General features: G+C 44.9%; 8 protein-coding genes across 8 annotated transcripts in view; 2 read left to right on the top strand and 6 right to left on the bottom strand.

The window, feature by feature from the left end:
- LOC128326877 (olfactory receptor-like protein COR4) overlaps positions 1–2,356 on the bottom strand; it is a 10,394-nt gene extending 8,038 nt beyond the window's left edge. The window contains exon 1 of the mRNA XM_053254729.1: positions 1,941–2,356. Within this exon, the coding sequence (XP_053110704.1) occupies positions 1,941–2,356 (416 nt within the window). The remainder of the gene's footprint in view (positions 1–1,940) is intronic.
- Positions 2,357–22,644: 20,288 nt separating this feature from the next.
- On the top strand, positions 22,645–26,354 carry LOC128326841 (olfactory receptor 5AS1-like). The gene is made up of 2 exons (XM_053254586.1): positions 22,645–23,581; positions 26,323–26,354. Exons 1-2 carry the CDS (start codon positions 22,645–22,647, stop codon positions 26,352–26,354), a joined length of 969 nt encoding a protein of 322 aa, XP_053110561.1.
- Positions 26,355–31,426: 5,072 nt separating this feature from the next.
- Positions 31,427–32,392, bottom strand: LOC128326812 (olfactory receptor 5AS1-like). The gene has a single exon (XM_053254451.1). The coding sequence runs from the start codon at positions 32,390–32,392 to the stop codon at positions 31,427–31,429; it is 966 nt and encodes a 321-aa protein (XP_053110426.1).
- Positions 32,393–43,215: 10,823 nt separating this feature from the next.
- Positions 43,216–44,160, bottom strand: LOC128326768 (olfactory receptor 5F1-like). The gene has a single exon (XM_053254310.1). It carries the CDS (start codon positions 44,158–44,160, stop codon positions 43,216–43,218), a length of 945 nt encoding a protein of 314 aa, XP_053110285.1.
- A 7,974-nt stretch (positions 44,161–52,134) lies between these two features.
- On the bottom strand, positions 52,135–53,079 carry LOC128340736 (olfactory receptor 5F1-like). Its single transcript, XM_053286279.1, has one exon. It carries the CDS (start codon positions 53,077–53,079, stop codon positions 52,135–52,137), a length of 945 nt encoding a protein of 314 aa, XP_053142254.1.
- A 13,093-nt stretch (positions 53,080–66,172) lies between these two features.
- Positions 66,173–118,574, top strand: LOC128339897 (olfactory receptor 1052-like). Its single transcript, XM_053284433.1, has 2 exons — positions 66,173–66,758; positions 117,619–118,574. The coding sequence occupies exons 1-2, from the start codon at positions 66,173–66,175 to the stop codon at positions 118,572–118,574; spliced, it is 1,542 nt and encodes a 513-aa protein (XP_053140408.1).
- On the bottom strand, positions 102,592–103,515 carry LOC128339898 (olfactory receptor 1020-like). The gene has a single exon (XM_053284434.1). The coding sequence runs from the start codon at positions 103,513–103,515 to the stop codon at positions 102,592–102,594; it is 924 nt and encodes a 307-aa protein (XP_053140409.1).
- An 11,140-nt stretch (positions 118,575–129,714) lies between the features above and the next one.
- On the bottom strand, positions 129,715–137,378 carry LOC128326733 (olfactory receptor 1020-like). Its single transcript, XM_053254188.1, has 3 exons — positions 136,472–137,378; positions 133,318–133,348; positions 129,715–129,832 (listed from the first exon to the last, which is right to left on the bottom strand). Exons 1-3 carry the CDS (start codon positions 137,376–137,378, stop codon positions 129,715–129,717), a joined length of 1,056 nt encoding a protein of 351 aa, XP_053110163.1.
- Positions 137,379–144,179: the final 6,801 nt, after the last annotated feature.

The following is a 144,179-nucleotide window of genomic DNA, read 5'->3' as shown; positions in this document are numbered from 1 at the left end:
TCTTCTACATAGCAACATTTTCACAGAAATTGGAATTTAGGCAAAATAAAAGTGACTGAGCAGCGAGCAGCTAAACCAAGGATTAAATAACCCAAATAGGACTATAATATGCTAAATTAATCTACAGTCAACATGTTTAAGGGGAATGAATATGATCACACCCGCTAACTGGGCAAAGAGGCACTTTTTAAAAGGTGGTTATTCTCTTTATTTAGCAGGGGGAGAATAAGTGCCCCCAGCACAGTATCTCCAGTGACTGTTGCTGGTGTCTATCTTATGTTTCTTTTTAGATTGTGAGCCCTTTGTGGGACGGGGATCCACTTAATTTAATTTAATTTAATTTAATTTATTTCTCTGTGTATTATTTCTCTATGTATTATTTCTATGTATTGCTTTATTTATTATTTCGCTTTGGAAACTTTTGTTGAAAAGCAGTATATAAATATTTGTTGTTGCTGTTGCTGGCCCTAGCTTCCCTACACACATTCAGCATAATGCATGCACAGAGTCCATGTATTATTTGGAACCCTTCCCAATGCAGAGTGCTTGGTCACTCATACAGATTATGTGCACATACAGTCTGACTACACATAGTGTGTTTACACATAGTTGGCCCCAGCTCCCCCAGCCCGAGATGTGGAGGGAACTTGAAGTTAGTGCTTCACATAATCACATATCTCAGTTTGGTGGAAGTAGCCGAGTTGAACGAGAGGTACACCCCCTGTCTGCCCCTCCCAGCAAGGCCCTGGGTGCTACCCCAGTCTGTCTTGTGCCACCCTTTGTGCTGACAAGCCTTCCCTATGCCATCCACTTTGCAGCCACTGGTCCCAGTGACAAAGGACTGTGGCTTGCCTAGAACAAACCAGAGGTTCATGAAGAGCATGGATTCAGACAAAGTGAGCCTAAGGTGGAGCCTTACTAAGGATGACAAGCCAACTTCAATTTTTGGTTACACATCTAGGTTTCCTGCCCTGAGGGAACATGTGGTTCCTGCCATAGGGTGAGTTCACATGAGTGTGGACAATGGAGTAACCATGATTGCAAGTAGGTTCTGCATGATGTCCGAACCTACCCATAGGTTCTATTTATACCTTATGCTCAATGTATGTGTAGAGAAAGCAGAACTCAGGGTGTGATCCTGAACCTCTTGTGTGCATGCTGATTGCACACTGATGTACCATGTGGCCAATCCTAGTGTGTGAACTGGAGGAAGTGGTAGTGAAATGGATTTATTCTTGAAGGATGTGGGGGAAAGTTGCACACAAGTTGCCTCCAGTCTGCTCAGCTGTAGATGGGTATCTTATTTGGTGCAAGGTCAGCTGCAGTGCTTAAATAAATTCTTCAGATAAGTATCAACCACAGAACCCTTGGGGCCCAGTGGGTTATATAGCGCAAGATGGTTTTGCGTGTTATTGTTCCTTCAGCCGAATAATATCTTTCTCTGTGTCATTCTTCTTAGGGCACCTATCACCTCCCCATTTCTCAGGCTGTAGATCAGGGGATTCAGCATAGGGATCACCACTGTATAAAACACTGAGGCCAGTTTATCTGTATCCAGTGAATAGCTGGATGTTGGTCGGAAATACATGAAGAGAATTGTGCCGTGAAAGATTGTGACTGCTGTGAGGTGGGATGTGCAGGTGGAGAAGGCTTTTCTCCTGCCTTTGGCAGACTGCATCTTTAACACAGTAAATGCAATGAAAGCATAGGAGAGAAGGATTGTGATGATGCTGCTCAGTTCAACTAAGCTGCCAAATGTGAAAATAAGCAGTTCATTGATGTAAGTGTTTGTGGAAGAGAGTTTTAGCAGGGGAGTGATATCACAGAAGAAATGGTTGATGATATTGGAACCACAAAAGGACAATCTTAGCAAGCCACTGGTGTGTACTAAAGAGTTCAGGAGACTCCACATGTATGTGCCAATCAACAGCTGTGTGCACATCTTTGGAGACATCATCACAGTATAGAGCAATGGATTACAGATGGCCACATAACGGTCATAAGCCATTACAGCAAGCAGGAGGCACTCTGAGGTCACAAAAAAGATGAAAGTGAAGTATTGAACAATGCAACCTACATATGTAATGGTGCCTTTTCCAGATAAGAAATTCACCAACATCTTGGGAGTGATTACTGTGGAATAACAGCTATCAACGACAGACAAGCTCTTCAAGAAGAAGTACATGGGAATCTGGAGCTGGGCATCAGCATGGATCAAAGCTGCCATCCCAAGATTCTCCACCAGAGTGACCACATAAATCATTAGGAACAACACAAAAAGGGTGACCTTCCATTCCGGAAAAGGTGTCAATCCTGAGAAAATGAATTCAGTTGCAGTACAATTTGTCTCCCCCATTGATTCAGTCCTAAGGATTACTCACTAGGATACAAAGAAATAACAATTAAACTAGAATAACACAGAAAGCAACACTTGTGATTGCATGTACTACTGTGTGACCATGTTCCAATATCCACATACATACCATAATACTATAAATAAATAAATAACCTTCTATATACAGCTATAAAATGTAAAAGCAAAATACAAGGATCTAGAAGCCCATGGCAGTTTTATCCTTTGGGAGTAAATTGTTAACCTTATGGTCAGTAAAAGGTTATTATAAAATGATGTACAGTTGGTATTTGACACCAAAAAACTGGCATTAATGTATAAAAATGTTTCAAACAAATGTTGGAAGTCTGGGGATTCTGAAGGTACTTTTTTTCACATGTGGTGGACTTGTGGGAAGGCGAAGGCCTATTGGGACATGATATATAATGAATTAAAGAAAATATTTAAAGTGACATTTCCTAAGAAGCCAGAATCCTTCCTGCTAGGAATAACACAAGGAGAAATTTCTACAAATAACTTAACTTTTTTTCCTGTATGCTTCTACGGTGGCTAGAATAACATATGCACAGAAATGGAAGACTAATGAATTGCCTTCAAAAGAAGATTGGCTGATAAAAACTTTGGAATATGCAGAGATGGCAAAACTTACAACACTGATAAAAGATCAAAGATTAGAATGTTTCAGGGAAGATTGGAAACCTTTTTTGTTGTACTTAAAGAATTATTTTCCTAATATGGATCTTACAGCTGGATTTGAAGTTTGAAATGCAGGTTGGGTAGACTAATGGTTTTTTCTTTTTTCTTTAAGCTTTAAATTTGTGTTTTTTAAATTAATATTATAATAAGGTAAAGCTTATAGTTCTTATTTCACAAAAAGAGGTACGCGGGAAGTCCAATTGTGTTTATTATGGATGTTATGATTATTGTTAAAAATTAATAAAAATTAAATTTCAAAAAAACCCAAAACCCTTATGGTCAGTAAAAGGAGTCTTACGCTTACGGAGAGATTTTAGACCTGCAAGAAAAGCAAAGGTTGAAAGTAAGGTTAAAGGTAAAGTGTGCCGTCAAGTCAATTTCAACTCCTGGCGCCCACAGAGCCCTGTGGGTTTTTTTGGTAGAATACAGGAGGGGTTTACCATTGCCTCCTCCCATGCAGTATGAGATTATGCCTTTCAGCATCTTCCTGTATCGCAGCTGCCTGATATATGTGTTTCCCAGCAAAACATATCTGCAAAACATACCAGCAAAACATGCATACAATCTGGTGTTTCCCATAATCTGGGAAATATACCAGTGGGGTTTCGAACCAGCAACCTTTTGCTTGTTAGTCAAGCATTTCTCCGCTATGCCACTTAAGGTTTAGCACCTACATTTTGAAAAAAGTGAAATTCAAAGTGAATTTTAGGGTTCATAGGGTGAGTGGTCGAGCATCTGCTTAGTGAGTGGTAGAGCATTTGAGTTGTAGAGCATCTGCTTAGCACACAGAATGTCCTAGGTTCAATCCCTGGCATCTCCAGGTAGGGCTGGGAAAGACTTCTGTGTGAAACCTTGGAAAGCTGCTGCCAGTAACTATAGACAGTACTGAGCTAGATGGGCCAATGATCTGACTCAGAATAAGGCAGCTTCCTATGTACCTTTATTTTTAAGATCAGTTACATGGTATTAAGAAACCTGAAAGTTCTTTCTAGCAGAACTTCTGTGATAATCCTCAGAATAAAAAGAGTAGTTAATGAAAACTAAAGTGCATATACACTTAGAACGTTATCCAAATTAGTCAGTTCCATCACAATGCACTTTATTCCATTGAAATGGTTGCAAAAGAAGTTGGCAATCCTTTACATTTTGAATCATAATTAAGACTTTTCCTCAGAAGTTGATAGATATTTGTAGAGAAAAACTCCCCTGCATATTGTTGTTTTTGTTTGTTAGTAAATATACTGCAACTTGCTGAAAGTTTTCACTTGTATTTTGAGAATGTTAATAGGTCTAACATGATGTTGCATATGAACCTAGACGAGAGAGTTGTAGGGTAGCACATGACTGTGAATGCTAGTGCACTCATGTTGAAAAGGAGATCCAGTTCGCACAAGTATCTGTGATTTCTCATTACTTGATGAGTTGCAGCTGAGTGTGAAAATCAATTCAAATGAAAAATGTTGCACTTTGGGGTCAGGTGATATGGAAGTTTTATTTCTGGTGCTAAATCAAAAGCCCTCCTGACAACCTCATTGGGTGGGCAGAAACCCTTGGGTGCAGCCAGTCCTTCCAGACCAGGAACTCCAATTCACTTAGAATTCACTCAGAATTCACTCAGTTGCAAACATTTCTAAAAGTGTTCCATTCCTCTGTTCTTTTTATTTGTCCCAATCCAATGACTAAAGTGCCACTGTGATGCAAGAGATACATTGGACCTGGACAGGGACCCCTGGATTCAAAGCTCTGCTCTGAATTTACTGGGTGTCTTGGACCAGTCACTGTTTTTCAGCTTAACCTGGTAAAGATAATCAGGGAATGACATGTATGCTGTGCTGAACTCCTTAGATGAAGGGGAAAATAAAAATGGAATAAATAAAATAATACAGGATTTCTTTTCACACACTAGGGTTGTGCATTTTGTTTTTATTCTGTTTTGGTTTTGGCCCAAATCCGAAACACCCCCATTTTGTTCTTTGTTCGAAATCAGCCAATCCAAAACACCCCAATTTTGTTCTTTGTTCGAAATTGCAAAATCCGAATCTGAAACGTTGCCCCAGGGCAAAATGTGGGGGTGGTAGTGCCCAATGGGTGGAAGCTACCACCCAAATTTCAGAGGAATTGGGCAAAGAGCTGATTTTTGGTGAATTTTTGAAGTTTAAGATTTTTCCCTCCATAGGTAATAATGGAGGTTTCAGCAAAAGTATAGCTTCACGTTGGTGGGAAAGGGGTGGCCCAGAGCAGATTAAAGTGGGTGGTAGTGCCCAGTGGGGGCAAGGAAGCTGCCAGAATTATTTCAAAGGAATTGGGCAGAGGGCAGATTTTTAAAGATTTAATGGAATTTATGCATCTTTAAGGTTCTTCCCCATAGGAAATGATGGAGGTTTCAGCAGCCCCTTAACTGCACTTGGGTGGCTGGGTGGCCCAGAGCGGTGGGTGGCCCAGAGCGAGTGGTGGTATAGAGCACATAGGGTGCCAACTATCTCCATGGGTTGCTAACCCATGGAGTACTGGGTTCTGTTGTTTCTGAGATGTTTTGAGTGTAGATTCTCTGGTAGCATATGAGAGTGGATTCATAGTTTGTCATTGAAATCTCATATGCTACCAGAGAATCTACACTCAGAACACCCCAGAAGCAACAGAACCCAGTACCCCAAGGTTTAGAAACCCATGGGGGTGGTTGGCACCCTATGTGCACTACACCACCACTCACTCTCGGCCACCCCAGTGCCCCCCAGGTGGAGTTATGGGTCTGCTGAAACCTCCAATATTCCATAGGGCAGGGGGAAACCTTAAAGATGCATAAACTTCAACATTTCCTAAGAAATGTTTTAATTTTTTGTAAACCGCCTTGGGGTTTTCTTTTAACAAAAGGCGGTATAGAAATGTAAAAATAAATAAATAAATAAATAAATCAGCTCTTTGCCCTATTCCTTTGGAATTTGGGTTGTGGCAGGCACCCCTTGGGGCACTGCCACCCAACCCACTGTTTTGCCCCGCAGGCCCCCTTTCTGCCCCAAATCTATCCCAAAGACATTTCAACTTCAGAAATTATTTAAAAAATCATCCCTTTTCCCAATTCCTTTGGAATCGGGGTGGCAGCAGGCACCCATTGGGGCACTACCACCTGACCCATTCTTCTGCTCCCAAAGCCCCCTTTCTGCCCCAAATCCACCCCAAATAACATCAACATCACACATCATCATCAACAACAGCAGAGCTTTGCAAAGAACCAGGAAGATTTCCAAAGGTCATGCACATCCACATCCCCCCCCTCCCAAAATGCAATTGATCTACACACAACAGTGTGAAACAACAACAACGAAAAGCACACTGCCCCTCTGGCCAGTGAGGGTAAAATTTACCCTTAAATTTGCTTAAAAGGAATAAGGTGTCAATTGCCAGCAGATCAGCCCATGCTTTCGCTGGCTAATTTGCAGGCTGGAAGGGCCGGAAATTCAAACAGATGTCAAAACAACAAAACGTTTTGTATCCAAAACAGGGACATTTTGTTTCAGCTACAAAATTTTCTGCCGAAATGGTCTGTTTCGGGCACAAAACGTTTTGTATCCAAAACAAAACGCCCACCCCTATCATGCACCTGATGCAGTGAGGGAGAGGGAGAGTTTTCTGCCCTTCCTCAAGCAGCAGGATGGACCAGGAAGGAATAGGAAGAGATTACCTGAACTCAGTCTGGGTACCCTTCTCCTGCCTTCCCCCAATCAGTCAAGCCATGCTATATGCCCCTTGCAGTGAAAATCTGGTGTGGGATGGGGGTCATAAAGTAAGAAGACAGTAAACTCTGGATACCTCCTCCTCTTATTCTGACAATTGATCAGAGCTGGGAGAGGCTCTGTTCTTAAGCCCCAAGACTCCTGTCTGAAAGAAGCAATTCATCAAATGCACAATCTTCTGCTGTTCTTGGAGATCTCTGGATTAGAGATTCTGCTGCTACAGCCCCATGATCTCCTCACTCTATGGCATACTGAAACAAATAGATACTGAGGTTGCTTACATGACCATCTGCACGGGACTGAGGAGGGACCTACCTGTCTTCTCCTCACACAATGGGTAGCTTCACCACACACGTGCCCAGAAGAACAGCTTGCCAACAGGTGGTGCAGTGATTGCGAGATGGGGAGAGGAAGAGCAGCACGGTGCATTGTGAAAGCTGCTGCTGCCAGGTTGCTCCTTCTTGCTGGGCTACCTGTCAGAGGAATGCTGGGATTGGGAGAAATTCTGGTGGTTCTCATGACCAAGCCTATCCAGGTTAGCACTGCCCTACCTAGGAAGGGCTGGTTGTGAGAATGACCTCACTTAGCAGTACGGTAAATGGGTAGCATCCAGACTAGTTCCTCAAGACTAAGTCCCATGGAAATCAGACAATTTAGTCATCATGACTGACTTAGCTTGGATACTGCCCACTATTATTATGCACCCACTGACAACTACAGACTTGAGCTGAGAGGAGGTGTCTTGCCTAAGCCCAGGTCTAATCTGCAGCTCAATCTGGCCCTTATGTTATGCCAGCTCTAACCTTTTACTATAGAAACTGTTTCAAAGCCCCACTGCCAGCCACCACCACCCCACACACACACCATACACATGACATTCCTTAATGTCACATGCCAAAGCAGAAAGCACAGAAATGTAAAAACTATGACTACTGTTGCATTCCAATGCAACTACATTCTAAATTCATTTTGGCCACCCAAGCACCCCAAAGCTATCAAAGTTCTTTCTGGAATCATGGCCATACTTACCAGCTGGAGTGCCAGGATGGCCTTTCTAGATTGATGGAATCCCATGTTTTGGATGAGAGATCTAGATGTTTATATCCAGCATGCAGTCCTGGTGAAAGAGAAAGCAGTTCAAGACTGTGCTGGCTCATTATAGTGCCACTGGTCTCTTGAGAGCTTTAATAGCATATAGATTATTGGGAAAATAACTCAGCAATTAGTGGCAATGTAAAATCAAATACATCTGCCAGTCTTTAAGGTGCAAAGAGCTCTTTTCTGGTTTTGCTGCAACAGCCTAACACAAGTCTCTCTCTCTCTCTCTCTCTCTCTCTCTCTCTCTCTCTCTGGCACACTGTCCCCCACCCCCAACTACCCATTCACTGATTTTTGTGGCTACAAAGCAGGTTTTTTTTGTTCAGGAACCAGCTAGCTCCCTTATGCATCAGGAGTTATATGCTCTTCCTGGTGCAATATGGGGTGAGGAGACCCCAAAGCGGTGAGCTTACTCCCCACTTTTGAAATGGAGTCAGTGTGAATGCTAGCCACATTCTAGTGGTACACTAGTGGTGTGCCAGTGTACTGCAGGACACTGGCCTAACATACTACTTTTCTGGCATTTGTGGTTTTTTAAAAGTTGTGCAAACATTTCTCAGACTTTATTTCTTCCCAAGGTAGTTAGTGTAGGGGAAGAATGGCAGTTCAGTCCACAAATAACAAAGAAAAACCAGTTTGGCAAGTAAGCAGCAGAGCAAGAGGTCTTGAGACAGTTCTTTAGTATTGTAGAACTACAAGGGTTTATTTAAAGAAAAGGTTACAAATGAATGTGAAAAAGCCTGCAGCATAATTTCAGTTGTAGCTCATGACTGAAGAGAGAGACCAAAACAAACAGCCATCTCTGGAAAGACAAAACGGAGACTAACACTGAAAGAACAATGAGGGGAGGAGTCCAGCACCTTTCTCCATGACCCTAACCACCCCACACCAGTGGTCAATATGGGACATTGCACCTGAAAACTGATGCTGCCAGGGTCCTAGCTCCAACACTCCTTCTCATTGGCTCATGCTGCTGTCTATAAGTCCCAACTTCTCTTTCAAGGTTTTGAAATGAACCCTAGGCAATGGCTTAGCACATCTGCTACCATTTGTTCTCTTGAACAATACATCATTTTTACAAGTCCTTTTTCTTGTGCATCCCACACATAATTATATTTGGTTTCAATGTGTTTTGTTCTAAATTTAATTTGTAAGATCTGGATGCAGCTTTGATTATCCTTGAACATCTCTGAGGGTTTTTGTTCGTCTGTGTTGAAATCCGACATTAACTTGTGCAGCCACGCCACCTCCTGACATGCTTGAGTGGCAGATACATATTCTGCCTCAGTAGATATGAGAACAACTATTGATTGCTTGTAGCTACTGACTACTCCACCACCATAAAAGAATACATAACCACTGGTTGACTTCCAGTCTGTTTGATCCTCAGCCCATTCTACATCCATATAACCTACTAATTTGGGTCCACTACTAGCAGGCAACTTTAATTTTAGATTGATTCTCCCTTATAGGTACCTGCCTAGTCTCTTACCGTGGTCCAGTCATCTTTGCTGGGTGTGCTTACTTTCCTACTCAAGATTCCCACATATGCAGCTATAGCCGGTCTTGTTATCATAGCTACATATAAAAGTTTTCTAATCACTGTCCTGCACTCACTGGAGGAGTTCACTCTCCTCTTTCTGTTTTAGGTAACCTGTTTCCATAGATGTACTTGTTTCTTTGGCCTCTGTAAGTCCCAAATACTCTAGTAAATAATTTATTTTCTGTTTTTGGTTATGCAAATAGCTTCCCTCCTTTTCTCTCTCTGTGTGTATCCCAAGATAGTGTGAAACGGGTCCAAGTTCTTTTAGTTCTATCTCACTATTCATGTGCTTTATTATTTTAAGGCTGCCCTCTCTATTTTCATAACAAATTATCAGATCATTAATGAAAGTAAGTATATAGGTCCATCTGTTGTCTTTGAGCCTCGAGTACAGGCAAGAGTCAGCCTTTCCTTGGGTAAATCCCTCATTAACTAGCAACTGGTTTAATTTGACATTCCAGGCTCTTGCAGCCTGCTTTAGTCCATAAATACTTTTCTGCAGCTTGCATACAAGTTTTTCTTTACCAGGTTCCACAAATCCTAGAGGCTGCTCCATATAGATATCTTCTTTGATGTCTCCATAAAGAAATGCAGTTTTCACATCTATATGTTCCACTTGCATTTTATTTGCTGCAATGCTTAGGAATGTCCTTACTGAGGTGTGTTTTACAAAGGGAGCAAATGTCTCATCATAACCTTCCCCATATATTTGCATGAATCCCTTTGCCACCAGTCTCACTTTGTAACACTGGACATCTCCTTCTGCATTTTGCTTAATTTTAAAAATCCACTTGCACCCCACAGTCTTTCTTCCCTCAGGTAGCTCTTTGAGTGTCCATGTGTTATTTTTGTGCAATGATTCCATTTCTTCTTTCGCAGCTTTCTTCCAGTTTTGTGCTTCAGTTGTAGGTAAGTTATCAATTCCTTTCCATGTGCTTGGTTCTTGAGATCTTTCTGCCTTTGAAATGTAGGAACATTTATTAGGCAGAACTCCTTTATTTTGTTATGTTGAATGCCACACCCTTTCTTCATCATCAGCATTCTCTTCTGCTGAATCACTGCCAGGTGAAAAACTTACAGTGGATCCTTCCTTTTGGTCATATTACCTTGATTCTTTCTCCAACTGAAAATTGGACTTTAGGTTTGGCAGTTCACTAGTGGTTGATTTTTCATTTTCACTGAAGTATGCTATATTGCATATTTTAATTGTTTCTGTGGCAAGATCTAAAATCATATATCCTTTACATCCTATGGAATAGCCAACAAGTATTCCTTCCTCAGGTCTACAGATGGGTTTGGTCCTTTTAGCTTTTGGTATATAGGTGTATGCTTTAGATCCAAACACTCTTATTTTACTCAAAGTGGGCTTGTTCCCATGCCATAACTCATGTGGTGTTTTTCCTGTGGCCTTTGTTGGTAATCTGCTTTGCAGGTAAGTAGCAGTCATCACTGCCTCTCCCAAAAATTTAGTAGCCAAACCAGCATCTACTACAAGCATGCGTCCGATCATTTTCATAAGAGAATGGTTCTTTCTTTCTGCCACTGCATTTTGCTCCAAAGTATAAGGAACAGTCTTTTGGTGTTCAGTGCCCTCCTCCTTTAGGAATTTTATGACATCATTCCCAGTGTACTTGCCACCATTGTCAGTGAGGAGGATCTATGGCTTTCTCCCAAACTTGTTGCTCACACTTGCAACTTATTCTTTTAGTCTTTCTAGTGCTTGTCCCTTTTCACTTAACATCTCTCGGGTCCCGACTCCCCCCAGTCAGTACTTCTGTCTTATTTGGATTCAGCTTCAGTTTGTTATCCCTCATCCAGCCCATTACTGCCTCCAAGCAGGCATTTAGGGAAGATATGCCATTTCCGGATGAGGTCGACATGGAGAAGTAAATCTGGGTGTCATTAGCATATTGATAACACCCAGCATCAAACCTCCAGATGATCTCTCCCAGCAGTTTCATGTAGATGTTAAAGAGCACTGAAGACAGTATGGAGCTTTGTGGAACTCCATGCTTCAGTTCTCACTTTGCAGAGCAAAAGGCTCCAAGCGACCCCATATAGAATCTATCAGAGAGGTAGGAGTGGATCCACTTTAAAACAGTGCCACCCAATCCCAACCCTCTCAAGTGATCCAGAAGGATACCATGGTCAATGGTATCAACAGCCACAGAGAGATCCAAGAGGATCAGCAGTCACACACCCTCTGTCAATAGCCAATTGGAGATCATCCATCAGTCCAACCAAGGCAGTCTCAACCACATAGCCCACACGAAAGCCGGTTTGAAATGGGTGTAGATAATCTGCATCATCCAAAACTGCCTGGAGCTGAGAGGCCACCATTCACTAGAGATGTGCACAAAACTGGTTCACCCGGTTCAGTTTGAATTTGAACCTGGTTCAAACTGGGAGGGGGAGGTTCAGTTTGGGTTTTGCTTAAACTTCCCCAGTTTGGTTTGAATTTGAACTGTTTTTAACTGGTTTGACCTGGTTTGAACTTCAAAAAGTGGTGGGGTGGTAGTTGGCACCCATGGGTGACTACCACCCAATCCCCAAAGCAATTGGACACTCATACGATTTTTTATGAATTTTTTTTGGGGGGGAATTTTCATAGGGTATAATTGGACTCAAACCAGCCCATTATCCCCTATTGTGGAGGACCTGAGGGCACAAAAGTGGGGTGGGTGGTAGGCACCCAGGGGTGAATACCAACCACCAAACCCCAAGGCAATCAGACACTCCGATTATTGGTGAATTTTTAAACTATTTTTGAATTCCTCATAGGGAATAATGAGGATTCCAGCAAATGTATCGCTTTATGTTGGGTGGAAAGAGGTGGTCTAGAGTGGAGTGTGGTGGGTGTTAGTGCCCACGGTGGGGTAGTGCCCCAGGTGCTCCACAATAGGGGATAATGGGCTGGTTTGAGTCCCATTATACCCTATGAGAAAAATAATTAAAAATATTCCAAATATTCATAAAAAATTGTAGGAGTTTCTGATTGTTTGGGGTTTGGGAGGTAGTTGGCACCCATGGGTGCTCCACAATAGAGAATAATGGGCTGGTTCGAGTCCCATTATACCCTATGAGAATTTTTTTCCAAAAACTCATAAAAAATCATACAAGTGTCCAATTGCTTTGGGGATTGGGTGGTAGGCATCCATGGGTGCCAGCTACCACCCCGCCCACTTTTGGGGATTTGAACCAGTTCAAACTGGTTCAAACCAGCTCAAATTGAACCGCCAAGTTCAGTTCGAATTCGAACCTACAGCTCAAACCTGATGGCTGGTTTGGTTCAAATTTGAACCATCAAACCGAACTGGTTTGAATTTGAACCAGTTTTAATTCAAACCGGTTTGCACATCCCTACCACCCACTCAATCACCTTGCCCAACCATGGAAGGTTAGAAACAGGTCTGTAATTAGCCAACTCTGAGGGATCCAGTGCAGGTTTCTTCAAAAGTGGTCAGATAATAGCCTCCTTAAGACAAGGAGTCATCCTGCCCTCCCTCAGAGAAGCATTTATAATATTTACCAGATCCTCTCTGATAATATAATTATCAAATGAGATAAACCAAGTTGGGCAAGGGTCAAGAGAAAAGGTTGTAGGGTGCACAGTCCAAAGCGGTTTGTTCACTTCCTCAGGAGTCACTAACTGAATGAACCCAAGATTAAACTGAATGAACCCTAGATTAGAACCCATATGGACCCTAGATTAAATTAAGATATGTAAGAGCCCCTGGTGGCGCAGTGGTAAAACTGCCGCCCTGTAACCAGAAGGTTACAAGTTCAATCCTGACCAGGGGCTCAAGGTTGACTCAGCCTTCCATCCTTCTGAGGTCGGTAAAATGAGTACCCAGGATGTTGGGGGGCAATATTCTAAATCATTGTAAACCGCTTAGAGAGCTTCCAGCTATAGAGCGGTATATAAATGTAAGTGCTATTGCTATTGCTATATCTCAAATCAGGACACTGTGCAATATAGTGAGATCTGAGCACCCAAATACAATAGTGCATTCAAGTGCACTACTCTCTTTGCTGTAGTATTGACTAATTCAGGTTGCTTTCTGGGTCATTCTGGAAGCAAAAACCTAGGTGATGGCCATCTGCCAACACTGAGAATTGTACATATTAAAAAGCTCCTGAGTTCCATCTCTTTGTCACACTCTGTAGTGCAGGGGTGCACAATGTCATCCTTCTTTCTGGTGTTGGACTACAATTCCCATTATCCCTGACTATTGGCCACTGTGGCTAGGAATGATGGGAGTTATAGTCCAACAACTGCTGGAATGCCAAAGTGCAGCCCTTCTCTAGTGTGATCAAGAACCCAGCACCAGGTTATATAAACAGGGATGCTGTCCTGATCACGACTCAGTCCTATGGGGGAATCACTGCCTGCCGTGGTGGCTGTGGAAAGTACCTCTGTCCATGAAGTAGGTGGACTTGGATATCTGAAGGAAGGATTGAGCATGAAGTTCAGTGTTCAGGAATCAGAAGCTGAGATTCTTGACAGACAGACCCAGCACCAGAGTTTGGAGCTGCTGGACAGGTGCTGAAGGCCCAAGGCACATAGAAGGCCTCACTGCCAATCCCCAAGATTACCTCTGTACCTATAGTCTTTGTGCAGTGGTGGTAGATTGGTTTTATTGGCCAAGAGAGTCACTCCATCTACCATTATAAAGCTTAGGTGTTTTCGGGGAGCATTGGAATGCAATTTACTAAGGCCCCCTGAAACCTCAAGGTGCCCCTGAAGTCAGAGTACAAGGAAAAAAAAGTTTGATTCAGGACAAGAGCCAATTATGAGCCTAGGGTAGTACTGCAGTGCAGGAGTCTATTGAGATATGAAATAATGAGCCCTTTCTTACGATCGGTGAGAAAGGCTTGGTGGAGGGAGGTGGGGAAGGCTGCTCAAATTTACCTACCCCACAGATGATCCCACATTGCTTCCCGGGCAGGTAGATTGCCTGCCCGGATGATCACCAGCAGCCCCTGGCAGCGCAGAGGGTCAGAGAATGGGATGTGTCCTCCCAGCCCTTGGAACACCCATAATGCACCACATGAGTATGTGGTGCATTATGGGCAGCCCAGCAGCAATAGGCGGTGCCTATCACTGCTGCTGCATTGGCTAAAAGCAGCCGGTGCTGCACATGAGCAGGGAAATGGAGTTAAGGGAGTGAGTGCACCCTTAACCTCACATAAGAGGGTGGCTATGCAGGTGGGTTTGCCTCCATGGTGCTGCCGGAAGCCACTCGGTTGCCACAGCTTCACATGGACAAGCAAGAGTGGGCTTGGCTGCCTTAGCCTGCTATTGGCTAGGGGTGTGCAATTCGGGTTTTTGGGTGATTCGGCTCGGACCCAAACCGAATCACCCCTGTTCTGTTTTGTGCCCGAATCTGGGTCACTCGAATCACCCTTGATTCGGTTCGGATTTGGATTTAATCTGAATCTGAATCCGAATCGATTCAGGGGGTAAAAAGGGGCCCAGGGGCAAAGTTTTGGGGTGGGGTGGTAGTGCCCAATGGGTAGAGTCTACCACCCCAATTTCAGGGGGATTGGGCAAAGTCCTGATTTTTGGCGAATTTTTGAAGTTTTGGTTACTTTGGGGCAGTTTGGGGGCAGAAAGTGGATCTGCCCCAAAAGAGTGGGGTGGGGTGGTATTGCCTAATGGGTGGAGGCTACCACTCCAATTTCAGGGGGATTGGGCAGAGGGCTGATTTTTTTGGAATATTTGAAGTTTGGGTGTCTTTGGGGGCAGATTGGGGGCAGAAAGTGGATCTGCCCCAAAGGAGTGGGGTGGGCTGGTAGAGATAGTGCCTAATGGCTGGAGGCTACCACCCATCCCCAATTTAAGAGTGATTGGGCAGAGGGGTGAATTTTGGTGAATTTATTTTTATGAGGTTTGTCTTCATAAGGTGAAGTGTGCTAAATTGATTACTTCTCATATTATTCATAGTAATTGAGGTGTGAAAAAGTGAAAGTGGGGTCATGAGAGTTGTCTAATTGAAAAAAATCTCATTTGCTATGATAGGATGAGAATTCACACCTCAGAAAAAACAAATCAGCCCTTTGCCCAATCCCCCTGAAATTGGGGTGGTAGCCTGCACCCATTAGGCACTACCACCCCACCCCACTCCTTTTGCCCAGATCCCATGCTATGCCTCCGAACTGCCCCAAAGTCACTAAAACTTCAAAAAATCACCAAAAATCAACCATGAACCGAATCACCTGAATTTTTCAGGTCTGAAATTCGGGTGATTTGGCTCGGCCCCGAAAAATATCGGGGGACATCGGGGGTGATTCGGTTCGGCCCCGAATCACCCGAAATTGTTCATTTCGGGCACAGATCGTTCTGTGCCCGAAATTTTTTGCACATCCCTACTATTGGCTGCACCTCATGTTGTAGCTGCTAAGTGTGTGGTTCAGGCCCCATCTTCCCGAAAAAGGTCATCTAACAGGCACTCTTCAGACATTTTAAAAAGCAGGGACACTGTGCTTTCATACACGTTTAGAAGCCCCACCCATTGTCCACACTTACATTATCTGTTTGAAGAGACACAGTACCCATGGACAGATTCTTTCTGTGATGAGAAGGCTAGGGCATGCGGGACTTCAGGGTGCATCAGAGCAGGGGCAGGGCTTGTGGGCACACTCTCAGAATGCTGTCTGTAAGTACGGCATCCCGACTTTTTAAACATCTGAAAAGGGCTACAGTTAAATCAGTATCATTCTGGTCCTGAACTGCATACTCTGGCTTCTGTGTACAGCAAGATAGAAAAAGCAAACTGGCAGTGGCCATGGGGCTTGCATAGGGGAGTCATTGCTAACTCAGGATACCAGGAAGAAAACAACGTGTGTATGGCAGTGGGTTGCCTTGCCAATGAGTACAGTAAGGTCTCTGAGGTGATTCCTCTTTAACTTGAGTGGTAGACACTCTAGAAGAGTGACACCCTGTGACTGCTTCTAAGAATGACCAAGCAAGAAGACCCTTATAAGTCCCAGGCCTCATGGCTTCCTTCTCTCCCTGTTCTCCAAATAGGAGCTTTGTCCTTCATTCTAGTACTGCACTGGGATAGGCGGGATCACTTTTCAGTGGTTTCCATTATATCTTCTGGGGGGAAATAAATGGGGGTTACTGCTGGTAAAATGACTGGGGAGGGCAGGAACTTGGATAACACAATGGGGGCACATATAGCTTCTCTACCAATAGTGATCCTGAGTACAAGCAAAACAGTTAATGTGAGATGTCATTGTGATGAGACTAAGTCTGTCTCCAGCACATAACAATGAATGCCCACTGAGAGGCACCCCCTGGAATTCTTCACCACAACCTTGTCCATCACAATGATAGAGGCATTTGACTAGTAACAAAATAGTTGGTCTTTAAAAAATAGTTTCCCTATTGTTCATTATGTTGGGCTACAACTTGCATGAGTTTAGCCATTACTTTTAATGTTATGTGAAGAAATATTTTTTGATCTTACAGATTAAGGAGACAAAATACTAGAAACTTTTCACAACTTTTCAAGGCCACTTTTTGGCATGTTGGTTGTCTCTGCCCCAGGAGACACAAAGGTCATGTTAATTATGTTGAGAGCCAGACTTCTCTTTCAAAGTGACATTATGTTGGATGGAAAGAAACAATCACTATTCTTTCATATTTCTTTGTGATACAGGATGGCAACTGTCCTCTTTCTCAGACAGGTAGGACCATTATTCTGACAGCAAGAAAACAGAGATAGTGGGCTGTTGCTTGGAATCTTTTCACTTCTTTCAGAGACTTCTTAGAATTAATTTTGTGGGTCATAGTTTGAACAGTACTAAAGTCTGAAAATTTAGAATATTCTACTTTGAAATAGTTATAACAGCACTATAACTTTTTTTAAAATGTTCTTTTGATGCTTTCCCACTAACTCAAAGAAAAATTAAATGAGGCCAAATGCTTCCATTGATAGTTTAATCAACTTAAGGTATATTTGCTTAATTGTTTATGTTTTAATGAGTAACATCAAAATTTAGTGGTGCAGCGAGTTTATTTTTTTTAGGTTATTTTGGTTGTGTATTTCTTTAACAGGAAATGGAAACAAAAATAAACATAGTCTTTGTTCTAACAATCAGTTGTACCTTTTAAAATATTAAATTGTTAAGTGATATTACACTTAAGATTACACTTAAAGTGATTACACAACATATATATTTTATTATCTCACAAGGGCACTTCCATTTAAATTTTGATAATGGATGCAAGTTTATTTAAATATAATTGATGAATTTGGATGAATTAAACCAATCAACAGGTTAACTGATTAAAAGACAAGTGATGGATCAACTAATTTTTTTTTATGGGTGGGCAACTATAAATTTTATTTATTTTTATATCCTTTGAGAAAGAAAACAATTTACAACTAAATGAAAGGTTTGCAAGAGTACAAGAAGATTTAGGTACCTATCATACAAGAGGACCACTGTTTTACCCTGTACTGCTGCCATACATTTACATTTGTTTCGGTTATGTATGGTATCCAATGTAGGGTTATGTATGGTATCCAATACATTGTTTTAGACTTCAGAAACATGAGCATTGCCTACTTAATTATGGAGATGCTGCATGTTTAAGCAGGGAGTAGCTTATTAGTTGTTGTTGATGTGGCCCTTTAAGTTGCACAGTTCTTTACAGCTTTCATTTAGCCACACTGCAGTCCTGCATGATTGTTATTCCCATGTCATAGATGGGGGACTAAAGCACAAACTGCTTTAAAAAGCTGCTCCTGGGTGCCTGGGATGTGGCAGGGTGTGTTGTAACTGGAGAGGGAATGGGAGACCCTGCTTGCATGACCAAAAGTCATCCTGCTTGTGCAAGAGGCTCTTGGTATCCCAGCCATGGCATGACCAAGCAATTAGGATCTCTCATTTCTTCTCCAGATGCAACACACCCTGCCACATCCCAGGCATTCAGGAGCAGCTTTTCAGGGGTGTAATAAGCCATGGTAGGAAGAGGGAGCCACTCTCACTCTTCTGTATGCCACTGAGTCCATAGCAAAGGTGAGATTTAAGATTTCCAGCTCCCAGTACTAATGCTGTTCAGTAAGCTTGCGGGTGACTTCTCAAGATCACTAAACATGGATTCGTTACTCCTGGTAGTTCAAGGGTAGCAAAAGATTGATATCCCAATTTATCCACTTGTTGCTTTTGTGTGGGATGGGGAGCTTAATCTGTGTTACTGCGAGACACTGGCCCTGATCCAGGGAATCAAGGGTGTAACAGAAGACTGTGTTCCTGCTGCAGCATTTGCAGTCCTTTTAGAATGCTCAAACTTCAAAGTCTGTCAAATGTCTGTCACTGAACACCAATCAGTGGTTTGATAGGGCAGGAGCTGGGGAAATGTTCCGTCTAGGTCCTGCCTTGCCCCTACTTCCCCCCTAGCTAATCAGTAGCACTGAAAGAGATTATGCAGAACCTCTTTAGAGTGCTGCTGATCTCGTGTTCAGTGAAGAGTGCTGGCACTAGCCTCTGCCTTTTAGCTTTACCAGTTACTAGATGTGTTGTCCCCACTCCATTGTGAGGCAGCCTTTTACACACAGCAGATCCCATTCACAGAAACCTCACTCTGCTTGCAAACCTCTGTAGCTATGGTGGAGCAAATGAACAAAGTGATTAATGAATTTCAGGGTGGGGGAGAGTGCATTAGGGATGTGCACTGAACCGTTCGGCGCTCCATTCTAGGAGCGCCAAACTGGTTCCGTGGACCGGCGTTTGCCAGTTCAGAGGGTGGAGGGTTTATTTAAGGGGCAGGGGAAGTGCTGCCTATCTGCCAGCCTCTGCCTTGCTGCTTTCCCCCCACCAGCACTTTCGTAAAAAGTGGGCATATGGGGCTGCAGCGTCCCTCCCTGCGCCCTGGTCAGTGTCACCACGGAAGTGGCAAACATGCATGGAACCGGTTCCGTGCACATCCCTAGAGTACATGGGTGTGAGTATTCTTAGACTGATATTGTAAATGAATTCAGTAATCCCAAAACCGGTTAAAGATGAAAATTAAGATGTTTTACATTTCCACTCATGCGCTAAAAAAATGGAAATTGCAGGTTAAGATGTCCATCTTAACTTCTACACCATATAAGCTGTAAAGATAATGTATAGTCTGGTATATGATGATGACTTTAAAAATTAGTCTCCAAGCCCGGTGGTTCTCACGCTTGTCAGAAAGCGGGCTAGGGTACCTTAGCCCGCTTTTTGGCGATCATGAGAATTGCCTCACTCTCTTAGTCACTGCACAATACCATTTTCTTTGTAGCACCCTATTTCTTAGTTTGCTATTCAGAAACCTTCAGATTGATGAATGAATTTTCAAGGAATTCAGATTCTCAGTGAAAAATATACTATTTTCTAGTGCCATTCATGTTTGATATAGCTCTTTTAATCTGCAAAACTTAAATAAAATAAAAATTAAATGTTTTCAGTCACTATAGTGTTGGTCCTCAAAACTATGAGGAAGGACACTAGTCTTCCAATTGCAGTTGGGAAACTGAGGACAAGAGAAAAAGATTTGTCCAAAGCCACACAATAAATTTCTGGCAGAGAAAGGATGTGAACCCTAATCTCCTAGATCCACAGTTCTCTAGCCTTTGGACTCTACTATCCTCAACGATGTAATATCTGTATCTTAGGGAAGTTTCTCTGAAAGAACAGGAGCAAAATTTATACACACCCAACAAGTTATTTTTCCGTTTTGTAAAGATATTCCAAGGCTCTTCTCATGAGCAGCCAAGACTGGGCTAGGGCAGCTAAACTCAGACTTGGCTGCCTGTGAGAATGGGTGGGAGCCAAGCCCTTCTGCTGCCTTCCCTGCTGCCTACCCTCAAGCCCTCTCACGCAATTGTGAGAAAGGGCTCTCCATATCTTTACAATAAGTGGGACTTCTGTCATAGAGTTCAAAAATTATTTACAAGATGGCATTGAAATGGATTGTGGATGTAAGAAGATAACACTTCACTCATTATGCTCAAATTATATTCATTCTGTGAACATAGAGAGAGGAGGAGAAGGAGCTAGCCACACCCTGTGGACATCCTGGGCAGGTCACTGCCGGAGCCATGTTACCACACATGGGCTGCTGAAGGGATGGAGCGCCGCTGCTCCAAAGTGGGCTGGGGTAGTACGGAGAGGACTTTATCATCTACTTGTAGGTGTGTCTCGCCCCCACCCCCAAACTGGGGGCAGGGTCAGTTCAGTCTGATCATGGACCGGCTGGCCTTCTTGAAGGTTGGTTTAGTTTACAATTGGAGCAGTTGAACTACATGCACATAGGCCTGGTCATTGCTGGAGCCATGTTGCTGTGTGCAGGCTGCTGAAGGGAGGGAGCACCACCGCTCCTTAGTGGGCTAGGGGTGGTAAGGAGAGGACCTTATCATCTGTTGTACTTTAAGTTTTAGGTGCGTCTCCCCCCTCCTTTAGAACCCTTTTGTGAAGGCTTCCCCTTTGCTTATAAAGGGTAGTCCTCACTGGATTCCCCTTTACAAGTCTGCCAAACTGTGGAACCAGTTCGACCCGGTTCAGCCGAATGTACCGCACTACGGTTGGTTCAATGAACTTGGTCACAGAACCGTGGTCCATTTCAAATTCAATCCAATTCAAACTGAGCCGCGGAAACCAGTTCCATGCACAGCCCTGTGTTATATCTGTGACAGCCCATTCAAATGTATGAATCACCATCTAATGGTGCATTCACCAAATGAAGAACATACATAAGTGAGCCAGCCCCCCAAATACTACAATTCCACCAAAAGGCAAAGTCATTTCAATGATGTACTGATTTTTTCAAAGACGATCTGCTGATTCCTACACTGACCTTACTCTTTTTTTTTTAAGCTTTTGTACCAGATTTCATAAAGGCAAAGGAAAGGACATGTTCAGCTGTCACACAGAACCTCTGTTGCAGTAGAGATCAGTGCATCCTCCCTCAACCCTGGATGAGCATGCATTTCCCCACCCATCCCTGGATGAGCACGCATTCCTACTCCCATCTCTGGATGAGTGTCTGATATTTGTAGGTAATATGCTGAGATTAGTAGTGACATCTGAAACCACGAATCTTGGCTTGTCCTATCACTTGCATCCTGGGGCTCAAGTGAGTTTTGTGGTTCGGATTTTCTGAAGCTAGTAGGTTAGGGTATGGTAAGTTTAGCATAAGTGGAGATTGGTGGGTTCGGACATTGCAACCAGTCTCAGCAAATCCTAACCTAGAAAAGGAATAGCCACTTGTTCAGGCATGGGAAGTGGGAGTGCAAGCTCCTGGAACTGAGGAAGGTTGCGCGGAGCTCCAGGCTTTGTGGGATGTTTAAAGGTGCCCTAAAGGCAATGGTAAACCACTCCTGTATTCTACCAAGCAAACCACATGGCTCTGTGGTTGCCAGGAGTCGACACCAACTCAACGGCACAATCTTTCCTCCCCCCCCCCCTTTGTGTCATTTGCTTATGAGAGTGTGTTTATATACACAGAGCATGAAAGAGGAGAGAAATCTTGGTGGCAGATGAGGAGTTCTTTTCAGAGTGATTAAGCTGAAACAATAGAGACTGCCTAACGTGTCCTTTTATTTTCAATGGTACTACTATGAGTAATTTTCCTCATCATGTCAGTCATTATTTGAGTTTGTACACAATCATCTCACTTTGGTAAAATGAGTTTTCCAGGATTTTGCAGTGCCACAGATTCTCTAGCTGTACAGGAATAAACTTCCACATCCCCCAACACTATGTGCACTTAACATTAATATATTGTGCATCTGGACATGTGCCCCCCCCCCCAAAAGGTATGGAAACCTTGTAAAAGTTCTTTTCAGTTATCAGTATCCAGTCAAACATTTTATTATTCATTCATTTATTTATTTTTACATGTATGTTCTGCTTTTCCTCCAGTGAGCCTGGAGAGATTTACATGGTTACGTGTATTCTAATAACCCTGTGAGGTATATTAGATTAAGAGACTGGTCCAGAATCACTCAGTGAATTTCATGGCTGAACAGGTATTTGAACTTCCTGGTCCTAGTCCAAGGCTCTAACCACCACACAGCCATGCCAACTTCATTCAGAATGAATACCTTCTTAATGAGTATATTATCTCTTTTTGTGCAGGTTATGGACAGAGTCTAAAGCAAAATAACTTTTCAAGCACTTCTCTGCCAACTCCCCATTCAAATCAATTATACTCAGTAACAATGCCTCCAAGATCGCTGAATATGAAGCCAGAAGAATTGGCCAAGGGGAATTGTACTGCTGTGACTGAGTTCGTTCTCTTTGGTTTCACAGATCATCGAGAGATACAGGTAGTCCTCTTTGTTCTCTTCCTAGCCATCTATGTGGCCACTCTGGTGGGCAACATCGGCATCATCGTGTTAATCTGGATCAGTCCTTGTCTTCACACTCCAATGTACTTTTTTCTCAACAACCTGGCCTTCCTTGACCTCAGTTATTCCTCCGCCATTACTCCTAAGATGTTGGTCAATTTCTTAACAGAGAGGAAGACTATTTCCTTTGCAGGCTGCATTGCGCAAATGTATCTGTTTGCTTCCTTTGCAGATGTGGAGTGCCTGCTGCTAGCTGCCATGGCCTACGACCGCTACACAGCCATTTGTAACCCACTGCTCTATCCTGTTCTCATGTCCCACAAGGCTTGTGTCTGGCTGGTAGCTGGCTCTTACCTCACAGGCTGCATGAGCTCACTAATGCACACTTATTTTACATTCCGTCTTTCTTTCTGTGGTTCCCGGATCATCAATCATTTCTTCTGTGACATCCCTCCATTGCTGGCCCTCTCCTGCTCCAACACCCAGTTTAATGAAATGCTCCTCTTTGCTTTGTGTGGTTTCATCCAGACAAGCACTTTCTTGGTCATCCTTATTTCTTATGCCTGTATTCTTTGCACCATCCTAAGGATGCCATCTATAGAAGGTCGCTACAAAGCCTTTTCGACTTGCTCCTCCCACCTGACGGCTGTAGCTTTGTACTATAGCACTCTTCTCTTCACCTATTTGCGGCCTAGCTCCAGTTACATTCTGGACACGGACAAAATCATTTCGGTGTTTTATACAGTGGTGTTTCCCATGTTGAACCCTTTGATCTACAGCTTGAGAAATGGAGAAGTAAAAGAGATCATCAGCAGAATATTGCAAAGAAAAGTAGTGGTACTGAAAGGGACTGGGGGTTGTTCTCAGCATACCTGATAGCAAGCAAGCTGGAAAATGGATTTCTATTTTACCATTGGCTAGATGACAGTACTTGCAACCTTTAAGCTATTGAGCCACTATTCAAGCCCCACTTTGAATATTATGAGTGGTTATAATATGTATTGTATTGATTCAATTCCTTATTTATTTTGTTATAACATTTGCTCAACCAATGCTCTTTAGATGTTCAATGGGTCTAAGCAATTTTATAATGAAATCCACAAAATACTTAAGCTGGAGAATTTTTGCATCCTTTAAAGTATTGTAACTAAGCTGTTTCATATAGATATTCTGTTATATAATTATTGATTACTGCCATAAAGTGTCACTCAGTTTCCTTGAAAACCGAGTAAATTCACACAAAAAGGTTTTTGGAAAGTTACCCAGAGTGCTTCGAGAATCAGAGCATCACATCTTTATGTTGTTTCTTTTTAAACTTTTTATTTGATATTTTCAAACATAACACAAAACATATATAAACAGAACAGACAATACAGTTTTGACATCCACATCTTATATATATTTTTAAGAGTTTGTTTCTGGATTTGTTTGTGCAAATTGAAGTCATACTTTCGATTTACCAACTGATACTCAATTTTGCATACACAATCCTGCCACTTTAAATAGCTGAATTAGCCATTTTTTTAGAAGAAATTCTTAATATAATGAACATATTTTAACATTTATTTATTTATTTATTTATTTATTTATTTATTTATTTGATGTCTGTACTGCCCTTCCAAAAATGGCTCAGGGCGGTTTACACAGAGAAATAACAAATAAATAAGATGGATCCCTGTCCCCAAAGGGCTCACAATCTAAAAAGAAACATAAGATACACACTAGCAACAGTCACTGGAGATGCTGTGCTGGGGGTGGATAGGGCCAGTTATTCTCTCCCTGCTAAATAAAAAGAATCACCACATTAAAAAGGTGCCTCTTTGCCCAGTTACTATTCTCAACAGATTTTTAACACTCAATAGTCAGAGCAATAATTAAAAAATGACATCATACCCAAAAGAAGTAGAAGATCTTTCTCGAATTCAAATTTGCTATGCATGATAATTTATTCAATAAAACGAATAATGTTTGAAGTTGAAATCCTACAAATTTCACGCTTTTCTTTTACTTCCCTTTTGCAAGCACATTAATTAAAAAAAACCAAACCCCACCATGACATATATTTAATGTCTTGAACTTTTCTATAAGTCTAATCTATGCAAAATGACTTTGCCCAGTCAATGACAGAGCTCACCTCCTAGTAATAAATAATTTCACCTTTGATAGGATTACCCGAATACAGATATCCCATATTTGAAATAAATATTTTAATATTTTTATTTAATACAGTGGTTCCCAAACTTTTCCTTCATGCAAACCATTACATTGCCATCAAATGTTTTTGCCACCATGTAAGTAAGCTGTTTTAAATATTTTTAACATAGTTGATGGCTGACAGGAATCAAACCTATGTATCAAGGAGTATTAAAAATGCAGTTATTTCTTATAACGTATATTACACAAGGAAGTTTATGAAGCAAATTACATTGTGAATAATGTAATATCAAGTATGATACATAAGAGGTACATGGGATTATATAATATATATATATATTTTTCACCATGGACCACCTTCCATTTTATTTACAGTATACACACACTGGCAATTTTTGTTTAAGTCTTGTGAATCAAATGATTTAAATGGTAATTACTAAGCATGGGGGTTAGGGTGAAGTATGTGGTCCAAGATCTTGTGACTGAACTATGTGTCATTGGCAGTCTGAGATGTTATCATGCATTTTCACTTGTTAACGAGTGCTTCTCGGGGAAAGAAGGACTGGGGGTGGGGGTGGGAAATCATCTCTTTGTGCTTGCAGCAGTACTCTGGATTACTCAGTGCTACTGAGGCACTCACACTGCTAAGGAAAGTTCAGAAGTAGCTCTGAGAGAGTGACTTTCACAAGACCACACAGCACAACATGCTCATAGTTCACCTGGGCTTTGAGCTCAGGCTCTCTAGGTACTGGTCCTCATATAATATGTCCAGTGGAAAATGCAACACTACTTTTAGTGGCTCAAATTTTTCTTTCTTTCTTTGTTGCATTTATATACCACCTGTCTGTCTGGCAATTTACCATTCTAAAAATATACAAGTTACAGAAGGTTTAAAAAGCAGTGTTGTCTCAGGCCATTAACTGTCCTTTCTGGAGCTGAGAAGAAGAGCTCCTTGGTCTGGTTGCCTCTGTCCTTACCATCCCCTCAGGGTTCACAGGTCTTTCCATACTCTTGGGAAGTTGCAGGATGGGCAGCCAAAATAAAGTAACCTTGGAACAGATTTCTGAGAGTCATTTGACTTTTGTTAGTTTTCAAAGGTACTGGGGAACCCTGGAAAGCTGCTGTCAGTCAGTGTAGGCAATGTTGAGCTAGATCAGTGTTTCTCAACTATTTTGGAGTCATGGGCTGGTACATTCTTCGTGCAGTTTCCCAGACCAGAAATAGTAAATGGGTCACCCCCTTATCGGCACCACTTCCCCCAGTGATATCATGCATAAAGGGGGCGGGGCCCAGGGCCCAAGGTTCTGCAACTGCAGCAGGAAAGAGCTGCTAAAAGAATAAAGATGTATCAGTAAATTCTCAACCACGAATATTCTCAAAGATAGCCTACATTCAACCCATAAAATCCTCTTGCTTTAGGGCACAGTAATGGTTCTGTGAAAGGTTAAATCTGTCCTCTATTATATATGAATGGAAGCTGATTATTACCAGCAATTACTAGCATAACACCAGGAATTAGTGTCTCTCAGCAGGGGAGGTAGAGTCATGCCTTCTCTGAAAAAAAGAACACAGTTTGTTTTAAGGTATGGAAGAAAGAATTTACTTTTATTAATCAATTTGATTTTTGATTAACCTGAGCATGGGATTGTCACAAATTTGCCTGGTTAGCTTAGTGGTTGAGAAAAAGAATTTGACATGGGTTCTTTTCCCACTGCTTTGAAAACTGTGGTGTGGCCATCTTCAGATTTATACAAACAGATTGGTACCTTATGACTCTAAAATTGTATTATTTCCCTGTGGGTCCCCAGCTGTGGCTGGACTGCAACACCTTTCCTCAACACCCATATTGTCCATTGCAGCCTTGTCTACTGCATCAGATAAAGTATGTCTGATATGATAGGAGCCACAGTTGGGGACCCAAGCTTGAGAACCCAAGCTTGAGGGACTCCTGCCTCACCATGCACCTCCCATCTCACCTCACCTCACATCACCTCCAGCCTTGACTAGCCTCCAGAGAGGCTGGAGGCAAGGATAGGCAGGAGGCTGGATGTGAGGTGATGCAGTAGATAAGGCTGGAGTGAGGCAAGGATAGGCAGAAGGCAAGGCTAGGCTGGAGGTGGGGCTGTATGCAAGGTAAGGTTAGGCATGGCTAAGCTGGTGACTAGATGAGGCTAGGTGGGAGGCTGAAGGCAAGGTGAGGCAGGAGGCTCATGACAAGGCTAGGCTTGAGGCTGGAGGTGAGGCTGGAGGTGAGGTGGGAGGCTCTAGATGAGGCAAAGTGGGAAGCTAGACACAGAAGGCTGGAGGTGAGGCTAAGTGAGGCAGGAGGCTGGAGGTGGGGTTAGGAAAAAGGCAAGGCAGGGCTAGGCTAGATGCTGGAGGTGAGGTGAGGCAGGAAGTAAGGCTGGAGGTGAGGTGAGGCTAGGAGGGAGGCAAAGTGGGATTAGGCAAAGCTAGACTGGAGGCTAGGCTAGGCAGGAGGCATAAAGCAAGGTGAGGCTGGAAGCAGGAGACTGGAGTCAAGGCTAAACCTGAGGCTAGAAGCAAGGTGGAAGGTATGAGGCAAGGTGAAGTGGGAGGCGTGGTGGGAGGCTCAAGGTGAGGCAGGAGGTGCAAGGCGAGACTAGAGGCAAGGTGGGAGCCGCAAGGCAAGGCAAGGCAAGGCAGGATGCTGGAGGCAATCTGGAGGCTAGACTAGAGGCCAGGTGGGAAGCAAGGTGAGGTGAGGTGGGAGGTGAAGTAAGGTGGGAGCCTTGAGCAAAGGTGAGGTAAAAGCTGTGTGGTGAGGCAAGGTGGGAGACAGGAGCTGAGGTGAGGCTAGGTTGGAGGCAATAGGCAAGACAAGTTCAGGTTGGAGGCAATGTGAGTTGAGGCCAATTGGAAGCCTTGAGGTGAGGTGAGGCAAGGCAAGGCTAGAGGTGTGTAGAGGCTGGAGGTGAGGCGGGAAACTTGAGGCAAAGTGAGGATGGAGGTAAGGCCAGGTGGGAGCCTCAAGGTGATGTGAGAGGCTAGGCTGGAGGTAAGTCTGGAGGTGAAGCAAGATTCTGAAGGCGATTAGGGATGTGCAAACTGGTTCAAACTCAAACCAGTTTGAACTCGAACTGGTTCAAACTCGAACTGGGTCAGTTCGATGGTTCGAATTTGAACCAAACCAGGCATCAGGTTCGAGCTGCAGGTTAGAATTTGAACCAAACTGGGGATGGTTCGATTTGAACTGTTTCAAACCTCCAAAATTTCTGGGGTGGTAGCTGGCACCCATAGGTACCTACCACCCAAACCCCAAAGCAATCGGACACTCGTACAATTTTTTATGAATTTTTGAAATTTATTTTTATTTTTTCTCATAGGGTATAATGGGACTCAAACCAGCCCATTATTCCCTATTGTGGAGCACCATGGGTGCCAACAACTACCCATACCCTGAAGCAATCGGACACTCCTATGACTTTTTATGAATATTTGGAATATTTTTAATTATTTTTCTCATAGGGTATAAAGGGACATGAACCAGCCCATTATCCCCTATTGTGGAGCACCTAGGGGCACAAACGTGGGGTGGGTGGTAGGAAACCAGGGGTTCCTACCACTCACAAAACCCCAAGGCAATAGGACACTTCGATTATTGGTGAATTTTTAAAGTATTTTGGAATTCCTCATAGGGAATAATGAGGATTGCAGCAAATGTATAGCTTCACGTCGGGGGCAAAAGGGTGGCCTAGAGCAGAGTGTGGTGGGTGGTAGTGCCCAAGGGGGGCAAGGAATCTACCAGAATTATTTGAAAGGAATTGGGCAAAGGGCTGATTTTTAAGTGATTTTTGAAGTTTACGTCTCCTTAAGATTAGCAAATGAGAGTGGATTAATGGTTTGTCATTGAAAATCTCATATGCTACCAGAGAATCAAACATGCCCCTCTGTGCACCCGCTGTGCACTACAACACCACTTACTCTGGGCCACCCCAGCACCCCCCAAGTGGCTTTAAGGTTTTTCTCCATAGGGAAGAATGGAGGTTTCAGCAGCCCCATAACTGCACTTGGTGGGTTATGGTTTCTAGCCCATGGGGTTCAGGATTCTGTTGTTTCTGAGGTGTTCTGAGTGTAGATTCTCTGGTAGCATATGAGATTTTCAATACAAACCATGAATCCACTCTCATTTGCTACCATAGAATCTACACTCAGACCACCTCAGAAACAACAGAACCCTGTACCCCATGAGTTAGCAACCCCATGGGAGTGGCTGGCACCCTATGTGCACTACACCACCACTCACTCTGGGCCACCCCAGTGCCCTCCAAGTGCCCTCCAAGTGCTGAAACTTCCATTATACCTTATATGGAAAAACCTTAAAGATGAGTAAACTTCAACTATTCACCAAAAACCAACCCTTTGCCCAAACCCTCTGCAATTTGGGTGGTAGCCTCCACCCATTAGGCAGTACCACCTCACCACGCTCTTCCACATCAGATCCCACTTTATGCCCCAAATCTTCCTCAAAGACACTAAACCTTCAACTATTTACCAAAAACTAGCCCTTTGCCCAACCCCTCTGCAATTAAAGAGCCAGCGTGGTGTAGTGGTTAGAGTGCTGGACTAGGACTGGGGAGACCCGAGTTCAAATCCCCATTCAGCCATGAAACTAGCTGGGTGACTCTGGGCCAGTCACTTCTCTCTCAGCCTAACCTACTTCACAAGGTTGTTGTGAAAGAGAAACTCAAGTATGTAGTACACCGATCTGGGCTCCTTAGAGGAAGAGTGGGATAGAAATGTAAAAATAAAATAAAATAAAATAAAATAAAATAAAATAATAATAATAATAATAATAATTATTATTATTATTATTATTTGGTGGTAGCCTCCACCCATTAGGCACTATCACCTCACCACACTCTTCCACCCCAGATCCCACTTTATGCCCCAAATCTGCCTCAAAGACACTAAACCATCAACAATTCATGAAAAATCAGCCCTTTGTCCAATCCCTCTGCAATTTGGGTGGTAGCCTCTACCCATTAGGCACAACTTAAATTGAGTAGTACCTCACTGCTTTGCGGGTGGGAGTGGGGTGTAGTTGGCACATGGCAGTTGACAATTGGCACTGTCTAAAAGACAGTCAAAATGAATAGAAGAAATGAAGGTGTGTAATGAATCCTCATAAGGATTCATTGAGTGAAAGTTATTATACACCAAAGAATCTGAACACTTAAAAAATAGTGACCACACATTTTGCTCCATAACTCCGCTTCTATAAGGGCTAGAGCGTAGCTTTTTTAAAAAAATGAAAGCTTGGAATCTGGGGAAATTAATAGGACAGATCCAAAACCTGAATCAATTCGATTTGGATCGGCCGCGATTCAGATCTGAATCGAATTTGGGGTGATTCGGATGGGTCAGATTCGGATCCAAATTGAATCAGGGCTGTTTCGATTCGGTTACATATTGAGAAACAGAAAATCCGAATTGCACACCCCTATCCGATTGCTTCATGGTTTGGGTGGTTGTTGGCACCCATGGGTGGTTGTTGGCACCCATGGGTGCTCCACAATACAAAATAATGGTAAGGTTTGAGGGCGATGAGTATTGTAGTCTAGCCACAGCTGGTGACCCACAGGGAAACAGTAGAATTTTAGATTTGAAAGTTACCAATCAGTTTTTATAATAAATAAATGCTGTCAGGCAGCAAGCACTGCCTGAAATGGATGGGAGAGAGTTTGCTCGAGCCCTCCGGAGCTCGGGCCATGCCCCCATGTGCATCACGCACAAGGGGGGCATGGCCCAGGCTTGTGCTAGCCCAAGCAAGCTCTCATTTCATGTAGCACTTGCTGTCTGACAGCATTTATTTCTCTTTCTCTCCCTCACTGGAGGAGCAAAAGGGAAATAAAGGCAAACAGCAAATGCTGCCTTAAATGGACGGGGAAGAGTTTGCTCGGGGCTATCTGGAGCCTCAGCCATGCCCCCCTGCGGGCTTCAGCAGCCTTTCCCATTGGCGGCCCAGGCTCTTTGAACCCATTCGCACAATGGTGGTTCTGCCCCTACCCAGGTCCAATTCTCCTTCTCAACCACTAAACTAACCACTTGACCTTGTGCCAATCCCATGCTCAGATTAATTAAAAATCAAATTGATTAATAAAAGAAAATTCTTTCTTCCATACCTTAAAACAAACTGTCTTTTTCAGTGAAGGCATGACTCTGCCTCCCCTGATGCCACTAATTCCTGGTGCTAAGCTGATTATTATTGCTGGTAATAATCAGCTTCCATTCATATGTAAAAGAGGACAGATTTAAACTTTCTTAGCATCATCTTTGTGCCCTGAATAAAAAGGATTTTGCTAATTTGAATGTTAGCTGTCTGAGAATATCCATGCTTGAGAATTTAGTGACGCAGTTTTTTCCTTTAGCAGTTCTTTCCTGCTGCAGGTGCAGAATATTTTTTTTTTTTAAATGAATTTTAAAATCTTCTTTTCCAAGTCTAATCTGTGCACAACAAAGGACTCATGGACTAGAAGCCATGGACTAGAAGCCAATTTCACCACTTACAGCAATGCACGTTTCTTTCCAATGTTCTCTTCAAAGCCTCCTTCACCTCTTTGTTCCTCAGGCTGTAGATCAAGGGGTACAGCATAGGGAACACCACTGTATAAAACACAGAGATGATTTTGTCCGTGTTTAGAGCATAACTTGAACTCGGTCGTAGATACATGAAGATGAGGGTGCCATAGAAAAGGGCTACAGCTGTCAGGTGGGAGGTACAAGTCGAAAAAGCTTTGTGGCGGCTTTTGGCAGAGGGGATCTTCAGGATGGTGCAAAGGATAAAGGCATAAGAGAAAAAGACGACGACGAAGGTGCTTGTTTGGATAAAGCCACACAGGGCAAAGAGGAGGATCTCACTGATGTGGGTGCTAGAGCAGGAGAGGGCTAACAATGGAGGAATGTCACAGAAGAAATGATTGATGACACGGGAATCGCAAAAAGAAAGATGGAATGTAAAACAAGTGTGAACCAAGGAGCTCATGCTGCCTGTGAGATAGGACCCTGTGACCAGCCAGATGCACACCTTACGAGACATGAGAACAGGATAGAGCAGTGGGTTACAAATGGCTATATAGCGATCATATGCCATAGCAGCCAGCAGGAGACACTCTGCATCTGCCAAGGAAGCAAACAAATACATTTGTGCAATGCAGCCTGCAAACGAAATAGTCTTTCTCTCTGCTAAGAAATTGGTCAGCATCTTAGGAGTAATGGCAGAGGAATAACTGAGGTCAAGGAAGGCAAGGTTATTAAGGAAAAAGTACATTGGAGTGTGAAGACAGGGGCTGATCCAGATTAGAGCCATGATGCCAATGTTGCCCACCAGAGTGGCCACATAGATGGCTAGGAAGATCATGAAGAGTGCAAGCTTAATGTCTTGACGATCCGTGAAGCCGAAGAGAATGAACTCGGTGACTGTAGTATGATTCCCCTTTGCCATTTCTTCTGGTTTTGTCTTCATTGTCTCTGGATGAGTGGTAGCTGAATCAATGAACGTCAGAGAATGAACTGGCAAAAGGAATTGTTTTAGAAAAGTGCTTCCTCTGCCTCTCCCCTGAAACCAGACGAAAGAGTCTAAATATATTCATGAGCATCTCAGTCTTCCATCTTAATTTTTCTACAATTGATATGGGGTACTTCCTTCTAATTTCCCTGTATGGAGTCCAGCTTTAGGGGTGGGTGTGTGGGTGTGGGTGTTTGTGTGTATGTATATGCACACCTGCATTTTTTGTATGTGGCTAATTGGCAATTATAAATTAAGTAAGCCTTAGACAATGAACTATCTACTCTTCCGAATAACCTTGCTCTTCCAAAAGAAAACATGCCTGCAAATTATATAAAAGATGGAAATGTAGGCTTCTGTCCTCCCCGCCACCTTTAATTTATTCATAACTAAAGGCAGAGCAACACTATTTGGGTAGATATATTAGTACTTGCATTCATTCAGATCATATGCTAAAACATATGCTACATAAGAGAACACTAGAATATTCCATATTCTATGTTCAGGCTTTATGTACTTTCCAATCTTTATTATTTTGCCTTGTGTATAAATTCTGGATTTAGGCATAGTTGGTGGGCAAAAGTAGTATTTTAAAGTAGTATTTAAAATAGTACTTTAAATGAGTATTTAATTCATGTGATGAGATTGAACCCTCCCACCCATGATAAATAAATATGATAAATATAATAAATAAAACATGATCAATACAAATATGATAAATAAAAATTATGTGGCAGTGGGATGGTGCCCCAGGTGAAGGAGATATGTGTGTGGACCCATTCTTTCCCCACATGATGGGATGGTGGACATATTGTCCAAACCAGCCTAGACTGATTTAAAGAAAATGTAGATTTAAGGATCAAATGTGAAAGTGCTCTCAATATATAAGTGGGAAAGGCTAAAGCTCAAGTGTTTCTGGAAAACCTAACTACTGATCTGGAGGCTTCATCTTAAATTCCTTCACTGTGAACCTTGTTTTTATATTGTGAACTGCCTAGCGGCACAATCAATCAATCGATCAATCGGCAAAAGATATATTGCACATGTTCAGAAATACTTTATTCTTATTACTGGATATTTCCCAAAATTGAGCCTGGGCATTAAAATTAGAGATGAGCCCTATCTGAATTAACCTGGAATAATGCTCTTTAATTGTCCTACTGCACTTATAAATAGGAATCCTGCTCCTCTTTGGGGCGATTCTGACGATCAGCAAAAATCGGGCTAGCCTTCGCTAGCCCGATTTTTGCTGATCGTCAGAACCACCGGGCTCGCAGCCGAGCCCGGTGGTTCTGGAGCGGCAAACCAGCTCTGGAAACCCTGCTAAAAAGCAGGTTTGCAGAGTGAGCGCTCCAGCAAACCTGCTTTTTAGGCTCGTGAGTAGACCCCCGGCCGGGAGGCGAAAAGCCGTCTCCCGGCTCAGGGGTCTCCCCATGCTCACGCAGGGCATACTGGGGCTTGCGGGGGCCGTGCGGCCCCGGATCCCCCCACCCCCCGCCGGCTCCGTCATGGAGCCGGCCATCGTGTGGGCAGCCGATCCGGCCACCCAGGGCTGCCTGCCTGCTCGTCTGCGGGGAGAGCGGACCTAGCCCGCTCTCCCCGCAGTTTTTACAAAAGCGGGTCTCACGGATCGTGAGACCCGCCTCTTTAAAGTTCAAAGCATGTTCCTCTAAAGAGCCTCTTTTCATACAACTTTACTGTCTGCGGCCTCTAAAATAAATTGTTGAGGCATCTGCCTCAAGAAACACAATGATTTTCCATGATGTTGTAGTTCACATCAATGCAGGGCCACCATATTCAGATCTGCTTCCACTCTTATGATTCCTACGTATGCTGACTTACCTGGGAAACTTGAAAAGGAGCATTCACTGCCTCTTTACAGGAGTTGCTGTTTTTGAAGGCTTTGCATTCATCATCGTGTCACTAGAGATCAGCTCCCTGGAGAAACTAGAGGCTGCTGAGCCCAGAGGAGAAGGGATGTGGAATGAGCAAAAACAAACAATTAAAATATATGCATTGCACCCAGACCCAAATGAAGACAAGAGACCAAATAATTGGAATTAAAGGGCCACAACTTTATTCAAATTATTTAGACAAAAAAGGAGGATTGGATCTCCACCCGGCACAGTGCAGAAACAAACAATTCACTGACCACAGTGAATCAACCTAAACATAAATGGGCAATACACCTTGGTTCTGGCCAACATCAACCCTGTGGTTAATAGTGCCATCTTATCCAACCTATAGTCAAAGCTACCTGCTTCAAGATTACTGCCCTTAAGCCATAAAGTCCCTTAAGGTGGGTGATCCCTCAGCAGGCTGGAGTAAGTCCAACACCAGTACTTCTTGAGCTGTAAAGCCTCTAAGAACTGCCAAGGACTCCCCCTGATGCAAATGTGTGCTTTAAAGTTGCTCATCACCCTACACTACCCATTTATGCCACACTGTGCCTGCCACAGAGAGGGGCTAGCCTAGCTTGGCCCCTTCTCCTCCCACCAACCACCCAGAAAAGAGGCCAAACTCCTTCTCAAGTCTGCCAAAAAAATAAATCAGACCCCCTCAGGGATAATGCACCCTGCTTCAAAACAGCTGTGTGCAGGAGAAAACAATATCTGGGAGTGGAATAAACACCACCCCCAAAAGAAGAAATGAACTTGCCCAAGTCACAATTGACCTTCTTATGTGCCTTGTCCACCCTGGAAGGCTTCAAAGCACCCCACCAGACCCAGCACTGCAGAAGATCTGACCACAAAACCCATGGACCCAGAGCAACCCAATGACCCTCATCACCTGGCTGCCTCTAGCCTATCTACTAAATCATTTCCCCAAAAATGAATTAATGGCACATTCAGAAGCAGATTGTCCTCAAGGCATTCCCAAATCATGGGCAGAAGTTGATGAAAAACCATGCCCGTCCTATCGATCCAAGAGATGCCTGATGGCCCAAGCCGAGCTCCATCCCCCAAATGAAGTTCTGCACCCGCTTGTGCACCCAGAACACAATAGAATGTCCCACTATCAGCACCTGAGCCAATTGATGGGACAAAACTGGACCTGTTAAAAAGAGAGAAAAATGAACACCCTGAACCAACCATCAACAAACATAATGCTTATAGGCTTTAGAGTGCTCAGAAGCCCTAAAGGCTCCAGAAAAGGCCACCACTATGGCAGCATGAAAGAGGGACACCTCATAGGCTGACCCACAAACCGAAGGGAGGAGTCCCAAAAAAGACTCCAAGACTTCAGGCGTGAAAGGCCAGCTGGCATCATGCTGAGGTGGGTAGCCATGCGACCAACCCTCAACCATCTGCTTGATGTTAAAGTCTAAGGTAGTGTCCCCCAAACCCTGGGCCCATTGCATGAAGTGCTCAAGTGGGGCAGGAAAAAGATCCTCTAATCCTACCTGCAACCTGAAGCACTGGAAAACACTGACCTTCATATTGTAGGCTGCCCTTGTGCTTGGAGCCAAGGCAGCCCAAACTGTCTTGCACACTTCTATTTGCTAAGGGTACACAGCCACAATGGCATGGTGTCCACTGTGTCCATAGATCTTGCCTTGCCCCCAGAGTTAGTTGCCAAAAATGCTCCTCCTATAAATGAGAGAGTGCATCTGCAATGCCATTCTGTAACATGATGGGACATGACGGACCACAAACAGAATGTTGTGGCACAGACACTGCAGGACCAACATGTGCACCAAAGAAATCTCCCTGCTGGATCTAGACGTTTGAGTGTTAACAAAATGAACAGTGGCCATATTGTCACACCAGAACTTGACTGTGGAGTTGGCAAACCCACCAGCCCAGATATGTATCACCACCACAGTGGGAAAGAGCTTGAGAAAAGTAAGGTCCCTAGTGATTCCACAAGCTTCCCAATCCCTGGGCCAATGTGTAGCTCACTAATGGCCCCTAAAATAGAGTCCAAAGTCAAAACCTCCAGCTGCATCTGAATGCACCTGCAAGTCCGCTCAAGGAGCTGCTCCTCCCACCAAAAGGAAACTCCATTAAAAGTGTCTAAGAATGTCGCCCACACCTGAAGATTGGTTCTCTTCTGAGCTGACACATGCAGCCTGTAGTGGGGCTCTCTCAGGCCCACCAAGGCATAGAAAGCCATCACAAGAAAGCCCTACCAGGAACCACCACCTTGCACACAAAGTTCAAGTGACGTAATAGAACTTTTAGCTCATGAAGGGTCAGTTTCTTAACCAACAAGTAGTGACAAATCTGCTTTTTCAGAGCAGACAGCTTGCCCTCAACTGTGTCCAACCCAATCCCCAGAATTACTAGCCTACTAATGGGGACCTCCATCTTCTCCCTAGCAAGCAGGGACCCCAGTTCCACGCACATGCCCATAAAGGCACGCAACAGGTGTGCTCTTTGCCTGGAACCCCAGGGGCCAACAAAAAGAAAATCATCAAAAAATATGCAATGAAGAGGATACTCGTCCGCCTCTGAAACACCTATTCTAAAAATGAACTAAAGGACCCAAAGGCAGCACAGGAAACTGCCTTTGGCCCATTGGCCGGGCCCTGTCTATATGACAGAGGTCCTGGAACACAATTCTAAGGAGGAACAAATTAGGTGGGTGTACAGGCAAAAGCCGGCAGGCCAGCTAGATATCACATTTCACCATGAGGGTGCCAGGCCAGCAGGTGCAAACTATGCACACAGCTTCATCAAAAGCTGTATACCAGGCAGAGCAGAGCTCTGCCAGAATCCCATCATTGACAGAAGAGCCTTTAGGAAAAGAGAGATGATGAATAAGGTGAAACTTCCCTGGGCTCCACTAGGGGATCATGCCCAAAAGCAAAATGTGCAAATTGGGAGGTAGTAAGGACTAGGGAAGTGTGAACCGGTTTGAATTTGAACCAGTTTGAATTCAAACTGGGGTGGTTTGAAGGTTTGAATTTGAACCGAACCAGTCATCAGGTTCGAGCTGCAGGTTCAAATTTGAAACAAATGGGGTGGTTCGATTCAAACTGGTTAAAACAAGTTTGAACCAGCTTGAACCCCCAAATTTGGGTGGGATGGTAGCTGGCACCTATGGGTGCCTACTCCCAAACCCTGAAGCAATTGGACACTCCTACGATTTTTTATGAATATTTGAAATATTTTTAATTATTTTTCTCATAGGGTATAATGGGACCTGAACCAGCCCATTATCTCCTATTGTGGAGCACCTAGGGGCACAAACATGGGGTGGGTGGTAGGCACTCAGGGGTACCTACCATCCACAAAACCCCAAGGCAATTGGACACTCCTCTGATTATTGGTGAATTTTTAAAGTATTTTTGAATTCCTCCTAGGGAATAATGAGGATTGCAGCAAACGTATAGCTTCACGTCGGGGGGGGGGAGGGGTGACCCCTAGAGTGGAGTGTGGTGGGTGATAGTTCCCAAGGTGGGAAAGGAAGCTATCAGAATTATTTGAAAGGAATTAGGCGAAAGGATGGTTTTTAAGTGATTTTTGAAGTTTATGCATCTTTAAGGTTTTTCTCCATAAAGAAGCATGGAGGTGACAGCAAATGTATAGCTTCATGTCAGGGGCAAAGGGGTGGCCTAGAGCGGAGTGTGGTGGGTGGTAGTGCCCAAGGGGGGCAAGGAAACTATCAGAATTATTTGAAAGGAATTGGGCAAAGGGCTGATTTTTAAGTGATTTTTGAAGTTTGTGTGTCTTTAAGGTTAGCAATGAGAGTGGATTCATGGTTTGTCATTGAAAATCTTATATGATACCAAAGAATTGACACTCAGAACACCTCAGAAACAACAAAACCCAGTACCCCATGGGTTAGCAACCCATGTGGGTGGTTGGCACCCTCTGTGCACTAGACCACCACTCACTCTGGGCCACCCCAGCACCCCACAAGTGGCTTTAAGGTTTTTCTCCATAGGGAAGAATGGAGGCTTCATCAGCCCCATAACTGCACTTGGGGGGTGCTGGGGTTGCCCAGAGCGAGGGTGCCAACCACCCCCATGGGTTGCTAAACCATGGGGTACCGGGTTTTGTTGTTTCTGAAGTGTTCTGAGTGTAGATTCTTTGGTAGCATATAAGATTTTCAATGACAAACCATGAATCCACTCTCATTGCTAACCTTAGATCCAGATCCACGCCAGATCCATTCTTTGGTGGCAGGAAGCAGGTGATTCCCTAACGGTAAAGAAACCCCACCAGGGGGGTAATTTTCAGGCCGCAGCACTGGCTTCAACATTACAGTGTTGGTGCTGCTTGAACTAGGCAACCCAGCCTGGCCCAGAAAGCTGCAACCCCGCCAGACCTGCGCACAGTTAGCTCATGGAGCCTCCTGGTGCCCAGCTGGGCAAGCGAGGCCACCACTAGGCTTCCCACATGACAAACCTGTATAGGAGGAAGGGTAAAAACTATAGGGGCCCATGGGCCAAGGTCACATCCCCATGGGGGTCTCACCTGAGCCAGAATCCAAGGAACCTCCCACTTCTGCTGTGGGTGGCACCGTTGAGTCACTTGGTTGCATAAGATCCACTAGAGCAGGACTAGGGAGGTCACCCTCCTTCTCCAGTCTGGCTAAGTGATCATAGAGAGACTGCATTAATTTAGCATTTTTGGCAGCCCTGGTATCATGCTTAGGATGAGAAGGTACACCAGAAGGACCCCTAGCATTCTCGGTGGGTTTTGCTTTACCTTCTCCAAAGCCTCCAAATGAGCAATGTGCACATGCACCATTCCCAGGTCCTCTTCATCCTCCGAAGAGGAAATATGGAAATCTGGGGGTGGGGGGCTGAAAGGCCTAACAGGCCTGCCCCCCCCCCCACTTGCTTGTAGTGTTCTTAGGAGGCATCACTGCAGAGTGCCAGAACTGTGATACATCCTACAGATCCCAGATACCCCAACAGAAAGTGTGCTGAGCAGGCCACACAATGGTACAAAAAGGAGTATAGCACTTCAGGAGAGACCCCCCCCCCCGAGACTCCCACAACTAGGTGTCCCCCCAAAGGCCATAAATATGTGTAGGGTCCCCAGATATGAGTGAGTGCTCCTCCACTGGGCAACACTAACCCACTCACCAAGCCAAGCCTAACTCAAGAGGAATAGTCAGGGGAATCCCCCAGGAGAAGGTCACTGCCCAGCCCTCTACAACCCAAAGAAGCTGGGCCTGCAGGCCACTTGCCCCCATGCTGTGAAAATGAGACACACACACACACACCCCACACACACACCAACAAAAGGGCCAGTAAGTGTGGACCATTGCATTACAGTCACTCCCCGGGACAATCTCAGGGTGGGGGGGGGATTGTTGTGGGAGCCCAAACCCCCAGCTGCAACCCTCCCTGCTGGGAAAAGACAGCCATGTGTCTGCCACCGCTCCAAGCAACACCACCTCCCCGAATCCAGGCCGACTCTCTGGCCTCATATGCCACTGCAACTGCTGACAGGCCCACAAAGGCCTACACATCCAGAGCAGCAACCATGGAGCTCTCACCAAGTTGCTTACTAGCACCAGACTGAGGGATTTAGAATGGGCCAGCAGAAGGAGCATGCTGGGCCCACCCACTAAACCCTCCAACCAATGATGAAGCCCCAATAGCCTTGTGCTTAATTTCAGAATGGCTGGGGCGAACAGCTACCTTGTGATAATAGCTGGGGCAGACAGCTACCTTGTGATGTTCCAGTAGTAAAACATATGTATCATTCAGCTGGTGGTAATGAACTGTGGTCAAGTGGTCTTCTTACATTCTTCTTTAAAATTTAAGATGGCTAATTGTGGGTTGGAAGCACACTTATATAAGTTGCTATAAGCTTTCAGAAATTACAAATGTTCACCATTGTTAATGCATTGCCTCCATATGAGCTGAACTCCACATTCTCAGCCCCATTCCCTTGCCTCAGAGATCCTCAGTGGGAGAAGATAGAACCAAAGGACAACACCAAGGAAGATCAAGGATACAGCAGCATGGATGGTCCTAGAACCATCTGGGCACTGCAGTATTGCTGTTCACGATTTATTGCCTTGGGTGTTTCATTTTCCTCCCTCTCCTCCTCCTCCTCCCCCCGCTCCTCCTCTCAGAGCCTGCATAACTTCATTAACACTTCTGTCATTACGAAGAGCCAGGAGCTGCAGACTGCCCAGCTCTCTCCTGCATGGGCACTATAGATCAATAAAGGAGCAGCTTATAGCAGTGGATGTAACACAAGAGGCCTGAGTGCATGTTTAAAGACCTTTTTATGTTTTTATTATTTCTATTATGGTTGTAAACTCCTTGGACAAAAGGCAATACATAAATGAAACCTTAGCTTAATGGCAGAGCATCTGTTTTGCATGCAGAGGGGCTGGTCAGCCCACTAGGCAAACTAGGCAGTCAACTAGAGTGCCAAGCTGGCAGGGGTGGCAATAGGCTGCACCCTTTGCCCATGTGGGATGGTGCACATTGGGAGATGGTGGCCAGGAGGGCAGGCAGGAGACAGGGAGCACTTGCTTGCTCGCTTGCCTGCCTACCTGAAAGGTACACTCACCTGCACTGGAGAAAAAAAGTAAGCAAGCAGGTGACAGGAAGGATGCCTGGGTCTTGGGGTGGGGTGCCCCGGCAGGTTTCAGCTGAGCAGCCTCTGAGCCTAAGGCCAGCCCTTCCAAGGTTCAATCCCTGGCATCTCCAGGTAGGACTGGGAAATACTCCTGCCTGAAATCTTGGGGAGCCACTTCCAGTCCATGTAGACAATACTGAACTAGATGGACTAATGTTCTGACTCAATATTAGGCAACTTCTTATGCTCCTAAATTTAGGCATTATGTAAGTGAAAACATTCATACATGCATAGGAATCTGCCTTATGTGACCATTAGTACTGCCCTCTTACATAAGAGGCATATTCCCCAGCTTTTCTTAATTGGTTTCTCATCACTGGACAGCCAAGGACAACTGTAAGATCTGCCGGCAAAGGGACTCTGCTGTGCTTTTTGCTGTTGCTTTGTGGGCTACCTACCTGTCTTCTGGATAATTGTAACAACTTTCAGCTGGATCTGTTTCTAGAAAGAGGGGCTGGCAGCCATTGTAGCTATAAAGGCAAGGGATGTGACAAAGGCACAGCCATTAGTGCAGCTGACCGGAGGCCGCTTGTAGGTGGCTGCTGAAGCCAACCTCCAAAGGGGGCTGGCCTTTGGGGGTGAGCTTCAGGGATGGGACTGAGGGCTGTGGCAAGCTATGTTCTTGCTTCAAAAACCATCTCTTTATTAACTATAGAGTTGGACTCGACCTGAACCAGGTCCCGTCCAGTTCTGTGCACACTAGAGCCAGTCTCAGTCTGGCTCAAGTTGAAACTGGTTCGGGCCTGGCTTTGGGGGGAGGGGGGGGACAAAATGGCCAACATACTGCCATTGTGTGGCTTTGGGGGGTGTTGCCATGTCCGCCAGGTGGGGTCTCCTGAGGTTCCACCTCCCCACACTGGCCTCGCCCTGGTCTCAATAGCACTTACATTTATATACCGCTTTATAGCCAGAGCTCTCTAAGCGGTTTACAATGATTTAGCATATTGCCCCCAACATTCTGGGTACTCATTTTACCGACCTCGGAAGGATGGAAGGCTGAGTCAACCTTGAGCCCCTGGTCAGGATCAAACTTGTAACCTTCTGGTTACAGGGCGGCAGTTTTACCACTGCGCCACCAGGGGCTCTTAGGGTTAGGGTAACGGCCCATTCCATGCCTCTCTGTGCTGGCGATGGCCATTTTAGAGGCTGCCGTACATGTGCACTGGCCATTTGCATGGCCGGGTCATGCAATGGGCCATTTTAGACCAGGTGAGGCCAGTGGGGGGAGAGGGGACCTCAGGGGGGCCCATGGCTGCAGCACCCCCCAAAGCCCCACAATGGTGGAAAGTGCACCATTTTTCTGTTTAGAAAACACACCAAAAAAAAACAAAAACCCTGAACCAGCCCTGGACTGGACTGACAGATTTGGATCAACCTTGAGCCAAATTGGGCTCGGTACAGCTGAAGGGTGAGCTCTTGAGCCAGGCCAGTTCAAGTGCAAGCCGGCTCAACCTCAAGCTGGCTTGCACATCCCTATTCTCAATTTTCCTCTGAGAAGTTCCATGGTCTGTCAGATTTATACAAATAAAAGTGGTGTGGTAGTCTCCTGAAGTGCAACCATCTGGAAGATCTGACAGCTCAATATTCCAGATTCAGTATTATTATTATTATTATTATTATTATTATTATTATTATTAATTTGATTTCTATACCACCCTTCCAAAAATGGCTCAGGGCAGTATAGAAATAGAATGAATGAATGAAATAACAAATAAATAAGATGGCTCCCTGTCCCCAAAGGGCTCACAATCTAAAAAGAAACATAAGATAGACACCAGCAACAGTCACTGGAGGTACTGTGCTGGGGGTGGATAGTATCTCACTGATAGTAAGTCTAATGAAGATGAATTTTTTCAGTTAATACACATGGACACCATATTTTTCCTGTTAGCTCCTCAAGGGTTCTTTCCAACTTTGAGCATCAAAGGGATGATATTAGTGATGATTGTGATAACAGTGATAATGAATACCTTCTTTTGGGTAGAGATTATAGGGTTCTTAGAGCTATCACACGTGAGATACATTCCTTTGGATGACAGTTCTTCTTAAATGGGGCATGTACTTAAATAGTCTAGAAACTTTATGCCAGAATAAATTAGTTAACCTTTATGGTTCTAAAAGACCCTTATTTGTTTCTGTGACAAATTACAACAGCTAGACCGCTGGATGTTGAAGTTATCTCAGATTTAATCTATGTGATTTGACAATCTGTTGATTGAATAGTCACAGGAAATGGGCAAATGTGTTCTTATTCATTACTCTCTTCAGTGCAGCCTTCACCTCTTTGTTCCTCAGGCTGTAGATTAAAGGGTTGAGCATTGGGATGACAAATGCATAAAACACAGAAACAACCTTATTCTGATCCTCTGAATAATTTGAACGTGGTTGCAAATAGACAAAAATACCAGTTCCGTAGAATATGGTTACAGCTATAAGATGGGAGATGCATGTAGAAAAGGCTTTTCGGCGGCCCTCAGCTGAATTCATCTGGAGCACTGTCAAAAGGATGTAAGTGTAGGAACTCAGTATTATTAGGAGAGAGCCCAACATATCGGTTCCAGCACAAATGAAAACGAGTGCTTCCGTCACAGAGGTGTCTGAACATGAGAGCTTGAGGAGTGGGGGAATCTCACAGAAAAAATGGTTGATTTCATTTGACTGGCAGAAAGACAAAGTACCTACCAAAGTGGTATGTATAATTGAGTTCAGGAAGCCAGCTGTAAATGCTCCACCTGCCATCTTGATGCATCTGATGTGGGACATGATAGATGTGTACAGCAGAGGGTTGCAGATGGCCACATAACGATCATACGCCATCAATCCAAAAAGGATGAACTCTGTACTTGCTAGAGCAACAAAGAAGTACATCTGGATGAAGCATCCCACAAAAGAAATGGTTTTCCTTTCTGACATGACATTTTCCAAGGCCTTGGGGGTGATGTTGGAGGAATAGCAAAAATCTAGGAGAGCTAAGCTGCAGAGGAAAAAATACATGGGGGTATGAAGCTGAGGGTCCATTCTGATCAACACAATCATTCCCAGGTTGCCCACCACAGTGACAATGTAGATCAGCAGGAATAACATGAAAATGGGAATCTTCAATTCTAACTGATCTGTAAATCCCAGAAAAATGAACTCGGATACAACAGTGTTGTTTTCCACAGGCATTTCCAATGTAGAACAGGAGAATGATTCCTATAATTCTTAGAATGAGTGACTAGGAGTTCATACATACATATGTCATAGCCAAAAGCATGTAAAACTTTGCAATTAATAAGGGATGAAAATTGTTCTCATTTTGAACATGTAGTTGCTTGATCCTTTTAGGCTCTGTGGTGAAGAGTCTTTATAAAGCAGATCTAGAAATAGAATAAAAATTAGATGTAACAATGTAGAAATGTAAAAATATCTATCAATTTTCTGTAATAAATAATGATTACGGCCATTTACATGACATAGCAGGCGGTTAGGTGGTGGGATGGCTTCCGAAACGTTGCCTTCCCCACAGACAATCCTTCAAGGGACGTGCATCAAACCGGTTTGCCTGGTTCCATTCAGGTCCAAACCAAAGGCATGTTCAAGACATGTTTTGTTTGGGCACCCCAAATGAGGGGCCTGGCTTGGTTTGATTTCAAACCGATGAAGCCTGGTTTGGGGTCACCAGGGATGCAGCGGCGTAACCATGGTAGGGCAGGCAGGGCATGTGCCCTGGGCGCCTGCCATGCCCCACCCCTTCCTCCCCACCACAAATTTTTTCAATTAAAAAAAAAAATTTTCGAGTCCAGACTGGTGACAGCACCCCCCTCCCCTCCCCCTCCCCCTCAGTGCAGGCAAGCTGCGTGACTTGCCAGATCTGTCTGGGCAGGGCGGTGCTCTCCCATTGGCTCCTGGTGGCGAGAGGAGGAGTGGAGAAGAGCATGCTGCCCTCGTGTTGTGTGTGCTGCTGCAGCCGCTGCTGTTCATGGCCCGCCTGGACCTGGCTGCCGAAGTGAGGAGGAGGGAGTAGAAGACCAGGGAGCAAAAAATCCATTGATTCATTCTGCTCCCTACCTGCTTCACTGACTCTTGCAGTCAAAGTAAGTGTGCTGGTTTTGTGATGAACAACTTGAAAACACTACAACTTGAAAGCACGAGTTATAGAGCTCAGGAGCTGAAGGCGAGCAATTTCCCACGCTAAGTGCTATGCGATTCCCTGCCTGCCTCGCCTGCACACAGTCAGGTGGACAACGAGGAGTAGTTGTCGCACGCCATTTGTTTAGTTTGATTGGTCCCAGCCCTTCCCATTTTCCCCCTCCAGCGGCTCAACATCACACTATTTACAATTCTGCTGGGGCACGAGGGAGTGGGTTGCCTGAGCACATGAGCCCTGCTTCTCCTCCTCCTCTTCTCCTCCTCAATTCTAACTGATCTGCAAATCCCAGAAAAATGAACTCAGATACTCTAGAGTTATTTTCTGCAGTCATTTCTCTAGTGTTTATGGTGAATCAATATGGATCCTCATGTACCTTTGACATCATAACCCAAACTGCCAGGACTCCAATTGTATTGAGTAATGGATCTTTTTCTACCTGCCCACATGTTACTGGCTGGCCATTCATCTTAGGTTGTAGAGCAAAGGGTTTTATTTTGGGTTTTCAGTCTGGAAATGCAAATTCGGTCTACAAATGCAAAATAAAATACATTTCATTATAAAATCTAAGGGTATTAGTAATAATGGCCGACATCCTGGCTAACAGAATTTGAGTGCCCTTAACATAAGCACCTCTGTAGCATAAGGCCTGCACTCATCTCTGCCCTTTCCAAAGTGTGGGCATTCTTGCACAACTGCACAAATACTTTCTGGAGTTTGCCCATGCTTCAGAAGCACTTTGTTACACTGGAAACACATCACTTAACCCTCAAGATCTTGCTCACGAGAGCATGCTCACCCACATTTCACAAAGTGCTGAGATCAGCATGGGGGCTAGCGCTTTCTAGGCGCAGATGTTAGGAGTGCCCATGCTTCACTAGTCAGCATGAATGTATATATTTCTATAAATTTCCTAACATTTAACAGATGAATTGACATTATAGTATTCACATGCATTCTAAGAAATATTTTATTAAAACTGAGGGGAAATGGGTTTATTTTATTTGCAATATGCAATTATAATTTTGGTTGCATCTGTATCTGCTTCCTTTCCTTTTCAAATCAGATAAATTAAAAAACAGTTACTACATGACTCTTTTTAAAACCACCACCACCACCACCACCACCACTATACGTTACTTACAATCTGCGAAATGCGGGACTGAACATTTTCGTGTTAAGTGCTTCAGTACATTCTCTGGTCCAGTAAGGGTTGTGTGCATGTAAGAAAGGAGGCAGCCTCTGGTGGAATGTGAGCCATGCTTCTGAATGGTCCCTGATGCTTCATTGGCAATCACAAGGATAGGTCTTTGGCCAACCAGTCCCCACCCCCTTCTCCTTCCCAGTGATCAAAGCAGTCAAAGCTGACAGCACTAGCCACTGTTTGGTGGCAGATTATTGCAGCTCTGTATGCAGCTATGTATTAGAACTATGGCGTAAAGTAGGAGAAAATATACTGTATATATGCTCCAATGCAGCAATTTTAAAGCATATAATAGTAAAAGGCAATGGTTTTTCCATTCACCAGACCAAAGAATAGGTAGGGGGAGAGAGGGATGTCTCCATCTTCTCTCTAGGAGGAAAGGAAGAGGATTGACTCACTACAGGAAGTACCTGAAGACTCAAAGCAGGGGTCATAGAGAAGAGGCAAGCAGGGACAGGTGAGGAGACCCTCCCAATGCCCCTAGTGGTCATTAAGATAGTCAGTACAAAAGGTTGATGCACTGGAATTCCATCTCCAACAAATATCACGACACATAAGTCTCAAGAAACACATAATATTATTTCATGATTTGCATATAATAATGGATGAACAAGAAGAAGCACATTATTTTAGATTAAAAACCAACCCACTATGATTCAGTGGCTGAGTGCACTACACAGTGTGCACAGATTTCATTACTGATTTCTGTGACAGACAGTTCCACAAAGGAAAGGGGGAAGTGTATAATTGTGCTGTGTGCATGAGCACACAGAACTGTAGTTTAACTCCCAAGATGGGGGAAAAGAGTGTGTTTACTATACATTATGCATGGGTTTGCATGAGATTAATGAGATATAAAGTTGCGGAAACAGGAGCAGGTCTGCTGAAATCCATGGATTTTCCCATATATGTCACTCATGCTCCTCTTCCATACAGAATCTGTACATCCACAAATACATAACAGTTGCTACTCAAATGCCCCAACACAGACCAAGAACAATTTCCCTTCCCTTTCACACATATGCTCACAAACACACAGAGACCTTTTCCTTGCACATATACTTAATAGAAATCTATGGACACAATGATTGCATCCATCCACCATTCAATCCACATTCACACACTCTGGGGAAGGCCAAGATTTAAGAATATTCACCTGATCTGATGTGATCATCAACAATGTACCTGTGTGACCAGGAAAAAGGTTGCTTGATAGTGGTAGTGCCCTGCAGTGCTACAGCGGGGTTCCCTTTTATGCACCAGTAATATTATTATAAGTGCACACTTCAGCCATCTTTTTAATATTATAATAAACAAATCATAATAACCTTAGAATGTGGAGCTGATCCTAATCACAGCTAGAACCACTTTGCTGCTGCTAATAAATGAGCTATTTATTTCATACTGGTGCCCTTAACACCTTTGCAGGTATCCATAGGGGAGGACATACTTCATACACTCTTTCTAATTTCAGGAACAATCTCTGAGGAATAAAAAGACACAAAGATCCAACAGTTAAGCACATTATTGGTTATACAGAAATTGCTTCACAGTCTACCTTCTAGCTGCTCCTTATTGCTGGAGTAACTAGAAAGTAGACTGTGAGGCAATTTCTGGATTATCAACGTCCACAATGCTATTAATCAGGCTTGCAACAGAACATGAGTTGAGGAAAAGTGTGGTGGCATCAACTTGTAATGTACCTTCTAGTAAACATATGCTTTATTGTAGAGATGTGAGAATCTATTTGGATTAAAATCAATTCAACCTGAATCTGGTCGAATCGACACTCCTGATCAAATTTGAGCTCAAATCAAATTGCACCAATTTTCATTTAAATCTATTTGAGATTCGGATTTCCCCAGATTCCCAGCTTTCATTTATTTTAAAAAACTAAGATCTAGACCTTGCAGAAGAGGAGTTATGGAGCAAAATGTGTGGTGTTTGGATTCTTTGGTGTATAATAACTTTTCCTTAATTAATCCCTATGAGGATTCATTAGACACCTTCATTTCTTCTATTCATTTTGACTGTCTTTGGACAGTGCCAACTGTCAACTGCCATGTGCCAACTACACCCTCCCCCCTCCACCTGCAAGGTAGTGGGGTACTACACAGTTTACGTTTCTGGAATTTTTCAAGTGTTTAGACTCTTTGGTGTCTAATAACCTTTCCTCATAATGAATTCCTATGAGGATTCATTACACACCAAAGAGTCTAAACACCTCAAAAATCCCTAAAATATAAACTGAGTACCTTGTGGCTTGCAGGTTGGGGGGCAGTTGGCACATGGGATGCCACTAATTCCCCACCCCCACTTGCAAAGCAGTGGGGTAAAAATGAACAGAAGAAATGAAGGTGTGTAATGAAGACACCAAAGAATCTAAACACTTCAAAATTTTCTAAATAATAAACTGAGTGACTGTGTGTGTGTGTGTGTGTGTGTGCGCGCGCGTGCATGTGGGGTGGGGGTGGGGTGGTAGTTGACACATGGCACTTGGCAGTTGCCACTGTGCAAAGACAGTCAAAATGAACACAAGAAATGAAGGTTTTCAATGAATCCTCATAGGAATTCATCATGAGGAAATGTTATTATACACCAAAGAATCAGGACACTTGGAAAATAGTGACCACACATTTTGCTCCATAACTCCACTTCTACAAGGGTAGAAGCTTAGATTTTATTTTTTATTTTATTTTTTAAATTAAAGCTGGGGATCCATGTTAGGGTTAGGGATAGGGCAACTTCGAATCCCCAATATTTCCTATGGTGGAAAGAAACACAAATTAGTAAAAATTAAAGAAAATCATATAAAATTAACCAAATGTCCCGCTGTCTTGAAATTCGGGTGGTTGGTGGCACCCATAGGGACCCAGCGACCACCCAAATCTGGTGCCCCTAAGACCTTTAGAAGTGGGCCAAACCAATCTAATTCCAAATCAAATGAAATTCAACTCAAACCAAATATGATCAGATTTATTATGATATTATAATTATTTATTTACATAGTCAGACAGGTGTTATTGCCTGGTTTGTTTTATCCAGACTTTGAGTCCTTCCCAAGGACCTGGGATGCCAGAATTTTATTGTCAATGTTGTTGCTGTTATAGATATCATCACAGAATATAAGCTGTTCCCAGTAAAGTTGCTTTTTGTAATTGGCTGATGGTGATTTCTGTGGCCCCTATGGTGTTGAGTTGTTCTTCAAGTTGTTTTGGAACTCCACCCAGGGTGCCAGTTACCACTGGGATTATTTTGGTCTTTTTCTGCCACAGCCTTTCAATTTCAATTTGTAGATCTTTGTATTTTGTTATTTTTTCTATTTCTTTTTCTTCTATTCTGCTATCCCCTGGTATTGCTATCTCAATTATTTTGACTTCTTTTTCTTTCTTCTCGGCTACAGTTATATTTGGTGTATTGTGTGGCAGATGTTTGTCTGTTTGTAGTTGGAAGTCCCATAATATTTTTACATCTTCATTTTCTACAACTTTTTCAATTGTATGGTCCCACCAAGTTTTGGCTACAGGTAGCTTGTATTTTTTGCAGATGTTCCAGTGTATCATCCCTGCTACCTTGTCATGCCTTTGTTTGTAGTCAGTCTGTGCGATCTTTTTACAACAGCTGATTACGTGGTCCACTGTTTCATCTGCTTCTTTACAAAGGCAGCACTTGCTGTTTGTTGTTGACTTTTCTACTTTTGCTCTTATTGCATTTTTTCTTAGTGCCTGTTCTTATGCAGCCAGTATTAAACCCTCTGTTTCTTTCTTCAAGTTGCCACTCTTAAGCCATTGCCAGGTCTTGGTGATGTCTGACTTTCCACTTATATTGTGCGAATATTGACCATGCAGTGGCTTATTTTTCCATTTTTCTGCTTGGTTCTTGACTTCTTTTTTCTTGTAGGCCTGCTTCTTTCATTGGTGTTGAATAGTTTCTCGTTCTTGACCATTTTAAGTGCATCTTCTTCACTGTCCTTGATATATTCCTCAAGGCCTCTTTTCTCCTCCTCTACCATTTGATGGACTTGCAGCCTTCCTCTTCTACCTGAGCTGCGAGGGAGGTATAGCCTATCTACATCACTGCGGGGGTGCAGAGCATGATTGATGGTCATTTTTTCCCTGGTCTTATGATCCAGCGTCTCTAGCTCTGCCTGGGTCCAGTCTATTATCCCTGCAGTGTATCTGATAACAGGTATAGCCCAGGTGTTTATGGCTTGTATAGTGTTCCCGCCATTGAGTTTGGACTTGAGGATTTTTCTAACTCTCCTGATGTATTCACTTCCAATTTTTCTTTTAACTTCAGTGTGTGCGATGTTATCAGCCTGGAGAATGCCCAAGTATTTGTCATGTTTTTTCTCTTCCAGGTTCTTGATGTTGCTTCCATTGGGCAGTTCTATTCCTTCTGTTTTTCTTATTTTTCCTCTGTTCATTATTAATGCAGCACACTTGTCTAGTCCAAACTCCATTGCTATGTCGCTACTGAATATACAGACAGTATTTAGCATTGATTTGATTTCTGACTGGGACTTTTCATACAACTTCAGATCGTCCATGTAGAGCAGATTGTTTATTTTACTTGATGTTTTAGATGTGTGGTATCAGATGTTGATGATGATGATGATGATGATGATGATTACATTTATATCCCGCTCTTCCTCCAAGGAGCCCAGAGCGGTGCACTATATACTTGAGTTTCTCCTTACAACAACCCTGTGAAGTAAGTTAGTCTGAGGGAGAAGTGACTGGCCCAGAGTCACCCAGCTAGTATCATGGCTGAATGTGGATTTGAACTCAGATCTCCCCGGTCCTAGTCCAGCACTCTAACCACTACACCACACTGGCTCTCTTTAAGATTTAAGTTTGCAGATCTGAGTTCAAATAGCATGTGACTGATTTGATTTGACCTCAAATAAAATCACAAAAAATCAGTTCATGCACATCCCTACTTTATTGTGTCTAATTATACAACATTTTCCCGTCATGTCACACATTACAGGAGGTGTACATGGCAGTAGAATATGACAACTCCACCACCATAGGAAAGGCATCAGTGGCTCTGTAATGTATGGTGTAGGCCAATTGTAGCCCTCTTCACACATTTTTTAAAAAGGGAAGCTGTACCCACTCACAGCATCGCAAGAGTGTGCCCACAAACCTCACCCTGGTGTGAATGCATTCAGAAGCTTCATCCCTGCACTGTCCACAATTACAGCATTTGTTGGCAGAGAAGAATGCCCCAACCTTCTAATCGTGGATATAATCTTTTCAAGCTTCTCTAGTTTCATTGAAACAATTGAAAAACTCATTTCAGTTAGTATTTGTAGTGTGTGCATAGAAGCGAATCAGATGAACCACTCCCCACACACAATTAGGGAAAGCCGCCCGGTATTCCAGAAGTGGGGGAAGGCTGTACATGCTCATGGTGCTCACACATCCTTATTATATGCGGTGAGACTAGTTGATGAAGTATCATCCAAGCCAACCCTGGGAGAGAAACCATTGGACAGGAGGCTGTAGAAGACTGAAGCAAAGGGATATGGATATGGATATGGCATAAGGAACAATGATTACAGGAAGCAAGAAATAACAGCTGAACGAGTTACAGAATCTAATTCCAGCATTCTAAAATCCCCTCCCACAATGATGGAAAAAAATCTCTAAAATTTTGAGGATATGGCCTGATGCATGAATATTTTTTAAATTACTAAACTGGTAAATGAAGCACACAAGTAAATGCCCCATATAACAAGGTTATTGTAGTAAAAATTATAGAACTCAGTGTATGTGGCTTGAAAACTTTATTGAACTAACAGTTACAGTAAGTGGGAAAATGATTTCTTATGTGTTACTCTCTTCAGTGCAGCCTTCACTTCCTTATTCCTCAGGCTGTAGATTAAAGGGTTGAGCATTGGGATGACAAATGCATAAAACACAGAAACAACCTTATTCTGATCCTCTGAATAGTTTGAATTGGGTTGTAAATAAACATACACAGTAGTTCCATAGAATATGGTTACAGCTATAAGATGGGAGATGCATGTAGAAAAGGCTTTTCGGCGGCCCTCAGCTGAATTCATCTGGAGCACTGTCAAAAGGATGTAAGTGTAGGAACTCAGTATTATTAGGAGAGAGCCCAACATATTGGTTCCAGCACAAATGAAAACGAGTGCTTCCGTCACGGAGGTGTCTGAACATGAGAGCTTGAGGAGTGGGGGAACCTCACAGAAAAAATGGTTGATTTCATTTGACTGGCAGAAAGACAAAGTACCTACCAAAGTGGTATGTATAATTGAGTTCAGGAAGCCAGCTGTAAATGCTCCGCCTGCCATCTTGATGCATCGGGTGTGGGACATGATAGATGTGTACAGCAGAGGGTTGCAGATGGCCACATAACGATCATACGCCATCAACCCAAAAAGGATGAACTCTGTACTTGCGAGAGCAACAAAGAAGTACATCTGGATGAAGCATCCCACAAAAGAAATGGTTTTCCTTTCTGACATGACATTTTCCAAGGCCTTGGGGGTGATGTTGGAGGAATAGCAAAAATCTAGGAGAGCTAAGCTGCAGAGGAAAAAATACATGGGGGTATGAAGCTGAGGGTCCATTCTGATCAACACAATCATTCCCAGGTTGCCCACCACAGTGACAATGTAGATCAGCAGGAATAACATGAAAATGGGAATCTTCAATTCTAACTGATCTGTAAATCCCAGAAAAATGAACTCGGATACAACAGTGTTGTTTTCCACAGGCATTTCCAATGTAGAACAGGAGAATGATTCCTATAATTCTTAGAATGAGTGACTAGGAGTTCATACATACATATGTCATAGCCAAAAGCATGTAAAACTTTGCAATTAATAAGGGATGAAAATTGTTCTCATTTTGAACATGTAGTTGCTTGATCCTTTTAGGCTCTGTGGTGAAGAGTCTTTATAAAGCAGATCTAGAAATAGAATAAAAATTAGATGTAACAATGTAGAAATGTAAAAATATCTATCAATTTTCTGTAATAAATAATGATTACGGCCATTTACATGACATAGCAGGCGGTTAGGTGGTGGGATGGCTTCCGAAACGTTGCCTTCCCCACAGACAATCCTTCAAGGGACGTGCATCAAACCGGTTTGCCTGGTTCCATTCAGGTCCAAACCAAAGGCATGTTCAAGACATGTTTTGTTTGGGCACCCCAAATGAGGGGCCTGGCTTGGTTCAATTTCAAACCGATGAAGCCTGGTTTGGGGTCACCAGGGATGCAGGGGCGTAACCATGGTAGGGCAGGCAGGGCATGTGTCCTGGGCGCCGCTGGAGGGGGGCACCGAAGTGCCTGCCATGCCCCACCCCTTCCTCCCCACCACAATTTTTTTCAATTTTTTTTTAAAAAAATTCGAGTCCAGACTGGTGACGGCGCCCCCCTCCCCTCCCCCTCCCCCTCAGTGCAGGCAAGCTGCGTGACTTGCCAGATCTGTCTGGGCAGGGCGGTGCTCTCCCATTGGCTCCTGGTGGCGAGAGGAGGAGTGGAGAAGAGCATGCTGCCCTCGTGTTGTGTGTGCTGCTGCAGCCGCTGCTGTTCATGGCCCGCCTGGACCTGGCTGCTGAAGTGAGGAGGAGGGAGTAGAAGACCAGGGAGCAAAAAATCCATTGATTCATTCTGCTCCCTACCTGCTTCACTGACTCTTGCAGTCAAAGTAAGTGTGCTGGTTTTGTGATGAACAACTTGAAAACACTACAACTTGAAAGCACGAGTTATAGAGCTCAGGAGCTGAAGGCGAGCAATTTCCCACGCTAAGTGCTATGCGATTCCCTGTCTGCCTCGCCTGCACACAGTCAGGTGGACAATGAGGAGTAGTTGTCGCACGCCATTTGTTTAGTTTGATTGGTCCCAGCCCTTCCCATTTTCCCCCTCCAGCAGCTCAACATCACACTATTTACAATTCTGCTGGGGCACGAGGGAGTGGGTTGCCTGAGCACATGAGCCCTGCTTCTCCTCCTCCTCTTCACTCAGCCTTCATTGTTGGGCTGGAGCTGAGGAGGTGATGTCACGTCCTCTTTGCAGCCTGCCTCTGCAAGGGGGGACTTGGAAGCAGGGTGCATTGCTACAACATGCCAAGCAAATTTGCAGCAGCGCAGTTTTGGGAAATGGGGCGTGCGGGAGTAGCATAGCAGCAGCAATTCAAGAGTGAGAGCAGGAGACGGCAATCAGGAGTCTGCATGGGACGTGCAGGGTGGCCAATGTTTAAAAAAAAAAAAGGAGGAGGGAAGGTGGCAGCCGCCTGGCAATTGACTGCCCAGGCGAAGGGGGGCATTTTCCATGAGATGGCGAGCAGGGAACTTAGGGAAGGAAGGACTCCAGTTATTGCTGAAATAACCTTCCCCAACTTCTCTTGGCGTAATGCCTCTTGCATCTCAGGATCTGGTCTTTTTTTGCCCACCAGTGCCATTCACTGGCAAAATAACCTTCCCCAACTTCTCTTGGCTCAATAGGCCTCTTGCATCTCAGGATGCTGTCTGGTCTTTTTTTGCCCACCAGTGCCAAGGGATCAGAGAGAACTGGGTGAGATTTGGGAGGGGAAGGAGAGCTGAGCAGGAAAGTGCCGGCAAAAGCACCGAGGTGTGTGTGTCTGCAGCTGATTGCAGGGACGGAAGGGAACTTAGGGAAGAGAGGACTCCAATCACTGGCAAAATGACCCATAGATCTCATTTTTAAATCTTATTTCCAGTTGTCAAAACCCTATCTCTAGAAGACAGTGCCTGAATAGTATAAAGGTGTAGAGGATGCTCTTCCATCAATCAAATCCAAACTCTGATTAATGCAGCTGTAATATTCTGCCTCTCCCACATTCGATGTTCTATTCTAGTCAGTTCTGACCCTGATACCCAACATCTCATCAGTTCAACAGAGCTTATGTCCCCATTCAAAGTATATCTACTAGGAAGTAGTGAATATACTTCCTAGTAAATATATGTTGAGATTGACAAGTGAGAGTTCTTTCCTCACCTGCAAAGGAAAGTGAGGAAAGCAGGTGAGATTTGTTTCCATCCTTAGTATATTTACTAGGGAATACTACTGAAACAGGTGAGACATGTTTCCAGCTAAGTATGTTTAGGTTTGTGGTGTCCATTGTGTTTTGAGAAGAGGGGAAACTTAAGTGTGTGATTTCAGAATGTCAGAAGGGTAATAAACTTGTTTGATTTAGAGGAGAGGCATGGATATGGTAAGCTTCCTAGAGCTCTTTAAGTTTGCAAGTCTTGTCTCTGAAACAGACATTTCTGTGCTACTCTTGTGATATTACATTTTCATTAACTTTTAAATTCGGGTGTGACTCTTCAGCCAGCTTCTGTGTCTGCTGAAAGTAATATTGGGAAGCAGCCTGAATTCTCCATCTGCAAGTTGTATTGCATGTAACTGTCATATTGAGGCTGTGTCTACAGTTTATTTGTGTCCCCAGTGAAGCAACACTATAAAATCTTGGATCTTACAACTTGTAGCTGGATTTTGCTATATCTCTTCAAATTCATCTGTACATCCAGAAACTTTGAGACCAAATGTTTTTCTAGTAGTAGAACACCACAAATCTGGATCTCATCACTACTTACTATATATATTGTGGCTAATTTGGAATCTAACTTTTGGATTCTGCCTGCTGTTGAGTTCATGCTTTTCCTTGTGCCTCTAATTTATCATTTGTATACTAGAAGTGGTTCTTCACAATTTTTACAGTGGTGGCTACATGTATGGAGATAAATCATATTCTTTACTAAACACTGGAGCAACTATATAATAAACTAAGTTCACAATGCAGGAAATTTAGCTTACTGAAAAATGATCACCTGTTTCTAACCATATGGACTGTTCAGCACAGGCACATGAAAGAGGAACACACTTGATTAGTGTAATATAAAAGCTAGAGTCCAATATATATACCACGTTAGACTTCAAACCAAAGGCTGTTTAAGTATACAATCTGACCATGCACTTTTCTATAGCAAAATATATTTAAGCAATTGTATATTCGGAAATCATATTTTTAACTATTTTCATGCCTTTAAAAAAATCTCCAATTGGAAAAAGTTTTTTTTTTCAATCAAATCCACATTAATCATGTGGACTAATACATAGATATTTTTGTATTATTGAGCTAATAAAAGACAAGTTTTCTGAAAGATGAGTGTCAGATGTTTTTTGGGGGGCAATTTCAGTGCTTGCCCTAGGCGCCATTTTCCCTAGTTACGCCACTGCAGGGATGTTACATTTCGGGGTGGGGGGGAGGCAAATTTACCACCACTGATGACTTCTTTGGCCTCAGGGCTGCTGCTGCGGCCAGGGGGGAATCTCCAGTGGTTCCCCTCAAACAAAGGAAGCTGCTGTATACTGAGTTAGACTATTGGTCTATCTAGCTCAGTATTGTCTACACAGACTGGCAGCGGCTTCTCCAAGGTTGCAGGCAGGAGTCTCTCTCAGCCCTATCTTGGAGAAGCCAGGGAGGGAACTTGGAACATTCTGCTCTTCCCAGAGTGGCTCCATCCCCTGAGGTAATATCTTACAGTGCTCACATGTGGTCTCCCATTCAAATACAACCAGGGTGGACCCTGCTTAGCTATGGGGACGTCATGCTTGCTACCGCAAGACCAGCTCTCTTCTCCCCACTAGCCTTCTCCCCACACTAGCCTTCCCCTGGTCTCCTCTGGGCCAGTCTGGCCCGTTAGCTGTGGGGACAAGTCATGCTTGCTACTGCAAGACCAGCTCTCCTCTCCCCACTAGCTCTCCTCCCTGCACTAGCCTTCCCCTGGTCTCACCTGGGCAAGTCTGGCCCGTTTCAGGCCTCTCTGAGTGTGCAACAGCAATTTTGGAGGCCACCACGCATGCTCACGGGCCATTTGCTTGCCCAGGTTGTGAACTTGGGCCTTTTGCATGCCCAGGTTAATAAGGATATTTTATTGTTTTAATTTTGTTATCATTATGTTTCCAAGTCTGTTAAAATAATTTTTTTAATTAATTTTAATTTTAATTGGTTCTAATTATATATACTCTATTTATTGTTGTATAATTGTAACCTTTTCCTTTTGTTTTGGCTTGTGGTTGTAACATTAAAGAACTTGAACTTGAACATGCCTGGGTTGTAAGCCCATCTTAGCCAGGTTTGTTGCCAAGGCCTGGCTGCTTGTGAGATCAGCCTCATTATCTTTTTTAATCCTATAGTTCATGAGATTTCCCAATTCGCAAAGCTCCTTGTCTCTCTTTTGGGGCCTACCCACAGTCCCTGAATTCCTGACCTTTACATAAGAACATGAGACAAACCCTGCTGGATCAGGACCAAGGCCTATCTAATCCAGCATCCTGCTTCACACACTGGCCCACCAGATGCCTCTTGGAAGTCCACAGGCAAGAGCTGAGGTCACGTCCTCTCTCCTACTGCTACTCCCCTGCAACTGGTATTTAGAAGCATCATGCCTCTGAGGCTGGGCGTGGCCTATAGAGCTCAGACTAGTAGCCATTGATAGTCCTGTCCTCCATGAATATATCTTAATCCCTCTTAAAGCCATCCAGGCTGTTGTCTGTCACCATATCTTGTGGCAGAGAATCCCATAGGTTGATTATACATGGTGTGAAAGAGCACTTGCTTTTGTCTATCTTAAATTTCTTGGCAATCAGTTTCATGGGATGACCCCTGGTTCTAGTGTTATGTGAGAGGGAGGAAAAATGATCTCTATCAACTTTCTCCACACCATGCATGATTTTATGGAACTCTATCATGTCTCCCTTCATTCATATTTTTTCTTAATTAAAAAGCCCCAGGTGTTGTAGCCTTGCCTCGTAAGGAAGGTGCTCTAGGACTCTGTTCATCTTGGTTGCCCTTTTCCAGTTCTACAATGTCCTTCTTCAGATATGGTGACTAGAACTGCATGTAGTACTCCAAATGTGGCTGCCCCATAGTTTTGTATAAGGGCAACATAATATTAGCAATTTTATTTTCAAACCCCTTCCTATTGATTTCAAGCATGGAATTGGCCTTTTTCACAGCTGCCACACATTGAGTCAACACTAGGGATGTGCATAAAACTGGTTCGCCTGGTTCGGTTCGGGTCCGAACCGGGTCCGAACTGGGAGGGGGTGGTCCGGTTTTGGTTTTGTCCGAACCACCCCCTGGTTCGGATCTGAACCAAACTGGTTCAGACCTCAAAAAGTAGCTAGGATGGTAGCTGGCACCCAGGGGTACCTGTCACCCAAACCCCAAAGCAATCGGACACTCGTACGATTTTTTATGAATTTTTGAAAAATATTTTTATTTTTTTCTCATAGGATATAATGGGATTCGAACCAGACAATTATTCCTTATTGTGGAGCACCCATGGGTGCCAACAACCATGCAAACCCTGAAGCAATCATACACCCCTATGATTTTTTTATGAATATTTGAAATATTTTTAATTATTTTTCTCATAGAGTATAATGGGACACAAACCAGTCCATATCCCCTATTGTGGAGCACCTAGGGGCACAAAAGTGGTGGGTGGTAGACAGGCAGGGGTGCCTACCACCCAAAAAATCCCAAGGCAATTGGACACTCCTCTGATTATTGGTGAATTGTTAAAGTATTTTTGAATTCCTCATAGAGAATAATGAGGATTGCAGCAAATGTATAGCTTCACGTCGGGGGGAAAGGGGTGTTGTAGAGTGCAGTGTGGTGGCTGGTAGTTCCTAGGGTGGGCAAGGAAGCTACCTGAATTATTTGAAAGGAATTGGGCAAAGGGGTGATTTTTGGTTAATTGTTGAAGTTTACGTGTCTTTAAGGTTTTCCCCCATTAGATATAATGAAGGGTGTATCGCTTCATGTCGGGGTAAAGGGGTGGCCTAGAGCGGTGTGGGGTTGGTGGTAGTGCTGGTTATGAGCAGGGAAGCTACCTGAATTTTTTCAAAGGATTTGGGCAGAGGGCTGATTTTTGGTTAATTGTTGAAGTTTACGTGTCTTTAAGGTTTTTCCCCATAGAGAAGCATTGAGGTGTCAGCAGCCCCATAAGTGCACTTGGGGGGTGCTGGGGTGGCCCAGAGCGAGTGGTGGTGTAGTGCACATAGGGTGCCAACCACCCCCATGGGTTTCTAACTGATGGGGTACAGGGTTCTCTTGTTTCTGAGGTATTGAGTGTGGATTCTATGATAGCATATTAGAGTGGATTCATGGTGTCTCATTGAAAATCTCATTTGCTATCATAGACTGATCATGAGACCCGGCTCACAGTTTTTGATTGTGTGAATTACCTCATTGTATTCCTATTATGCCACTTCTGTTTTGTCATCACAACATTCAAGATTTTCATGCAAAATTGGCCCCTCTCCACTGCAAATATGGTGATTAGACCCTGGAAAACAGAAATGCATCCGATGTTTGCAAAGGTAATGTTAGATTTAGGCTTCACACACTAAAGGCTTCACACCCTAAAGGTTAGATATAGGCTTCACACACTAAGCTAATGTTATTGGTAGACCAAAGGCTAAATTTATAAGAACAGGACAAACAATCAGTACAAGAAGTGAAGCCTGTTGCTCTGCGCTCACATTCTCCAGGCCCAACAACAAGAAATTGTCCCATAGATATAACACTATTTTTCCAAACTGTTCTATACAGGGCTGGCAAATTCACTCAATATGCATAAACCTACCTATTTGCCAGGATGAAAATCAACTGATGGTGCCATGCAGTATCTTCAAAAGTTCCTGTTTTATTATTTAATGATGCTATGATAATGACACACTTAAGCATCTCATAGTCACTTACAGTGAAAACTAATATGGCAACCCCAGATGAAGGGGCTGATGATTTTTATAAACATCTAGGCCCCACCCACTTTGCTGATGCTAATGAAAAGGTTTTTTCTTTCCTTGATTGTACTGGTTTCCATAAACTTCCATGCAAGTATACATATGGGAAAATATTCTTTCTTCCAGTGTGAGGGATTTATCTCTAAGGAATAAAAAGAATCAGCAATTATTTTGGTTCATAGTATTTCTTTATTGATAGAATATTCAGAGGGAAGAATACAACAGCTAGCTAATAAACAGCTGTAACTTTTGCTAAAACATGGCTCGGATATGCAACCAAATCTGTAAGCATCTCATCATCAATACGGGCTCTCAGGATGGCATCACTTTCATCAGCTCTGTATTTTTGTGCCACTTTTTGAAAAAGTTTCAACAAAGCTCATAATTGAACAAGTACAATTAAGAAAGTAAAAATAAATAAAACAAGTAATAAATAAAACAAGTACACTAAAACAGCAAGAAAAAAGAGCACAGTTCAATAAAACTCCTAACATTATGCATTCCCAAAAGCTCAATGACACACATCTTAACCAACCTCTGGAAAGCCAGGGGAGAAGGGGCAACATGCACCTCACTAGGGAGAGATTCCAAAGCTTGAGTGTGGCCACAGAGAAAGCAATGTCTTGTGTGCATGCCAGGTAAGCCTAGGAGCTGGTATGTAGGAATGATTCTGAGGGGGAGCGGGTTCTCCCTCATGAGTTAGGCAATCCAACTGTAGGGGCCCCCACTAATGTGGGCCTCATCTAAAAATAGAACTCATTTTCTTTGCCTTCCCCTCTACACACTCAACACCTACAGACAGGGCTGCTTCATGTGTCCAAAGAGTTTGGGCCACTCCATGTGTCTGGCCATTACCCTATGGGCTCAGTCTGGCAAGATCAGGGATGGCTCCTAGTAGGCATGCATAATTTCTGGTCTGGGACCGATGTTGTGGCATATGTGGAGCTTCCACCATGGGGAATCACAGGTGGGGGAGGCCCCTATTTTTAGCAATCCCTGGCAAGCTGGGTGACCGTGCTGGGCAAAAATCAATATGCATATATGGATATAACCAGACTGCCAGAGTGAGCGCTTTCATCCTGCTGTCTGCCAGTCACCATGGCCTGGAAATGTGTTGGTGTGGTAATCTTCCCTGGGGCTTGTGTGGATCTAGCAATGGGACTGGGTGGTGGCAGTCCTCTGATCCACATGCATGTCTCTATGGCCTGCCACTCTCATGAAAGAACGGTCCTTGGGAGAATGGACAATCACATGTTGTCTCACTTTATTTATTAAATCCAATCAATCAATCAATCAGTCAATCAATATTGGTGATCACATCCCCAAAACATCATCCTGGTCTACCCCAAGACTGTTCTACTCATGGGTAATACCAGAAACTTTATGCTTGCACCCAAGGGGGTGCATCTAGTCCCCCTTTCCCTACTAATTTGTTGGGGTTTTTTTAAATAGAGCAGACGCAAGAATTCCAGGGGCTACCTTTCAACCCAGAACCTGGATAACACTCTCCTGCCATGTGTCCTCTTTGTTGGGAAACTAATGGGTTGCCCAGTTTATGACGCCACCAGGACTTTGGGTGCTTGTGCAAATACTTTATCATTTGATTTGTGGAGACCATGCCACAAAGTGCTCGTCTTGTCATCAAATTCCCGTTTCCTGCTGATTGACAAAGGGAGGACCATGAGGAAGGCAGTCATCCTCCAATGTGGCATTTCCCTTTGACATGCTTTGAGGCTTGGGGTATGCCAATGTGGCATCCCTGTTGATGCCAACAGCTGGAGGAGTGCAATTCAGTCACCTCCAGTTTGGCATTATGTGTGAAGGTGGCAAGTGAGTTTCACAGCTAAATGGGGATTTGAACTCAGGTCTTCAAGTTCCTAGTCTAACACTCTAACCACTACATTATTCTTAAAGCCTTTATGCATTATGTTGATATAAGCATGCCTAAGACTAAAGTTTAAATTTAAGAAAAACTGAATTTTGATATGCTATTATGCCCCAAAATAAGCAGCTTGCAAGTTTCAGCTCTTAGTTTAGCAGAACAGACTCTCTGAGGGACTGTCAAAAAGTATTTCTGTTCAGAAATATCCCAAATATGATGGAGTTCTTTTTGAACTAAAAGATACTGTAGATTATTCATTGGCTTATATATCATTCTAAGCTTTCTGAAGTCAACAAAATGCCAAATGTGTTGCCATTGGATTAATGGAAAATCTCTTTTCACACGTGAATATTTTAAACTGTCCTTTCCCAACCCTTCTGACAGTCAGAAGATCTATGCCTGGTTTGGAGCTCAGCTGTGTGTTGACTATGTACTCTCTCTCTCTCTCTTAAGTAACTCCTTGGCTTCAAAGACCATTTGAGAATATATGACATGAGACATTTTAGAGCTCATTGTTTGTCTTTTGTTAAACTTTTACAATTATCTGACATCAGCAAGTATATGCAAATATAAGTTTGGGTATTAATAATAATAATAATAATAATAATAATAATAATAATAACAACAACAACAATAACTACTACTACTACTACAAACAGACAAACATCTGCCACACAATACACCAGATATAACTGTAGTCGAGAAGAAAGAAAAACAAGTCAAAATAATCGACATAGCAATACCAGGGGATAGCAGAATAGAAGAAAAAGAAATAGAAAAAATCACCAAATACAAAGACCTAAAAATTGAAATTGAAAGGCTGTGGTAGAAAAAGACCAAAATAATCCCAGTGGTAATTGGCACCCTGGGTGCAGTTCCAAAAGACCTTGAAGAGCACCTCTACACCATAGGGGCCACAGAAATCACCATCAGCCAGTTACAAAAAGCAGCTTTACTGGGAACAGCCTATATTCTCCGACGATATCTATAACCATTGACAATAAAATTCTGGCATCCCAGGTCCTTGGGAAGGACTCGATGTCTGGATAAAACAAACCAGTCAATAACACCTGTCTGACTGTGTAAACAAGAAATAATAATTTTACATTTATATCTCGCTCTTCCTCCAGAGAGCCCAGAGCGGTGTACTACATACTTGTGTTTCTCCTCACAACAACCCTGTGAAGTAGGTTAGGCTGAGAGAGAAGCGACTGGCCCAGAGTCACCCAGCTAGTACCATGGCTGAATGGTGATTTGAACTCGGGTCTCCCCGGTCCTAGTCCAGCACTCACAGCTGAGCCCGGCGGTTCACATGATGGGAGAAAATCGAGCTAGCCTCTGCTAGCCCGATTTTCTCCCATCGTGTGAATAGCCTCAGAGGCTATTCTCATGACTGCTGGAAAGTGGGCTAAGGTAGCCCCGCCTGCTTTCTAGCAGTTGTGTGCTGCAACAGGAGCTGCACCCCGCTAAATGAGGTTAGAGGAGTGAGTGCTCCACTAACCCCATTTCCCTGTTCGTGAGTCTGCACCATGGCGACTACGAGGAGACCCCCCGACCGGGAGGCTCCAACAAGCCTCCCAGCATGGGGGGTCTCCCCAGAATGCCACGTGTAGTTATAGGGGGCATCCTGGGACATTCGAGGGCTGGGCAACCCCCAATCTCCACCACCTCAACCGGCTCCATGATGGAGCCAGTTATTGAGGCTATTTCCACTACCAATGGAAAGTGGACTAAGGGAGATTAGCCCCCTTTCCGTGGAGCATGGGAACCACTGGGCTCACGGGCCAGATGTGTGCACTCCATTAACCTCATTTCATTGCTCATGTGTTGCAGCAGCGCATGGTTACACACGGGTAGACCCCTGGCTGTGAGGCTGCAAGCAGCCTCCCGGGCTCGGGGGTCTCTCCAGGATGCTCCATGCGCTCATGCAAAGCATCCTGGAACTTCTGGGGGCCATGTGGACCCCGACCCTCTCAGCCCCCACCGGCTCTGTGACGGAGCTGGCAGTTGTGTCGGTGGCCGATCCGGCTGCCCAGCTATGAGCGACTGTTCATCTGCAGAGAGAGTGGGCTAAGCCAGCTCTCCCCACAGAACCCCATCAGGAACTTCGCATGTGTCATGTGAAGCGCCCCATTGTGTGGGCAGCTGATCCAGCCACCCAGGGATGGCAGAAAGTTCATGTGCAGGGAGATCGGGCCAAGCCCACTTTCCCCACAAAAGCCCTGTAACCTCTCCACACTGCTCATGTGGAGAGCCTCATACTCTAACCATGTTGGAAAGCAATACTGTCAGTTTTGTTTTTAAAAAGGATGGGGGGGGGTGTTGAATGGGTATTATATTATATTCCTGTTGTTTTTGCATGGCGTTCATCCCTTTCTGAGACAGAGCATTTACAAAATGCTTCAGAGATTAGATCCCAAAGGCCACAGAAACGCATGAAAAAGAGCTCCCACACACCCCAACAGCACTTGCTTTTTAACTCAGGGAAAAACATTCTCCATTCAGTTCATTTGTAATGTGCTTCTAGGACTGTCCTATAGTTTCTCAGGATAAGCATCACCCAGGTAAAAAGTATAGAAATGTGATTAGGATTATTCTCAGAAACCTTTGGAAAACACAACCATTTTTGGAAAAATGGCTGAGACTCTTTTTCATTGCCTTCCTCTTGGAGACAGATAGTTCTCCTTCAGAATGGATTCTAAAAGATTAGAATGTAGTTTACTACAATTCAAACTACTACAACAGGGTTTTCATCCTCGGTTCACTTTCTCTGGTTATTTTAACATGCTTAATCTAGTTAGTAATCTGATTTCAATTTTATTCTTCTAAATTTTGGATGCTGGAAGCATTGGAGGGGGACATTTTTAATGTTCAGCAGAATATTATGTGCAAAAAATATACTCACCAAAGTAGGGAAAATACAAATTGATTTAAATCTGTATATTAAAGTGACCATTTTAATAATAATTTTGTTCAATACTATTTTTTTACAGTTGAGCTAAGTTTTTAAAATAAAAATTGCATGCAGCTTGGCATGTGTGGAAAAGGGTCCTTTAATGTGAAAGATCATACCAAGCCACAATTATATCAATGAATGCCACTCTACCAAAAATTAGTGGTGGAGTTTTATTTTTAATGGTATGGTATCTATACATGGCTGGAGTGGAGATGCTTTCCCACTTCTGCTATAAGAATTAGGAGCTAAGAAAAACTAAATAGGCCCATATTTCACACCTGGGAAGGAGGAGGCATTCACCTGCTGGCAGAAATAACAGTGCACCAGCAGGACTTGAAGAAATGAGGAAAGATGGAATTGCAATGCTAGGAAACCATCTTCCAAGTAAACTTTGGCTGCCTTCTCACATAATGGCAAAAGGTCCAATGTACTGGCAGTTTGTCTCAATTTCCCCCGTGCGCTCCCAGATTATCCTGATCTGCACTTAGGGAGACTGCAAAGGGGGAGGCACTGGCTGTGTGGGCTTCTTTTGACGCATGAAGGAAAGCTGTGGCAGCCAATTGAGTAGGAGAGAGGGAGGAGCTTCCTAGCCTCAACTCTGGTTGAACACTGCACATGAAATTCAGATGACATGATGCTGCTTTTTGACCAGAGTTTTGGCGGCAAAACTTAAAGGAAAATGAAGGTTCCAATTCAGGTCTGATGGCTAAAATTAAGCTGCAGTTTGGTGATGGTACTATGAGTTCACGCATGTGGACAATCAAATTCTTGAACCTTGGCCACATTTGCCTCAGGTTTTACATTATGTCCGAAGGCAGCCTTCGTCTCATCAAATAATTCTGTGAATTTCTCTGTTAATATGCTTTAGGTTTGGAGGTAGCAAGGATTAGGGGCCAAAGAAAGAACTTGCACTTTATCATTTAATATTTTGATTTTTTCCCCCCAGAGAAAAATCTGATTGCACAGGTTATCAAAATTGACTTTTGAAGAGCAATGTCTCTTGAAGGCATTAAAATGTTGTAAGTTGAGAATTTTTACCATAGCACTCTTCTTTGCAAAAAGAAAATATTTACAAAGAAAACAGTAGTGCTACTCATGGTTATTCAGGAACCTTTTTTTGAGTGACCTTCCTCCCCACCTCCTATCCATCATCATGTCAAACCCTTAGTAATAAAGCATGATCCTAAAGGAATGGAGAAAAGAAATCACACTTCCGTGACAGAGTTCATCCTCCTGGGCTTCACAGACTACCCAGAGCTGCTGCAGATCATCATCTTCATGGTGTTCCTCGTGATCTACATTGTTACCTTGGTGGGGAACCTTGGTATCATCTTGATAATCAGGTTGGAATCTCAACTCCATACCCCAATGTATTTTTTTCTCAGCCAGCTTTCTTTTATTGACATCTGCTATTCCTCCTCCATCACACCCAAACTGCTCATCGACATCTTCTCTGTGACCAAAAGGATTTCTTTTTCTGCTTGTTTGGCTCAGATGTATCTGTTTGTCATGTTGGTTGTAGCAGAATCTTTTCTCTTGGCAGTGATGGCATATGACCGCTATGTGGCCATTTGCAATCCCTTGTTGTACACAGCAGTTATGTCTAGAAGGCTTTGTATCCAGCTGGTTGCCAGTTCTTACATGGGGGGAATTATTTGTTCCCTAGTTCATACTTGTTCTATACTTCGGCTGTTCTTTTGTGGACCAAATACTATCAGTCACTTCTTCTGTGACATTTCACCAGTTTTAGCTCTTTCCTGTTCTGACACTCATATCAATATGATCTTGCTTTTCATTTTTGCTACTTTTGTGGAAGTCAGCACCATCATAATCATTCTCATGTCTTACGTTTTCATTCTTATATCTGTACTGAGGGTTCACTCGAACAAGGGAAAATACAAAGCTTTTTCCACTTGTGCCTCCCACTTCACAGCCATCTCCATATTCCATGCAACTATTATCTTCATATATTGCCAGCCTAATAGTAGCCACTCAGACAGAATTGCATCTGTATTCTATACCGTGGTGATTCCCATGCTGAACCCCCTGATCTACACCCTGAGGAATAAGGAAGTAAAAGGTGCCCTCAAAAGGCTGATGGATAAAAAAGTTTCCTCTCGGTCAATACGTTGAACACAATGTTGACTGAATAAACTGCTAAGCTGTTGGGAGAAAATTCCTTCTTTGTGCTTCATTTGTTGTCATGATTACAAGTTGTAATTGCTATGTGGTGTTCCTCACGTATTCTTGCTCATCAGAATTGGACACCAAGAAGACTGAAGAAGTAAATTTCTAGAAGGGGATTTTAAAGACATTCCTTGCATACATGCATATAAGTAAAGTAATTGCCAAAGAGATTTGATAAACATTAATTTTATTAGTCTTTTAAGTAGATTTGGAAATAAAATCAGTATATTTTATTGTGAAAAGAAGTCTTTTGTTTTTGAATATATTATCTTTCAATAAATTCCTACAGAATCAGCATTAGAAATGATTGCAATGCCTTAACAGACATCCCATGTGATCATCAGTAATGCATTTATGCAATGTCACAAATTGTTCTTGCTTACAACTTCCTCTCCAGGTACCCATATATTTGTGAGGCATCTTCGCAGCTGCCATACATTACATCCTGCCCATCTTGATTTAGGCCTCAAAGACCAAAGAAAAGTGTGGGTGTCTGGCATGCAAGTTGTAAGCAGACACAATTTGTGTCAACGCACATCATCATCACTGCTCACATGGCATGTCTGTTAAGGCATAGCCTTAAGTTCTGAGTCCCATTCCGATGTTAAAAATCATGCCGCTGTGGCTGTAGTTGTGTAGGCATCATGCATCACTCACCACCTTTCCCTGTTACTCATGCTTAAAGCAGAGCTTGACCTACTCAGACAAGCCTTTGACCTACTCACTTCCCAAGGCATTCATGGGGTTAAAAGCCCAGCAGAGCTCAGCCTCAACAACACTCGGGCAATGTCCACCCCTGCATCAGTTGCTATTGCAAAATGCCAGCCAAGCCGCCAGAAACAGACAGCCCAATTAACTCAATCCGTGTGTTATAGCCAGCCCAACTTTTGCTGGAGATTCGGGGAAATGTCCACAGATGGGTAAATCGTAGGGCGATTGCAAACTCCCTCTCTCAACTCCTTAACTGCCAGTTTAAAACTATTGATCTAAAAGCCTTCCACTATTTGCCCAGTGCTCCTCTTGTTCCATCAATCAAAATTCCCAGCTAGACTCATGCTAATGAGCAAATTTCTCTGGCAGATTCATGGCATCAGGCCAGTCCATGTTTTAAGGGACAAAACTGTCTGGGCTCTCCTCCCATGGAGAGTGATTAACAGCCTTACAGATAAATGCCGTAAAACAGTGAGCTCAAACTGAAATAAACATTCCAGCCCTGCCAAGCTTCAGCTGCAGCAGTTTGTTTGTTTAACATATTTGTATAGCACCCAAAACTTATGTCTATGCATGTTGCATGTAACAACTATGTAACTTAGTCTATGTATTTGTTTTTGTTACAACAATTTAAAATTTTGAAACAATGTTAAAAACTATTACAACAGTTTTTGATTAAAAGCCTGGATGAGTAGATGCATCTTTAAGGACTTTTAAAAAGTTGTTAGAGATGGGGAGACTCTTATTTAAGCAGGGAACACTTTCCAAAGTTTAATTCCCTACTGACTGAAGAACCTGAACTTTATAAATCCATAAGCACTGAATCTGATGATATGACAAGGCATTTTGCCACGGTGAATCAAAAAGCAAAATATCTCCTAGCTTTCCTCTCCCACCCAGACCCAGAGCTCACTGGAAGTGGCAGTGACATGGATATACAACCCTCCCACGCCACAACAAAACCGCTTAACTGCTAAACCCCTGACCCACACCACACCAAATCTCCATCCTCCCATTGGACACAGCATAAACTGTCAGTCCATTTCTGAACAACTCCCCAAACAGTTTCCATTCCCAGACACCCCCAGGCCACAAAACCCTTAGTTGCTGTTCCATGGAAATCCCTTCTCAACCTAATAGTATATCTGCTTGGACACCATTGATGTAACTACTCCTTCAAGCCTCCACTCAGCAAAAGTATAGCTTCACATTGGGGGGAAAGTGGGTGGCCCAGAGCAGAGTAGGGTGGATGGTAGTGCCCAGTGGGGTCAAGGAATCTGCCAGAATTATTTTAAAGGAATTGGGCAGAGGGCTGATTTTTAAAGATTTAATGGAGTTTACGTGTCTTTAAGGTTCTTCCCCATAGGGAATGATGGAGGTTTCAGCAGCCCCATAACTGCACTTGGGGGCACCAGTGTGGCCCAGAGTGAGTGGTGGTGCAGAGCACATAGGGTGCCAACCATCCCCATGGGTTGCTAACCCATGGGGTACTGGGTTCTGTTGCTTCTGAGATGTTTTGAGTGTAGATTCTCTAGTAGCATATGAGAGTGGATTCATGGTTTGTCGTTGAAAATCTCATGTGCTATCAGGCTGGCAACAAGGCAGGCAGGCATAGGCAATGGCATGGCAGCATAATGGCAACTTGAGGCATGCCATGCAATGCAAACTAGTTCTCTCTCTCTCTCTCTCTCTCTCTCTCTCTTCAATGAGGCAGAAAGGCAGAATGGCAAATGAGTAACTAACTTGTTGAATGGAAAACTCCTCCTTGAACTCCTCCCCACCCTTGCCCCTTCTTCAACCCTTCCCCTGGCCAAAGTGGGGTCAGTTAAGAGTGGCAAGACGCCAAAAAAGACAATGCGGAACAAGGAGGGAATCATCAGCAGGTCAGCCCATGCTTTAGGTCACCAATTGGAAGGCTGAAAGGGTGAAATTTCAAAGAGATGTCAAACACAAAATGGAGACTGACTCAGAGATTGCCACAAAATGGAGGTCCAAAACAACAAAACGTTTTGTAGCCGAAACAGGGACGTTTTGTATACAAAACTCTGGATTTGGAAAATGGGTGGTTTGTTTTGTCTACAAAACACGTAAAACAGCCTGTTTCAAGTACTAAAGTTTTGTACCCACAATGTTTCACACATCCCTAGTGTGAATGTGTGTGGTGGGGGGACATGAGGGCTTATGTGTCTTGACAAAACCTTTCTGGAACTATGCAAAACTTTGCTTATTAATTGTCCTGACAGACTTCATCAGTAAACACAGATTCTATTTGCAAGCTTTTAAACATTCTAGAACATCTTTATAACTATTGTTACAAAACTACTTCATTTACAGGGTTTTGTCCTATGTATGTCTTAACACATGGCAGACCAATAAAGAATCCTTGACACTAAAATCTCTATTAGGCTTCAGAAAGGGATTTTATCCAACCATTCAAGGAGTATTTTTTCAATCTACCTTCAGGTTTGTTTCTTGATATTTTGACATTTTCTTGTCAGCTGACTGGCTGTTACATTTGGCTATTTAACTGAATAAAAACAAACCTACAGGCCAGACTTTGCATTTAGTGCAATGTGTAGCCTCACAAGGAAGAACATATGGACTGCCCCCCACCCACTTCAAGGCTGCTTTAGTGGCTTTTAAAAAATCCAGGGACAAACTTGAAGTTTAATGTAATGTGCATTGTTCATGCATATGACCAAATGGGGGTGGGGAGCTTGAGGAAAGCCAGGAGCCTACCTGCCTTCACCTACATGACCAGAGTTTGAGCAGCCCTCCACCGCCCATGTGCCCAGATGAGCAGAGTGGCAGGGAGCATTGAGCAGGAGGTGTGGGAGAAGAAAAATAGGCCTACAGGTATCCCACAATGGACCGCACAAGCAGCACAGTGCATTGCAAAAGCTCCCTACTCTTGGGCCTATCCTGCCCCCCGACTCTATGGCCAAGATGGCTGCTGGCAGCCCAGGAGAAACTGCTAGCAGTGTGACAGGCCACACGATCAGGAAACAAGGTAAGAGGTGCACACTTTTACTTCTACCTGGCTTTCAGCCTGGATTGAAAAGAAGGGCTGCCCAGAGAAGAGTGGCAGGATTGGGAGTGACCTTGCCACTTCAAATGGCCAGCCCTACCTGAGATAGCCCTATCCTACTCAGGTAGGGCTGGTCGTGCAAAAGACGTTTGGCACTTAGCTGTTTTAAAAAAACTAATTTTCAAAGTTCATCTTTTTAGAGATAATAGTTGCAATCACATTTTGTCATTCAAAGGGAAAAGGTGGCTCGAGATGAAGATGAAGGAAACTTTCTTTCCATGCGTCTTTTCATTTTCTCTCTCCTCAGGGGATCTATTCCATTCAGAGCTCTCATCACTAAGGGAGATGAACTAAGCAATTTCCACCCTTTCCTATAGCAAAAACAGGTTATCTGGAAAAGGAAGAAAGATAATGTTCATCAGAAATCTGACTCATGTGGGTGTGAATCATCCTAGCATCTTCCTGGCATTACAGGAAGACATATTTTATATGACCCTTAGAAAAGTACTTAAAGCCTCTTAACTCATAGGAGAACAAAGGACAAAATTGAAGAAGGTCTTCGCCTGAGTGACAAACAGCCTCTTGAAATAGGACGATGTATATATATGAGCAAACACACACAACGTCCAAGTAAGGCTTTTCTTGCGATGGGACTCAAACCTTTGGGCTCCTATCTCTATGATGAGACAAAATGAGGTAGTCAATTCAAGTGCAGATTTGTGGGCCATTTTTGGTGGCAAAATGTGCTCTCCTTCCTGCAGCAGCTGCACACCATCTGCCAACCACCACCCAGTATCATTGAGCCGTTGAGGCTTGTTTGGATCCCTGCCAGCTACCACCCAAGTCTTGCCCTGCAACCCCAATGAAGCAGAGAACATTGCTGAACAGAAGCCACACTTGCAGTCACACAAAGGGTGGCAGCCGGCAGAGATCAAGCTGATCCTCAGCAGTCCAATTATCCTGGGTAGTGAGGGGGCCGATGGGGTGTGGAGCAGGAGTGGAGGGCACTGGTGGGGGCTGGGTTTCTGCCTTGTTCCTCCTCATGTGCATTCATTGACTCAGCCAAGCATAGATTGATGCAAGGAGGAGGCCAGCAAGGCAGGGACAAATGGTGGCACAAATAGCCTTTGTGAATGCTCATTTGGGAGGCTGGTGAGGGGCTTGGAGGAGCCCCACTGCCACCCTCTATCACCTCCGATGCTTCACTGCTGCCTGCTGCCACTACTTCACCCCCTGCCTATGCTGCCTATCCCACAGGCTCTGCTAAAGGTACAGAAGATGCTTTCTCTAACTCCACCCCACCCCTGTGCAGATCCCCCTTTACAAGTATACCTGAGCCAGTCCATGAGCCAGCTTAGGTAGGCTTGAGGGTCAACCCGAGCCAGACCCAGCTTGACCCAACCCAGATCCAGACCAGACCAGGTTGATTTGAAACTGGTCTGGATTTGAACCAAGCCAGCCCAATCATTTCTGTGCACATCCCTAACTCAGACCTGCTTGAGCAGTTGTTACCAGTAACTGTCCCAGGAAACAGTCACCTACATACTCTTAAGGAAGGGCCACACCCTTCCCCTGGTGATTGAGACAAAACAACTATTACTCATGAAGAGCATGGCTCATGATGTTGGTCCTCCTCTTGAAGAGACCTCTCCGTTGGCTGCTTTCTAGCTGTGAGGCGAGCACTTTGGCAGCACTGGTTGAGTTCCTCACAGGCATGACTATGCCACCATGTAGGGAAGACCAACAGGGGATCCCAGTGGGTCCAGAGGACTATGGCCACCCCTTTTGTATGGGCTGGACTCGGGGAGATAGGAGAGGCCATAGAGTGAGACGTTTCCCTTGAGGGGCTTTCTGGAGGAGGCGGCTCCCTGGTGTCCCCCTCTTGAAGGATAGGTCTCTGTGATTGGGGAGTGGGCTGATGAGCCCAGGGATGTCCCTGGGTTTTCCCCGGGAGGCTGTTCTGAGAGAGGTTGCTGACCCTCTGTGGCTGCTAGTGTCTCCCAGTCCTCATCCCCTGTGTCTCCTGCAGGTTCTTGGACCCCACAGTCATCCAGCTGAGAGAAATCCTCGAGTGGGGCTCCAACAGCTCTATATGCCAATGTACCTTTTCCCTCAGCCAACTGTCCTTTGTTGACTGCTGCTATTCCTCAATCACCACACTCAAAGTGGTCAGTAATATGCTCTCTGAGGCAAAAGTGATTTCCCTTTTCGGCTTGTGTAATTCAGGTGTATCTCTTCATCATGTTTGCTGTGTGGAATCTGAACCGGATTTGAGCTCAATCAAGAAAACCGGTTCCATGCCCATCCATTATAGGGTAGTGTAGCTAAAATTCCTTCTTTGTACTTTATTTAGTATGAGGGCAAGTAGCTGCTATTTAAATGTGGAAAAAAGTTTGATGCATATGTGCTCATAGGAATTGTCAGTGTTCTTCATGGAGAGTGAGAAGAGAGATTTCTAGAAGGATATCTTTAAAACAGTCCTAAGATGCATATGTATTAGAGGCCCTTTACCAGTAAAGGGGTATTCACTAAGACGGTGGGGTAAGAAAAATCTTATTTAATAGTAGCTTGGTGGCAGGGATGGTGGATACATCAGCAGTGGTGAGGGCTACTCCACACCCCCTCAGGCCTCCAAAAGAGGGGAAAAGGCTGGCTGCAGCTTAGTAAAGGAGGGGGGAGCATGCTTGTGGCAGCATTGGGAGGGCAAGTGGTGATGAGCAGCAGCACTGCAGCAACACAAGCCATGGTAAGCAGCTTTTTTTCCTCTCTCAGGGCCCCCATCCAGACAACCTTATGCTTCCAAATCAATTTGCCCAAAGCAGGCCTGGTCTGGTTTGATCCCTTTGGTCACAATCAAACCTCTGAACTGGCCCAGGTTCAACGTGAACCAGTTTGGAATGAAACATTTGTGCACCCCTAGTCACTTTCAGTTCTAACTATGGACATAATTTTAACAGCAGATAAGGGCAAAGGAGGGGAGATTTCACACAGCCTTTTCCTACTGGACAATCAAGAAGGCAGATGCCATGTGTGTGCCGGTGCCGTGTGCAGATTCTTGGGGGCAGCACCACCGTCATAGCAGGAAGCTGCATGTGGCAGTGGAGGGCAGGTAAAGACCTTCTCTTCTCTTTTGAAAAGATCCCACTCACCACTCCCCTGCCTGTGGCACCAAGACAGTGCACAAACTTCAGTCCATGAACATCCCTATTATCTACGAGCCTCACATTACAGACGATGGTAACGGTTTGACTGAGAAACGGAAAGAAGGGAAAACTTCATTCATTGAGCCCTATGCTTATCCTCTCCTATTGAACTTGTTGGGGGATGGATCATGCCCTAAGAATGTGTATTTATACACCTGTTTTATTATTCTGCTGCTTAAAATATCCTCATTTGCTCATAACTGTAGTCTGTGGTTCTGCATGCCAGCTACAATTTTCTGGAAGTAGTTGAGTAATGGCATGCAGAATTGCACTGAGCTGTATCTCCAGTTACTATCATACTAGTCATCACAAGCACATATAGCAAAAATCAAAATGAAATGGTCTGCAAGCTCAGGGCTCACAGCTGTGCTCTGATATGCATTGGATTTACACAAACTCTGAAGAAAAAAGAATTTGTTGACCTCATAGCTTATGAGCTTTACTAATTTCACAACCACGTGTGATGCTGTACATGATGAGAATGGAACTACCACAGACTGTAACTTTAGCACTATTCATTTAAGGCCAAACTCAGTGAGTAGTTATATTGAGTCTGAGGGCCTAAGTAACACCTACACCCTTCCTTCCCTTGTTGTAAACAGATGAATCCCCCCACCCGCAATAAAAACAATTCTGCCTAGAAACCCATCTTGAAACCTGTCCTGTCCCATCCTACCCCACAGCTCAGAGCCCTCAAGATCTGGAGATCTGGCAGGTGATGAAGGAAGTCAGGGTTGGTTGGAATACAGCACCATGGACAAATCCATGGAACACATTGAACTGACAACATCCAGAGGCAATCTAAGCCTTTAAATACTTCTGTGCTTATTCTAGCCCTGCTGGGCTCCACCTCCTTGACTTGAGAGTAGCAGCCTTAAAGGGGCAATCCTCTGACCTGGACTCTTACACTCCTCCTGTCTAGCTGATGCTGCTTCATCTGTTGCCAGGATTGAAGTCCAGATATTAGGAGTGTGCGTTTCATTTCAGATACAAAACGTTTTGTGCTGAAAACAGGCCATTTGGGCTGTTTTGTAGCTGAAACAAAACACGCAATGCTCAAAACAGAAAATTTTGTAGCCAAAACAAAATATCCCTGTTTCGGATACAAAACGATTTCTTGTTTTGGCTGTTTTGGAACTCCATTTTGCAATTGTGAAAAGCCTTTCTCCTTTAGTCTCCAATTTGAGTGTTGACATCTGTTTGAATTTCCGGCCCTTCCAGCCTGCAGATTGGCCAGTGAAAGCATGGGCTGATCTGCTGGCAATTGCCTCCTTATTCCTTTTAAGGAAATTGAAGGGTAAAATTGACCCTCATTGGCCAGTGGGGCAGTGTGCATTTCATTGTTGTTGTTTCACACTGTTGTGTGTAGATCAATTGCATTTCTCGGAGGGGACGTGGATGTGCATGACCTTTGGAAAAATGCCTAATTCCTTGCAAAGCTCTGCTGTTGTTGTTGATGTGTGATGTTGATATTATTTGGGGTGGATTTGGGGCAGAAAGGGGGCTTTGGGGGCAGAAGAGTAGGTCAGGTTTTAGTGCCCCAGTGGGTGCCTTCTGCCACCCCAATTCCTTTGGAATCTGGAAAAGGGCTGATTTTTAAAGAATTTCTGAAGTTTACATGTCTTTGGGTCAGATTTGAGGCAGGTCAATTGCATTTATCGGGGGGATGTGGATGTGCATGATCTTTGGAAATCTCCCTGGTTCTTTGCTGCCACAACCCAGATTCTGAAGGGTTAGGGCAAAGGGCTGATTACTTAGGAATTGTTGAAGTTTACGCGTCTTTAAGGTTTCCCCCCTAAAGAATAATGGAGGTTTCAGCAGACCCATAACTCCACCTGGGGGGCACTGGGGTGGCTGGGAGCGAGTGGTGGTGTAGTGCACATAGGGTGCCAATCACCCCCATGGGCTGCTGACCCATGGGCTGCTGGGTTCTGTTGTTTCTGAGGTGTTCTGAGTGTAGATTCTCTCAAAACATCTCAGAAGCAACAGAACCCAGTACCCCACGGGTTAGCAACCCATGGGTGTGGTTGGCACCCTATGTGCTCTACACTACCACTCACTTTGGGCCACCCTGGTGCCCCCCAAGTGCAGTTATGGGGCTGCTGAAACTTCCATCATTCCCTATGGGGGAGAACTTTAAAGATGTGTAAACTCCATTAAATCTTTAAAAATTAGCCCTCTGCCCAATTCCTTTGAAATAATTCTGGCAGATTCCTTGCCCCCACTGGGCACTACCACCCACCCTATTCTGCTCTGGGCCACCCCTTTCCCCCTGACGTGAAGCTATACTTTTGCTGAAACCTCCTTTATTCCCTATGGGAAAAATCTTAAACTTCAAAAATTCACCAAAAATCAGCCTTTTGCCTGATTCCTCTGATATGTGGGTGGTAGCTTCCACCCATTGGGCACTACCAATCCCACCCACTAGTTTTGCCCTGGGGCCATTTTTTAAAATCAATAACATTTTGGATTCAGATTTTGCAATTTCAAACAAAGAACTATATTAAGGTGTTTCGAATTGGCTGATTTCTAACAAAGAAAAAAATGGAGTGTTTTGGATTTGGGCCAAAAACAAAACAGAAAACAAAAACAAAACACACAACCCTAGCAGATATCAGGGAGGATGATGGAAGGAGAGGAGCAGGTTCCCCTAGGGGGTTCATGTTCCCAGGATATCATTTCAGGGAGTTCTGGTTCTATAAGTCCTGAGAGAGGCTTCATCTCTGGAGTGCTCTCAGCCCCTGGCCTGTTGTCACTGGCTGTTGCTGGGGCTGCCCCTTCAGGGTCGGGGTCAGAATCACTAGTTGGAGCTTGGGTAATGACAACTTCCAGTTTGGGAAGAATGCTGGACCAAGGTCGCGATATATTATCATGGGTCCTGAGACCATTAGGGAAATAGTGAAATAGTGTTCCAGGTGGACACCTGTTGTTCATCTGGTGTTCCAGGTGTGGTTTGCACTGGATGCCCAGGGTGAAACTACGAGTATTTAAAGGTATGCCTTGAACACGGGCCCATCTGTCCCTAGGGGTCCATCAGCCTCCATCTTCCTCTCCCTCTTCCCCACTCTGGACAGCCTGCCAGCCACTCCTGTCCCTTCTAGTCCCTCCTGTCCCTGCTGCACCTTCTCATTCTTGTCTCCTGTCTCCAGTGCACTCTTCCCTCCACTTTGGCCCACTTGCCTCTCGTCTGCATCAGCTTGCCTGCTTCTCTTCCCTTCCTCCATCTGCCCTTTCTCCTTCTGTTTCCAACTGGTGTGAGAAGCAGCAGTGCAAGAGTGCAGGGAAAAGTTGTGCATGCCACCAGGGGAAGGCTGTGTGCGACCCACCAGTGAGAAATGTTGCACATGCTACCATGCATGTGCCATGGGAGGAGGATCAAGTGCTGAGTGGGCCTAAACAAAGGCCTTCTGGACAGTAAGACCAGTGCTTGATGCCTCTGCACTTGTGAAGTCCAGAGGAGACATAATGCCCCATGGACATTTCCAGCTTGTACTAGACTATGCCTTGCATGTTAAAGGTTTCCAGCACAGTGAGGAGGATGAGGTGTAGTCACTGAATCCTCATGTTCATAAGCCTCAGAACATGCAAAATAAAGCTTTAGTACAGGCTGAGTACTTTTGTAGGCCATGCTAGGTCTCACAGAGCAAGCCCTGTGTATTTGTGGGTGACCAAATAGTATTTTTGCATTAGGCATTGCCTTGCCTGCATGAAGGGCTGTGTGGGAGATGTGAAGCCATTGACTCCTCACTCCTCCTCACTCACAGGCCTCAGGACATACAAACCGAGGTCTAGTGCAGCCTGGGTATATCTCCAGGCCATGCCTGGTCTCTCAGTGCCAACCCTGAAGTCAGTGTATGTGCAGGCAGCCTGAATGTACCAAGGAGTATACCTTCACTTTTTAGCACCCTCTGAAATCATGCCAAAAGGTTTTCCCAATCACCCTAAAGAGGGTGCTATTCATGGTACAATGGGATGAGAAAAATGAAGGCTGGGCCCTAATTCCATGTTCATAGAGGTGGCAAGGAATCTCTCCACACAATGGGGGATAATTAATGCACATAGCAAACTGATCAACACCTGGTAAACACCACACGGTGCAGACACCATGAGAAAGCTGTATCAAGTGGCTTCCACATGGTAATCTGCTTACTAGTTCTATTTATATACTGCTTTTCAACAGTTTCCAAAGCAGTTTACATAGAAAAATAAAGAATAAACCAATAAGATGTTTCCCTGTCCCCATAGGGCTCACAATCTACAGAAGACAATACCTGCTGGAGGGTTGCTGTGCTGGGGTTGGAGAGGGCTAGTTGCTCTCCCCCTGAAAGGTGCCTCTTTGCTCAGATAGCAGGGGTCTGCAGATTGGCCCTTTGGTTTGTGGCAACCTAGGAATGTACTGAGGTTGATATGGGCTGTTGAGGCTTATAGGAAGTGCCTCCTCATCTCTAGGCGTAACTGTTCCCTTGCTCCCTTCTAAGGGGCACTGACTGTAGCATTGGGCAGAGATGTTATGCTCTGCTCCATGTTCCATATATTCTTTTTACTACCAATATCTGTGCATGGTTGGACCAATTTTTCCAGCTCCCAGACAAATGTATGTCCCATAGAATATTAGAAATGGTTATTGCTAGTCCTGACCCTCCCCCGCCCCCGCCCCATCCTCATTCCCTGCAGGGATACACAGTCTTCTTATGTGACATAGCTGGACTGGGATGGACGTGGGTGTAAGAGGCAACACAGAAATTAGAACGGAAAACTTCTGTGTCAGTGGTGGAGTTGGGGATGGGCCCACTAGGGCACTCTGGAATGCGCTCCCTTTTGAGCTGAGAGCCTCCCCATCTCTTACAACTTTTAGGAAGTCGTTTAAGACATTTCTTTTCACGCAAGCGTTTTAATTTAATTTTGGTTTTAAATTGTTTTAAGGTTTCTACTTTTGTGTTTTGACTTGTTCTGATGGTGTTGTAATCTGCCCAGAGACAGAAGTTTGGGGCAGCATACAAATTTCAGATAGATAGATAGATAGATAGATAGATAGATAGATAGATAGATGTTAAAAAATAACACTCCTGTGTGGTGATGCCAATGCCTCTCATTTCCTCATGGGAAGGTTTCCTGATGAGTTCTTCAGCCTGTAGAAGGGGGCAGATTGGCCAGACTGCTTGAGGTGGAGGAACTGAAATCATAGATAGGGTGGAGATGCCCCCTATCCTGGGATCCAAAGGAGCTTGACCAGGGAAGTCTACTCCCCAAATCTTTCATGGCTAGAGTAGTTCACGAATCTTAATTAAGTAGATATGTTGACAACATTTTAATTAATCTTGGATGAATTTCTAAATGGCAAAGTACCATCCCTTTGAAATGATTTGTACTCCTTTGATATTGTCTGTGGTCCAATTATTGTCGATGGACATTACCTCATATAATCATCCACAGATGAAAATCAAGGCTATAGATGGAAATTTAGGTAGACTCTTTGGGGGTTCAACAATCATGCAATCTCCCCATATGTTCATATACATACATGTCTTATTCCCCTCCCTAGTGAGCTTCTTAGATTGTCTCTCTCAGGCACACATTCTCCCACAATGATACAGCCTATTTCCCTACGGCTCCTCTGCGATTCCTGTGAACACAAAACTGGCCATGATTATCCCTGGAATGATTACTCTTTCCAATAGGTACGCTTAGTGGCATACCAGTTTTTGGCATATGTAAAATATTGACCAAAGAGATGATTGTACTCAAATTAGTCTCAAAGAAATCAAATCCAGCTGTTTCACCACTTCAAACTTTCAGCAGCCATTACACCCTCTTCAAATAATATCATTGTGTAAATGCTTTCTGGGTACAAGCAAGATGCCTTTTTAATAAGGCATCTTGGGTATTAGTTAATAATCCAATTATAACTTTCTTTAAAAATACATCATCAAGAAAGTTAGAAGAAAGTAACATAGAACAACGAAGAGGGGAAGCATAATTCTGAATTAGAACTGTCAAAGAAAGGGCTGACAGACCTCAATAACCCCAACTCTGAAAAACAGTATCATTCTGTCCCCATCTCTTCAAATTGTTTGATCCATGATTACTGCATACTATTGTTAATAAATAAATAGTAATAAATAGCTAATAAATAGCTATTATAAATATTATAATATAAATTATATTATAAATAGCTATAAATAAACTAATAAATAGCTATTGCTATTTTTAACCGCCCAAAGATGAAAGTTTGAGGTGGTGTACAAATTAGATAGATAGATAGATAGATAGATAGATAGATAGATAGATAGATAGATAGATACATACATACATACATACATACATACATACTGCCTACAGAACCTTCTCTCTAGGGAAAATAGCAGCCTCACAGAGAAGAGGGTTCCAGATCAGAACTGAACCGGGGCAAGGGTAAAGCTAGGGATGTGCACATAACCAGTTTTGCTAGTTTGGCCTGAATCCAAACAAGATTTGAGCCAACCCAGTCTGGTCCGATTTTGGCCTCAGTAAAAATGGACCCAGTTAAAGTTTAACTGAGGTGGTTCAACTGGCTCAAAGCTATGCTGGTAAAGGGGAATCTGGTGAGGATTTCCCTTTACCAGTACAGGGGCAGCGAGGCTATGCTATGTCTAGAGGGGGTGAATTTCATACTTACAAGTAAAATTGTGGCTGCAGCCTGGGGCGGGGGCGGGATACAGTGGGAGTGGCAGCATCTCCCTGCATGCTGCTGTCCTCCCCTTGAGTAGCCTTGGCTGGTGACAGCCCAGTTTGGGCCTCTGAGCACTCATGGGGGCCATTTTAGTGACCTCCACAAATGTTCAGAGTACATTTGCATGACTGGGCAAATTATGAAAGGTAGCATATACGTTTAGGAATACATTGTAAAAAATCCTGGAATAAAGAAATTATTCAGGCTGTTTACATAGGCCAGGTTCATATGTAACACCAAAGCAGGTTTAAATGGGTCTCCATTACGTCCAAATGCATTAAACCATGGAGCCAGGTCTCACGATCCATGAGACCCGGATTTTCAGGGTGAGTGGGGAGAGCGGGCTAAGCCCACTCTCCACACTAACAAGTGGAAAGGGAGCCCTGGGCTGCTGGATCAGCCACCCACACGATTGCCAGCTCCATGATGGAGCTGGCGGGGGCTGGGGGACAGCAGTGGCCAATTGGCCCCCGTAAGCTCCAGCATGCCCTGTGTGAGCGTGCAGGGAATGCTGGCAAGACCCCCGGAGCTGGGAGGTGGCTTTTCGCCTCCCCTCCAGGGCTCTCCTCATGAGTAGGCATGGCACAAAGCCATGCCGTGGGTACTCACGATCTTGCTCTGCAAACCTGGTTTTAGGGCAGGGGTTCTTGAGTGGGTTACCCGCTCTTGAACCACTGGGTTCGCAGCTGAGCCCAGTGGTTCTTACGATCTGCAAAAATCAGGCTAGGCTCTCCTAACCTGATTTTTGCAGATCGTGAGAATAGTCCCATGGTTTTGCAGCAAAAGCAACCTCTGCTTTGCCTTGCCAAACTCCAAATTGAATATTTGGTTAACACAAAGGTTTGTCTTTGAGACCTTTGGTTTGGCCACCAAAGTGTTATTTCCTACCCCAAATGCCGCCATAACCATGGTTCCATGCCAATTTTCTATGTGCGATCATAGAGGCGGCGTTGCAGACCCACCTAGGGATGTGGCTGCTCTATTCCAGCTGCGCCTCTCACTGGCTGCCTCTCAGAGCACCAGCCACACGCATCCAGTCACCTATCCAGCTATGGAGTTGCCCAACGATAGGGCACCACGTCCCATGCACCACGTCCCATGCAGGCTTATCATCCTCTCAAGTGGTACAGTCAGGGGCATGCCCTTTTCCCACTCTGTCCCTTGCTCCAGCTCCCCACCACCACCACCGGCCCACCAGAGAAGCAGGAGGGAAAAGAAACAGGATGACAGGATGAACACTAAGTGCTTTGCTCCCCATGAATGGAGTAAGACTGATGTATGTTCACAAGCACAAATAGTCCAGGTAGCTACATACAGTAAGCAGGGCACCCCATCACAGCATCAGGAGTGGAGCATTTCGCAGGAGTTTGTGTGTATCCAGGGTTGGATTGGAAAGGCAGGCCCAACCAGGGGTGCTGGAGCAGCCAAGTTCCCCCCCCCACCCAAAGAAATGTTGGGAAGGGGGGGGCAGCCCCTGCCCCTTGGGGGTTAGTGTTCGCTAGGTTTGCTCCTGAAAAGAACCATCTGTGGGCACTAGGCACTTGGTGGTGCACTTGTTGTATGCTGCAAAATCACCCTTTCTTTCTCATGAGAGTGCCAGGTCATTGGAGCTTGATAATTGAGCCAGGATGCTTTATGGACGAAATCTGCAAGGACGGGTACATCGTTGCGTGCTGTCCTACCCAGTTTCAGTGACTGCTGCCAAGTAGCTTTTAAACCATGCCCCCCGACAGCTTGTCTGCTCATGTGGACATGTGAACCCTTGCCTGTGCCCTAAAATGATGACTCCACTGTCCTCAGGCTGCTGGAAACTGGGGCTCCCCTTTCCTGAAAATCTCCATGCTGGCAGATCTCCATACGGTGCAACACCAGACCAAACCTGGGAATTTTGAATGAGTTTAACAGTCCGTCCCAGAACCCAGTGTTCCTCCCATCCATGAATGTGGCCAGGCTCTGACACACGGGGAGTCAAAATCACCAATGGGTGCACACAAGGCTTTACAGGGAAGAGGGGTTGCAGTGCTCAAGTTCAATCTTTAACCATTGAGAATTGGGGGTCCCACACAAGTGGGGTCCCCTCTTGAGGTATCAGCTCAACCCATGAGTGTGCAGTCTGAAGGGAGACCTGAGGCAAACAACCCTTGGTCCTCACAAGTAGACTGGCCCTCTCATGAGAGGGATAGCCAACCATCAGAAAGCAACATGTGCAGGGCACCCTGTCGCAGTGCTGGGAGAGGAGAAAATGGTGTGTGTGTGTGTGTGTGGAGTGTCCAGCGGTGGGTTTAATATGCAACCCCAAGCAGGGATTCTTGAACATCCAAGTTAGCAGGATGATTCTGGAGCATCCAGGGCCCAGCCCTTTCCCCTTTTGTGGGTTTGTGCTCCCTAGGTTTACTCATGAGCAAGGCTGGTCACCAGGGTCAGTAGTGCTCCAGTCTTAGGAGAGTGTCCACTACTGTGAAGACATTGTCAGCTGATCCGGGGAGGACAACTCAATCATGGGAATGTAAGGCCATGGGGACACCCCCACACAACTCATGAGAAGAAGAACCATCAGAGGTGAGGGGAGAGAATTTACGAGCAAAACTTCTAATAATGCCTGATGGCAAAACACCCTCTTCTCCCATGGATCACAGTCTCATGAGGCTGTAGTGGTGCTGTATTGGAAGAAAATATGAGAAAGCTTAGTGGTGTGCACCTTTTCTCGCATGTGCATGCATTTTTGGTTTTGTAGTTTTCCTTTTTCAGTTTCTATGTTTTGGGATAGCCTGGCTAAGGGAATGTTATTTATCTGAGATGTTCCTTGATTGCCCTCCAAGCTGACCACTGGGGAAGGGAATGTAAGAGTGTTATCTTAATATCCTTGGCAATTTGCTAACTAAACAATCAGGAAGTACCTGTAATGAGTATGATTAAGTATATAAATTGACAGATCATTCCTTAAAGATTGAACTTCAGCATAGATCAAGATGCCTGGGAAGGTGCTGAGCATCTGCTGGCTTCGGGTTCATCCACTGGTAGGAACATAGGAGCATAGGAAGCTGCCATATACTGAGCATTGGTCTATCCAGCTCAGTATTGTCTTCACAGACTGGCAATGGCTTCTCCAAGGTTGCAGGCAGGAATCTCTCTCAGCCCTATCTTGGAGTCAAGGTAACCAGGGAGGGAACTTGGAACTTTCTGCTCTTCCCAGAGTGGCTCCATCCCCTGAAGGGAATATCTTACAGTGCTCACACTTCTAGTCTCCCATTCATATGCAACCAGGTCAGACCCTGCTTAGCTAAGGGGTCAAGTCATGCTTGCTACCATAAGACCAGCTCTCCTCTCCTGTTATCTGGGGTTATTAACAAGCAGAAGGGATGTAAGACATTATTTTATTTTTATTTCTGTATTGCATGTGTCCCAAATTGTTGATTAATAAAACTCTTTTTGGCTCTTATCTTATTTGTGGTTAATTGCTTATGAATCTTGGAACTTGTTTATTTGTCCTTTGACAACACACAGGCCAAAGCATGCTCTATAGCAAGGCAAGAATGCTCTATGGAGGAAAGGTGCAGGGCCAATAAGTGCTCTCCCTGTTTTAGTGACTGCCACCAAATAGCTGTGAAAGAGATTTAAATGCCCTTTCCATGCTGAGGGTGGGTTGAGAGCTCTGAAAATGTTCAACATGCTTGGCATGCCTTCAAGATCGTGGCCAATCGTGGCTGCTTTGCTGACGTGGTGACTCTTTACACACAGTTCAGCCATGGAACTTGCTGAGATCTGTATCTTTGTCAGTACCACTGAACTCTTTGCAACAGGAATTCAATGAAGTAAAAGGATTAAACTCCTAAAATTGTCTGGAACTTGCTATCACGTAATGTCTCTGGGGGAAGATAGGAGCTGAGCTCGCATTTCCTCTTACAGAAATTTTACACTAATCATTGGTCATTGCTTTGCTATCCAGTGAATTGCCTACAGGGGATAATTCTGTCTTTCTCTGAGGAGATATTTGCTATGTAGAATTAGAAGCATTGTTTATACCCTATTGTTGTCTTTAGAATTCCACTCTAGGTAAATGCACACAAAAGAAAATGATTTAATTGCTCTTTCACACATATAGCCTTGATTCTTCTTTTCTAACACCTTTGACTTTTAACATTCTTGAATACCAGGTGCCAGATAGTCTGGGGACAAGAGAAGATGCCCATTTGTAAGCTCAGAGATGCAGATTTGCTTTGGGAATGTCAATAGAACAATATGCTTCCCAAAAACAATTAATAGGAGATGGAACCCAGATCTTGTTTACCCTGGACTGACCTAATATCCTGATCTGATCAGTAATTAGAAGACAGTATCTAGAGGGTAACACCTTTTGTGACCCAGGAAGGATGATGATATTTTGAATAGACTATATGGATATCAAATGATGGAACAACTATAAGAAGTGAGCTCACCGGACAGAGAGTCAGCAAGCTTTGCCTAACCAGCAGATCTTTGTTCATGTGTGCATCCCAAGTACCTGCTGTCTAGCTGCAGAGCTAACAGAGGCCTGAAACCTGCAGACAAGAGACTTCTCAGTGATTCTTGCCGTGGGGCGAAGAATCAAGAGCTAACTCTGTCTGTGAAATCCAGCGCCAGCTTTTTCCATCTAGAGCCTCATCGTTCCCAAGCCTCGTATCCAAGCTGTGTACACTTGCTGCCCCACACCAGATCCTGCTTCTACAGCCTTGGTTTCCACTTCCCTTCCCCCTTTCACCCTCCCTCCTCCCTCTCCTAACTCCTGATTCCCAACCATCCCATCCCATTCCTGTGCCTTCCTTACCTCCCCCCGCTCTTTCCATCTATATCTGAATTGTTAGGTTTTAGGAAGATTTAATTAACCGTACATGCCTCCACACACATAATAGTGAGGGACACTGTGTTGATGTTATTACTAGCTATATTTGAAATATTATTAGTAGTCTGTTTTCTGCTCAGTTAGGTTGATGCTGTTGCTCTTTTATACTCAATAAAGCCCACTGAATTATTTGAGAGTGTTTTTAGTCTTCTTTCTACTTTCGTGTCCAGACTGTACATGGTCACTGTATAAAGAACTGGTCATTTTGTGACACTGGTGAAACAAGCCTAATTTCATATGCTAGCTCCAGAGCATATCTAGTGTACAAATCAGGTTTGGCTCAAAACACCCTCTCTCTGAACTGGAAGTGGGTGGAACTGTGGAACTCCCCTCTCTTGGAACTGGAGATTGACAAATGTCTGCGGTGCAATTCACAGTTTCAAATTGAAATAGTGAGTTCGCCAACCTCTGGTTTTCTATTACATGTGAACTTGGCTACTATCTCTCTGAAAGTGCCCTATAGGCCCATACAAAGCAGGGCTGCTTTGCTTCAGGAACAACTTCGAGCCTTCAAAGAGTCACCATGCTTCAAGCCCCAACCCATTCACTTTAAGTAGAACCCTTTGGCAGCTCGAAGCAAAGCTTCAGCTCCCCTTGGTCCCCCACCCCCGACCCACCTCAAACTGTTAGAAACAGCAGAGTCAAAGAAAAAAGGTTTTCTAATCTTTCATTTTATTCCTTGCCACAACTGAGTCATCACCCACCCTCTGCAGTCATCACCAAGCCGTGAGATCGTAGGCAGGGGTTCCCTACCTGTGGGAACAATTTATTGTGGCTGGGGGTGATGGGAATTGTAGTTTGGCAACATCTGGAGTACCACAGGTTGAGAACCCCTGATCTTAGGGAACCCAAAACAGCCAATTGTGATTTATTTGCACATTACTTTGAGGATGAAATCTCTCACATCCATCTCAATTTGGATGCTGTTTTCAAAACTGATACCCATCTAGTTCTGTTCATATGGATGAATGAAGCCTTCAAACATAGACAAGATGCTTTCTAAAGTGCAGGTGTTCATTTACCTACTGAACCTTTGCTAATATGGCAATAGCAGCTGGGCACAATGGAGACGAGAGCTGGTCTTGTGGTAGCAATCACGACTTGTCCCCTTAGCTAAACAGGGTCTGCCCTGGTTGCATATGAATGGGAGACTTGATGTGTGAGATACAGTAAGATATTCCCCTCAGGGGATGGAGCCACTCTGGGAAGAGCAGAAGGTTCAAAGGTCCCTCCCTGGCAGCATCTCCAAGACGGAGCTGAGAGAGATTCCTACCTGAAATCTTGGAGAAGCCACTGCCAGTCTGTGAAGACACTACTGAGCTGGATAAAAATATATGGCAGCTTCCTATGTTCCTATGTTACCTGGCAGTAGGAGGATGGTTACGAAATGAAGTTGATTAATGCCTCATTGAGAGAGGGAGTGGCTACAACTATTATCCTTTTTGGGTAGATGTAACAGAGAGGTTTAACTACTGCACTGTGGTAAACTTCACATGTATTTTATTTATTTATTTATTGTTAAATTTGTATACTGCCTTTCATTAAAACAATCTCAAGGCAGTTCACACAGAAAAGTTAAAACAAGACTATAAAATTTACCCAGTTAAGATATTAAGCTAGAATATATAAACACAGAGCTGACTACAAAGTTTTAGAATACAATATAACCATACAAATTACATAGCAGCAGCAGCAGAGACAATCATATAACAGCCTGGGTAAAAAACTAAGATTTCACACACTTTCTGAAAACTGTGATGGAGACAGAGGAGTGAATAGCCACAGGGAGAGCAACAGAGAAGGCCTTGTTTCCACTTAGTGGAAAATACAGCAGTAATACTGGTAACTGGTATAACATAAGAACAGCCCTGCTGAATCAGGTCCAAGGCCTATCTAGTCCAGCACTCTGTTTCACACAGTGACCCAGCAGATGTCTCTGAAAAACCCACAGGCAAAAGGTGGGAGTGTGCCCTCTCTCTTGCTCTTGCTTTCCTGCAACTGGTATCTAGAGGCATCTTGCCTCTGAGGCTGGAAGCTGTCAATAGCCACCAGAATAGTAGCCATTGATAGACCTGTCCTCCATGAATTTGTCCAAGCCTTTTAAAAAACCATCCAAGTTAGTGGCCATCACCACATCCTGTTGCAGAGAATTCCATACATTATGTGCTGTATGTGAAAGTACTTCCTTTTGTTGGTCCTAAATTTCCTTCCCCGCCAGTTTCATGTAATGACCCCTGGTTCTAGTGTTGTGAGAGAGGGAGAAAAAATTCTCTCTGACCACTTTCTCTACTCCATGCATTATTTTATACACCTTGCTATTGTCTCACCATAGTCACCTCTTTTCCAAACGAAAAAGCTTCAGATGCTGTAGCCTTGCCTCATAAGGAAGGTGCTTCAGGCCCCTAATCATCTTGGTCTGCTACACCTTTTTCCAATTCAACAATGTCCTTCTTAAGATATGGTGACCAGAACTATACATACTGTACTCCAAATGTAGCCACACCAGATTCCTAATGATATGTAGCATGGAATTTGCCTTTTTCACAGCTGCCATGCACTAAGTCAACACATTCAATGAGCTGTCCACCATGACCTCAAGATCAGTGTATATGTTATGGATTTTTCTTTGCCCCAGTAGCCATCACTTTACACTTGCTTAAGTTGAACTGCATGTGCCATTTTGTCACCCACTCATCTAGTTTGGAGAGAGCCTTTTGGAGCTCCTCACAATCCGTTTTGGATTTCAGATATAGTTTATTCAGATACAGGATATTCAGAATGTGTCCCAACAGTTTTAGAATAGCTGCATGGGATCAGTTCAGTGGTGGTTTAAATGTCATGCAATGCTGTGTTTCCCAGACAACAACCCAAAACGTGTTGTGCTCCGATGTTATATGCACATTATGTGTGAAATCATTGGCACCACAGAACCATTTTTCTTGGCAGGAAGGCTGTCAGATGTGGAGGCACCATCTAGGCTAAGGTTTGGGCTGGATGTTATGATGGAAACAATATTTCTTCTTCCCTATCCAGTTCTTTGTCAAGAGGGCTATTTGCAAGTGGCTGCTGGCTGTGCTTGGTCTGCCAGGGGGCTGCAATTTCTGGTCTAAAAAATGCTCCGGAGCACGTGCCTACAAGTAGCTAAGCAAGCACTGGTTCTTGAAGGCCTTCCAGAGTGGACTCTTCTTAGCAGTGTGCTTCTGCTTTGTGTGTGGAATAAGCTGCAGGTTTGACTCTGTGATGTTATAATTGCATCCTTGTTATTGCCACATATATCCTGGTGCCTTCCCTGCTGATGGAGCATCATCGGTGCACAACATGGTGCTTGGCTGTACAGTCTCTGGCATGGTTGAGGATGAAGGAGTATCAGTGTCACTGCCTTATCTCTGTTTTCTCTGTGTATGGTGTTATTTCCAATGTTGCTGGTGTGTGCATAGGATCGTGACTACACAATACAAAAACCAACAAAGATTCCTGGGGCTCTTTGAAGACTAACACATTTATTATAGCTTTGAAGATTAACAGATTTTGGCTTTGGAGACTAACAAATGGATCTGAAGACTAAGGAAAACTAAGCTTTTCTGGGCCAGAGTTCACTGAGATGCACAGGAGGCCAAAGTGGGTTCTAGCGCATGAAAGCTTCTGCTACAAACAAAACATGGATTAGAATGCAAGCTGCCACAGTGCTCTTTGATTTTGTTTGTGTGCAGAAAACTAACATGAATAGATGTCTGGAACAAATGTGATAAATTTATTTTATGTAATAAATAAACAAACGTGACTCAGGCTTAGTGACTGGGAGAACAGTGAACCATAGGATAAGCCTGCACATGCCTAGTCTCCTCTTATTGCTGTTCTTGAGTAGCAGTAGCAACAGCAGCAGTCTCCAACAATGACAACAACTGTAGTTTGTGTGGGTGTATTTATATTTAACAGCCCCCTTGGGTGATGGGATTTTCTTTTTAAAAAATCCTTTCCTGATTCAACATTTTTCCTAGTTTTTCAGGAAAAAAAGGGAAGAAAAAGGGAGAGTGGAGCAATCAGTGAGGAAGAGAGAGAGGAAGAGGGAGAGAATCCTCTGATGCCTCACAGTATCTTTATTCATCCCAGTTTGTTTCAGCAAAATCACTTTTCAAGGGCATTTTCAGGGCTTGCTCATGAATACTGCAAAAAGAAAAAGAAAAAAATCCTACATTAGGAACATAGGAACAAAGGAAGCTGCTATATACTGAGTCAGACCATTGGTCTATTCAGCTCAGTATTGTCTCCACAGACTGGCAGCAGCTTCTATAAAGTTACAGGCAGGAATCTCTATCCTCCCCTGCTCGATCTCCTTCGGAGAGTTGAAAGCCAGATCTTCCATCTAGTATGGCACACAGCGTCCTTCCCTTTGGCCCGTGCGGTAGCATTTAAGGAGGTTGAGCGGGGAGGCCTAGCCCTACCTGCCCTGCAACCCTATTTTTTTAACTGAATTCATGTCCTACAATTTTGGAAACTGGATTTTCATGAATGTCCATAATATGTCCAACCTCCTGCAAAAAACCTGGGTCTCGCTTTTCGCTCTGCATTGGCGCAAGTCAGCATGGGGGAAAGGATCTTTCAATGGTAATATCACACAAGTATTAAAAAGAGAATACCCGGACTACTTGAGAGATTTGTTATTCACACTTAAAAAATGGAAGGTTGAACCGGATCTATTTAAAGGATCCTCCTCAGTTAAGCAGCTAAGGAAAACAATTTATGGAGAGATTCTAGAAGTGGGTTTCTTAAAACCTGATTTAGAACGTAAACGCTACAAACACCACACTTCACAGTACTTGTTGCAACCCGATCACCCTATCACTCTCTTTAAAGAGAAAAAAGTCCCTTTCCATTTATGGGAAACAAGGTGATGCTTATACCATCAAGTACTACCACTTAATGCAGCTAAGCCATGGCTCCCAGAGGACCAGCAAGAGTGCCCTAAAATCACCTGCAAACAGAAAGCTAGTGAGCTAGGCAAAACATTCAGGGAAACCCACTCACATTTCTTAAAAGAGTGTGTGGTAGCCAAAAGAATGTGGCAGGGAGTAAGCAAGCTGTTAGAGTGGCCTGATTTGGAAAAACAGACTTGGGAAGAACTAACCTCGGGTTTGAGCAATAGAACCTCCTTTCAAGGTCCCAGAAAGAAACCTTCAAGGAAACGGGACGGAACGGGTGCCCTCATACTAGGGAATTGGAACGTTCCCCTTCTCGTAATCAGGTTAGTAAACCTGTATGTCATTTATTCGGGATGTGCATAAAACCGGTTCTCCCGGTTCGGTTCGGGTCCGAACCGGGTCCGGACCGGACCGGGGTGGTTCGGTTTTGGTTTTGCCAGACCACCCCCCCGGTCCGGTTCTGTTTCGAACCGGTTCGGATCCGAACTGAACCGGTTCGGATCACAAAAAGTGGCTGGTTTTGAAGGGGACATTGTGTTCTACCTGCCACCCAAATTTCAAGTCGATTGGACCTTCCTCTGATTTTTTACAAATTTTTTTCAAAAAATAAATTTTTGCCCATAACTCACAATGTGGAGCCCTTAGGGGCAAAAAAGCTGGGGTGGGTGGTAGCCACCCATGGGTGTCCTCCACCCCAAAAATCCCAAGGCAATTGGTGGCTCCTAGTATTATTGGTGAATTTCTGAAGAAAATTTTTTTTCCCATTGGCTAGAATGGGGGTTCGGGGCTGCCCCAGACCCACCTCTGTGGGGTGGCAGCACCCCCAAAGTGGGTCCGGGGCCATGGCAAAAATGCCCTCAGTCCCTCCCAGCAATCCCCGTAGAGATAGGAGTGATGGTTCTGTTGTTTTTCTGAGGTATTCTGAGTGTAGATTCTATGATAGCTTATGAGATTTCCAATGAGACACCATGAATCCACTCTCATTCGCTATCACAGAATCCACACTCACTCAGAACACCTCAGAAAAACAACAGAACCATCACTCCTATCTCTACGGGGATTGCTGGGAGGGACTGAGGGCATTTTTGCCATGGCCCCGGACCCACTTTGGCGGTGCTGCCACCCCACAGAGGCGGGTCTGGGGCAGCCCCGAACCCCCATTCTAGCCAATGGGAAAAAAAAATTTCTTCAGAAATTCACCAATAATACTAGGAGCAACCCAACAATTGCCACCCCATCTTTTTGGCCCCTCTCTCTGGGCGCCCTAACACGTAACACCTAGTCAGTCCATCTTAATGCCTACCTACTACCACCACTCCTATCCAAGCAAGTAAGAGGAGGACACTCAGAGAGACAACACCCACTCTCTGATCTAACAAAAAGGCCACTGCTGTGCTGCCTGCCAGCACAGCAGCAGCAGCGGAGCAGCACACTAAGCACAAGAGCAGCACACACAGAGAAGAAGCAGGAGGCGGAGCAGCAGAGCAGCAGACCTGCCGCTCTGCATGATGGGTGACGTGATGCCCAAAGGAACCACCGCCTCACTCAGTGCCTGCCACTGACTAGGCCCGACAGACAGAAGCCAGCCAACCTGCTCTGCTCTGCTCTGATGCTCCCCATGGATGATGCACACACACCCTACATCTGCATCCCAATGACCAGACCAGACCAGACCAAGTGCGCAGAGTCAGCACAGGCCAGCAGCCACCAGCCCAGCAACAACAACAGCTACTACTGCTACCACCACAACCAGTGTTGCCGCTACAATAACATTCCCAGTCCAGTCACGCGCGCCACAGCCTGAGCCTAGCACACAGCCAACAGCTGCTGCCAGCCAGTGCCTGGCAAGCCCAGCCAACATGAGGAGGAGAGAGCTAACAAGTAGACGGCGCACGCACATCACCAACCCATCACGACGGCGCAACTGCAAGGGGAGAGGGCACAATTACAGGCAGGAGGAGGAGGAGGAGGAGGAGGAGGAGGAGGAGGAGGAGGAGGCGGGCGAGGCAATCCTAGCACAGATTTGAAAGTTTAAAATCCACCAGGACATCTTCTAGAATCTAGACTTCTGTTTTTTCTACCACCAGCTGTAGTGTCTAGTTAGTCAGTGTGCTGTGCAGCTGAGCTGAGCTGAGCTGAGCTGAGCTGCATGTGAGGAAGGGTGATTGTAGCTAGTTCTTTAGTTTCAGCAGACTGAGCATTGAGCATGGGCAGTGGCCTTGGGAAGCAACACAATTACACGACACTCACCTGCTGCTGCTGGTTCTAGAAGTTGCCTCTTCTCGTCTTCACCTCTTCGTGTGTGTGTGTGTGTGTGTGTGTGCAGTGAGTGCATGCCTTTTGCCTTGCTGGAAAGAAATGCTTCTCTGGTCCACCACCACATATCTGCTCAAGGACACAGAGGCCCAAGGCAGAGGTGGTGGCACCAGTGTGAGTGCATGTGTGCTGGTGGTGTTTGCCACCACAGGTGTTTTGTGTGTGTATGTGTGCGCTGCTAGCTAGGAGGGGGGAGGGAGGCAGGGAGGGAGGCTGGGAGGCAGGGGGGAGGAAAGGGGAGGGGGAGAGGGATGTAGAGGGGATTGAAGGGGGGAGGGTCCGGCTCAGAGTTGGTCAGCCACATATTTGTGCACACACGTGCTCACGTGTGTGCTTCGGTGGGAGAGACCAGACTCTCATCATCTGCCAGACCGGGGTTGGGGGCAGGTGAGGCGGTGGTGGGCTGGAAGGGAGGGAGGATGGAAGGTGGTGAAGAGGAAGGGGAGAGGATGAGAGGGGAAGGATGGAGGGAGGCATGGGGGGGAGGAAAAAAAACATGTAGACAGACACACACCACACTACACACAGAAAGCATCCACACACAGAGACAGTGCTAGGCATCCATTCACACAGACAGACAGACAGACAGACAGACACACAACAGGAAGAGACAGACTGAGCCTGCACCACACACACACACACAGACCCAATTCCCCCCCTGCACAGTTATCAATCAATATGTTGTGTTGGCAGCCAGTTCATTGCTATTCTGATGGTTTTGGGTTTTTTGCCATCAGCCAACATCAACAGTGACCACAATCAAGATGAACATAAGATGATAATAATTCATTCGTTTCATTTCAAAAAATCACCCAATCATCTTCTCCATGTAAACCAAGCCCCCCACACATGATTTCTGGTGACATTTTCAATAAAATCAATTCATTTGGCATTCATCATTTTGTTCTCCCTTTGTCACCTTTTTTTCTTTCTTTTGCATAATTTTGAGGCTTGATTTTGACATGGGGTTTTTAAAGAAAAAATTATTTACATGTTTATTTACATACAGTATTTACATATCTACACTGCATTTTTGAACGTATACCCGCCGCTGCCGCTAAGTCTAGTACTCCGTGGGCTGTGCTACTTTGGGGGGGTGTGCCGTGCCCACGCCAGGTCCCCAAATGCTGACAGGTGGATAGATAAAGGGCCTGTGCTGGTCAGCATTGGGTTTCTTTTTAGGTGGGCGTGGGCATTGTAAACATCTGGCCAGTCGCAGCACTACAACTACTACTACAACTGCATCTCTGTGTGGGCACACTACACGCTGCGACTGGCTGGCACGGCTCAGCATCTGTCACGTCAGCTCAGCTAGAGGTGGAAGGGGGGAGGGTAGGGATAAGCACAGAGTTCGAGCCAGGCAGGTGACCAACCATGGGGCAACCCACGGTAATCACTCGCCCGTCTCAAACTGCAGCTTGGGGTAGCCCAACAGGGGGAGGTTCACCTTAAGGAAGACCAGCTGCTCCACCAGACCAGGGTCCAAGCGGGAGCGAGAGGGTGTCACCACGTCCCCGGCACGTGAAAACACCCGCTCGCTCTGGACACTGGTTGGGGGGCAGGAGAGGAGGCGCACAGCCACCACCGCCAGGTCCGGCCAGACTTGGCGGCGGCTCGCCCAGAACTGTGCGCAGTCCACGCCGTCTCCCTCCACAGGCTCCTCCAAGTACTGCGCAACGCATTGCTCAGCACTGGAGGGGGGCCTGGCAGGTCGAGCCTCCCGCATACCAGGCATGGCGCCATAGCAGAACCGCTGAAACCACTGGGCGGATCTCGAGTCGGTAGCAAATGGCTGCTGCGATGGCGCCGCCTGGGATGCCGCGCTGCTGGACTGGGAAGAGGGAGGGGAAGGGGAAGCTGACGCCGGCTGGCCGCCCATGCTGCTGCTGGGTGCGGGTTGGGCCGCGAGGGCTGCCCCCGCACCACTACCAACACCCTGGTCTCTGCGGGCCCTAGCGGCCTCCTCCTCCCTAACCTTCTCGACCAGGATGCCCTTCCACCTGGGCAAGTCGTCGGCACTCACGGCATTGCCCTTGAGGGCTGGGTGACAGAGACAAGCGAGGACATACTCCTCCCTGTCTCCCAGCACATCAACGAGCCGCTTGTCAACCCCAGACCTCAGCCTCCCAGCCAGAGCACGACCCTCTGGCGTGGTCAGAGAGATATGGAGTCCACCCATCAGCTTCTCGAGACCAACAGCTGTGGGCAGCGCCTGGCTCAAGGGAGTGGTGTCGCCACACAAGCCCTTCGTGGCAAGCTGGAAGGGCTCGAGTGCCGACACCGCCTCGGACATCTGCTTCCACTCTGCGTTCGAGAAGTCGCAGACATCCAAGGACTCGTCCCTCGCCAGGGCGACAAGGGCTCTCTCCTGCTCCAACAGGCGCTGGAACAGGAGGAAGGTGGAGTTCCACCGCGTCTCCACATCCGTAGGGATGAGATGGCGAGGAAGGCCAAGGTCATCCTGCTTCTGGCGAAGCAGTCTCCTGGACTTCTCGCTGCGGTGGAAGTGGGCGGCCAGCTTGCGGGACTTATCCACAAGCGTGGCCGTGGCAGCAACAGCACCTGCGATGGGGCGGGCCCCCTTCTCCTGGGACGCCCTCAGCTCCTTAAGGCCAAGGGCGTCCCTGACGGTCAGATGGAGCGTGTGTGCCATACACCGTATGTTCACACAGTCCATGACTGTCTCGACAGCGGCGGTAACGTTGGCTCCATTGTCGGTGACAATGAAGCCGCGGGAGAGGTGTGGACACCCGCCAATCCACTCCTCTATCTGGCGGTCGAGTACGGCCGCCACCTCCTCCGCGGTGTGCCTCGTGTCCATCGTCTCCACGTGCAGGACGGCCCACCTGTGCCGTAGTGCATCGGGAGCCGCGCCGGACCCGGAAGCATCGCCCGCGGAGGTCCCCTCACTCTCCAGTCCCCACCAGTGGGCAGTGAGGGCCAGGAAAGAAGCGTGCATCCCACTGACACTGGTCCAGAGGTCAGTCGTGAAATGCACGCTTGTCCCGGCCGGAGCTGCACGCAGCTCGGCCGACACGAGCTCCCTGCACCGGCGGTACAGGGAGGGGACCACGTTCCGGCTGAACGTCGTCCTTGAGGGGATGACGTATTCGGGAGCCAGGTATTGGAGAATACGGCGGAAGCCGTTGTTCTCGACCACCTGAAACGGCTGGTCATCGGTGGAAATCATCTCCCCTATGAGGCGGGTGAGGTGATGATGGTCCACGCGAACAATACGCTGGCTGCCCGAGGACTGCGTCCACCGCTGGACGGGCAGTGTAGCCTGCCTGCTGGCTGGCACACTGCCGCTGCCCGCCCTAGTGGCAGATGCACAAGGCGCACTAGCGCTGCCAGCCTGTCCCCTGAGACCTGGGTGGTGACGCTCTAGGTGTCTCCACATAGGCGTCGTACCCAGGTGCGCAGGGTCCCTTCCACGGCTGACAAGCATCCTGCAGTGGACACAGCGGGCGTGGAATGGGGCATCTTGAGGGACCTCAAAATGCACCCATGCACCACTGCCCTTGGCCTCCTGCGCCCTGGGCGCCGTCCTAGGCCGTTTCTCGCAGGGTGGCTGCAGTCCTAGGGGGGGGGCGGCCGCCGCTGCCTGCCCACTGCTGCCACCCAACCCGCCCCTTCCGCCCTCCACAGCGGAGGAAGGGCCCGGCTCAACTGGCATCGGAGAGGCAGGCCTCTCCTCCACCACCTCGCCAGACCGCTCCCCACCAGAGTGTCGGGCTTCACGAGGGGGGGCCCCACTGAGCGGCGAAAGGATAGGGGGAAGGGGCCCCAGAGGGAGGGAGAACCTGGCTGCATCGCTGCCAGCCGCACGGTCCTCACCGCCCTCTACCTGCTCTTCCAACTCCACAGTCTCCTCCACCTCAACAACTGGCGGTAGCTCAGCAGCACCTGGTGCCGCCGGCGAGGAGGGACCCGCCACAGCCCTAACGGTGCCTCTGCCTCTGCCGCGATTGGCGGCAGCAGGCGTGGGGAACTGAATCCTGCGCACCAAAGATGGGGCCGGAGCAAAGAATTCTCCAATGGGGAGAACTGGGGTGTCCTCAGGCTCCCCGCGTCCTCTCCCTCCCCGTGCCGCAGGCGCACCCCGCACCTGGCCTCTCCCACCTCTGCCTGCCAGCCTTGAGCGAGCCCTGCCCGCCACACGGCGCTCAGACATGCTGCTAGGTCAGAAGGAGGGAGACTTTAGGAGGAAGGCCAGACAGGGTCAAAAAAATTATTTGGAGGGGCTTAGGGGCCAAAAAAAAGGCAGCTGATTTGGAGGCGGCGGGGGGGAAGTTTGTTTTCAAAAAAGGAAGCCAATTGGGGGGAAAGGAAGACTTTTTGATATGGGGGGGGAAGCCAATCGAAGTGAGGGGGAGGGTGTCCTTTTTGAATTTGGGAGTCAACCACCAAGCCAATTGGGGAGATGGGTCTGGGAGGGTTTTTTTTTAGAAAAATAGGGGGTTAAAGGGTGGAACCCCGGTGTGGGAGGGTGGCACGGGCAGTTGGGTGGAGTAGTTGTGGTGTGGGTGGCAAGTTTTTAGCTTTTTTGGGGGGGGAGAGTGGATGGGGGGAGGGCACAGCACCTACCGGGGGTGGGGGAGGGATGCAGTCAACGCTTGGGAACCTGCAGATCAAAGGAGGAAACCCTTATTTAGTGAACTGGAACACAAAGTGTGGGTTCTGGGGGGTGGTTCTCAAGTAATGCTCCTGTGGGGGGAGCATCAAACTCAATGCAGCCTATTTAGTGACTCTAAATTGCACACAACCAAAACCAGAACCCAGTCACACCAACACAGAGGTTGAACCCACCCACTCTGTGACTCTGCCTGCCCAATGCCATGGCAAGCAAGCAGCAGCAAACACTTGATGGCAGCCTCATGGATTGAACATCATGATCATCATCATACGTGTGTATTGGCCCAGCATGTAGTGGCAGCATCAGAGCCCAGCCAGGACCCCACTCAGACTGCCCCAGAGGCAAGGAAGCACTCTGGCATGGCATGGGCCCAGCATGTAGTGGCAGCATCGCATCAGAACCCTGGACCCCACTCAGACTGCCCCAGAGGCAAGGAAGCACTCTGGAAGGCACCTGTTCAAAAACCACCTGCAAGACGCATGCAATGCAACGCAACACACAGCAGCAATTTCTTTACTGGGCATGGGCATGAAGACACAAGTTTTACAACAGTACATCTCCTCTCCAAGGTTCCCTCCCTCCTCCCCACACCCAAATGCATTTCAGAATAGGGGTGTCCCTATTTAAAACCGCCAGCTAGGGAGAGAAAGGGGCAACAAAAGGTGCACAATCGCACACGCACTAACCCCTCTTCTTCCGGTCCTTCTCCTGCCACTCACTGCTGGTCACGGATTCGCCGCCGCCAGCCAGCCACCCTGGGCTGAGACACAGCAGGGCGGCCGCACGAGGCACACAGGCAACCGGGGTAGTTCAACAACGATGGAGGGGCAGAAGTGAGGAGACAACACTATTTGTGTCGCTCAACTCACCCCCAAGCAGAGACAAAATCAACCAAAAACTATAAAAAGAAAAAAAAAACCGATGGCAGCCGCCAGGTGGGTAGGCTACTGTGTGCGGCTGCAGCTGTGGGAGAGGAGGTGGAAAGTGAAGGGGAGCAGAGAGAGAAAAGACTAAGAGAGAGAGAAAAGAGAGGGGGGGCAGGGACAAAGAGAAAGAGAGGAGAGAGAGAGAAAAGAAAGAGAGAGAGAGGAGAAAGAGAGATGATAGAGAGAAAGAGGAGAGAGGAGAAGCGCAGCGCAGCAGGGAGGGGGGATTCAGGTGTGGGGGGAGGACACAGCAGTAGCAGCGGTCCAAAGAGGTGGGGGGAGCAGAGAGGGTGTGTGTGGTTGGGGGCTAGTGTGTGGCAGGGGGCCTGGGGTAAGTGGAGAGAGTCGGGGGCAAGGAGGAAAAGAGGTGGGGTGGGGGGAGCAGAGAGGGTGTGTGTGGTTGGGGGCTAGTGTGTGGCAGGGGGCCTGGGGTAAGTGGAGAGAGTCGGGGGCAAGGAGAAAAAGAGGTGGGGTGGGGGGAGCAGAGAGGGTGTGTGTGGTTGGGGCTAGTGTGTGGCAGGGGGCCTGGGGTAAGTGGAGAGAGTCGGGGGCAAGGAGGAAAAGAGGTGGGGTGGGGGGAGCAGAGAGGCTGTGTGTGGTTGGGGGCTAGTGTGTGGCAGGGGGCCTGGGGTAAGTGGAGAGAGTCGGGGGCAAGGAGAAAAAGAGGTGGGGTGGGGGGAGCAGAGAGGCTGTGTGTGGTTGGGGGCTAGTGTGTGGCAGGGGGCCTGGGGTAAGTGGAGAGAGTCGGGGGCAAGGAGGAAAAGAGGTGGGGTGGGGGGAGCAGAGAGGCTGTGTGTGGTTGGGGGCTAGTGTGTGGCAGGGGGCCTGGGGTAAGTGGAGAGAGTCGGGGGCAAGGAGGAAAAGAGGTGGGGTGGGGGGAGCAGAGAGGGTGTGTGTGGTTGGGGGCTAGTGTGTGGCAGGGGGCCTGGGGTAAGTGGAGAGAGTCGGGGGCAAGGAGGAAAAGAGGTGGGGTGGGGGGAGCAGAGAGGCTGTGTGTGGTTGGGGGCTAGTGTGTGGCAGGGGGCCTGGGGTAAGTGGAGAGAGTCGGGGGCAAGGAGAAAAAGAGGTGGGGTGGGGGGAGCAGAGAGGCTGTGTGTGGTTGGGGGCTAGTGTGTGGCAGGGGGCCTGGGGTAAGTGGAGAGAGTCGGGGGCAAGGAGAAAAAGAGGTGGGGTGGGGGGAGCAGAGAGGGTGTGTGTGGTTGGGGCTAGTGTGTGGCAGGGGGCCTGGGGTAAGTGGAGAGAGTCGGGGGCAAGGAGGAAAAGAGGTGGGGTGGGGGGAGCAGAGAGGCTGTGTGTGGTTGGGGGCTAGTGTGTGGCAGGGGGCCTGGGGTAAGTGGAGAGAGTCGGGGGCAAGGAGAAAAAGAGGTGGGGTGGGGGGAGCAGAGAGGGTGTGTGTGGTTGGGGCTAGTGTGTGGCAGGGGGCCTGGGGTAAGTGGAGAGAGTCAGGGGCAAGGAGGAAAAGAGGTGGGGTGGGGGGAGCAGAGAGGGTGTGTGTGGTTGGGGGCTAGTGTGTGGCAGGGGGCCTGGGGTGAGTGGAGAGAGTCAGGGGCAAGGAGAAAAAGAGGTGGGGTGGGGGGAGCAGAGAGGGTGTGTGTGGTTGGGGGCTAGTGTGTGGCAGAGGGGTGTTGGGGGGAAGGGGAGGGGGCAACAACAAACAGCAAAGGAGAAACTGGAACAACTCGGGCAGCAGCAGCGATTAGGCTGGATGGGGTGGTTGGGGGAGGAGCTGGGCCTGGGCTAGGGTAGGGTCTGGGAGGAGGGAGGGTGGGGGGGGGCAGGCAGGGGGGGGAGGAGGAGGAGGAGGGTAGCAAAATATATAAAGCAATATATATCAAGAGAACACAAGCCAGAAGTTTAAAAAAAAAATTAAAAGAAAGACTATAACCAGCAGAAAAAACTTGGGGGTGGGGGTGTGGGGAGGGGGAACCAAACACAGACTCTGAGGGGGGCCACTAAGTGAACAGAGACAATGAAACCACAATTGCTGCAAATTAATAATAGCAAATGAATAAGTGGAACCAAGCAAAGAAAACTGGACTCGGTTTGGCAGCAGCAAACTTGGGAGAAGGCTGGATGGGGTGGGGTTGGGGTGGGGTGTGGTTGGACTTGGAGGGGCAAGTTTGGAGCAGGGAACCAAAACTGATTATATGGGACAACAAGAAACAACAACAGAATCCTCTGGGGGTGGGGGGGAGGGATTCAGGGAACCAACTCGCAGGGCAGCAGCAGTCAGCAGAAACAAACAAAATGGTACAATTTAAGCAAAACCAGCAAGCAATATATAACTGAAACCAATGGAATGCAATGTGAAAATCAAAAAGTTGGACAACAACAAGGCAGGACAAAGAGCAATAATTAATGGAAGAAGATTTAAAGCAATGAGGATGCAGTGGGTGGGAGTGGGGGAGGGGGAGGGTAGGCCCAAAGGATGAGAAGGGAAAGGGGGGGAGGGGGGGGAGAAAAGCAGACAGACAAGGAACAGGGAAAATTGGGGGAAATTAAGAAGAAAGTAAAGTGAAGTAACACACAGTATACAGGCAAGAGAAGAGACAGACAGAGAGAGGAGACACACAGAGAGTCACAAAGGGCTGGTGGACAAAGGATTAGACAGAGCACACACAGAGAGACACAGGACACAGTCAGGACTCACAGAGACACCAGAGCAGCCAGCAAAGGGCAAGCAGGTCTCAGAGATGATCCCACAACTGCAGCCAAGAGAAGTTTCCAGAGAAGAGGCTTTGGTTTATATAGGTTTGAAATTCCCTCCTTTGGGAGCCCCCACCTTTGCACTCCCCCCACGGCCAACAGGGTGCCAGCTCTCAACAGTGCAACAGCCAAGCAGCCTACCAGACCAAAGGACTCATTCTGGCCAATCAAGGATCAATAGCGCAGCCAATACAATGCCTGGAAATAGCATCACAAAATGGATGCAAGGAGGAGCAAAAGTTTCGGGAAGGAGACACAAAATGGAGGACACACTTGGAACTTTAAAGAGACACTCCAGAGACTCAATTTCGTTCCCGAACCGGCTCGAATTCGGTCCGGCTCGGTCCCCGGGAGGGCCCGATTCGGTCCGGGATCGAGCCGCCGGATCCGGACCGGTTCGGACGAACCGGTCCGGATCCGAACCGAACCGCACATCCCTATCATTTATGCAATGCTCCTGCATAGGAATAGGAAGGGAAGACGCGACCAAGAGGTTCACGCAGATGAGACAGTAAATCTCTTCTGGAAAAGTTTGTATGGTTATGTGCAAAAAGACAAGAGTATCTCTTCCAAACAGCTATGGGAAAAATTGTAGAAATGGACGTTGGATGTAACCCCCCTGATTACCTGATGTGCCTTGAAATCCCCCACCCCCGAGTTACAGTACTACCTGCATATACTTCGTAACCTTGTGGGTTTCCAAATCCTTGTGTGTAAATCTTTGTAGATATATCATGTACAAACAACCACTTTGTATATAATTGTGCTTTGGCAACGTACTGTATGCTTTGGTAGTTTGTTGGTTCAATAAAAAAAATCTTGTCCTATTAAAAAAATAAAAATAAAATAAAATCTTGTCCTATCTTGGAGAAGCCAGGGAGGGAACTTGAAACCTTCTGCTCTTCCCAGAGCAGCTCCATCCCCTGAGGGGAGGGAATATCTTACAGTGCTCACACTTCTACTCTCCCATTCATATGCAACCAGGGTGGACCCTGCTTAGCTAAGGGGACAAGTCATGCTTGCTTCCATAAGACCAGCTCTCTTCTTCTTCATTACATTACAGCTGTGCTGCTACTGGTAGCACCAGCAGAGTTGTAATATATGGTATTCTATTTACAATGTTCTTGAGGAAGTCCTGAGAGTACCCTTGAGAAAAGATTATTCTGGAACACATCAGGTGCAATAAAGATACTTATTAAACATCTGTGGGTTCCCTCTCTTGATTGGTTGTTTTCAGAACAATTAACATCTTCCCCCATACTTCAATTCATTTACTGAAGGAGTTCCTCCTCCTCCACACTAATAGCAGATTCGTCTCAGCAGGTGACCACTATATTTGCTTTGAACTCATAAGCCTCTCCATGGTATCCTTCACATGTTTGTACCTTGTTCACATCCTCATGAGTCTCCTCAAGGCATCCTTCACATCCTTGTTCCTCAGGCTATAGACCAGGGGATTCAAAAAGGGGATCACCACTGTGTAGAAAAGAGCAACTATTTTATCCTGCTCCATAGAGTAGCTGGAGCTGGGCCGCAAATACATGAAGAGGAGAGTCCCATAGAACAAACTGACAGCAGTCAGATGTGAGGTGCAGGTGGAGAAGATCTTGTGCTTGCCTTCATTAGAACGCATCCTGAGGATGTTAGAGAGGATGCAACAGTAAGATATTAGAACTATGGTTGTGGTGGTGACTTCATTAAATCCAGCAAAAGCAAAAACCATGATCTGGCTGAGGCTGGTATCAGAACAAGTCAATTTCATCAATGGTGGTCCATCACAATAAAAGTGGTTGATGACATTGGAGTTACCATATAAAAACCTTGCAATAAAAGCTGTGTGTATTGTCGAGTTCAGAAACCCAGCCACATAAGAAACAAAGACCAGCAAAATGCATAGTCTTTGAGACATGATGACTGTATATAGCAGTGGGTTACAGATGGCCACATAGCGATCATAGGCCATCATGGCTAAGATGTAACATTCTGTAGTTGCCAGACCAGCATAAAGATAGAATTGAGTGATACAACCAATGTACGAGATGGTTTTTCTAAGGGCAAAGAAGCTGACTAGCATCTTGGGGGTGATGGTGGTGGAATAGCACAGATCAAGGAAGGAGAGGTTACTGAGGAAGAAATACATTGGTGTCTGAAGACGGGCATCTGTCCTCACTATTACAATGAGGCCAATGTTTCCCAGCACAGTGAAAACATAGATCAGCAAGAAGAATATGAAGAGAACAAACTTAAGATTAGATCTATCTGTAAGTCCCATGAGAATGAACTCAGCTGCTGCAGTGCAATTTTCCCCTTCCATATGCGCTGAATACTCTGTGATTTGAGAGGGGGAAGGAAAAATAAAAGTCAATAATTGCTCCATTTTATACATCATTTATAGCAAAGTGTTTGGTTTGAAAAGGTAACTTGAAGCAGCACTTCAGGTGCTGCTCCTGCTGCCTACAGAGACATGCTGCTTTCTGTAAAAGGAAGAGGCTGATGTCCTAAGTGATGAAGTGCTAGTTCTCTGTGAGATGCCCCAGTGCTATGTAAAGGATTGACTCCCTCAACACCAGCACTCTTGCAAGGGGGCTAAATTTGGATGATGTATCCTTCCCCTGGAAACCTTCTCTATCACCCAAAAATATGTTTCAGGGGATCAGAAGGCCCTCAGGAACATATTTGCAGATGATACAGACAACTTCTGGGAAGCAGTGGCACTTTTACCCCTGATCAGGGCCTTCCCTCCCGCTAGGGGCTCCCAAATCCTCTTCAGACTGTCCTGGGTAGTGTGGTGCTGGCCTGCACTGTGTCATGCCCCTGTCCTCAGACAGCGAAGGGGAGGAGGATGCTGCCAGTTCTCCAGCCAACGCGGGGGTACCTGAAGGGCAGAGCCCGGCTGTAGGTCCACAAGAAACAGCTGAAGCAGGACTGGTTGCAGTTCCAGGACAAGCAGCATAGTCAGAGGCAGCAGAAATGGGTGGAGGAGAGCTGGACCCTGAGTTAAACGGGGAGACCCCTCTGACTCCACTACCAAGGAGAGTTACAACATCAGCTGGAGACTATCAGAAGGAGCAAACATCTCCTTAGAAGGGCTGATAAATCCTGAATCAGTGTCAGCTGAGAGTCATCAAGCCTGGCTATAAAATCAAGTCTGCAGCCTGTAGTCAGAGCTGGAACACAACTCAGCTCATTTGTGAAGCATCTACCAGCCCCCAGCTTGAGCTGAGGAGCTTTCAGACATGTGTCTTGGCCTTTGCAACCCAGACTGGCTTCCTGCCTTGAACCCTGTTTTCCTGCCATTCCCTGCTCTATTCCCTGCTTTGCACACTTCCAGCTAGACTCCAATGCCGGATGGACCAGCTGCTGACACACTGCTGGATGGCCAAGTGAGATTATGGCCTGTGCTGGGTGCTTTAGCAACAGAGGGGGGAAAGAAATATGTGGGATGGGAATATGTTAAGTTGCATGTTGAAATGTTTCTGCAGGTGCATATTTGCCTATATATATCCCCATGTTTAAAAATATACTAAGGTGATGTTCATGATCACCAAAAAGCAGGCTAAGGGAGCCTAGCCCACTTTTTGGCAAGTGTGAGAATCACCGGGCTCACAGGCAAGCCTGGTGTCCTCAAAGCAAGAAACCCACTTAACTTTCCGCTTAGACAAGGTTAGCAGAGCCAGTGCTCTGCTAACCCCATCTTTTCGGTCATGTGTTGCTGTAGCACTGCTCTGCATTGTGGTAACACAGACCCCCACAGGAGGCTGAAACAAGCCTCCCGGCCCTGAGGGTCTCTCCAGGATGCCCCTCTTGTGGGGCATCCTGGAACTTCCAAGGGCCGCGCGGCCCCCAATCCTTGCAGCCCCTGCTGGCTCTGTGACGGAGCCATCAGTCGTGTGGGCAGCTGATCTGGCTGTCCAGGTCTGCAGCCTGGATTGTCTACGAGGAGAGAGGGCCAAGCCTGTTCTCCCTGCAGAACCCCCTCCAGCAAGTCTCGTCGATCGTGAGACTCATCTCATTGTGTTTGTCACGGGTGTGTGTAGGGGGATGATGCTTAAGTTGCAGTGGGAGGGGAGCCTCCAAAGGCCTTTAGGGACAGGTTCCAAAAATACCTAAGTGTGCCTCTGTGGGGGAGAGGTTGTCAAATGCCTCTGCGAATGCAAGGGCTGCATTAGTTTGGAACTTATCCAGAGTACTGTGGTGCATCTCAAGCAGCTCTGGCACTTCATTTCTTAGCATGTTGGCCAGAAAATACAGCATTATTGCCACCACTGGGAAGCCTCCCCTCTAACCCTGAAAATCTCATGCTCTGCCCAACTGAGAAAAGCCCCCACAGACACTCAAAGAGACCGTGAAGATTGGAGGGAGATGCAGCTACCACTAGTTGTAAATTCCCATTGTAGCGAAGCAAGTCTATGGCTGCTTTTTAAACCTCTGGATAAATAGAAATCTTTTAGATTTATTGATGCAAATAATCATGTCCCATTTGTACATCCTCAGACTGAATTCTGCCATATATTTTCATATCTACAATTGTTTGCTAATTTTGGTAAAAGCACTTCTGGTGGTTTCTTTTGAAAGAGATTTTTTTAAAAAACTGAAAACACAGTTTTCACAGAATTGATTTTTCCTTTACCCATGCTAGCTTTCCTCCTCATTGGCTTTGATCAGCCAATATCTGGCAGTGATATTTTGTTCCAAATAATTAGGGTTGTCAACTGATGAAATTGTTTTTAGTCGCTCATTCACCTGCCTTTTAGCTTCATTTTCCTTAAATTACACATTACCAAAAACTCAATATCAATATCTTGTTGAGATATTGAATAATGTGTGAGGTAATTTAAATTTTCAGATACAAAAACTGTCACCCATATTTAGCAGATACCATTTTCAATATTGTCTTTTTGCACTGCCTGTTAAAATAGCACACTCGATCCCAAAGAGACTGAAAAATAAAGATGCACTGTATCTCACAGCCACACCTATTAAAATTTGTCCTCGCTAATTCATATTTTCACCCTAATTATTCAGTGATTACTCTGTTAATTAAACCAAATAAATCATGCAGTCCTAATAACTGTCAGCTTTAGCATAACCAGTAATGGGGAATATCTTTATTGCCCAAACTTCAACCCTAATCTCAACAATCCTCCTTTCAGGTGACTGGAAGTTAATACTTGACTTACAAATTAATACTCAAAACATCTTTAATAAATATTGTCTCTTTCCTTTCTCATTTATAGTTAGCAACACTGACTGAAACTGTTCCTGGAGCTTTTCCTCTCAATATCTTCCCCACCATATTCTCATAACATCAAGCCACTAACATCTCCAAGATTGCTTTGAATAGTCACCTGGAGATTGATGATGAAGCTTTCTGGAGGTTTGACAACCCTATTCTCATGAAAAGACTGAAAGTTCTGAAGCTGTTGGAAGATTTATACCAGGTTGTCTCATCTCAAGAACACTAAGTAGTCTCTGGAGCATCAAATGGCTAATAGTCTCATTTGTTTTCATGTTGTTAAAGTTAAAGTGTGCCATCAAGTCGGTGTCAACTCGTGTCAACCACAGAGCCCTGTGATTGTCTTTGGTAGAATACAGGAGGGGTTTACCATTGTCTCCTCCCACGCAGTATATGATGCCTTTCAGCATCTTCCTATATCGCTGCTGCCCGATGGAAGTGTTTCCCATAACATACCAGCAGGGATTCAAACTGGCAACCTCTGGCTTGGTAGTCAAGCCATTTCCTCGCTGTGACATTAGGTGTTAAGGAAAGAATATTTGTGTAGATCAAATGTTCTTATGTTCAGCTGGAAAATGTTCTTATGTTTTAAATTCTCTTATTAATCCAAAGTGTATTGGATTTTGAGCTAGAAATATAGGTATTTCTAAATGAATAAATAAGTACAAGCAAGGATCTTCCACAACTCTCTAAAATGGCAGTGAATTCTTAGCATTGCTAGATCTTTCAGAAATTGTAAGTATATTTTGGCAATTTCTTTTCTTTTCCCTTTTTATAGCCCCATTCTATACATCTCTGTAGATTATACATAGGCCAGTGCTGCCATGAGGTACAAGTTCCCTCTCTCTCTCTCTTGCTCTCTCTCACACAAACACTGTACACACTGCAACTGCAGTGACCTTAACTCACTCCACATGTTGGTTGAACTAGCACACTAGCACCCATGGTCAGCTGTGGCTGCTTTTGCTGAAGCCTATGAATATTGATCAGCTCTGCACCTGAGAACTGCAGTACAAGTGTGCTGTTGTTTCTTTGACACAAGTGAATGGCTAATGGGGCAGGTCAACATGTCAATTCCTGCTTGCTATGAATAGATCAAGGCTTTAGCTGCCATGGTGTAAATGACAATTTACACTGAAGTCAATTCATAGGATTGGGTTGCCTGTTTACAGTGAAACAAAAATGGGACTCATGGTTTGTCATTGAAAATCTCATATGAGAATCCACTCTCATGCTACCCAAGAATCTACACTCAGAACACCTCAGAAACAACAAAACCCAGTACCCCATGGCTTAGCAACCCATGGGGGTGGTTGGCACCCTCTGTGCACTACACCACCACTCACTCTGGACCACCCCAGTGCCCCCCCCCCAAGTGCAGTTATAGGGCTGCTGGATCCTCCATTCTTCCCTAAGGGAAAAACCTTAAAGATGAGTAAACTTCAACAAATCACAACAAAATCAACCCTTTGCCCAATTCATTTGAAATAATTCTGGTAGCTTCCTTGCTCCCATTGGGCACTACCACCCACCACACTCTGCTCTGGGCCATGCCTTTCCCCCATGACGTGAAGCGATACATTTGCTGGAATCCCCATTATTCCCTATGGGAGGAATTAAAAAATGAAAAAAACTTCAAAAATTCACAAATAATCACAGGAGTCTCTGATTGCTTTGTCGTTCAGTGGGTGGTAGGCATCCCTGGGAGCCCACCTTAGTCCCTAGGTACTCCACATAGGGAATAAAGGGCAATAATAAAAAATTTCAAAAATTCATTAAAAATTGTAGGTATGTCCGATTGCTTTGGGGTTTGGGTGGTAGTTGGCACCCATGGGTGCCTACCACCCAACCTAGTTTTGGAGGCTTTGGTTTTAACCAGTTTGAAATGGTTCAAACCAGGTTCAAATTTGAACCAAACCAAAGGTGGGTTTGAGCAAAACCAAAACAGAACCTACCCATCCTGGTTCAAACCTGGATTGAATTCAAAGTGAACCAGGCAAACTGGTTTTGTGCACATCCCTAACAGAGCTTTGGCAGGGCTTCTCTGCCATCCTCCACCATGGCAAGCAGTAGCCAAACAGTGACAACCACCATGAGTCGAGAGGGTACAGCCTTTCTCCCCCATGTGATCATGCCTGCTGGCCAGCTTCTTGTGATGGAGGTGCAAGACTGTACTTGGGGAATGGGGTGATAGCAAGCCACCCGACATTTGGGACCCATCCACTTTGGGACAGCCTGGTGTTCTAGTGGCCACAACTATGCTGGCGTGACAATTCATGTATATGAACAAGATGTTCTAGTAAGAACTAATCAGCCTACTTTCCTTTCACTGTCTCTACATCTGGACTAAATCTGGTGCAAATTGAGGTCCGCAAGTTAGATCTCTTGTGCCTCGAATGTTCATGTGTCTGCCATCTTGGATTGGGGTGGATGTCATCATTACAAACTACACCATTGAGGTGTCCCTGTGTGTCACTCACTACAGCTGTTCCAAATTTGGTTCAAATTGGTTAGGCAGTCCTCAAGTGAGTACACTTGCACCTCAAAAGTTTATGCATCTGCCATCTTGGATCGGGGTGGGTGACATAATCACAAACTACACCATTGGGGCCTCCCTATGTGTTCCTACAGCTGTAGGAAATTTGGTTCAAATCAGTCAAGCAGTTCACAAGTTAGCTCACTTGTGCTTCAAAGGTTTATGCTCCCACCATCTTGAATCAGGGTGGGTGACATAATCACAGACTACACCACTGTGTGTCACTCACTACAACTGTGCGTGATTTGGTTCAAATTACACTAGACCAAGGAAAATATATATGTATGTTTTTGGCTTTACCCATAGTCAATTAGAATAGAGCCATTTTTGGAAGGGCGGTATAGAAATTGAATTATTATTATTATTATTATTATTATTATTATTATTATTATTATTATTAAAAATATTCTTAATAATATTCTTAATAAGAATAATAAAAGAATAATAATAAAAAGAAAGCAGTACATCACCTAAATGAAAGATTAGATTAGAAAATAAAATCTCCAGGCTTAGATCAGATGCTAGTAAATTGAAAGATATGAAAGACAAGAAGCTGAAGAATGAAAACACCAAACAGTATCTGATCCAAAAATACCACCTAGATTCAAGGAAAATTAGAGAAGTCCTGGAAATAATAAAGCAGCAAATAACAGCAGTGTCAAAGAAGATTAGCAGATATGAAGCCAGAATTACACAACACAGGCAGAATCTCCAATTCCAGTCGAATCAGAGACGTTTCTACCAAAGCATAGAAGGAGAAACTGCAAGAAACGTAGAAACACCAAATAAAGAAGAAACAGTGCAATTCTGGCGGAAATTATGGGACAATCCAATAGATTATAATAAAAAAGCAGGCTAGATGAAAGAGGTGAAAAAATGTAACCAACAAATGCAAGATCTAATAATAACACCAGAATTAATAAGTGAAAGAGCAAAAAAATTAAAAATTGGACTGCGCCAGGCGACGATGAACTGCATGGCTTTTGGCTTAAACATCTAACAAGCCTTCATAAACAACTATCAAAACAGTTCAATCACATTATGAAAGGCGGTGATATTGAACAATGGCTAACAACTGGGAAAACTCATCTCATCATGAAAGACCCAGCAAAAGGTGCAGTTCCAAGTAATTATAGACCGATAACCTGCCTGCCAACCATGTTCAAATTATTAACTGGAATAATAGCAGATGAAGTAATACAACACTTATTAACTAACAAACAGCTTCCAGTTGAACAGAAAGGAAATTGCCCGAACACCAGAGGCACAAAAGAACAGCTGCTGATTGACAAAATGATTTTAGAAAACTGCAAGAGAAGAAAAACCAATCTAAGTGTTGCATGGATTGACTACAAGAAAGCCTTCGATTCATTGCCTCACACATGGATACTAAAATGTTTAGAAACAACTGGTGTCAGCAAAAACATTCAGATATTTATTTAAAAAAGCAATGAGCAGGTAGAGTACACAGTTAACAATCAATGGCGAGGCACTTGGACAGGTTAGCATTAGAAGAGGCATTTTCCAAGGGGACTCACTATCCCCTCTATTGTTTGTAATCGCCATGACCCTACTTTCACAAATACTAAACAAAACAGGCCTCGGATACCAAACATCTAAAACATCAAGTAAAATCAAACATCTGCTGTACATGGACGATCTGAAGTTGTACGGAAAGTCCCAGTCAGAAATCGAATCACTGCTAAACACTGTCCGTATATTCAGTAGCGATATAGCAATGGAGTTTGGACTAGACAAGTGTGCTGCATTAATAATGAACAGAGGAAAAATAACAAAAACAGAAGGAATAGAACTGCCCAATGGAAGCAAGATCAAGAACCTGGAAGAGAAAGAACGTTACAAATACTTGGGCATTCTCCAGGCTGATAACATCGCACACACTGAAGTTAAAAGAAAAATGGGAAGTGAATACATCAGGAGAGTTAGAAAAATCCTCAAGTCCAAACTCAATGGCGGGAACACCATACAAGCCATAAACACCTGGGCTATACCTGTTATGAGATACACTGCAGGAATAATAGACTGGACCCAGGCAGAGCTAGAGACGCTAGATCGTAAGACCAGGAAAATCATGACCATCAATCATGCTCTGCACCCCCGCAGTGATGTCGATAGGCTCTACGTCCCTCGCAGCTCAGGTGGAAGAGGAATGCTGCAAGTCCATCAAACAGTAGAGGAGGAGAAAAGAGACCTTGAATAATATATCAAGGACAGGGAAGAAGATGCACTTAAAATGGTCAATAACGAGAAACTATTCAACACCAATGAAAGAAAGCAGGCCTACAAGAAAGAACAAGTCAAGAACTGAGCAGAAAAATGGAAAAATAAGCCCCTGCATGGTCAATATTTGCACAATATAAGTGGAAAATCAGACACCACCAAGACCTGGCAATGGCTTAAGAATGGCAACTTGAAGAAAGAAACAGAGGGTTTAATACTGGCTGCACAAGAACAGGCACTAAGAACAAATGCAATAAGAGCAAAAGTCAAAATATCCACAACAAACAGCAAGTGCCGCCTTTGTAAAGAAGCAGATGAAACAGTGGACCACCTGATCAGCTGTTGTAAGAAGATCGCACAGACTGACTACAAACAAAGGCATTACAAGGTAGCAGAGATGATACACTGGAACATCTGCAAAAAATACAAGCTACCTGTAGCCAAGAATTGGTGGGACCATAAAATTGAAAAAGTTGAAGAAAATGAAGATGTAAAAATATTATGGTACTTCTGACTACAAACAGACAAACATCTGCCACACAATACACCAGATAGAACTGTAGTTGAGAAGAAAGAAAAACAAGTCAAAATAATCGACATAGCAATACCAGGGGATAGCAGAATAGAAGAAAAAGAAATAGAAAAAATCACCAAATACAAAGATCTACAAATTGAAATTGAAAGGCTGTGGCAGAAAAAGACCAAAATAATTCCAGTGGTAATTGGCGCCCTGGGTGCAGTTCCAAAAGACCTTGAAGAGCACCTCAACAGCATAGGGGCCACAGAAATCACCATCAGCCAATTACAAAAAGCAGCTTTACTGGGAACAGCCTATATTTTGCGACAATCCTCTATAACAAAAGCCTTGGTGTCCGTCCGTGGACGGACACCAAGGCGTGTGTTCGTGCCTCCCTGGCCTGTACTGGGCATGCGCGAAACGCATGCCCAGAACAGTGCAAGGGAGACACGACCGGCGCCCATCTTGGGCGGCCAGAAGCGGCCGCCCCGAAAAGGCCGGGTGTGCGGCGGCGGGGGAAACTGGCCGAGGTGGTAGCAGAGCCACCGCCGAGGCCTGGCGGCGACGCCGCCGGAGCCGGGCAGGAGGGCGTATTTGGGCCCCTTCCCTTCCTAGCGCCCGCCGCCTCGGCCGAAAAAGATGGAGCCCAGTCCCAGAAGACGGGGGACGGAGCGGAGGCCGGCGGCGGCCGGCGGCACAGAGCTGACTATGAATGGCCCGGCCCGGCCGCGGAGGCAGGCAGCGGCGCCCCAAGAGTCCGCCCAGCCGCTGATTGAGGGAGGAAGCGGCGGCGGGGGAAGCCGGCCAAGGCGGTGGCAGAGCCGCCGCCGAGGCCTGGTGCCGCCGGAGCCAGGCGGGAGGGAGAATTTGGGGCCTGAAGCTGGGCGGGGGGGGGGAGAAGCGGCTTGGGAAACCGGCCGAGGTGGTAGCAGAGCCACCGCCGAGGCCTGGCGGCGATGCCGCCGGAGCCGGGCAGGAGGGCGTATTTGGGCCCCTTCCCTTCCTAGCGCCCGTTATTCAACGGGCTAAAATTTACTTGTATCTATAATAACCAACAGTATTGATGATAAAATTCAGCCATCCCAGGTCCTTGGGAAGGACTCGATGTCTGGATAAAACAAACCAGTCAATAACACCTGTCTGACTGTGTAAACAAGATAATAATAATAATAATAATAATAGTAAAACAAACCAGTCAATAACACCTGTCTTGCTGTGTAAAATAATAATAATATTCTGCGACGATATCTATAACAATTGACAATAAAATCCAGCCATCCCATGTCCTTTGGAAGGACTCAATGTCTGGATAAAACAAACCAGTCAATAACACCTGTCTGACTGTGTAAACAAGAAATAATAATAATAAATATGCACTCCTTATCTCACAGCCTCACGTATTAATATGTGTCCTCACTAATTAATATTTCCACCCTTATTAATTCCATCATCATCATAATCTACATTTCTAGACCACCCCATCCAAATGCTCTGGGCAGTGCACAACACATTTTAAAAACATAAAAACAAACACCATTTGTTGTTTGAAAATACACTGCTTAAAACACTATAAAAACAATTCAGAACCATTTAAAACCAATTAAAATACTTTAAAAAACAATTTAAAAGCCTTGGAAGGCCAAGCCAAACAAGTAAGTTTTTAGGGCTCTCCTAGAGGCCTACAGCAAGCCTAACTGCAGATATCTGCCAGGAGTGCATTCCATAGATCAGGAGGCTCTTCTCAGGATCAGTGAGAAGAGCGTGGGGAGGGTTAGTGGGGAGAGTGGGCTTAGCCCACTCTCTCCACACATGAGCAGGCAGTCTGCTCTGGGCGGCCAAAGCGGCCACCCACACGACTGCCAGCTCCGTCACTGAGCCAGAATATATTTCAAAATCTAATATGAACATTAAAAGGTATTTCAAATTCATAGTAAACAGTATTTTAGATTCTAATATGTGACAGAGTTACTCAGTGAAAGTCCCATTGAAATGACGAACTTGTCATAGGCGTTACGCCTATAATAATAATATAGGGGCGGGGGGGCACGTGCCTCGGGCGCCACTTGGCAGGGGGCGGCAAAAAGTGCCCCCGCCGATTTGCCGAAAATTTTTTTTTTAATTTTTTTTTTTTGCAGACCAGTCCCCCTCCCCCGGTCCCGGCGCCGCCCCCCCCCAATTGGCATTGCTCATCCAGCACTGGGCGCTGTGGTGTCTTCGTAGTCCAAGTCTCTGACTCTCACTCCCCGGCGCGCCCCGCCGCCCTGCCACCAGTCGCGCATGTGTCGAGAGGAGGACACGCACCAGAGCAAACTTCCTGAACAACTCCCCTTTCTGAACAACTTCCTGATTGCCCGAATATAGACTATTCCTGCCGAATGCCGATGCCAATGAGGTTGAACCACACTCCGTCCCCCGCCTTCGGGAAGTACCGAAACATAAAGCGCTGCCAGAGGCGTATCCAGCAATTTGCGCTGTACCCTGTGACCGGAAGTTCCGCTTGGCCCAGTAGGGGGGTGGAGCCTGAGGAAGAACAAGCCACGGTCCTAGCCAAGGGTTTCTTCCCGTGGCGGGACAGCCCTGCTTTCTGTGCCCGCTGCGGATCAAGAAGAACGGATGGAAACAAATGACACTGGCTCTGATCGCAAAGAACCAATGGAGGTGGAGCCTGGACTCAGAAGTTCTCTGTGGTTTCCAAACGCCTCTGGTTAAATGTTGGAGTTTCTGTTTCCTGCTGTGAGGATGAGCAAATGTGTGATTATGTGACCGCCACACCAGGAGGCGATGCAGCGACTCTGCCAATCCGGGACTTGATCAACGTTTTGTGTTCCTCGGCTGGGGGACACACAAATCTGAGCGGTGTGTTGGGACTGCGGACTGCGGAGTGTAGTGGTGGACGCAAGGACTCCAAGGAGGACAAAAAAGGTCTGTGTGTGATCTCTTATTCTCGTCCTCTCTGCCCAGCCTCGCTAGCCCCGTTCCGGGGCGCCTGCGGGAAAGCGGAGGGGGGTTTCCTTGGGCTCAGGGGGCAGCAAGAGACAGCCGCAGCCGAGAACTGCCTTCCCCCCACTGCGCCCAAGCGCCGGCTTCCCCTCCAGCCAGCACAGGCAGCGTCTGTCTAAGGGGCAAGTTTTCTTTCTTTTTGTGTGTGTGTGGCGCGCCGCCGCTGCATGGAGAAGCTGGGGTCCGTGGGGGTTGGGTCGGGAGTGCAGGGCAAGCTGTCTGTATTTTAAAGTCTTGGGAACAAACAACGTCCCCCTGCGAACCCAGCCCGAGAGCACTGCATAGACCGTGCCTGTTTGGTGTGCTCTCTCCAACCCCCAACCCATCTGGGAGATCTCGCTTGCTGCTGCTGTTGCTGCTGCTGCTTAGCTGGTCAGCAGCCACCCTTTCATGCCAGCCGTGAGCACCATTTGTCCTCCTTGGACTTCATCCTGATCTTCTTTGTCCAACTCATTCCCTTAACTGGCACAGATTTCCTCTTGCACCAGCTTAGTCGGGAAATGGAGTGGGGTAGGGGAGGGGCGGGCTGTTCTCCTCAGCTACATTCTGCCTGCTGCTGCCAGGGGAAGGGGAAGGGGGAAGTTTTCCAGTTGTATTTTTTGCCACCAGTTCCCCTTTTTGCTCATTCAAGTCCTTCCTCCCCTATAATCTAACCACGTTTTAACTGAAAAGGTTCAGGGAGGGGGAGATGGGGGGATGTGGAACCTTGGGTTCCACATCCCCCCATCTCTCCCTTCCTGGACTTTTTCACTATGTAATGCAAGCTAATTTAATTATATGTCGTCATCAAAATGGATTAGCTGTTTCAGCCCATCAGGAAAGTCTAAACCTCCACCGATTTAATTAACCTGACTGAAAATCAGATGAACAGAGAATGTTTTAATGAAAGGTGGTATATAAATTTAACAATAAGTAAAACTATCATTAGGAGCAATTAGCGATTACTTAAACATTGGTGCTGCCAAGCAATTTGTAAATAAAACTAGAAGCCCTTTGAAAATAAGCTGGAATTAATTGTAGGTTGGGCAGGGGGTGAAAGTATATACTTCTAAACATTTATTGTTAAATTTATATACCACCTTTCATTAAAAACAACCCCAAAGTGGTTTGGTTTTAGTCATGGATTTTAATTTTAATTGCTCTTTTTGTCAATGTGATGAAGATTAGTTAAATCTGAGTGGTCTTAGGCAACCAATGTTGCATCTGAAATGCCATTTCATTTTTTATTGTCATAAATACTCTCCAACCAATTTAAATAGCAAAGGTGTATATTATCGCTTTATTCAATTGCAGGGAATCTCAAAAAAGCAGGATTTGCAACTAAGGCAGTGCATACCTTCTCTAAAATGGCCCTTTTATAGTTTTTCTAACTTTGAAATCGTAACATAAAACAAAGCATAAATGCATAAATGCTTCCCCCTCCATTTGAAACCTTTTCTGGTGTAAATAGCGCGCGGTTTTGGAAAAGGGGAGTCTTTCTTTAACAGCGGGAGAATAAGGAGTCTTTAGCACTATCACCCTAGTCCCTCGAATTACTTTGGAGTCCTTGGTTTTTGTTTTGTTAAAATACAGTCACTCACAAGGGAAAGTCAGGAACAGAACCAGGGCGTGAGGGAGGGGCATCATAATCATAATAATCATCATTGCATCATAATTCTGATGTTTGAGATACAAGCCAACTTCACAGGGTTGTTGTGAGGAAAAACCTAAGTATGTAGTGCATTTTGAAATTTTTGGTAATATTTGGAATTTTTTAATTTTTTAAAATAAAAGTTTTCTGAAACATGTGTGTCAGTCAGATGTATGTTGGGGGCGCGGCGGGGGTGGTGGTGCAATTTCAGTGCTTACCCCGGGCGCCGTTTTCCCTAGTTACGCCTCTGGAACTTGTCCATGAATGAAAAATATCACAAAATTTTCTCTATTGTGCATTACATTCACCAATGGTAAACCTTTCAGGTAATTGTAATTTAACTTGCAATAACTTCACGATCCTAATCTGGCTTCACGGTGACTTAATGAATAGAAATGGATGCACCTTGGGTATAAGACACTTCAGGGAGTATGTACCAAAGCCAAAGCTTTCCTCAGAGGAATGGCGTCTCCTTTGTTGTTTGAAAAAGATCACAGTGCTGTCACATTAAAAAGCTCCTGGATCGTCTGAAGTAGGTATTCCTCTGGCTTTCTGGGAGAAATTTGCTATTGATTTCACAAGAAAGCATCACATTGTGCAATCAGAATTACATCTGAAAGAAAAACAATGCTCCAAAATGTAGAAGCAATTGTGGTACAAGAAAGTAAGTAAATTTAGATGCATTTCTAAAGATGTGAGAGGAGTATTGTGGTTCCTACGATGGAACTTGTATAGCTGTTTGCTGTTATTGCTTGCGAGAACATAGTTTCATTGCAAATGTTACTGCAGGAGAAGCTGTATAATAAACAATATTATTATCATTATTTCAAGGAAAGCAGTAAAAAGGATTGCTGACTGGATCTTCATGGAGGCATTGACCAAAGCTCTGCAGATACACCATGTACCATGTATGATGAAGCTGGAATTAGGTATGCTTCACAAAGCAGCTTGCACAAAGGTACCAGCAGAATGTCAGAATGCCACAATGCCACCTTCAAACCGGAGGTTTCAGCAGTGAAATTCAAAAGAAAATTGAAGGTTCCTATTTAGGTTTGGGGTTGAAAAGTGTCCCACGGTTCAGTGACGAAACTGTGGGTTCACAGATTTGGACGGCCACAATCTTGAACATTTGGCACGGCTGCCCCTGGTTTGGCATTATGTCCGAAGTCAGCCTTGGTCTCAGACTCTTCTAGTCGACTAATATTCTCCTACTAAAAAGAGAAACAACATTCACTATTCTGTTCCTCTGATCTCAACAGGGTACAATGATGCAAGGAGAAAACAACACAGTGGTGACCGAGTTCCTGCTCTCGGAACTGACAGACCTTCTACAGCTGAAGATCGCCCTCTTTGTGTTGTTCTTTGCTGTTTATGCTACCACCCTGGTGGGGAACCTGGGCATGATAATCCTAATCAGGTCCAGTCCTCAGCTCTACACCCCTATGTACTTTTTCCTCAGCAACTTGTCTTTCTTGGACATCTGCTATTCATCTTCTGTCACACCAAAGCTCCTAACTGACCTCTTGAAAGAAAAGGCAGTCATTTCTTTTGCTGGTTGTTTCACTCAGTTTTACTTTTATGTTATATTTGCCACCACTGAGTGCTACCTGTTGGCTTTCATGGCCTATGACCGCTACGTAGCTATATGCAACCCATTACTCTACTTAATCACCATATCTCACAAAAAGTGTGTCCAGCTTGTCGCTGTTTCCTATACTGCTGGGATTATAAATGCCTTGGTGCATACAGTGGCTGCAGCTAGATTATCCTTCTGTGGCCCAAATATAATTAAAACCTTTTACTGTGAAGGTCCTCCACTCTTTGCTCTTTCTTGCTCAGACATCAGTCTCAATTATCTGTTGATGTTTGTATTGGTTGGGTTCAATGTGATAATAACCAATCTGACCATTCTCACCTCTTACACCTGCATCCTGGTCACTGTATTAAAGATCCCCTCTGCCAAGAGCCGACAGAAAGCCTTCTCTACTTGTACCTCCCACCTCATGGCCATCATCATTTTCTATGGAGCTCTAAGTTTCATGTATGGACGGCCCAGCTCCAGGAACTCTCCAAACCTAGACAAAATGGCCTCACTGTTTTACATAGTGTTAATTCCCATGCTGAACCCCTTGATCTATAGTCTGAGGAACCAGGAGGTAAGGAGTGCTTGCAGAAAGGTCCTGGGAAGAAAAGCTGTTTTCCAGCATGTATGAGAATACCTCCTTTTGTTCCATTTTCTGTGGAGATTATATTTTTTCTGAGAGCAGTAATGCAGAGCATCAGGTAAAAAGAGCCCTGAGGGACACCATATAAATCATTCTAAAATGTAAATAAAATCTGCTCTGCTGAGAAAAGGTTGTGTCAGATCTATAGTAGTATGTATATACCTATGCTAATTTTCATTTTCAAATTTCCTGAGGGAGAGGCTTTAAAAGGGTGAGGGCATGAGGCTCTAAATAGAGGTAATGGTTAACTGCCAAAAGAGGGACTATGGGTTGGGATGGGAGGTTAGGTGGGGTAGGTCCTTACATTCTAAAAGAAACTCCGACATACAAAAGTGGCTGAGATATATTTTCTTCTAAGTATATGCTGAGGTGAAAAGAGTTAATATACAGATCTTACAGCTTGGCAGGCTAGGTTCTGAAAAATATATACTAAGCCAGAGAAAGTTTGTAAGCTCTGATGCTGACCCTTAGCGACCACATAGATAGCTTCTCTCCAGGATGATCTGTCTTCAGCTTGGCCTTTAAGGTCTCTCAGTGTTGCATTCATTGCTGTTATAACCGAGTCCATCCACCTTGCTGCTGGTTGTTCTCTTTCCTTCAACTTTTTCTTTTCTTTTTCCTTCAACTTTCTCTTTCCCCAGCATTATAGACTTCTCAAGGGAGCTGGGTCTTCGCATAATGTGTCTAAAGTATGATATTTTGATCCTGGTCATTTGTGCCTTGAGTGAACATTCTGGATTGATTTGTTCTGTGATCCATTTGTTTGTTTTCCTGGCTATCCATGACATCTTCAAAAGTCTTCTCCAGCACCAAAGTTCAAAAGCGCCAATGCTTTTTCTATCTTGCTTCTTCAAAGTCCAGTTTTCGCATCCATAGAGTGTCACGGGGGGAAACCATTGTCTCAACGATTCTAATCTTTGTAGGTGTAGACATGTCATAGCATCTAAATATCCTATCCAACGCCTTCATTGCAACCCTACCAAGTGCTAGTCTGTGGCATATTTCTTGACTGCTGGATCTTTTACTGTTGATGGTCGATCCTAAAAGGCAGAAACTATCCACCACTTCAATGTCTTCATTATCAATTCTGAGGCTGGTTGTCATTAGTTTAGTCTTCTTTATATTTAATTGTAGTCCCATTTTTTCACTGTGCTCCTTGATTTTCTTTACTAGAGCTTGCAGATCATCCACATTCTCAGCTATCAGAGTGGTGTCATCAGCGTAGTGCAGGTTATTGATGTTTCTTCCTCCAACTTTAAAACCATGCTTATCTTCTTCCAATCCAGCTTCTCTCAGTATATGTTCAGCATACAAATTGAATAAAGAAGGAGAAAATATACAGCCTCCTTTGCCAATCTGGAACCAGTCTGTTTCACCATGTTCTGTGTGGACTGTGGCTTCCTGCCCTGTATATAGGTTTCTCATGAGAACAATGAGATGTTCTGGGACACCCATTTTCCTAAGGATATTCCACAACTTGACATGGTCGATGCAATCAAAGGCTTCTCTGTAGTCAAAGCACATATTGACTTTTTCTTGGTATTCTTTGGCTTCTCAATTGTCCAGTGTGCATCAGCAATGATGTATCTTGTTCCTCAGCCTTTTCTGAAAGCAGCTTGAACATCCGGCATTTCCCTTTCCACATATGGTTCTAATCTGTGCTGGATGATCCTGAGCATTTTGCTAGCATGTGAAATTAAGTATATTATGTGGTGGTTTGCACAATCTGTTCAGTCTCCTTTCTTTGATATGGGTATGTAGACTGACCCCTTCCAATCTATTGGCCACTGAGTCATTCTCCAAATCTGCTGGCATAGTTTGGTTAGAGCCTTGACTGATTCTTCTTCTGTTGCCTGTCATATTTCTGTAGCTATTCCATCAATTCCTGTAGCCTCTCGACTTGGTAATGACTGGAATGCTGCTCTAACTACATCTTCCCATACTAGAGGTTTTTGCAAGTAGGGAATATCTTCTAGAATATTTTGGACATCGATGTCCCTGCTGTACAGATTTGCAGTATCCTCCTTCCATCTCTGTTTGATCTTCTCTGAATCAGTTACTATCTGTCCTTTGGCATCCCTTAACATACCAATTAGAGATTAGAACCTCCCACTGAGTTCAGAGATCTTTTGGAAAACTTTCTTTGTTTTTCCATGTCTATTTCCATCCTCAAGGTCTTTACAGATGTCATTGTAGTATTGCTCCTTGTCTCTTCTAACAGCTTTCTGAAATTCCCTATTAAGTTCCTTCCTGATGTCTTTTTTTTCTTGCTTGACTTTGCCTTCTCTCCTCTTCTTGGCAATTCCCACCATCTCTTCTGACATACATTTTGCTTTCTTCTGTTTCTTGGTCTTTGGAGCTGGATAACTTTGTTTTTCCGCTTTAGCTTGACTTGGAACTTGCACATGAGCAGTTCGTGATCAGTTCCACAATTGGCCCCCATACAGTCTTTGCTGTTATAACTGAGCTCTTCCACCTCTTTGCACCAATAATGTAATCAGTTTTATTTCTGTGTACTAGATCTGGTGATGTTCATGTGTATAGGCGCCACTTTCGTTGTTTGAAGAATGTGTTAGCATTTAGAAATCATTGGCTTGACAGAAAATAAAAAGTCTTTCTCCTGCTTCATTTCTGTTTCCTAGGCCATATAGCCCAACTGTGTGTTCCTCCTTACCTTTTCCAACTTTGGCATTCCAGTTCCAACCTCCAGCATCACATCTTGCTTGTATGTTCTGTCAATTTCAGACTGAATTTGAGCATAAAACTCATCAACTTCCTCTTCTTCTGCATCAGTTGTTGGGGGCATAGACTTGAAGAACGGTCATGTTAAAGGGTTGTCCATGAAATCTAATTGATATTAGTCAGTCACTGACCACATTGTACCCAAGTACTGTCATTGCTATATCCTTCCTGACTATGAAAGCAACGCCGTTCCTTCTTTGGTTTGCATGTCCTGAGTAGTAAACGGTATGATTTTCTGACTGAAAGTGTCCCATTCCAGTCCTTTTTAATTCACTGATGCCCAAGATGTCAATCTTTCACCATGTCAAGCTTTCCCATATTCTTTCTTCTTACATTCCATGTTCCCATTGTAATTCTGTCTTTGCATCTTCGGATTTTCTTTTCCCGCACGGCAACATCAGCTTCTAGATGTCCAAATGGCTTTAGTCTAACTGCGTCATAAACATCATCAGTACTCTGAGAGATCCTCCTCAGTAGCATGTTGAGTACCATCCGACCTGAGGGGCCCATCATCCAGCACTACATTGACAATCATTCCATTGTCTCTATCCATGTGGTTTTCTTTGTATAATACAGGAGTGGTTTACTATTGCCTTCTCCCGCTCAGTATGAAATGATGCCTTTGTTTTTGTCAGCACCTCCAGCACCTTCCTATATCACTGCTGCCCAATATAGGTGCCTGCTTGCTTTAGCTGGGCAGCTAGGATGACCATCGTGCTTTGGGTGACCCTACTGGGAGTAAAGCTCCCGGCGTACTTTGCTCATCCCTCCCAGGAACGCCCACCACCACCATGATGAGGCAACATAGTAGGACTTGGAGGTGGTGGATAAAGCTAATTGCCTCCCTGAAATAAGAATTTGAGATCTTGCTTAAACCAAAGCCTGCTTATCTATGTATCAGCCTGAATGTTGTTTTAGTTTACTTTGAATTTGTAACCAACATGTGAGTGAACCTATGAAGTAGAGGTAAAAGGAACTAAAGAAGCTTGATACACATGATTTGATTTGATTTTGTGTTGAACTTCTAAACTTTGTCCATTGAGTCTTTATTCTTCTCCTCACGCTACCCTCAGACACAATAAAAGGTAAGGTATCAAAGTCCAAATCAGGATAGGATTTGGTGGTGGGAGTAGCCATTCATTTAACAGCTTGTTTAAAAGGGTCACAGATATGTTCTGTCTTGTCACCTAAATAAAATACTAGCTGCCAGTTTAACTTGAGTCCTTACAGTATAGCCAGTTGATTCTAAGTTGGATGGAAAACAACCACTCCAGAGGCTTGATGAGGAAGAAAATGCTCATTCACAAGGGGACAGAATTTGAAAACAGAAACTTTCCCGCACATTGTCAGCAACTGGCATCAATGCTTGAAAAATCCAAGAAATAATGAACTCTGGGAATGGCTGCAATAGTGATGGGCACCAAAACATAACATACACACTATTAAGCTCCAAAGATCCTACCCCTTTGAACCTTCATTTCTGGGAAGGGAAAGTTCCTGGAATCAAATTGAGCAATTGCATGCAGACAGCAAGAGAGCACTTGAATCCCATTTCAGTCAAGGAAGGCCAATGCCCTGAATGGCCCAGCTTTTGTGCAGTGACTGGTACTGAGCATAAGGTTTCCAGGAAGTTCCCCAGTACTAATGGAAAGACTGTGGTGGTGGGCTTGGCTTGGGTGGAAGTATGGGGGCCAAATAGTCTATTTGTGAGCAAATGATATTGTGAGAAAGTGGGTTGTCAGTGCAAGCGAGTGGAGGGGGAATGATTGAGGGGTGGGGAGAGTTGCTGTTCCAGTTGCCTTAATTCCACAATAACTGGGGTGAACATATTACACATTATACATCAGAAAATGCAACACCTACATCGTACCTTCCAAAAATGATCCGGGATGGTGCACTGCATGTGAGAAACAAATGTACATAGGCTGCAACCTTGTACACATTTACTTGTAAGTAAATCCCATTGAAATCAATGGGAATTTAGAGTAGACACTATGCCTATGCAAATATTTGGCTCTAATTATCCAGAATTTAGTAATCTGTACAGTCCCCCTCGTATTGCATGTAGGTGACCATCCTCACTGCTCACCTGAGCATGGTGCTGGGCCATTCCCACACACAGTGGAGGAATAGCAGTGCTCTGCTGTTCTCGCTTCCCAGTGGAGCCTCCTTAATGAGAATTTCTTAGATAAATATTCAATAGTTGGTGTGTTTTTACTGGTATTTTAATCTAATTTTTATATATTTTAACTGCTAATTTTATTGATCGATCAATCGACTGATTGATTGATTGATTCATTTAATTCTTGGTTTGTTTTGTGCTATAAACTGCCTAGAGACTTCAGTAGTAGACAGTACACAAATTTATTAAATAAATAAATAACATAAATAAATATGTTGATTAAAACATAGGACACCCTAATAGCCTATATATTTTAAATGAAATGCCACCGTAAACATGAAACCACCTTATTGTAGTGATTAATATCAGATATGATTTTAAAATGTGAATAATCTCGTCTTTCATTCTGAACAGGGTGGTGTTCCGTGGGTGAGGGCTCCTGTGATTTCCCCATTGTCATGGATGGACCACCATCTGGTTAAGGTTGGACTTACAACCATGTCCCATCTCCGCAGGGGCGGCGGGGGGGGGGCAGCATTAGGATGGTCTGCCCAAGAAGGTTATTGTATCCAATAGGATTCCAAGAAGCCTTGGAGGGATTTCGTGTTGGCTCTGCTGGTGACCCTATTGACACTCTGGTGGAGAATTGGAACAATCAGCTCACCAGGGCAGTGGACACGATCACTCCTAAGCATCCTCTCCCACCCACTTTGAAACTGGCCCCTTGGTATACAGAAGAACTACAGGGGCTGAAGCATCAAGGATGACTAGAGACTCAACTCAAATCCAACAGATTATTACATAGAGCGCATTTGAAGATCTATGCTCAGGCGATACGTGCAGCAAAGAAGCCATTCTTTTCCTCCCATATCGCATCCGCAAGTTCACATCCGGCAGAGTTGTTCAGGGCTGTGAAGAGACTAATGTGTGCCCCTTTCCCCTTGAATCAGTACTTCAAACCAACAGTTACTTGCTGTGATGTTTTAAATGAGTTTCTTGTGGGCAAAATCTTTCGTATTCAGGCTAACTTAGATTCAAATCACACAATTATTACAGAGTCTGATGCCGAGGCGTCCAGCAGCAGCCCTATGATCAGTTTCAGTTTGTGACTCCTGAGGATGTGGACAAGTTGATCGGAATGGTGTGGCCTACTACCTGCCCTCTTGATCCTTGCCCAACATGGCTTATACAGTCTGGGAGGGAGGCTATTGTAGAGGGCCTGGTAGAGATTATAAATGCTTCTCTGAGGGAGGGCAGGATGCTTCCTTGTCTTAAGGAGGCAATCATTAGACCGCTTCTGAAGAGGTCCTGCCTTGGATCCCTCAGAGTTAAGCAACTACAGGTCTGTCTCCAACCTTCCTTGGTTGGGCAAGGTGATTGAGAAGGTGGTAGCCTCCAATTTCAGGCAGTTTTGGAGGAAATTGATAATCTAGATACATTTCAAACTGGCTTCCAGGCAGGCTATGGCGTGGAGACTGTCTTGGTCAGCCTGATGGATTATCTCCAGTTGGGAATTGACAGAGGGAGTGTGACTCTGTTGGTCCTTTTGGATCTCTTGGTGGCTTTTGAAACTATTGACCATAGTATCCTGCTAGAATGTCTGAAGGGGTTGGGGGAGGGAGGCACTCTGAGTACCAGTTGCAGGGGAGTGACAGTAGGAGAGAGGGCATGCCCTCAACTTCTGCCTGTAGCTTCCAGCGGCATCTGGTGGGCCACTGTGCGAAACAGGATGCTGGACTAGATGGGCCTTGGGCCTGATCCAGCAGGGCTGTTCTTATATTCTTATGTTCACTGCTTTGCAGTAGTTCCCCTCCTACCTCATTGACAGATTCAAGATCGTGTCTCTTGGAGAATGTTCTTCAAAACCTGAACTTTCGTACAGTGTACCTGAAGGCTCCATATTGTCTCCGATGTTGTTTAACATCTACATGAAACCGCTTGGGAGAGATCATCAGGGGATTTGTTGTAGGGTTTTATCAGTATGTTGATGACACCCAAATCTATTTCTCCATGTCAACATCATAACCTCCCTAAATGCCTGCCTGGAGGCAGTAATGGGCCGGATGAGGGATAACAAACTGAGGCTGAATCTAGATAAGATGGAGGTACTAGTTGTGCGGGGTCAGAACTCGGGAGACGATTTTGATCTGCTGGTTCTGGATGGGGTCACGCTCCTCCGGAAGGAACAGATACAGAATCTGGGGCTGCTTCTGGATCGAAACCTCTCCCTGGTGTCCCAGGTTGAGGTGGTGGCCAGAGGTGCTTTTTATAAGCTTCAGCTGATATACCAGCTGCATCCATTTCTTGAGATGAACGTCCTCAAAATGGTGATACATAAGCTGGTAGCTTCTAGGCTGGATTTCTGAAATGTGCTCTATGTGGGACTGCCTTTGTATGTAGTCCGGAAACTGCAGTTGGTCCAGAATGTGGCAGCCAGGTTGGTCTCTGGGTCATCTAGGAGAGACCATATTACTCCTGTGTTGAAAGAACTACACTGGCTACCGATATGTTTCTGGGCAAAATTCAGTGTTCTGGTTAATACCTATAAAGCCCTAAACAGCTTAGGCCCTGGATATTTAAGACAATGTCTTCTTCACCATGAACCCCATCGCCTGTTTTCATCTGGAGAAGTTCATCTGTGGTTGCCGCCACCTCTCTTGGCAGCTACTCGGGAACAGGTCTTTTCCATTCCTGTCCCTGGACTTTGGAATGTGCTCCCTGTTGAAATAAGAGCCTCCCTATCTCTGGAAACTTTAAAAAGGCACTGAAGACACATTTATTCACCCTGGCTTTTAATTAGATTTATAGTTTTAATATTTTTAATGTTGGGTTTTAAATGATTTTAATGGTAATGATTTTAATGTTCAAATGATTTTAATTGTTTAATTGATTTAATGTCCAGGTGACTTTAATTGTGATCCGCCCAGAGATGCATGTTTTGGGCAGTATAGAAATATGTTAAATAGAGAAATAAATAAACCTTCCACCCCATCACAGACAGGAGGCCGGGCTTTTCTTTTTAAAAAAAATTAAAGCTGGGGACCCATGTTAGGGTTAGGATAGGGTGACTTGGAATCCCTATTATTTCCCATGGCAGAAATACACAAAATCAGTAAAAACTTTTTAAAAAACAATTAAATGTCAAGCAAGTGCCCCACTGCCTTGAAATTTGGGTAGTAGGTGGCACCCATGGGGACCTACTGACCACCCAAATTTGGTGCCTCTAGGACCTTTATAAGTGGTCCGAATCAATTTGAATCAAATCAAATCTGATCCAAATTGAAACTGGGGTGATTCAGGGGGACAGATTCAGCGGTCCCCCCGAAACAAATCCACGGTGATTCGATTTGTGCACAAATCAAATAAAAAAATCAATTCAAACACATTTCTAATTCCCAACTCCTCCACTGACACAGAAGTTTTTCATTCTAACTTCTGTGTTGCTTCTTACACCCATGTCCATCCCAGTACAGCTATGCCACATAAGGGGACTGTGCATCCCTGCAAGGAATGAGTATGTGGTGAGGGGGGCAGGACTATCAGTAGCCATTTCTAATGAATTCTATCAGCCATATATTTGTCTGGGAGTTAGAAAAATTAGTCCAACCATGCACTGATATTGGTAGTAAAAAGAATATATGGAAGGTGAAGCAGAAGGTAACATCTCCACTCAGTGCTATGGTGCCCCTTAGAAGGGAGGAAGGGAAGGGAACAGCTACTCCTAGAGATGGGGAGCAACTTCCTATAAGCCTCAACAGCACATAGTAGGGATGTGCACAAATTGATTTTTTTTAATTCAGTTTGTACCCAAATTGAATCACCCTCATTTAGGGATGTGTGAAACAATTCGGGTCCTCAGTTGCCCAGATTCGGGTGCAAAACAAATCACCCCTGATTCAGATCAAAAAACTTCAGAGATTTCGACCTCCAGTTTGTGGCCAAAGTGCGTTGGGTGGTAGTGCCCAATGGGTGGAAACTACCACCCAAATTTCAAAGAAATTGGGCAAAGGGTTGGTATTTAAATGATTTTTGGAGTTTACACATCTTTACGCTTTCCCCCATAGGGAATAATGGGGATTATAGCAGCCTTAGTTATAACTCCCGGGGGGGGGCAGGTGGTACCAGGGTAGCCCAGAGTGGATTGTGGTAGTGCCCAATGGGTGTAAGGAAGCTACCACACAGATTTCAAAGAAATTGGGCAAAGGGGTGATATTTAAATGATTTTTGAAGTTGGCATGTCTTTGGGGCAGATTCAGGGCAGAAAGGGGCTTTCGGGGGCAGAAGAGTGGGTCAGGTGGTAGTGCCTCAATGGGTGCCTGATACCATCCAGATTTCAAATAAATTGTGGAAAGGGGTGATTTTTAAAGAATTTCTGAAGTTTGTGCATCTTTACGGTTTTTCCACCTAGGGAATAATGGGGATTTCAGCAGCCCCATAACTCAACTTGGGGGGCACCAGGGTGGCCCAGAGCAAGTGGTGGTGTAGTGCACATAGGGTGCCAATCACCCCCAAACCCACAAGCCCATGGGGCACTGGGTTTTGTTGTTTCTGAGGTGTTCTGAGAGTAGATTAGAGTAGAGAGTACCCTTGCTAACTTGGCAAAGGGGCATCTTTTAATGTGGTGATTCTCTTTATTTAGCAGGGGGAGAGTAACTGGCCCTATCCACCCCCAGCACAGTACCTCCAGTGACTGTTGCTTGTGTCTATCTTATATTTCTTTTAGATTGTGAGCCCTTAGGGGACAGGGATCCATCTATTATATTCATTCTCCTGGGTGTGCCTTGGAATGTGCGTCCCAGAGCCCGTTGCTTGTCTGGGCGGCGGATGCGCCTGATTGGCTGAGGCGCACCCAGGAGGACTGGTTGCTGCCTCCGCAGCCCAGCTGTGGAGGTCAGACATGGTGGGCCTGGCCCGGCTGCGGAGGCCCAGGAGGGGAGAAAGAACATTGGGGGGGGGGCAGAAGTGGCAGTGGGGAGGAGAGGTGGCTGGGCCCGTAAGCAGAGACTGGGGCAGAAGCAGGGGGAGAGGTAACTGCCGGCCCCAAAGAGCGCACAGATGCTCTGTGCAGGGTTGGCTAGTCTTATTTATTTATTTATTATTTCTCTCTGTAAACCGCCCTGAGCCATTTTTGGAAGGGCGGTATAGAAATCAAATTATTATTAATAATAATAATATCCCCTCTGTTGTTTGTAATCGCCATGACTCCACTTTCACAAATACTAAACGAAACAGGCCTCAGATACCAAACATCTAAAACATCAAGTAAAATCAACCATCTGCTGTACATGGACGATCTGAAGTTGTATGGAAAGTCCCAGTCAGAAATCGAATCACTGCTAACACTGTCCGTATATTCAGTAGCGATATAGCAGTGGAGTTTGGACTAGACAAGTGTACTGCATTAATAATAAACAGAGGGAAAATAAGAAAAACAGAAGGAATAGAACTGCCCAATGGAAGCAAGATCAAGAACCTGGAAGAGAAAGAACATTACCAATACTTGGGCATTTTCCAGGCTGATAACATCGCACACACTGAAGTTAAAAGAAAAATGGGAAGTGAATACATCAGGAGAGTTAGAAAAATCCTCAAGTCCAAATTCAATGGCGGGAACACCATGCAAGCCATAAACACCTGGGCTATACCTGTTATCAGATACACTGCAGGAATAATAGACTGGACCCAGGCAGAGCTCGAGCCGCTAGATCATAAGACCAGGAAAATCATGACCATCAATCATGCTCTGCACCCCCGCAGTGATGTCGATAGGCTATACCTCCCTCGCAGCTCAGGTGGAAGAGGAATGCTGCAAGTCCATCAAACCGTAGAGGAGGAGAAAAGAGGCCTTGAGGAATATATCAAGGACATTGAAGAAGATGCACTTCAAATGGTCAATAATGAGAAACTATTCAACACCAATGAAACAAAGCAGGCCTACAAGAAAGAGCAAGTCAAGAACCGAGCAGAAAAATGGAAAAATAAGCCACTGCGTGGTCAATATTTGCACAATATAAGTGGGAAATCAGACATCACCAAGACCTTGCAATGGCTTAAGAATGCCAACTTGAAGAAAGAAACAGAGGGTTTAATACTGGCTGCGCAAGAACAGGCACTAAGAACAAATGCAATAAGAGCAAAAGTAGAAAAATCAACAACAAACAGCAAGTGCCGCCTTTGTAAAGAACCATGCTGCTCGCCGCTCAAATGAGTGGCACGGCTAGCTTGCCCTAGCCCCCTGCAGGAAGCATGAGGCACGATACAGCCTCATTGGCTGATCGGCCTGTGCGGGGCGGAGCTTCGGCCGTGCAGCTCGGGCTGACGCTGGCAGACCTCAGTCCTCTCCAAGATGGCATGGGGAGCATACGTGGATGTTGGAGCTCCGCTGGCCAAGAGGACCGGGCAGGCGGGCCTATGGCCTTATTCACACGGGCGTGCAGAGGGAAGGATGGGTTTCCTCCCTGCGGGGTGGTGGCTGCGGCGTGGACACAGATGGCAAGATCGGGCAACCTGCCCCCCATGGTTTGATGAAAGGCATGCGGGCCGGAGGAGGGCAGGGCTCGTTAGGCAGCCTCCTTGGGGAGCCCGGGTGGCGCAGCGGGCCTTCTCACGCTGCAGCTTGCTCCCCGGGCCGTGTTCCCCATTGGCGGGCAGGGGGGTGTCCTAGGACCTCAGCAGCCCCCTGCAACACACGGTGTTTTAGTGATATTGAAGCACTTCAAGACTTATATCCCTTACCTAAAGTTTGATTTTAAATTTACACCTTTGTCCTTGGGTTTATAGTGGGTGTAAGCAATCTATGGGCATTGGCAGAAATGCAGGCTAATAAGAAACTATCAGTTCTGATACCCAATGATGATAAAATTAAGGTGTCTATGCTGGAACACATGATGAAGCCATAGCTGGTACTAGAACATCTATTTTACATGAAGCAGGTCTCAGTTTCAGTCCCTGGCATCCTGAGCCAGAACTGGGGATAAATTCCTACCTGAAACCTTGGAGAGGTTTTGCCATGTACCAATAGTCAGACTCAGTACAAGGCAGCTTCCTAACATTCAAAATTTGTTTTCATATTGAGGATTCGAGTTGATATTCCATCACTTTTTTCTCAATTAAATCTATTTAATATTCAAATTGAAGTGGTGGAATACTGCATTGTATCACTTTAGACTGCCGGGGAAGGGAGAATATGATTTTATTACATGCTTCCCCATTTAAGAATCAGACCAGCCCACAGCTCCATGACAGAGTCCCTGCTTTGAATGCAGAAGGTCCCGAGTCAGACGGTCTGACTCAGTGTAGGGCAGCTGCCTAGGTTGCTAAATGGGGGTAGTGAATACAGGAACTGTCACAGTCTCTTCTTTCCCCCTGCACGTACTAAACTAGCACTGCAGAATGTTTAGCCCTGTTATTTACTCAGATCATTCAAGGAATATAATTCAAGGTGAAGCATCTGGTGTGCTAATTTGTACTGGATGCCCAGGGCATCAAGAGTATGTCTGCCCTGAAGGGTCCTCTCCCTCTTCCCCACTCTGGACAGTCTGCCAGCCACTCCTGTTCCTTCCAGTCACTCCTGTCCCTCCCGCAGCTTCACATACTTGGCTCCTGCCTCCAGTGCACTCTTCCCTCCACTTCAGACCACTTACCTCTCAGCTTCTGCTTGCATGCTTCCCATCCCTTCCTCCATCTGCCCTTTTATTCCTGTTTCCAGCTGGAGTGTGAAGCGGAAGTGCATGAGTGCAGGGGAAGGCTGTGCATGCCACCGGGGGAAGGCCGTGTGAAAGACCAGTGAGAAAGGTTTCATATGCTACCATGTGTGTGCCATGTGAGGGTACTCCCATGCACTGAGGGGTCCTGAACACAGGTCCTCTGGATAGTAGTAAGGCCAGTGCTGGATGCCTCTGCACTTGTGAAATCCAGAGGAGACATAACATGCCCCATGGGCATTTCCAGTTCATAGTAGTCTTTGTCTTGCATGTTAAAGGTTTCCAGCACAGTGATGAAGAGGAGAAAGTGTTGTCATCGACTCCTCATGTTCATAAGCCTCAGAACATGCAAAGCAAAGCTTTAGTACAGGCTGAGTACTTTTGCAAGCCATGCTAGGTCTCACAGAGCAAGCCCTGTGACCAAATAGTATTTTTGCACTAGGTGTCGCTTTCCCTTAATGAAGGGAATGTGGGATGTGGAATGTGGGAGAAGTGGAAAGTGGAATGTGGGAGAAGTGAAGAATGTGGAATGTGGGAGAAGTGAAGCCATTGACTCCTCACTTCTCCTCACTCATAGGCCTCAGGACATGCAAATTATAGAAATTTTAGATAGATAGATAGATAGATAGATAGATAGATAGATAGATAGATAGATAGATAGATAGATAGATAGATAGATAGATAGATAGACAGACAAAATCATGCATCCTCGGTATATCTCCAGGCCATGCCAGGTCTCTCAGTGCCAACATACAAGTCAGTGTATGTGCTAGCAGCCTTAATATACCAAGGAGTATACCTTCACTTTTCAGCCACCCCTCAAATCACCCCAAAAGGTGCTCCCAATGACCTCAAAGGCGATGCTATTCATGGTGCAAGGGGATGAGAAACATGAGGACTCCACCCTAATTCCATGTTCTTAGAGGTAGCAAGGAAACTCTCCACACAATGGGGGACAATGCACATAGAAAACTGCTCTACAAATGATAAACACCACATGGTACAGGCATCATAAAAACGCTGTTTCAAGTGGCTTACAAGTGACTTCCACATGGTAAAGCCAACTAATGGTGCAGCAGGGAAGCAACTTGTCTAGGGAGCAAGAGGCTGTCAATTCAAATCCAGACTATGGGAAACTCCTATATCGGGCAGCAGCAATAAAGGAGGGTGCAGAAAGGCATCATCTCTCACTGTCACTGTCCAAAGACTGTCAAAATTAATAGAAGAAATGAAGGTGTGTAATGAATCCTCATAGGGATTAATTGAGGAAAAGTTATTATACACCAAAGAATCCAACCACTTGAAAAATGGTGAACACACATTTTGCTGCATAACTCTACTTCTACAAGGGCTAGAGCTTGGCTCCCCCCCCCCGCCCCTGTGTTTTTTTTTTTTTTTTTTTTTTGGTGTGTGTGTGTTTTTTAAAGAAAATCTGGGAATCTGGGGAAAAATTTAGGAGGAATACAAATCCCAAATCAATTTGAATTGAATCTGGCACGATTCAATTTGTACTCAGATCTAGCCAATGGACCACAGGAGTGATTTGTTCTGTCTCTAAATTGCCTATATCAGCTAGATTCAGGTACAAATTGATTTTTACCCAAATTGATTCGCACATCCCTATTGGGCTCACCAGGGCTCGCCAAAAGCCCTGCCTGATGATGCCAAGGCCTCTCACATCTTAATGGAATAAGTTCCTGGTGATTTCTTCAGCCTGTAGAAGGAGGCAGACTGGCCAAACGGCTTGAGAAGGAACTGAAACCATAGATAGAGTTGAGATAGACCCTATCCAGGGATCCAGCTTGACCAGGGAAAGGCTGCTCCCAAAATCTTCCATGGCTAGAGTAGTTAATTTATCCTAATAAAGTAGACATGTTGACAACTTTTAGTTAATCTTGGATGAATTTCTGAATGGCAAAGTACCATCCATTGAAAGAGTTCATACTCTCTTGACATTGTCTTCTCTTTGCTCCAATTATTGTGGATTAAATTACCTCCTATAATCATCTACGGATGAAAGCCAAAGCTATAGATGGAAATGTAGGTTTGGGGGGCTCAACAGTCATGCAATCTGACCATATGTTCATATACATATATGTATTTCCCCCTCCCTAGTGAGCTTCTTAGATTGTTTCTCTCAGCACACATTCTCCCACAATGATACAGCCTATTTCCCTCTAGCTCCTCCATGATCCCTGTTGACACAAAACTGGACATGATTATGATGTTACCTCTTTCCAACTGATACGCTTAGCAGCATATCAGTTTTTGGTATATGTAAAATACTGACCAAAGAGATGATTGTACTCAAACTAGTCTCAAAGGAATTAAATCCAGCTGTTTTACCACTTCAAACTTTCGGTTGCCATTACACCCTATTCAAATAATATTGTTTCCTAAATGCTCTCTGGATGCAAGCAATGAGGACAGAGATGAACAATTTTTAATAAGGCAACCTGGGTATGAGTTTGCAGTCCAATTATAACTTTCTTTAAAAATACATATTCAAGAAAGTTAGAACACAATAACAAAGAGGAAGGAAGAGGGGAAGCAAAGGTCTGAAATGAAATCCTTAGAACTGTCAAAGAAAGGGCTGTAGACCTCAATATCCCCAACTCTGAAAAACTGTATCATTCTGTCTTCATTTCTTCTGATTGTTTGATTTATGATTACTGCATATTGCCTACATAACCTTCTCTCCAGGGGAAATGGTAGCCACACAAAGAGGGGCAATGCAGGTCAGAACAGAAGCAGGGGTAAGAGTTAAAAGACAGGGATGTTCACAAAACTGACATTTCCTGTTCAGCTTGAATCCTAACTAGTTTCAAGCCAACCTGTCCCAGTCCGGTTTTGGCCCTGGTCAAACTGGATCCGGTGCAAGTTCAACTGAGACAGTTTGCCCAGCTCAGACCTATACTAGTAAAGGGGAAGCCAGCGAGGATTCTGGTGAGGAATCCGAAGGTACATGGCTCGGGGGTGTGTGTGTGCCATTTTGTAATTTTAGACTCAATTTTGTAATTTTAATGTGTTATTAATGTTTTTTATCTATTATTATTTTATCTTTTTATGAATTTTAAATGTGTAATTCTGTACACCACCTAGAGATTTCTATACTAGGCAGTATATAAATTGAATCAATCAATCAATCAATCAAATAAAATAAATAAAATTATTGCTAGAAGAAGCATTGGCATGGCATGGCATTTAAAGGAATTTCAATGCTGAAGGCAGGTGGAGTGTTCCAAAAATGTATGATGCACTTGGCATGCCCCCTTTGAGATCATGGCCAAGTGTAGCTGCCCCACTGACCTTGTGGTGCTTTATCCATAGTCTGGTCTTGGAGCTTGCTGGGATCGGCCTTGGTGGCCGAGTGGGCCGCAGATTGGTGAATGTCTGTGGCCCAATTCACAGTTTCAAATTGAAACTGCTGGTTTGCCAACCTCTAGTTTGGTGTTACATATGAACTCAGCCACTATCTCTCTAAAGTGTCCTATAGGCCCATGCTAAGCAGTGTTGCTTTGCTTCAGGAACAACTTTGAGCTTCCAGACTGTCACCAATTGCTTTGACCCGCTTTGGCCATGCTTTAAGCCCCCACCCCCACCCCTTTCACTTTGAGTAGAACCCTTTGGCTGCTGGAAGCAAAGTTTCAGCTCCCCTTGCCCCCTCTCCTTACTCCCCACCCCTCAAACTTTCATTTTACTCCTTGACACAACTGAGCCATCAGCCACCCTCTGCAGTCATCACAATGCCATCCAGAGATATTAGGCATGAGTGCCCAACTTGTGGTACTCCAGATGTTGAGCTATAACCCATCATCATCTAACTCCCATGTTCTTGCCTTTGCAGAAGCCAGGTACAGTTAATTCAGATACTGGTTATTCAGAATGTATCTCAACAGTTTTAGAATAGCTGCACTGGCTCCTTGCTTCATTTCTGGGCTCAGTTCAGTTCTGTTGTAAACCTCACACAATTCTGTGTTTCCTGACACCAACTCAAAACATGTTGTGTTCTGATGTTAGATGCGCATTATGTGTGAAATCATTGACATCACAGAAGGACTTGAACCATAAATAAACAGATAAATAAATTTTCCTTGGCAGGAAGGCTCTCAAATGTGGAGGCACTGTCAAGGCTAAGGGAAACTAAGCTTTTCTGGGCCAGAGTTCACTGAGATGCACTGGATACCAAAGTGGGCTCTAGCGAATGAAAGCTTCTGCTCCAAACAAAATTTGATTAGAATGAAAGCTGCCACAGCACTAACATGAATAGACCTCTGGAATATGATACACAAATGTGACTCAGGCCTAGCGACTGGGAGAACAGTGAACCATAGGATAGGCCTGCACATGCCAAGTCTCCTCTTATTGCTTTTCTTGAGTAGTAGTAGCAACAGCAGCAGCAGCAAGAAAAATAATTGCAGTTTGAGTAGGTGTATTTATATTTAAGGGGCCACCTTATGGCACAGCAGGAAATAACTTGCCTAGGGAGCAAGAGGTTGCTGGTTCGAATCTCCGCTGGTATGTTTTCCCAGACTATGGGAAATATCTATATTGGGCAGCAGCGATATAGGAAGATGCTGAAAGGCATCATCTCATACTCCATGGGAGATGGCAATGGTAAACCTCTCCTGTTTCCTCCAAAGAAAACTACATGGCTCAGTGGTCTCCAGGAGTCGACACCAACTCGACAGCACAGCTTTACTTTATTTATATTTTACTCCCCCCTTGGGTAATGTCATTTGCTCTAAAAATATTATTTTATGATTCAACATTTTTCCTGGTTTTTCAGAAAAAAAAGGAAGAAAAAAAGAGAGTGTAGCAATCAGAGAGGGGGGAGGGGAGGGAGGGAGAGAGAGAGCACTCAGATAACTCACTGTATCTTTATTTGTCTTAGTTAATTCCAGCAAAATCCCTTTTCAAGGGCATTTTCAGGTCTTGATCAAGTAAATTGTAAAAAGAAAGATAAATTCCTATATTACAACTGTGCTCCCACTAGTAGCACCAGCAGAGTTGTAATATAAGGTTTTGGTATTCTTTTTACAATGTTCTTGACTACGTCCTGAAATGTGTTGGTTGCAAGAAAGATACATATGAAACATCTGTGGGTTCCCCTTCTTGGTTGGTTGGTTTTCAGAAAAATCTACATCTTCCCCCATAATTAAATTCATTTACTGAAGGGGTTCCTTCCCCTCCACATCCTTCAGACTAATAGCAGATTCTTCTCAGCAGGTGACCACTCTACGGTAAGTGTTTTGAACTCATAAGCCTCTCCATGGCATCCTTCACATCCTTGCTCCTTGGTCACATCCTCATGAGACTCCTCAAGGCATCCTTCACATCCTTGTTCCTCAAGCTATAGATCAGGGGATTCAAAAAAGGGATAACCACTGTGTAGAATACTGCAACTATTTTATCCTGCTCCAAAGAGTAGCTGGAGCTGGGCCGCAAATACATGAAGAGGAGAGTCCCATAGAACAAACTGACAGCAGTCAGATGTGAGGTGCAGGTGGAGAAGACTTTGCACTTGCCTTCATTAGAACGCACCCTGAAAATGTTCGAGAGGATGCAACAGTAAGATATAAGGACTATGGATGTGGTGGTGACTTCATTAAATCCAGCAAAAGCAAAAATCAAGATCTGGTTGAGGCTCGTATCAGAACAGGTCAATTTCATCAATGGTGGTCCATCACAGAAAAAGTGGTTGATGACATTGTAGTTACCAAATAAAAATCTTGTACTAAAAGCTGTGTGTATTGTTGAGTTCAGAAACCCAAGCACATAAGAAACAAAGACTAGAAAAATACATACTCTTCGAGACACGACGACAGTATACAACAATGGGTTACAAATGGCCACATAGCGATCAGAGGCCATCATGGCTAAGAGGTAACATTCTGTAGTTGCCAGACCAGCATAAAAATACAATTGAGTGATACAGCCAATGTATGAGATGGTTTTTCTAAGGGCAAAGAAGCTGACTAGCATCTTGGGGGTGATGGTGGTGGAATAGCACATATCAAGGAAGGAGAGGTTGCTGAGAAAGAAATACATTGGTGTCTGAAGACGGGCATCTGTCCTCACTACTAAAATGAGCCCAACATTTCCTAGCACCGTGAAAACATAGATCAGCAAGAAGAATATGAAGAGGATGAACTGAAGATCTGATCTATCTGTGAGTCCTATGAAAATGAACTCAACCACTGCAGTGCAATTATCCCCATCCATATGCGCTGAATACTCTGTAATTTGAGAGGGGGAAGAAAACATAAAAGTCAATTATTGCTCCATTTTATACATCATTTATGGCAAAGTGTTTGGTCTGAAAAGGTAAGATGAGGCAGTGTTTCAGGTGCTGCTGCTGCTACTGCCTACAGAGACATACTGCTTTCTGTAAAAGAAAGAAGATGACGTTCTAAGTGATGAAGTGTTAGTACTCTGTGAGAAGCCCTAGTGCTGTGTTGGAAATTCTCTGTGGTGAGAGAATCCCTTTCTCATTATAGCAGAGTGCACAGAGGCACAACACAGCAGAATTTAGTTAGTCATGCGTGTATGCTGAGAGTAAAGTAACTTGGAGCCAATTCATAGTTTCAAATCAATATATAAGGCATTTATTAAGGAACTCCATTCTAGATAGGAAAGTGAGGAGTTAGGATCTCTAATCTATCTATCTAGCTGGATGCAGATGGATTCTGCATCTTCTCTGCACACATGGTGCAGGGAGAGGAGCTTGCCATGTTGCAAGGCAGAAGGGCAGATAGGGAAGAGAAGGAGGAAGGAAGTTAATCCCTAAGAGTACCAATCTACATTCCAAAGGGATAGTGTCAGAGCAGTAGAGAAGGGATGACCAATGTCTTGACCCTCTAGCCCTCTGACTTACTAGTCTGTCCTCCACTGTCTGAGACAAGAGACAGCGCAAAGTCCTTTAACTTCCAACATGCTGTGTGTGAAGGATTAACTCCCTCAGCACAAGCACTCATACAAGGGGGTTAAATCTGGATGACATGCCCTTCCCCTGGAAGCCCTCTCTGTTACCCAAAAATATGTTTCGGGGGTTGGGGGTCACATGACCCTTAGGAACTTATTTGGAGTTGATATAGATGACTTCTGGCAGTTGTCAGTTACCACCATGAATTCAAGTGCTGTATTAGTTGGGAACCTATCCACATTACTGTGGTGCTTCTCAAGGAGCTCTAGCACTTCATTTGTTAGGATGTTGGCCAGAAAATACAGCAGTACTGCCACCACTGGGAAGCCTCCCCTCCAACCCTGACAATCTCATTCTCCCTCCAACTGAGAAAAGCCCCCCATAGTCACTCATTTTTGCCACCTGCCAAAGAGACAGTGAAAATTGGAGGGAGGATCAGCTACCACTAGTTATAAGCTCTCATTGTGGTGAAGCAAGTCTATGGCTGTTTTCAAAACCTCTGGAAAAATAGAAATCTTTTAGATGTATAGAAGCAAATAATCATGTTCCATTTGTACATCCTCAGACTGAAGTCCACCAGATACTTTAATATCATTCAAACATGGCAGCTTTTTTTTTTCTAACTTGGGTAAAAATACTTCTGGTGGTTTCTTTTGAAAGAGCTTTTGTTTGTTTTTTAACTGAAAACACAGTTTTCACAGTACGGATTTGTCCCTTCCTCATACTTGCTTTCCTTCTCATCTGCTTCAGTCAGCCAATATTTGACAGTGATTTATTTGTTCATAATAATTAGGGTTGTCAACTGATGAAATTGTTTTTAGTTTCTCATTGATCTGCCATTTAGCTTCATTTTTCCTACATTACACATTACCAATACCTCAATATAAATGTCTTGATTAGATACTGAACCAAGTATGAGATAATTTAAAATTCAAGATACAAAAACTGTCACCCATATTTTGGAGAGGCCATTTCCAATATTGTCTTTTTTCACTAACTGTTACAATAGCACACTGGATCCCAAAAAGATTAATATATATACATATTAATGGCTCTTGCAATTAAAAAGTGGGAGAACCAAGTATGTGCCTATTGTGTTATCTTTTGCAATATCCTGATGCCCTCCCAGCGCATCTCTCTATCACTTGGCGGGAGAGGGGGCTGTTTGTCAAAATGGCAGCTCTAAATGCCCGCCAAATACTAGTTTAAACTCTTATTTGGAGCACTCTTCAAGTGGTCCTTTGGACAAACAGCCCCCTGCAAGCCATAAAGAACAGGTTGAGAGGATGCTGAAGGTTGCAAAAGATGTCACAATAGGCACATGTTCATCACATCCCCCTTTTAATTGCATGGGCCACACAGGTATCCTCTGAACTGGCCCTTTGCGTGTTGGGTTCTTTTCTCTGCAGGTATTTTTTTTAGATTTTGTTTTGTCCTGAATCTGTGGTGCTCTGTTATATTTAGTGGATTTTGCACTTGGTATAATTTAAACATTTCCTGGTGGATAAGAGAACATAGCCTTATTAAATTCTGCCTATATAGCTGTTGACATATTGGATGGTTATATTTGAAAGTAATGGATGCATTTTGAAAAGTTCAGAACAATTGTTTTGCAAACTAAGGCTGAAATTCTGCTAGCATTATGCGGTAAGCTGCTATGTCTGTGTAAACCGCCCTGAGCCATTTTTGGAAGGGCGCTATAGAAATCCAATTATTAATAATAATAATAATAATAATTATAATAATAATATGCACTCCTTATCTCACAGCCTCATGTATTAATATGTGTCCTCACTAATTAATATTTCCACCCTTATTAATATCATCATCATCATAATCTACATTTCTAGACCACCCCATCCAAAGGCTCTGGGCAGTGCACAACACATTTTAAAAACATAAAAACAAACACCATTTAAAATACACTGCTTAAAACACTATAAAAACAATTCAGAACCATTTAAGACCAATTAAAATACTTTAAAAAACAATTTAAAAACCTTGGAAGGCCAGGCCAAACAAGTAAGTTTTTAGGGCTCTCCTAGAGGCCAACAGCAAGTCTAACTGCGGATATCTGGCAGGAGTGCATTCCATAGATCAGGAGGCTCTTCTCAGGATCAGTGAGAAGAGCGTGGGGAGGGTTAGCGGGGAGAGCGGGCTTAGCCCACTCTCTCCACACACGAGCAGGCAGTCTGCTCTGGGCGGCCAAAGTGGCCGCCCACACAACTGCCAGCTCCATCACTGAGCCAGTGGGGGCTGGGGAGTTCGGGGGCTGTGTGGCCCCCGGAAGCTCCAACATGCCCTGCACAAGCATTTCAGCCTCCAGGTCGGGGGTCTCCTCATGAGTTGCTGTGGTGCTGAGCCATGCTGTGGCAACTCACAATAAAAAAACTCGAGTTTGCGGAGTGCTCGCTCCGCAAACCCGGTTTAAGGAGTGGGGCAGTTTGGCGGGTTAATGGTGGTTCTCACGGTCCACCGAAATTGGGCTAAGCTCCCCTAGCCCGATTTGTGAATAACCTCCAGGAGCGGCTACAGAGAAGGCCCGGTTCCAAGTCGCCACCAGACATCTCGGTGATACCTGGAGACAGACCTCTCCAGAAGACCTCAATGTGCAATGGAGATCATATAGAAGAAGGCACTTGACCCAAGCCATTCAGGGCTAATTATTCAGTGATTAATATATTAATTAAACCAAATAAACCATGCAATCCTAATAACTTCAGTCTTCACATAACCAGTAATGGGAAACATCTTTATTGTCCAAACTTCAACCCTCTCACAACAATCCTCCCCTCAGCCCTTTCAAGTGAGTGGAAGTTTATTCTTGCCTTACAAGTATACTCAAAACACCTTCCTAAAAGAATGTCTCTTTCCTTTCTCATTTATAATTTGCAACTCTGACTGAAGCAGTTCCTGGAGATTTTTCTCCCAATATTTCCCCCCAACATATTCTCACAAGATCAAGCCACTAACGTCTCCAGTATTGCTTTCAATAGTCACCTGGAGATTGATGATGAATTCTGGAAACTCCAGGTCAGTTCTGGAGGTTTGACAACCCTATTCTCATTATGAAAAGACTGAAAAGTCTGAAGCTGTTGGAATATTTATACCAGGTTGCCTCAAGTAAATAATACTAAGTATTCTCTGGAGCACCAAACAGCTAATATCCTCATCTGTTTCCTTGCTATTAGAGGAAACAATATTTGTGTTGTTCAAACATGTTCAGCTGGAAAATATTTTTATGTTTTAAATGCTTTTATTAATCTAAAGTGTCTTGGATATTTAGCTAGAAAGGTAGGGTATTTTTAAATGAATAAATATATGCAAGAAAGAATCTTCCACAACTCTCAAAAATGGCAGGAAACTCTAAGCATTGCTAGATCTTTCAGAAATTGTAAGTAGATTTAGGCATTTCCTTTCTTTTTCCTTTTTATAGCCTTGTTCTATACACTCTGTAGACTACACATACAGTAAAGTAAAGTGTGCCGTCAAGTCGATTTCGACACCTGGCGACCAAAAAGCCCTGTGGTTATCTTTGGTAGAATACCGGAGGGGTTTACCATTGCCTCCTCCCACGCAGTATGAGATTATGCCTTTCAGCATCTTCCTATATTGCTTCTGCCTGATATAGGTGTTTCCCATAGTCCCATAGTCCATAGCATATAGTTTCATATATGCCAGTGCTAATGAACAAAAAAAAGGACCCACCATAATATAGTGGCCTAAAAGATAATGATTTAAAAGTATGCATAGTGTCAGACTCCCAGGGGACGTGGTGGGCTCCTAGCCCTTCTTGAACTCCAGAATGACTGGAGCACCCCCCAAAAAGGTCAGCTTCAGGAACAGCCAGGGGAGGAGGTTAGCTTGTCACCTGAGTCCTCCTCCTGGCTTGCTACATTCAGCCAGCTCCCTCACCTGGAGAACTCCTGGCTGCCTGTCTTTAAATACCCCAGTGCAGAGCTGACAGGGCTTAAAGCCTACTTCCAGCCCTGCCCCCTTCCTCACCTTGCTTCCTGTTTCCTGCCACACCCAATCTAGCTGTCTCCCTGGAGCTGTTTCCTGCAGCTCTCCCTGCCTTGTCCTCTCAACCCCACTGGGATGCGATCAGCCTGGGCCCTTCTCATCCCTACTGCCCCCTGAATGGAACGAAAGCCTTAGAGGAGGGATGCCACATCCTTCTCCAGACTCCACAGGGCCACCCAAGCAACCAGGTAATATGGCATCCCGACACATAGTCTGGGAAACATACCAGTGGGGATTCAAACCGGCAACCTCTGGCTTGATAATCAAGTCATTTCCCTGCTGGGCCATTAGGTGGCTGTAGATTATATATATGCCAGTGCTAATGAATGAAAAAAGTACCCACCATAATATAGTGGCCTAAAAGATTATTTATTATTTTATTTATTATTTTATTTGTATTTATTAATTCAATTTCTATACCGCCCTTCCAAAAATGGCTCAGGGCGGTTTAAACAGAGTAATAATAAATAAATAAGATGGATCCCTGTCCCCAGAGGGCTCACAATCTAAAAAGAAACATAAGAACATAAGAACAGCCCTGCTGGATCAGGCCCACGGCCCATCTAGTCCAGCATCCTGTTTCACACAGTGGCCCACCAGATGCTGCTGGAAACCACAGAAAGGAGTTGAGGGCGTGCCCTCTCTCCTGCCATTACTCCCCTGCAACTGGTACTCAGAGGCATCCTGCCTTTGAGGCTGGAGGTGGCCCACAGCCCTCCGACTAGTAGCCATTGATAGACCTCTCCTCCATGATGTCATCCAAACCCCTCTCAAAGCCATCCAGGTTGCTGGCTGTCACCACATCCTGTGTCAGAGAGTTCCACAAGTGGATCACGCGTTGTGTAAAAAAGTACTTCCATTTGTTGGTCCTAGACCTCCTGGCAATCAATTTCATGGAGTGACCCCTGGTTCTAGTGTTGTGTGAAAGGGAAAAGAATCTCTCTCTCTCCACTTTCTCCACGCCATGCATGATTTTATAGACCTCTATCATGTCTCCCCTCAGACGTCTTTTTGCTAAACTAAAAAGCCCCAGGTGTTGTAGTCTTGTCTCATAAGAAAGGTGCTCTAGGCCCCTGATCATCTTGGTTGCCCTCTTCTGTACCTTCTCCAGTTCAACAATGTCCTTTTTGAGATGTGGTGACCAGAATTGTACGCAGTACTCCAAGTGTGGTTGCACCATAGTTTTGTATAAGGGCATTATAATGTTAGCTGTTTTATTTTCAATCCCCTTTCTAATGATCCCTAGCATGGAATTTGCCTTTTTTACAGCTGCCGCACATTGAGTCGACACTTTCAACGAGCTGCCCACCACAACCCCAAGATCCCTCTCCTGGTCCGTCACTGACAGCTCAGATCCCATCAGCGTATACTTGAAGTTGGGGTTTTTTGTCCCAATATGTATCACTTTACACTTGCTAACATTGAACTGCATTTGCCATTTTGTCGCCCACTCCCCTAGTTTGGAGAGAGCCTTTTGGAGCTGCTCACAATCCATTTCGCATTTCACTACCCAGAAAAGTTTGGTATCATCTGCAAATCTGGCCACATCACTGCTTACCCCTGCTTCTAGATCATTTATGAATAAATTAAAAAGCACCGGTCCCCGTACAGATCCCTGGGGATCTGTACATAAGATAGACACCAGCAACAGTCACTGGAAGTACTGTACTGGGGGTGGATAGGGCCAGTTACTCTCCCCCTGCTAAATAAAGAGAATCACCACATTAAAAGGTGCCTCTTTGCCAAGTTAGCAGGGGTTTAAAATTATGATTTAAAAGTATTCATGGATCTTAAAAGACTATAAAGCCTGTAAGTGATCAGAGTATAAAATGCCTCTAACCAACAATAGAAAATTCATATAAAATTCATATAATTCATATTCATAAAATTCATATAAAGAAAACCTTTAATAAAGAATCTCAGATAAAATATCAGTATAAACAATGTATGTATAAGAGGCAATAAGTATCCATATCAAGCTCATAAATTCAGAACAAATATTAATTTAATGAATATTCAAAACCAGCCTCACTACTGAAATAACCAAAGTGAGTGCATGGGAGATTCTGCGACTTATA

This window comes from Hemicordylus capensis, chromosome 1 (assembly GCF_027244095.1).
Source record: "Hemicordylus capensis ecotype Gifberg chromosome 1, rHemCap1.1.pri, whole genome shotgun sequence".
NCBI classification, from domain to species: Eukaryota; Metazoa; Chordata; class Lepidosauria; order Squamata; family Cordylidae; genus Hemicordylus; species Hemicordylus capensis.
This window is presented reverse-complemented; position numbering and strand designations above follow the sequence as displayed.

Coding starts and splice junctions, on each gene's coding strand:
- LOC128326841 (XM_053254586.1), top strand. CDS start 22,645: ATGAAGCCAGAAGAATTGGCCAAGGGGAATTGTACTGCTGTGACTGAG. Junction 23,582..26,322: donor CAGCAGAATATTGCAAAGAA/AAGTAGTGGTAC, acceptor ATCCTCTTGCTT/TAGGGCACAGTAATGGTTCT.
- LOC128326812 (XM_053254451.1), bottom strand. CDS start 32,392: ATGAAGACAAAACCAGAAGAAATGGCAAAGGGGAATCATACTACAGTC.
- LOC128326768 (XM_053254310.1), bottom strand. CDS start 44,160: ATGCCTGTGGAAAACAACACTGTTGTATCCGAGTTCATTTTTCTGGGA.
- LOC128340736 (XM_053286279.1), bottom strand. CDS start 53,079: ATGCCTGTGGAAAACAACACTGTTGTATCCGAGTTCATTTTTCTGGGA.
- LOC128339897 (XM_053284433.1), top strand. CDS start 66,173: ATGGAGAAAAGAAATCACACTTCCGTGACAGAGTTCATCCTCCTGGGC. Junction 66,759..117,618: donor CTGTTCTGACACTCATATCA/ATATGATCTTGC, acceptor TCTGATCTCAAC/AGGGTACAATGATGCAAGGA.
- LOC128339898 (XM_053284434.1), bottom strand. CDS start 103,515: ATGGAAGGGGAAAATTGCACTGCAGCAGCTGAGTTCATTCTCATGGGA.
- LOC128326733 (XM_053254188.1), bottom strand. CDS start 137,378: ATGGATGGGGATAATTGCACTGCAGTGGTTGAGTTCATTTTCATAGGA. Junction 133,349..136,471: donor TGTGAAGGATGCCTTGAGGA/GTCTCATGAGGA, acceptor TTGTGTCAACAG/GGATCATGGAGGAGCTAGAG. Junction 129,833..133,317: donor GAGCTAGAGGGAAATAGGCT/GTATCATTGTGG, acceptor CCTCTTGGCCAG/CGGAGCTCCAACATCCACGT.